This window comes from Pinus tabuliformis, chromosome 9 (genome assembly GCF_031772625.1).
Source record: "Pinus tabuliformis cultivar Carrire ecotype Pingquan chromosome 9, CPIR1, whole genome shotgun sequence".
In the NCBI taxonomy this organism is placed as follows: Eukaryota; Viridiplantae; Streptophyta; class Pinopsida; order Pinales; family Pinaceae; genus Pinus; species Pinus tabuliformis.
Window position 1 is genome coordinate 287,401,702 of NC_142307.1, and position 144,179 is coordinate 287,545,880.

The window sequence follows — 144,179 nt, forward strand, 5'->3', positions numbered from 1 at the left end:
AGAAAGAAATCTCCTTTTCACCTCCTTCAAGCAAATCACCCAATAGTTCTATACTCAAACCAGCAGCACTTCCTTACATACACAAGATTCCAGCCTCCTAAGACCTCATGAGAGAGATCTATATATAGGATATTTGGAGAAAGGATGAGTCAGCTTGAGCTTGGCATGGAGCTGACTAGTGTCCTTTCCCACTTCAGTTATTCTTCAGTTCTTGAGTCCACTTGGAGGTTCTTGCTTCCACTTGGAGATCTAGACCCTCTTACTCATCACTAGGCGAATTCCCTGATCCAAGTGTCATTTTGGAAGCTTCCTGGGCATTGAAACCTTGAGGAATGACTGTGCCACTTGGCCAAACTCGCCCAGCGCAGGTAGCCTTCACTGGAGATGACATTCAGCGCAGGTACCGAGTGGAGCAGTTGACATTCAGCATAGATGCTCAGTGGAGCAGTTGACATGATCCAGAAATAGCTTTTTTTTGAGTGTTTTCAGGTGGAGAACTGATATTTAGTGCTGTGGTTTGCTGACCTTGTTCCTCTAGGGGTAGGAACAACATGTTTTAGGGACTTTGGATCCCTTAGATTATCGACATTTCATGCTTCATGTTGTAAGGCACAAAAATTTCTATAACATTTGCCCCCTAAAGTATGAGGTTGTTTATCGGGTGAAATGCTTTATCAGGAGGATCCGAAGTTCATTCAATTGCTGAGAGGTGACCTGTAATAAAATACAATACAATACATTATTTTTTCATTCTGCTTTCATGATCTAGCTGAGGCGGGCATTCCCATGCTCAGCTTTATAAATTCATTTTGGTACATAGAACAGACGATCGTCTGATGATAGACTGATAATTCTCTGCTGAAATTATCATCCTTTCAGTAGGATGATCATCTGCTGCAATGATGTACATGTCAAATGTCTTTATGTTTCCTGAATATATATTGCAGCCCGGATGGATGAAACTAGATCCGGGGTCTTCAAACTCGTTCGATCTTCATTCTAAGTACAAGTCGATCCATGTGAGAATTGCGCTGAAGTCGAACATGGAAAGACATCGCTTGATTACCGGTCAATGATGTAAACCGTTAACAAGCGCGAGAGGAATCACCGATAATGATAATGACCCTCAAGGTATTGCAGTACAATTGACGTGGTGTGAATATAGGACTTGGCGTCGAAAACCACGCAAAATCTTTTGGTCGAAGGTCATTGATGTATACCTATCGTCGGAAGTGAGAAACTTGCCATTGAAGCATGCAAGCTTCAAAGTACTGAGGGGGTTGTTCCTAGATCAATTTCTTGGATAATGAGCTGAAGTCGACAAGAAGTGATCCGTCAAAGGAGGGCCTTAATGAATCCCACATCAGTGACACAGAATGGAGTTAATGATTTTAGTGGAGGTGAAAACAATCTGTGAAATATGATTCTGGGTGGCGATCATGGGTGGATGAAGGATAATGTATGGCAGTGGATGGGACACGGTTGACTCTTTCTGAACAACATCTCTTGAACATATAACGACACTGATGCGATGGATCGGTAGCATTACCCCAAATGTGGATGGTTTGGCGAAGACCATGGTGATGAGACCGGTGAATGAAACAACCCAACCCGATGTGATACGGAGGAAAAGTGTCATGTTCAAGAGCGACTTGCTACCATTAAAGCTTTGAGGTTCTCCCAATTTTTCCCCAGTCATTTATGACCAGTACCTCTTTATTTTTGTCAAGCTTGAGGAGGATAACATATGCTTGTTCTATAACCTGCCCTTCGGGCAAGCCCATCGCTATGTTTTAACGAGCCTAGTGATAGGGAAACTCGTTCTCGTCTAAAGACAAGTTTGTCGCTATTTAATCATTTTAACGAGTCTAACGACAAGGAAAACTCAGTCCTTTTCATTTTTAGAGAATCTGAAAAGATACAGAAAGTTAACTCCAAAATTCCTTTTCCGTCATCTAATCCCTTAAGTCCGAAAAAGTATAAAACAATATAGAAGGGATGAGTTTTCGATAATTTTAACGAGCCGAATAAAACAAGCGCTCGACCTTTTTGTGCAATAATCCCTCAGGTCCAAAAAGATTAAAATCTAGAGGAGGGATAGCTCTTCCGGTCCTTTTAACGAGCTGGAAGGCCAAAACTCGGCAAACTTTTCATATTTTACGAGTCAGTTGAAAAGAGCTCAAAGAAGACTCGTCTTTTGAGGAACGAGTGATAAACAAGGATGGCAGTAGATTCCAGGTACAGGTTGGAATTTTCCAATCATGGCAGTGTCACAAGGATGGCTAGGTGAAATCACTCTTCACAGCTGTTCCTCAAAATGGGTAAACAATCATATGGGGGTGAATGATCGGCCAAATGCAATGGAGGTGGCAGGTGCAAACACGACCAAGGCTTTTTATGGCTAATAAATTTACGATCACAATGGTTATTTACCAAAATAGGTTCATTTTTTAATGAGCTTAAACTCTGGAGGAAACTCTTGCTCACGCTTTTCTATTTTTTAACGAGCATAAATTCCAACGTAAAACTGCTCGATCTTATGTTTATTTTTTAACGAGCATGAACTATGTGCTAAAACTGCTCGGATATATGGCCAAATTTTGATTTTTTACTTTACTAGCTTTTCTCTTTTCAAGGATAGTACTGCATTTTCAATTGCTGCAACAAAATTTGTTAGAAATGAGTAATATTTGCATGAAAATGAGATTGTAACCCTAATATTTCACTTTGAACTACGTAAAAAGCTATTTAAAAGGTGTTTTTACCTCTCATTTACCATTTCATTTGCATTTGGTTTGTTGGAGCTCTGGAGGTGCCTCTTCCCCCTTGATTTTCATCAGCTGATTCCGAGAGATTCTGCGGACGATTTTCGGCGTCGTCTGGACCAGGTAGGAGCTAAACCCTAGCTCTTTCTTTTCATGGTTTCCTTTTCCAGTTTCATGCCTGTTTTCCAGCCTTTCTGAGCCTCTGGAGTTTTTCCAGAGCGCCCTAGCTTCAGCGTAGGTTCCCCATTCGAAACCTGCGCTGAATGTCAAGCTGCCTTAAGGAAGCCTGACCCTCAGCGCAGGTGGGAGACTCTCTACCTACGCTGGGCTAAGAAAACTGGGTTTTCAGGTCATTTTTTGATAAATTTTCGCCAGTTTTTCATCAAAATCAGGAACTTACTCCTTCTCTTGTTTGCTTTGCAGGGAACTTTGAACAAAATGTCCCTTACGTGGCGAGAACGAGAACATGAAGAGGAGGACATGATTGCCCTCCATGACCCGGTCACGGTGAACGCGCTGTGGAACTGTGGCCTGCTGAAGTTTTTCCGTATCTCTAGCATGAGAGCACAGATTACTTTGCTGCAGTATATGCTTGATGCTTGGGATCCTGTTAACCGAGTATTCCAGATTAGGGGAAAGTACATCCCCTTGACTATAGAGGACATGTACTTCTTGACTGGGTTATCAAGATGAGGTGCCCCCATTTCCTTGTCAGGTACGGCCCGGGGGACTGATTCCACCAGAGATTATGTCCGCCAGTATTGCAGGGAAGGTTCTCAGCCGAGCAGAGACGGCAAGATTGTTATCCGTGAGATTACTGACAGGTCTCTCAGGTCTATTTTGTATACCATTGGTAGGATGGTCGGTAGCGCAACTCTACATGTTGCCAACAGATCTTATATGCAGCACGCCTTGGAGTGTCTCCAACCGAAAGTATTCAACTGGTGTGATGCAGTACTTGTTCAGATGAAAAGTAAATTGACCAAGGTAAAGGACGGGAAGCTGAAGAACTTTGGATTTGGTTCTATTTTGACTTCCTTTGCCTTGGAGAAAATCCCACAGATGCAGCCCCAGTACATCATACTCGACTTGCCCTCTCTGACTGAGCCATGCATGCAAAGGTGGGTTGATCACATGTCGAGGCATGCTGGTCAACCTCAGATTACTTTTACTGAGGCCTTCTTCAGGTGGTTCGAGCGCCAGGAGATGGTCTTCTCCGAGTATCCATATGTGGGTATGGATTTCCGAGGTGACCCAGATTTGGTGTTACCGGATGGCGAACAGTGGGGCGCTATTGGTAAATTCTTTGACCATATTACTGTTTACTGTTCTTATTCATAATGTTGTTGTGCTTTATTCTATCAAGACTTTTAATCATACTCTTGGGTGCATGCAGATGTTGGTCCTGTTCGTCCAGCAGTTCGTCCGAGACCGCCAGTTGCTGCCCCGGCAGCAGAGCCTGCTAGGAGAGCTATTCTTCGCGACCTTGACGATACTGAGACCCTTACAGCTGTGCAGGAGCAGGTTGAGAGCCTTACTCTCGGCATTCCCGATGTGAGGATTGATGAGTTACCTTTACAGCTGCAGCGACACACCACTGGCGTGCCTAGACGATGGACTCGTCTCTTGCGCATGATTGCACAGGCCGTGACGTGCTATCATGAGCACCACTAGGCTAGGGTGCCCCCTAGCATCTTTTTGAGTTTTAGGTCATATGACCAATTTTGTCTTGGTTACAGAACATTATGTATGAACTATAAACAGCTTATATATTTTTATTTTCGAGTTTTATTCTGTTTGAGTTATATGATCCATATGTACAATCTTTGATGATGTGTTCTTTTTATAAATGTTGCAAATGTCTATCTAACACATAGTTTGCTAATGAGTCGGTTAATGTGTTTAAGTTTCTTGAAATATGTTGATATTGAATTGAATCAAATCGTCTTTCCAAGATCTTAACCCTTAGGAACATGCGATAAATGGCTGGATTGCGAACAAAATATATACCATTGAGTTGTAGTATTACGAGCTGTGAGTCTAGCCTGACAATTAGTCGGCGTATGCCACGTGTGATGGCATCAGAGAGTAGTTCTATCAACGCGCTATACTCAGCGATGTTATTCGTTGATTGCCCAATACACACACCTCTGAAACTTACTAACTCGTCGCTTGGATCAAAAATAGCCCAGGCTGCGGAAGATAGGTTCCACGAACTACGACTCGCTCCATCGGCATATCCAACACATGTCTCCAGAAGGTTCGACATCTGCAACAAATGAAAAAGGGGGATCACTCGACCAGAAAAAATACTTTAGCGAAAACAAAATACAACAAAAGCATGCAGGTTACTATTTAAGCATAGTAACGCTTGAGGTACAGCCCGTTGCGGGGTTGCGCCAGTGGAATTCCATCGTAATCCATTAACTCGTAGGCTCCTTTTGCTAACACCCTTTTAACAATATAGGGGCCCATCCATAAGGACTTGAATTTCCCTGCTCCCAATTTATCGGATTCTTGGTCATAAAGCAAGACCAAATCACCTTCTGAGAAGACACGGGGTTTGACATTTTTGTCGAACTGAGCCTTGACTCATTTCTTATGGGCCTCGTTAGCCAAAGTGGCATCACGACGGGTTTCATCCAATTGGATTAATTCCAAAAAACGAGCCTCTTCTTCTGAAGTTCCGGGGAGAAGATCGATTGCGAGTTTAAGCGATGAAATTTCGCACTGGATTGGCAAGACTGTTTCCAGGCCATACACCAGTTGAAAAGGTGTGAACCGGGTTGCGTTCTTTACCGAGGTTCGGTAAGCCCACAAAGCTGAGTACAGGATTAGGTGCCACCTTCTTTTATGAACCCCGATCATCCTTTGCAACATACGCTTCAGGACCTTGTTGATTGCTTCAACTTGTCCGTTGGCTTGCGGATAGTACGGGGTAGAGCTGTCGTGAGATAGCCCTAGCTTGGCAGCTAATTCGACCATCATGTGATTGCGAAAATGCGACCCATGATCTATAACTATAGCCTGTGGTACGCCGAACCTGGCAACTACATGATTGAAAAAGAAAAGGGCAGCTGTTTCACCAGTGTTATCCAATGTAGGCATCGCCTCAGCCCATTTGGTAAAATAGTCAACAGCGACTAGAATATACCCATGCCCCCCGGTCGAGGTGGGGTTACATTGCATGAAATCGATGCCCCACTTGGAGAAGGGCCCAATAGCAACTATTGGCTGTAAAGGTGCGGGTGGTCGTCTGGTTTTGCTATCAAAAAATTGACAAGCATGGCAACTTCTGACTGCGGTTATGCAATCTTTGAACATGGTTGGCCAGAAGTATCCTGCTCGTAAGATTTTTTGTGTTGTTGCATATCAAGATTGATGCCCCCCACACGCGCCTGAATGAAATTCATTCAGGGCTTTTTCGGCCTCCTCATGGGTAAGGCACCTCCTCAGAACCGTATCGACACCATGACGGTAAAGTGAATCACCGACGATCATGTAGTCCTTGGTATCGTATACGTTTTTGTTCGGAGCGATAGGTGTTTGGCCTGAACTTTTGGGTTTGGAGATAAACTATGATATCTCCATACCACTCATCGCTTGCAGATATGAGAAACAAACTTTCATCCACGATTGACTCTTCCGATGTTTCATCGTTGGACGACGATGGGAAATCACATAATAATTCTGCGAAAACTAGAGCTTTCTTTGATTTGGATTTTACAAATTCCAGATCAAACTCTTGAAGGATCGCTATCCATTTTGAATATTTGCCCCCCAACAACTGTCGCGACAGTATATAAGTCATGGGGTTGCAATCTGACAAGATGGTAGTTTTCCGAAAGAGGACATAATGTCGAAACCTTTGAATGGCTTGAATAGCTGCAAGCGCTAGTTTTTCAACATAAGAATTTTTACATTCTGTATCATTTAAGTTTTTACTTAAATAATAAATAGTATGTTCAATTCCATCGACTTCTTGAACTAAAACCATCGCAATGGTTGTATCCGCTGCAGCCAGATACAGGTTAAAATCTCTTTGATAGTCTGGGGCGTACATTAATGATGCTTTTACTAGACAATCTTTCAGAGCATCAAAGGAAGCTTGCGCCACCTGGTCCCAGACAAAAGGTACATCCTTTTTCAAAAGACGAGTATAACCCTTAGCAAGTTCTGTGTAATTTGGAATGAACCTCCTAAGAAAGTTTGCTTTCCCTTGGAATTTCTGAATCTGAAGCAAATTTGAGGGTGGAGGCAAATTAATGATTGCCTGAACCTTGCAGGGGTCGAGACGAATCCCATCCTTAGAGACTACAAAGCCAAGTAAATGACCAGAAACGACGCAAAACACACATTTGTGCGGATTGAGTCTTATCTTGTAGTGTTGACAACGTAGAAATATCGCTCTTAAATGCTGCGGATGATCAGTCCGCTTTCGCGAATGAGCCGAAAGATCGTCGAGATAAGGTTGAACAATGTTCTTGATGTCATGGAAGGCATAATTCATTGCCCTCTGAAACGTCACCCCTGCATTCTTCAAACCAAAGGGTAATTTTCGATAAGCGAATGTGCCCCACGGACAAATAAATGCAGTCTTTGACTGGTCCTGTGGGCGGATATTTATTTGATTATACCCAGAAAATCCATCCATAAATGAAAAGATTTCACATCCGGCGCATTCATCAATTATCTGGTCGATGAAGGGTGTAGGGTAGTTGTCCTTCAGACAAGCTTGGTTTACATCCCTATAATCGACACACACTCTAATCATCCCTTGTTTCTTCATAACAGGGAGAATATTCGATACCCAATCGGTTAGAGGAACCGGGTAGATGAATCCAGCATGGAGAAGTTTTTCAACTTCTGCCTTAATGGCCGCGGCTTTCTTGGGGTGCACCTGCCGAAGCCGTTGTCTTACTGGTTTGACATCAAGATACATTTTAATTTCATGTTCAACGATACTCGATTCAATGCCTAGCATTTCATCATATGACCAAGCAAGGACATCTCTAAATTCGCGAAAAAGAGCATTATATATTTCCAGTTCTAAAGGGGAACAACCTTTGCCGACATAAATATTCTCTACAACATCTGTTTTACTCGAGATATTTATGGCTATAGTCTCTTCAATATTGGATAGGTTTCGCTCGGAATCCACCGTATTTACAGTATTTGTTAGGAATTCAAATACTGAAGGGTGATAAAGGTCACTTTGAGTATCTGCTTCATATTCCGGAAGAAGGGAACGATGGTGGTGATCATTCCATGGTGCCCCCTCAATCATCATTGATTTTAAGATTCCTTCTTCAGTCCCATGTACTTTCGACCAAGGATCTAATGGGGTTCCATATTCTCTAGACCTATCTACCCAAACGCTTGACGAGCGTTGATTTGGGCTCGCCTCCCATGCTTGAAACATTGATTGCTACAATATTTCTAAAGGGCTTGGGGGCAAGACCATTACACGATCCATGTTGACCTTCGTGGAAGATATCATGTTGCAGGTTGCTACAAACGGTATATTTCCTATGTGAATAGGAGGTGGTAGCGCGAAAGTTCCCATCAATGTGGGGTCTTTCAATAATCCTACTCCGATATCTTGAAGCGAATGGTTGCTCTCATGGATCATGGGAATGCTTCCTGTAACTTGTGAACCATTAGGGAGGAAGTTCTGTTGGTCGACGATCGTAATCCCTCCTTCAAACGGGAATGCAATCTTCCTAAAATAAGTCGACACAACAGCTACCATGGCAAAAATCCATGGTCTACACAGTAGGATGTTATAGTCAAGATTTCCATCAATGACCTCAACATCAATTTCTACCGTTTTTCCCCCTAGTTCAACTTTCAAGTTATTAAGGATACCGTATGGGGTATAAGTCCTTCCGTCGAAAGCTTTTAATGTCGTCGAAGATCGCGACAAGGTTGGAGATCCTAAAGTTTTCCAGCAACTCATCGACATAATACATGTCGAGGCTCCCTCATCAATTATTGTTCTGTGAACAGTTTTGTTGAGGGATTTCACTTGAATAAGGAAAGATAGCTGAGCTGGTAACTGAGGATCATATCCCTTGTGATCAAAGGATACAATATTGGAATCCTTAGGATCAACCCCACCAATTGCTTTTAACAAGACCTTCCTTTGGGTTGGACAATTTTGTAGTACTTCAAGAGTCGACATAGCGGATGGCGATTGTGCCAAATCTTCCACTATGTTATAATGTTGCGCCGCTCTGGCGCGAGGATTAAATGTCGACTTGTGTATTACACCCTTTGGCGGTTTTATTGTTAATTCAGGGATGATGGGTGGTACAACTTTTGTCGAAGTTGTTGTCTAACTACTCGGTTGATCTTTACCTTTTTCGTTTGACAGCTGAGGATTCCCATAATCTTTGTTCCTTGTCGAAATCAAAGCATCATTCTGTTGTTTTGAAACCGACAACATAAGTACTTGCGATGGGGAAGCATTTCCACTATCAACCAGATTTTGACCTAGGTTGGGAAATGGATCAGTTAACACAGCTGAGGTTTGGGAACTTTTAAAGAACCTCTTTAACTCAGCTTTGAATGGGCAATTCTTTGTGTAATGATCCTCTTCATCACATATTTGACATGGATAAATTTGTTTCCCTTGCCCAGGAGGGTTTGAAGAATTTTTCCTAGGCGATGATTCACCTTGTTTTTTCTTCTTCCCTTTGTTTTGTTTCTTCTTGCTTCTTGGTTGATTGGTTTCTTTGCCTTTATCTTCTGATACGGCATTTACTTCCGAAGCAAGAATTTCTCCTTTTGCATTTTGATCTGAATTCTTACGGGCTTTCTTTGACGAAGCCTTTATCGATTTCGTGTTTGCCGTGCCAATCACGCCATCACCGGCATGAGAGTCACTATTTGATTTAGGAGGGGGAGGAATTGAAAATTCCGATCTAGGGGCGTCAGGTATTTTGTCGTAGAGCGTGCCGGACTGAGTATAAACTGTCCAAATATTGTGCACGAGCAATAACTTGCTCCTCTGTTACGACTCCTCCCTTGGCCACATCTTCCGTAATAGCTGGAAGTAACGACTTTATGAACCATTCAGCTAATAGCTGATCGGGAACATATGTTTTTACCATCCTACGACGATGACGCCACTCATGTATATGATCAGATATATGGGTGGCAATTGTCTGCTTGAAGTTGGTTAATATTTCTGTTCCCGTTTCATACCGTATCTGTAATTGAAAATGGGTTAAGAAAGTCGTGGCTAGGGAACTAAAATTGTCGAAAGAGGCTCTTGGCAATTCAATATACCATTTAGCCGCTGGACCTGTCAATGTCCTCTGAAAAAGGCGAAGCCTTATCGAATCATCGTTTAGGGTGTTCGACGAACACCACAGATGAAAAGTCATCACGTGATTCGATGGGTCTTCACCTGGATTTCCATTGAATTTAGGAATGTCAGATGGAAGTTTATGAGGAATCGCTGGCCACCAAGGGGCATAAGCAATCGGATCGTTTGTTAACCGGTGTAAATCGGGTAACTCTAAAGTCGCCACGAATGGTAACTGTTGATTCAGGTTAGGCGAAGCATAACCAGGGTATGATGGAATCGCTTGAGCAGTGGGCCTTTGCATACCAGCATAATGTAATTGATGTTGGTATGACTGATACGGTTGGTGGACTTGACCACTGTAAAGTGGTTGGTACTGCTGCTCTGAACTTTGGTACATCTGCTGGAATTGTGGTTGTTGGTATTGCACAAGCCATGGTTGTGACGCCACGTTTTGTTTTGCTATGCTAACCGTTGGACCGAGGTGTGGGGTAATTGTACTTGTGTCGCCCCACTAGTTGGCGATTGTGGTTGTGACCCATGGTCAAGCGGCTGTTGCATTACAACCTGAGAAATCTGAGGTTGACATGCAACAGGTATCGCTTGAACTTGTGACACTGTTACAATAGCCGGTGTGGTTGGGATGTTCGTCACAGGTACACACTGTTGCATAGAATATACAACCCTTGGTTGTTGAGGTAGCATAGGTACCCAACTACTTGATGCAATTCCAGTATAACCTGAATACTGTTGAGAACTGTCGTACGGATATCCTCCTGGAGGAGGTAATGAAAGGGCATACTGCCCCCCATACAGTAGCAATCTGGAACTCAGAGGGATTGTTAGTCCTTGAGGACTAGATGGCCCAAATTGACCTCCATGAGGATCAATCTGTCGAGTCTCAACATAAGAGTTGCCGGGTATTACTCCGGATGAACAAACTGGAACAGACCACACTGTCGAAATAGTCCCTTGGTGGACTCCTAGCGGTTGAGAGCTAGTCGGGATAGCTGGTATGCCAGCAAACATCGTCGGAGTGATGGCAGGGGCTTCTGTTGTCGCTGTGTCATTTGACACAGTCCTAGATGATGACGGTTGTTCAGACATTTTAAGTCTATCCAATAGATTTCCTAGTGATTCTACAGGAACTTCCACTTGTGGTGGATTAACTTCTGATGAAGGAAACAGAGTGACCCCGACTCCAAAATGAGTTGGAGTACTTGCTTATGGATCCTCTGCAATTTCCTCTATCGCAATCAAACCCGGTGGAAGAGGAAGACCGTCAGGTCCGTAAAATATTTCTGGTGCCGAAGAAGTGGTTGTTTCGACAGTGACAGTTGTTTGAGGGACAAAACTCTCTGGACCGGTTACAGATGGAACTGGTTCAGTTATACAAGTATTTTCCCCCAGACTAGGATCAGTATTACTGTCCTTCTGTGGCTGTTGAACTTCTTCTATAGAGGCAGGGTTTCCAGAAATGTTTAGAGTAACCGGAACCTCAGATGTAGTTGGAACACTTGTTCTAACTTTTAAAGGAGATTTTGAACCGGTTAAACAAGTTCGCTTTGTCCGTACTGCTTTCGATTCCGGAGACAAAGACGGTTGACTCGTAAACCTCCGCCAACGACAGGGTTTCAATTGACTTTCTTCCACGATTGCAGATTACTCGATCAACCAAAATATTAAAAGGGGAAATTTGTGTTTCTGAATTGAATGAATTTTATTAGACGCTTTTAGACACAACTTGCTTTTTCACTTTTTAAGAGTCAAGAAAAAGCTAAAGATGACTCTAGTCTCCTTCGATGTATTAACGAGCCCGAAGTGACAAATGCTCGGTTGGACTTTTTCAGTTATAGAGTTTGAAAAAGGCCAAAAGAAACTGCTCTGGAGATCTAGGCAGAGGGTGTGCCAAACTTTTCGCAAAACCACAGAATACGTTTTACGGTACGGGTGGTCGATCTTCGTGAATGTTGTGTTCACTGCATTACGATCAGTAGGGCGGCCGACACGGTTTCCTATGGATAAAAGCTTTGTTCCTATAGGGGTCTCCCAATATATACGCGACGGTACGTGGGAGCACAAGTCCGTATTAGTGCCACCGACTCTCAGGAGGAATCACCCACCTTCGTCGAGATCGACAATCACTACATTTAACGACGCCAGAACACGTCTCTAGCTTAGACCTCTATGTGTTTGCGTTATGTTTCAAAGCGTTGTTAGGTTCATTCAATATATTTTAAGTTGATCTTTTTAAAGTTTGCCTTTCAAGGTTCACCACGAGATGTTTGATACAAATTCCTAAATGCAGTCTAAGATGAGAAGCAAGCTTTTTCAATCTTTTTGACTTATGAAAATCTTAACTACTGAGGGAAAAGAAAGACATCATCTTTTCACACAGATCAAAGAGCATACACTAATGCACTTTTCCCTAAATCAACATGCAAACTTATCAAATGCAAAATGCAGAATGCAGGTATTTCTTTTCTCTTTCTTAATGTTGATGTAATACAAAAAGAAAGTTGTTGTATAATTTTGAATTCAATTTCAAGTGAAAGCAAACAAGCTTGTCCAAAATCAAAAGACACCTTAAGATTTACTTGTTTCTACACTAGAAATATATAAATTCAAACCATATGACGAAAGCGAAAGCTCAATCAGCTATGAACAGCAAATAAACTAACTCTTAAGATCAAAACGACACTTTATCACAGGTCTAGATCTAAGAGGCCACAGCTAGACTAGTTCACTTTCGTTATGGGAAACTGCAAATGATAAAAGAAATACACAAAGAACAAATACAGTTTCTTTATACAACCGAGGCCGAATAGTGGCAAGGAAAGTTGGTTTCAGATAGGTACACTGACTGGTAACAGGTTGCAAAAACAAGGGTGAAAACAGGGCAATAAACAGGAGGGAACCCCAGTAGCACTAGGCAAAACTGGTTCAGCGCAGGTAGTACACTGGCAGTTTGACCTTCAGCGCAGGTAGCCCCTTAGGGAACTGCGCTGAAATGCAGACTGCCTTCACAGTGCCTGCACTGAAGATTCAAACTTTCGTTTTTCTCAGTTTCCGGGTCACGTATTGCTCAAAAATTCACAGTTTTTGGCCAAATCAGAAGCTATCAGTCAAGTACACACCAAGGGATGAAAAGGAGGATGAAAAGCTATCACTAAGAGCTATTTAGAGTCCTTGTGAATCAGCTCTTCAAATCATAAACATGCCCAGAAACCGAGCTAGAGTAGCTGCCCTCTACTTTGCATTTGAAAGATCCAAATGCAGTTCGATTCGGTACTCCCTTTGTTTATGAAATGAATAGCAAAAACACAAACAACCAACAAGATACGATCCCCAGTGGAGTCGCCAATTTGTTGTTGGGAAAAGTATCCAATACGGAATGACCCTAACCCACTCTAAGGGTGATAGTACCTCAGCAACAATCAAAGCAAAGTTATTCAAGATTACTTCTTTATGAGATGTAAGAGAGAGGAGGAAGAGATCCACTAACCCATGTCTTCCGCTAATGATTGATCCAATCTTCTCCCTTTTTCTGCTTGCTCCCAGCTCCTTGCTCTTTCACTGGCCCAGCTACACCAAGATCCTGCAAAATCACAAGAGAGGGAAACTACAAGAAGCATACATTCATAATTGATTCAAGGATTAGAATAAATCAAATATACAAGTATCAATACGCCATTGAGACACATGCATATAGAAGAACCTCAAATGCTTTATTAATGGAAGAAGTAAAGTTCAGGAAGTGATACAACCATAAAAGGCCCAATCCAGCATCACCTCCCAGCATAAAGAAATCTCCTCTTCACCTCCTTCAAGCAAATCACCCAATAGTTCTATACTCAAACCAACAGCACTTCCTTACATACACAAGATTCCAGCCTCCTAAGACCTCATGAGAGAGATCTATATATAGGATATTTGGATAAAGGATGAGTCAGCTTGAGCTTGGCATGGAGCTGACTAGTGTCCTTTCCCACTTCAGTTATTCTTCAGTTCTTGAGTCCACTTGGAGGTTCTTGCTTCCACTTGGAGATCTAGACCCTCTTACTCATCACTAAGCCAATTTCCTGATCCAAGTGTCATTTTGGAAGCTTCCTGGGCATTGACACCTTGAGGAATGACTGTGCCACTTGGCCAAACTCGCCCAGCGCAGGTAGCCTTCATTGGAGTTGACATTCAGTGCAGGTACCGAGTGGAGCAGTTGACATTCAGCGCAGATGCTCAGTGGAGCAGTTGACATGATCCAGAAATAGCTTGTTTTTGAGTGTTTTCAGGTGGAGAACTGATATTTAGTATTGTGGTTTGCTGACCTTGTTCCTCTAGGGGTAGGAACAACATGTTTTAGGTACTTTGGATCCCTTATATTATCGACATTTCATGCTTCATGCTATAAGGCACAAAAATGTCTATAACAATTAGACAGTAACCTGATACTGATTCTCATACAAACATCCCTGACAACCTTGAGACTTAGTTCAATCTCTAAAAGGGATCATCATTCTAAATTTAACACATCGGAAAATGGAAATCAGTGATGCCAATGAAAATTTTCATTGATCTTATACAGGCTAACGAGGTTCATTCATTTATAGGTCAGTGGAGAGGTGACCATATTTCTTTAGTGCAGATGATAAGCTTAATCTAAAAATGAGGAACCTTTTCATGCAATACAGAGCATTCTCTACTTTTTCATAAATTTTCAATCTCATCTAGTGTTCTGATTTTCTACAGAAGGAAAGTTTATGGTTATACTAATGTATAATAGTTCAGGCACTGTTTTCAGTTCCTAACATAAACTATTAAGAGGTGTTGGTTTTACAGCCTTCCCTTATCAGTCTGTTTTGCCTAGACACTTGCAATAATGTTTGTTAAAGTCCTATAGCAGTGGAGCAACTTGTACTTAACTGTAATTTCAGGAAAAGGACATAGCTGCGGCTGCAGGGAAGCTTGCAAAGTGCCAGGAAACCATACTTGTTCTTAGTTAGCAGTTGAAGGCCCTTACTTGCCCAGTGGATGCCATGGAATTTCCATATGAGGTAGAAAAGGTATAGTCAGGAAAAGGTACATCTTTCACTCTAGGGTGAGATCTGTTTTGCTAATAAGAACCAGTTGAGACTAGAGATTCAAAGCATGCTGAGGAGAGCCTGAAAAATTGTCAATTTTTCTATGGTAGAGAGCTGAAAGGGACCAAAGATATGAACTGGATGCTCCTTGGAGTCCTCGTAGCCAAAGTGTTTCATGGGCATCAGAACCTGAGAATATCAGCACAGCAAATGGCAGAGGACGTGCTAGTGAGTGGACTAGTGAATCTGGCCTTGCTGCTTCTAATCTATATAAAGTGAACGTACCAGATTCACCAATTCTAGATTATTTGGATGGATGTTTAACAATGCATACCTACTCTGATACGGAAGAAAGCTCGCCAGCAGGGTCTCCAGTGAAATCTACACAACAGAGAAACAAGTTCACATGTTTCTCATCAGGAAGTGATTCCCAAAGTCTGTCAAAACATATGGAGGGAAGTCACCTACATCTTCTTCATCATCATCTTCTTTAGCATCCACTTTCTTTTCAAAGTCACGGGAAAATTACAGCCCGTTTTGCCAGAAAAGAGCATAAATGTCACTTTAATTCATTCTAGCATGGCTTGTGATGTGGCTATTGAGCGGAAATAGCCTTGCAATTAGAATGCCTATTACCAGGAACTTCAAAATTGTTACATTCAGTTTTGTATATTTACAACTTTGGAATATAGCCTTCGTTTATATTGAAAAATTGTGGCCATTAATATACTGCTAACTAAACTTGATTTATAGCTGTAGTTAGTTTGGAAGTTTAATTGAGTACTTGTGAAGAAAGAGTGAAGATTTAGCAGGTTAATAATTGCAGAGCCATGAACCTATGCTATTTTTAGATGTTTTTGAACGTTTTTCTATCTTTACTTCATTTCGTGTTGAACTGGTAACAAAGAAAATTATTCCCTTATTAGTAAAACCTATTTTAACATCACTATTTATCTTTCATTTATTGTTTATGAATCAATGTATTTCATTATTGAACCTTAATCTGAATCATGTTTATATCATTTTCAAATTTGAATTTAGTACTATTTTACTGTTTACTGTTTAGTATTTGTGTTGCACAATGATGAATTTGCATAGGATGAATTGTTATTGATGGGATTTGGGGACCCCTATGCTAGGTCCTTGACCTCCCCACACCCCCCTGAGTTCCCCAAAAATTTGTGGGCGCTTCCACACATACCCCATGTGTCTCCTCGCTTTTGCACTCCCCCATTTAGAAACTTATTGGAATCAAAGTGGGGCTTGGAAGGGGCACAAATAATTTTGTTGAGCTAAACAGTTTAAGACACCTTCTCCTTTTTGCACTGGAACAAAACTGTCACAGGATACAGATCTTTGGGGATTCACAACTTGTTATAAATTGGATCAAAGATGTATATCATTGTCACTTGCACACACTCAGGGATACTCTAGATGATGTCATTACTCTAAAATCACATTTTGATTTTATTGTATGCTGTCACATATACAAGGAAAGGAATGAGATTGTTGATCGTCTTTCCAATGAGGTTGCGCAACTGAACAGGGGGCAATGGATAATTCAAGAAGGCCGCGCAGCGGAACAGGGAGAAATGGATAATTCAAGAATTCATAGATGGTGTCTTCTTTCAGTTTTTCCATCGTCCATTCATAGAGATGAATGGGAATATCTCGGAATGATCTTCTAGATAATTCCTTGGTTTTTTGCTTTTTGCTTTCACTCAATTTTTTGGACACCGTTTGATTATGCTATCACTACTATTTTTGCTCTAGGCAACTTATGTTGTTTTATTTGATTATGCTATCATTGCTATTTTTGCTCTAGGAAACTTATGTTGTTTTATTTGTATATAAGTATTATAACATTGACTATTTTGTTTCCATGTGACTGCATCTCATACATGTAATTTTCTTAATATATTAATGAAAATTACACCTTTTTCCTTGGAAAAAACAAAAGCAAATATATTATTACAACTTTACATTCTCTCATATTTTAATAAAAAAAATTCATAAAAGTTAAATTCATAACATATAAAGTTAAATTAAAAACAAATTTACAAAATATAAACAACACATTAACATAACTGACACAAATATATAAAATAGAAAAATGTTATAAATATCGTTTTATTTATAAAACTTAAAAAACAAAAATGGCATTTTAAATAAATTTTAAGAACAAATTTACAATATATAAACAAAAAATTAATATAGCAGAAGCAAATATATAAAAGAAAGAAAATTGTTATAAACATCATTTTATTTAATGTGATACATATAAAAGTGAAAGCAGCATGATATTGATTGATAAATGAAAAAGTAAAACACAATATCAACATTGATTTATATATTTAGTATGTGTGTAAAAGCTGCAGTTCAAACTTCACTTGACTAAACAGTGCTTTCCAGGAGATAGTGCTTTGAGTAATTTTATCATTTAGTTAAAAAGAATTAGTTCTCGGGGCTAAAGGAAACATAATTAGTTATGATCAACATTTACATTACAATTTGTATCCATTAAAAATATGGGATTTTAATGGATGTTTTGAGTATGCACAACAAAGTTATCAAGTCACAACACAAAAAATTCCTTAATTTCACAAATAAAAGTCACAAATATCAATTAACATTTTATAAGACAAGGCATATGTAAAACAATTAAAACTCTGTTCAGTGCATAGCATGTAGAAGACTAGTTAGAGGTCACTATTCAAACAGAAACAAATTGGAATGCATAATGGTATTACACACATTAATATGGCATGTCAATGTTATTAAAATAAAGGTTAATAATGACAATCCTTGCTAGATATACAATTGCAGTTTATACTGTCGTGGAACTGAATTTGAATAATGAAATTTAAACCAAGCTAAGTGATCATCTGGAAACAGTTAAATGGATGAACTTGTGACTATCCCTATAAAAACCTAGAACATTAGAGAGAAGATATAATACTGAACGCAGAGCAGCATATACATAAAGCATTATAACTATGGTAGGCAAAACAAGATGATTATCATCAGCCACAGAAGTTATTCAAAGATTCGAGCTTGCATTGGGCACCTCGAATTAAAATCTGAAATTAAAACTCTTGACATCATCTAATGTAAGTCATTTAGCTCAAGTTCAGTCACCATGAAGTTCAGCGAAAATTTCAGTCAAAAGACATGTAATAGAAGATAGGGTGCTGAAAAAACTCTTTAGAAAGGATTCAGCGATAAATTGGAGAAATAATATGATCCAAAATATTTCAAATACAATAACATAAATTTGAAAAGCTTTGTAATCAGTTTTTTATTTAAACATATATAATAAGATTCATATATTACAGACAACATTAACCATATATTCTAAAAAGGCCCATAGATTCAAAATTTAGAAACATGTTTTAAGTGTGGAGGCTTGAAATTAGAAGACTTTCAAATTTCAAGATTGAAATTGGCAGAGGGCATTTACTAAAGCATGTGACCATTATTTTCCTGAAAAATAGATAGTCCCCTATATGGGGCAGCATACAGTTTCATTGTCTTTCTATATTTTCCAGAAACGATAGCGAACATTCAGGACATGGAGATAAAAAGCCATAACATTCCCATCGTTTCTACAATAATATATGACCTGAAACAACAAATTTGTTTAGCAACTCCTCACAGCCTAGCTACATTTGGTGCCTTAAAGTTTGGCAACACTGCAGTGCTCATATGCACACCTGACACTAACATTCAGGTTCAATGAAAAACAGTTCACGTCAGTAGCAAAATAAGTCAATAGCTTGCAACATACCTTTCCTTTCCACATGCAAGGGTGAATTTTCTTGTGGATTACAAACAATTAAGGATGACATATAGTTGCAGCTTGTAATCATTTCCTAGTAGACTAATTTGCAAGGGCCACGAGCAACATTAAGCAGAAATAACTATTGAAATAAAAACATTACCTACCTAACCCATTCAACTTCAATGAAAACCAATAATAATAAGTAAAATAAGCCAATAACTTGCATCATACCTTTCCACAGGCAGCTAGTAATTATTTTATAGAGGACTAATTTACAAGACCCAAAAGCAACATTAAGCATAATTAACTATTGAAATAATACCATGACCTACAGCAGGCCTTTGCCATAACAGCACATCAATAATCCTACAGGTGATACTAATTTGAGAAAGCCACATGCACTACTGAAAAAAGAAAAAAAAAAAAGAAAAAAACCATTATCACATATCTTATGCCATAACGGAGCATCAACATTCATTACCACATGTCTTGTGCCAGAGCAGAACATCAACATTCTTAGAGGTGACTATTTTCAAAAGCCATATGCAAAACTAAGTAACTAATATTACTACCCAAAAAAACCTTTCCATAACAGAACTTCAAAATCCTTCCAACCTATAGGATGAAACTCTGGAAACATAGGATAGGCTCTTTCAAATTATAAATGTTTTAACAGATGAACAAACTTTACCAAACCATTCCCACATGTCGTATGCCATAGCAGAACATCAACATTCTTAGAGGTGGCAATTTTCAAAAGCTATATGCAAAATTAAGTACAAATACTCTTAAAGTAATATCACTACCCAAAAAAACCTTGCCATAAAAAGAACTTCAAAATCCTTCCAATCGATAAGATGAAACTCTGGAAACATAGGAGAGGTTCATTCAAAGTATAAATGTTTTCACAGATGAACAAACTTTACCGCAAGAAAGAAATTAAAGGCAAGAACATAGTAACAAACACATTTGTACAGAAACACCATCACCATCACAACTAAAATTCAAAAAGCCTAGGTGTGTGCTCGCTTAGTTACAGAGACCTTGAAACCCAGATAGGGGCTGCTGTCAGTATGCTCACCAAAAATCTTGAACTATCATTAGCCAACATTACCACAATCCATGCTAGTGATAGACCATGGCATTCTTAGTACCTGCCTTTCTTTCTTTAAGCTCTTCAAGATTGATTTCACATTCTTCTTGTAGAAGAGCGAGCCTTAGTTTATAAGCTTCCAACTCTAAGAATGATAGGCAGCATAAACCATCACAAAGCAGCATAAAGGAAGGCTTAGCAGACCTGAAAAACCCATAAAGAGAGGTCTAAAGATATGAAATGGTACAAAATCTGAATAAACTTGTCAATAAAGGGGAGTGCTCAATACAATGAAAACTATCAATATAAGTTAATGATGTGATACTTTTATACAAATGAGATAATGCAATAATATTTCCCCAGGTAAACACTAAGGGGTGATGTTACAACTAGTATTTGCACCGGATGTTGCAAAGGAAACGCCGTAAGGCACAAATTGAAGAACACAAATACAACAAAAAAATACTTTTGTAAAAAATAAAAATACTTATAATGAATTTATTATTAGATATTCATGTATATTGCACTATATATTAGCCCCACTAATTGTTTCCCTTTCTTAATGTAACCTTTCACCACTATGGTCACTATAATATCAAATACAATATGTGTCTTGACTCTTAACCAAAAACCATTATGAAAGTCAAAATACCTATATGTCCCGTATCCCATATAAACCATAATATACTTTGATCACTCATGGAGAATTGCAAACCCTTCCAAACTGCAACTTCTAACCACTATTACCATTAAGAAAAAATGGCATTTATTACCTTATAATCCTTAAGGGAATAACTCTATTATTAAGTAAACCATAGTGCAATATGATTTTTAACACAATGAATTCTCAAAATTATGACCCCTAGTATGTTGGCATTATGGCACAAGTTTGGAGTTATGGCACAGGTGTTGTCCTTGATGGCAACTCCCTTTGGTAACAGATCTCAGTTCAGGCTTTCAGAATGAAGGAAAAGACATATACGCATGTTCATCTAGATGAAGACGCATATACACGTGGGTTAGACGTTTCAAAGGCGCGTATGTGTATACACACACTTTCATGCAAGGAAAAGCGCGTATATGTTGGAGAACTTACTTTTGGTCTGTGGTAGTTAGTCCTTGGTATTTGAACCTATGGTTTTGGACCATGGTATCTCGTCAGAAGTGTTGACCCCAGGTATTGGGTCCTTGATATTGTTTATTATGGTTTTGGACCGTGGTATTGTGGAAGGCCTAAAACTATAAAAGAGGAAGGAGATCAAGTGGCAAAGGATCATCTGAATTATTATTGAATATCTGATAAAGTGCTAGATCTGGACTACTGGTAATTGGGTTATGGTGCAGATTTGGATCTGAATGAAGGAGGAACCTTAGCGCAAAGAGAAGGATAAGTTCTATTGATGGGTCATAATATTTAAGGTTGAATGATAGTATCTTTGTATGATTTTGATCTGCTCTATGTGGCGCTTGCTTGATCTATAAGTCTGATAATCTGGGTTAATTAGTGTTTGAATATCTGAAAGAGCGAATTATCCTTTATAGATCTATACACAGGTTCAGTGAAGCGAAGGCACGTATACACGTTGGTTCAATGAAGCGAAGAAGCGTATATGCAGTTTGTTCCATACGTAGAAGCCTATACATGCAGGTTTCAAGTTATTAAAGCAGCGTATATCTTTTGAGTTGTGATCTAGCTTCCTCTGTTTATTGCTGCAATGTTCTGGCTTCAGATTTGGTGTGTGGTTATTGTTACTGTGATCTGGGGACAGTTGTCAGAAAAGTGTTTATGTTGATTCAATTTTGATTTGTGAAAAGGTGATTGCTTGATGCAAAAATTCTTGATGTTTGATTGATGTTATTTGTGGATCCAGTCTGAAAATTTATGAAACGTGGTCCCTGAAAGAAAGAGAAGGTTGTAGCCTTCTGTCGGCCAGCACTTACGTACTAGTATCTTGGCTAGTGCAAGAGCTAAGGGGGTTGTAGCTCCCTTCCAGGAGAAGATGGAAAACGAGAGAGGGTTGTAGCTCTCTGCAGGTTGCAGCCTGCGTACTGGTAAAGGACTGCACCAGTACAATTGTAAAAAGAAGTTTCTAATTAAAGAGAAGATAGAGACGAATTACAACAGGTGGTTTTCACCCACATTGGGTTTCCAACTTATATCTTGTGTTCTTGTGTGCGATTGTCTTTCTGCTCTGTTTTATTGTTTCTGGTTACTGGTTATTTGCTTCTGAAACACAGATTAACAATCAACATCAGAAAGTTAAAGTAAATTAAAAAGTTTGCATTATATACGCGGGTTTTCTTCTGCATAGTTGCGTATATACGCAGGTTTAATTAACTGAAGTAGCGTATATCATTTGACTTTGAAAAGGAATATTTGACTTGATAATACTGATTCACCCCCCCTCTCAGTATTATTTCCAACAATTGGTATCAGATCAGGTTCTTCATAAGAAGCTTGATCGCTTGAAGAAAGATCTTTCATCATGAGCAACTACGAGAGGGAAGCATCAATCAGGCCACCGATTTTTTATGGGACAAACTTCGTTTATTGGAAGGTAAGAGTTACTGCCTATCTTCAATCTCTTGGTACAGAAGTCTGAAATATCATAGATACAGGGTATACTTTTCCATCAGCAATTCCTACAGATCCGGCTGAGAAGAAGAAATATGAAACAAATGAAAAGGCGGTCAATACCCTATTAGGATGCCTATCTCAATCAGAATTTGTCAAGGTAATGTAGTTTAAATCCACAAAAGAGATATGGGACAAGATTGTTCTGAGCTATGGAGGAGATGATAAGGCAAAACGAGCAAAACTTCAAACCCTCAGGATTCAGTATGAAAATCTCAAGATGTATAATGATGAAAGTGTGGCTAACTATTTTCTTCGTGTAGATGAGATTGTTAATTGTATGAAAAATTTGGGTGAAGAAATAAAAGAGGTTGTTGTGGTTGAAAAAGTTCTAAGATCTTTGTCCCCTAGGTTTGAATCTAAAGTTTCTGCAATAGAAGAAAAGGAGAATCTACAAAACCTTAAAATGTCACAGCTGCACGGAATTCTAACTGCTTATGAAATGAGGAAAGGAGTTCCATCAGACAGGAGAGAAGCTGCTTTCAAGGCTTCAGGCAAAGGAGAGTACTATGAGTCAGGACACGTGTCAGAAGAAGAAGAAGAATCAAATTTTGTCATAAATCTTCAACGGGGTACTGGAAGATTCAGAGGTAAGTTACCTTTAAAATGCTCTGCTTGTGGAAGAGTAGGCCACTATGCTGCCAAATGTCCTCATAAGGATAAGATCGACAAGGGAAAGGAACCTGTTAGATGGAACAAGAAACAGAATGCAAATAAGAAAATCTATTACACTCATGAAGACAGTGATGGACTATCAAATATTGATGAAGATGAACGAGGTAATGACTATAAACTTTTAATGGATTTTGAAGATGATGATTACATGGATGCTATAGATGTGGATAGCTTTTATGAAGATATTTCTAGACTCAAGACATGTTTAGAAGAAAAGAATGTGATCATTGATACTCTGGAATTTCAACTTGATGAAAAAGAAAAATTTCCTGAGAAGTTAGAATGTGAAATTGTTGGCCTTAGAAAAGAAATTGAGAAAACAAAGGCTCTTAATCTTACATTTGTTAAAGGATCTGAAACTCTGGAAGAGATTATCAATGTACAACGTTCTCCACTAATCAAGACAGGTTTGGGTTATAATGGAGAAACATCTCAAGCATCCACCTTAAAGAGTTATCTTGATGCAGCAAGGAGGAATGAGCAAAAGCCCAATGGAGATCACCAGGTAAAGCAGGGACGAATTACATCAAGAACAAACAAAGACTACCAGGTAAACCAGGGGCAATCCATCTTAAGGGTGAACAAAAACTACAACCAGCCACAGGTAAAAACTTCTCAATTTGCTTCAAGAATGGATGACAATAGAAATTACAATCATTTGGCTTGTAGATTTGATAATCGCATAAGTTTCTTCAATGGCCAATGTTTCTCTTTCCATAACTTTGGTCACAAAGCAGCTCAATGTGTTGCCTATAAGACAATCATGACTAGAGAAGCTCAAAAACAAAGAAGTATGACTGGGATTACGAAAAGGACCTATAACAACTTTTCGGCACTTGAAAATGAAATTGAATGTTCTATTTGTAATAACTTCGGTCATGAAGATTCTGAATGCAGGAGCAGGTTTTGGCAGACAAAGGAACAAGCCTCAAGCACCAGAACATGGAGAATAAAGGAACCACAACCAGAAAGATGTGGGATAGCTTTTTATGCAGAAGGAGAGGAAAATCTATGGTACATCGACAGTGGATGTTCGAAGCATATGACGGGTGATAAAAAAAACTTGAATCGTATACTGCTTTAGAAAAGGGAAAGAAAGTTTCTTTTGGAAATGATACCCCTGCAGCCGTAAAAGGAAAAGGCACTGCTCAGTTGAAAGAAAAGGTCAAAGCTGGAAATGTTTTGTATGTTGATGGCTTGAAGCATAATCTTCTGAGTGTCAGTCAGATGTGCAATCAAGGAACCGAGGTAATATTTCGATCAAATGGATGTAGTGTTCGTGATCTTGATACAGGAAAAATAGTGATCAAAGGTAGAAGAACTCCAAATAATTTATACATATTTGAAGAAGGACAACAACAATGGATGATGAACACTCGTTATGGCACCGGAGGTTAGGGCATCTAAGCTTTTCACAAATAAGGAAAGCATGCAAATACCAGGTAGTTCGTGGTCTTCCAGATATCAAAATTCCAGACAACACAATATGAAAATCATGTCAGTTTGGTAAGCAAACCTGAACTAACTTCCCTGAGAAGGAAGGATCAGCTAGCAGGCCTCTTGAGCTAGTCCATACAGATGTATGTGGTCCATTTAGGATAAGGTCACCTCGAGGAGAAGAATACTTTATATTATTCATTGATGACTTCTCCAGGATGGTTTGGTGAGGACTTATGAAGCACAAAGACGAAGCATTCGAAAAATTCAAATCGTTCAAAGCCTTGGCTGAAAACGAATCAGCTCACAAAATTAAATGCCTCAGGTCTGACAGAGGTGGGGAGTTTACCTCAAATGAATTTTTCGATTTCTATGAAGAACATGGAATAAGAAGGGAATTCTCTACAGCTAGGACTCCTCAGCAAAATGGAGTGGTGGAAAGGATGAACAGAACGGTCCAACAAATGGATCGTGCTATGCTTGATGAATTTGGAACTCCCGCAACCTTCTGGGGTGAAGCTGCATTTGCTGCGGTTGTTATTCTCAACAAAACAAATGTCCGAGTGAACAGCACTCAAACTCCTCATGAGCTCTGGTATGGTGAGACTCCTTCGGTAAAGCATTTCAAAATTTTTGGAAGCAAATGCTATATTAAGAACAATGATGAACAGCTTGGCAAACTTGAACCTAGAGTAGATGAAGGCATTCTCCTTGGTTATTCTCCCCACAGCAAGGCATATAAGTGTTACAAGAAAAGACTTAGGAATTGTTGACAGCATTGATGTAGTGGTTGATGAAAAAAGATACATTCCTAGGCAAGTAAATTATGAAAATATCGAAGAGGATGAAGACTACCTCCAAATCAGACTGATGATGAATAAGAACCTCAAGGGGCATCAGAGGAACAGAAAAGGATAGAAGAAAATACTCCATCTAGGTACGTTCAAAAGAACCATCCAGAATCTCAGATTTTGGGGCAGAAAGAGGCAGGTGTACAAACAAGAAGAATAATTGCAGAAGCCTCAAGCTATTTGGCATTGCTCTCCTCCACTAAGCCACAAAATGTAAAAGAGGCATGCAAAGATGAATGCTGGGTCAAGGCAATGGATGAAGAACTTGAGCAGATCGAAAAGAACAACACTTGGGAATTGGTTCCTAGACCAAAAGATAAGAATGTCATAGGGACAAAATGGATCTTTAAAAATAAGTTGAATGAAAATGGAGAAGTAATCAGAAACAAGGCTAGACTTGTGTGTAAAGGGTATGCTCAACAAGAAGGAATAGACTTTGAAGAAACTTTTTCTCCCATTTCTAGACTTGAGGCCATCCGAATGTTCCTTGCTCTCTCAAGCTTTCAGAAGTTCAAAGTATTTCAAATGGACGTGAAATCAGCCTTTCTGAATGGAGACTTAGAAGAAGAAGTGTACATTGAGCAACCAGATGGTTTCATTCTTGGGAATGATCCAAATCTTGTATGTAGACTAAAAAAGGCTCTCTATGGTCTTAAACAGGCTCCAAGGGCTTGGTACTATCGGTTGGACAAATATCTTCATCAACAAGGTTTTTCAAAAGGATCAACAGATAGCAATCTCTATATAAAAATTGAAAATGACAAATTGCTAATACTTGTTGTGTATGTAGATGATATTATCTTTGGAAGCAATGAAGAAGCTATGAATCAAAGCTTTGCCTTGGTGATGCAGAAAGAATTCAAAATTTCCTTGCTTGGAGAACTGACATACTTTCTTCGATTACAAATCCAAAAAAATGAAGGCAGTACCTTCTTGTCTCAAACCAAGTACCTCAAGCAGATTCTGAAGAAGTATGGCATGGAAGATTCGAAACTAGTATGTACCCCCATGGTTACAGGATGCAGCCTCAGTGCAAATGATGAATCAACAGCAATGCATCAACCAATCTATAGATCTATGATTGGAAGTCTACTTTATTTGACAGGTACCCGACCAGACATCATGCATGCAGTGGGAATAGTTGGAAGATTTCAGGCAAATCCAAAGGAAACTCATCTTCAGGCAGTGAAGAGAATTTTCAATTATCTTCAAGGAACTCAAAACTATGGCTTATGGTATCCTAGAGATACAGATCTCACTCTTCATGCTTATACAGATGTAGATTGGGTTGGAAGTGTGGATGATAGGAAGAGCACAAGTGGTGGTGCATTCTTTATGGGTTCCAGATTAGTATCTTGGTTCAGCAAGAAACATAGTTCAATTTCTTTATCTACAGCTGAAGCGGAATATGTGGCTGCTGCATCTTGTTTCACTCAACTTCTTTAGATGATGCAAACCTTGCAGGACTTTCAAATCACTTGTACACCACCTATCTGCATCTTGTGTGATAATACAAGTGCAATCAGCATTTCAAAGAACCCAGTCATGCATTCAAAGACCAAGCACATACTGATCAAGTATCACTTTCTCCGGGAACAAGTGTTGGAACAAAAGGTCAAATTGGAGTATGTTCCTTCTAAGGAACAAGTTGCTAATATTCTCACTAAACCACTGCCCAGGGAGACATTTGAATACCTCAGACAGAAGCTGGGAGTAGTTGATGCATCATCTTGCTGTTAAAACTTGTCTGTTTCAGAGAAAAATGGTTGTACGCGAGTTTCCTGAGGAGGATCCACGTACATACGTCGGTTTGTGCAGAGACAGTCACGTATATGGAGATTTGATGGATATCAGTAGGGACAGGCTCTGGTTGAAGATATTCTGATATGGGTCTGACAAAGACCATCCGGCACAGGTTTAGGGGGAGCAGATAATCTTCCAATAATGCATTGTTGGCATTATCTTAGAAGCTTTTGGTTCTAGTTCACAGTTGTTGTTGGTTTCAGGTGGAACAGAGGCAAAAGGAGCACAGAAGGAAATCTTGGTTGTTGATCTGAATGGTGATTGACAGATGCTGCTTCTATTAGTTATTGGTGACTTTCATAAGTCTTGTTCTAGATATTTCGTCTCTATCTCTTTTGTGGTATCTCTTTTATGGTGTCAAGGTCATGCAATGGCCTATTTTGGTTTCCCCACTATGCCTGGGATGAACATGTAATGAACTTGGTTGTCATATGTAAATTTCTGATGTATCCCCACTTGGTTGGGTGGATGATCCCCACCTGGTTGGGTGATGGATGTATGTATTGAGTCTTTTGGTGATAGGAAGGTCGTTTATGATGTATAAGTCATGGTTCTTCTTGAAGAACATCTTTTTCAGATCTTGCCTACAGTCAGGGGGAGCATGGTCAGCACAGCAGGGCAGAGATTGCAGCATGTACTCAGGGGGAGCACAACCCTTTGCCCTTGATGACAAAGGGGGAGAATGACTTTGAGGATTTTGGGTTGCCATCAAGTCCAAAGGGGGAGATTGTTGGCATTATGGCACAGGTTTGGAGTTATGGCACAGGTGTTGTCCTTGATGGCAACTCTCTTTGGTAACATATCTCAGTTCAGGCTTTCAGAATGAAGGAAAAGACATATACGTAGGTTCATCTAGACGAAGACGCGTATACATGCGGGTTAGACGTTTCAAAGGCGCGTATGCATATACACGCACTTTCATGCAAGGAAAAGCACGTATATGTTGGAGAACTTACTTTTGGTCTGTGGTAGTTAGTCCTCGGTATTTGAACCTATGGTTTTGGACCATGGTATCTCGTCAGAAGTGTTGACCCCAGGTATTGGGTCCTTGGTATTGTTTATTATGGTTTTGGACCATGGTATTGTGGAAGGCCTAAAACTATAAAAGAGGAAGGAGATCAAGTGGCAAAGGATCATCTGAATTATTATTGAATATCTGATAAAGTGTTAGATCTGGAATACTGGTAATTGGGTTATGGTGCAGATCTAGATCTGAACGAAGGAGGAACCTTAGCGCAAAGAGAAGGATAAGTTCTATTGATGGGTCATAATCTTTAAGCTTGAATGATAGTATCTTTGTATGATTTTGATCTGCTGTATGTGGCGCTTGCTTGATCTATAAGTCTGATAATCTGGGTTAATTAGTGTTTGAATATCTGAAAGAGAGAATTATCCTTTATAGATCTGTACGCAGGTTCAGTGAAGCGAAGGCGCGTATACACGATGGTTCAGTCAAGTGAAGAAGCGTATACGCAGTTTGTTCCATACGCAGAAGCGTATACACGCATGTTTCATGTTATTAAAGCATCTTATATCTTTTGATTTGTGATCTAGTTGCCTCTATATATTGTTGCAGTGTTCTGGGTTCAGATTTGGTGTGTGGTTACTGTTACTGTGATCTGGGGACAGTCGTCAGAAAAGTGTTTATGTTGATTCAGGTTTGATTTGTGAAAAGGTGATTGGTTGATGCAGAAATTCTTGATGTTTGATTGGTGCAGAAATTCTTGATGTTTGATTGATGCAGAAATTCTTTATGTTTGATTGATGTTATTTGTGGATCCAGTCTGAAAATTTATGAAATGTGGTCCCTGAAAGAAAGAGAAGGTTGTAGCCTTCTGTAGGCCAACACCTATGTACTAGTATCTTGACTAGTGCAAGAGATAAGGGGGTTATAGCTCCCTTCCAGGAGAAGCTGGAAAACGAGAGAGGGTTGCAGCTCTCTGCAGGTTGCAGCCTGCGTACTGGTAAAGGACTACACCAGTACAATTGTAAAAAGAAGTTTCTAATTAAAGAGAAGATAGAGACGAATTGCAGCAGGTGGTTTTCACCCACATTGGGTTTCCACCTTATATCCTGTGTTCTTATGTGTGATTGTCTTTCTGCTCTGTTTTACTGTTTCTAGTTACTAGTTATTTGCTTCTGAAACACAGATTAACAATCAACATCAGAAAGTTAAAGTAAATTATAAAGTTTGCATTATATACGTGGGTTTCCTTCTTCATAGTTGCGTATATACGCGGGTTTAATTAACTGAAGTAGCGTATATCATTTGACTTTGAAAAGGAATATTTGACTTGATAATACTAATTCACCCCCCCTCTCAGTATTATTTCCAACATAGTACACTCTCATCATAAACACATTGTAACTCCTAAAATGTTACAAGACATAAACTTTAATACCTAACACGTTAACTATAACATTAAAACTATAACCTATATGTACTTAAATTGTCTTAACATAGTGAAGGTAAAGAAGAATAAAGTGTGTGAAAGAATTACCTTATAATCCTTAAGGGAATAACTCTATTATTAAGTAAACCATAATGCAATATGATTTTTAACACAATGAATTCTAAAAATTATGACCCCTAGTACACTCTCATCATAAACAAATTGTAACTCCAAAATGTTACAAGACATAAACTTTAATACCTAACACGTTAACTATAACATTAAAACTATAACCTATATGTACTTAAATTGTCTTAACATAGTGAAGGTAAAGAAGAATAAAGTGTATGCTTTCACAACCTTAATTGTATGCATTTAAAAGTTTAGAGACTAGTAAGTTCTTTTCTAATTTAACCATAGATGCAATAACATTAAGGAACAAATATAAGTATGCCTAGCTGGAGAAAAAGGTAACAACATCTACTAGGGTATGTCACATCTTATTTTTATTCCTTGCAAACCACCTAGATCGGAAAAAAGGCTAAGACTAGTTTCCTTTAAAGCACCGTAGCTCAGAAAGGCAGGAATTAAAAGCAAAAGCCTACAAAAGAAAGAAATAAATCTTACAAAAGTAGGACACCAGAGCCTACAAAAGAATGAGATAAATCTTACAAACATTATGATGAAGCAGGGAATTCAATACCCATTGAGGAGATGAACTGAGGAACATGACCTCCATTTTTACTAAAATCACCACAAATATTGATAGTTACTCTAAGTACACAATGTCATTAGGATATTAATCCAATAGTAGGGTGTTCAAAAAGTCCCTTTCTCACTAACTTTCTCCCTCTTTTATAGAAATTTTCAATAGTGACACTTGGCACCTCATGCAAAAATAATTATTTTTTTTATTCCAATAATGCCTGCAATAAAAGATTTATTTTACACAAATCAAAACGAAATTTATTCTCTGCTGAATGTAACTAAAACCAGAATAACAACTCAAAGATGGATGAATACTTCCTAATAAATCATTTGAATTCATGTCCATACGAAAATCAACGAGGATTCAAAGTGTTATGTTCATTGCAAATAATCTATGACATCCAACTGAATATTTGATAAACAGGAATATTTTTGGTGGAATTTTACAGAGTGCAATGGTGTTTGAATTTTAATAGAAAAGAGAATTTTTATACACGTTGTTACCCAAGATCAAAACAATTGACATTCTGAAGGGAAAACTATTTTCTTAATGTGATTAGGATGATAATCAAAATTAAATTCTTCGTCTTTTGTTGGGAGAGACGCTTTGTAAATAATGTACTAATTCTCTTTAATGTTAACCACCTCCATAATGTGATTAAGGTAAAATAATCAATTATTTACCAAAGAATTAAATTTCTAAACTAATTCTCTTTAATGATAACCACCTCCATAATGTAATTAAGGTAAAATAATCAATTATTTACCAGAGCATTACATGTCAATCTTACTACATTCATCATTTAAACATATTTAACCCAAAAACTTGATTAAATAAAATATTTTTTGAAAAAGAATGTGTCAACTTATCACAAAAATGTACTCAGGTTGCAAAAAGCCATTCACTGTTTCATGAAAGTTTAAAATGTAAAATGTTTAATAGTCACACCATGTTGAGCTAAATTTCGCAATCATATAAAAACTATGTAGCGTAAAAAAAAGATCGTCTTACAGTGATTCGAAAGATTTCAAGATTGATTGGTATTCAAACATGATAATTAATTAGACAATTTGAAAGATTTCAAGATTGATTAGTATCCAAAACATAATAACTTAATTAATTAAACAAAACGTGGGTACATAAATCCCAAGCGTTAAGAAATCATTGATTGGTATCCAAACATGATAACTTATTAATTAAACAATTTGAAATATTTCAATATTGATTGGTATCCAAAACATAATAACTTAATTAATTAAACAAAACGTGGGTACAGAAATCCCAAGCATTAAGAAATCTGGCTGACAACCCTCCTAAGGGTACTAATAAACATGAGTTGCATTTGAGCCCTGAACTTTTGCAAAATAAAAAATTCCTAGACTTTTATATCAGAGTTAGAGAAAGAAGAACAACCCACTGCCATGAACCCTCCACTCTGCCCTAAGGGCTAAGTCGAACAGCAAACCCAAACACACAACCCCCAGCTATGAACGTCACAAGAGTTTAAAAGTACAGGTCATTTGTCAAACCAGGCATGTTATTGCATCCCTCTTCCCTAACAATGCATTGCTTGATGGCAACAATTGTATTCAAAAGGGCTGCCTAATAGCCCTCTTTCGATACAAAAAAATGATTCCCATACTTGGACTGCAGCTCATCGAAGCATTGACGAGGAAGCCTAGAATACACTGTTAATCCTGTGCCGAAATTCAAGATGTTTGGGGAAGAGATGTCCTCTACTATAATCACAGCCCTGTCATCAGGGCGCCATAGGTCCCTGAAGGATTTATCTTAAGGAGATGGGGATGGCCCAGACCTTGTAAGGATTCTCATTTTCCACTCTGACTTGTCTTCCAAAGCCTGCAACTCTTGTGAAATCTTCACTGCTTGTGATGGAGATAAGACCCTGGCTATGTCCATAACATTGGTGAAGTTGTTGGGTAGCTGAAGGTCTGGGACTTTTATTGCTTCTGGCTCTTTTGAGGCCATGTTGGATTAAAAGTCTGAGTTCAGGATTTGGGTAATTGCTAAAGATGGTGTCAACTGCACTTGCTGAATCAGAAAGGTGAACAAGAGCATGGATGCCATTGACAGAGTTTGCTTACCCACATCCTTGAGAATGTTGCTTTTGTGCTGTGCATATATCAACTGAGAAATACCCAAGTTTTTGAAGGTGATCTGAAAGGGGTTGAAGTTGTGAGTTATTGAATCGGGTGTATATTGACTGACAGAGTATGAGTGTTTTATGCGATTGAAGGTGGGCTTGTAATTGAAAATGGAGAGGAAAGAGAATGACTTAAAAGAGATAATGCAGCAGGAACTGAGTGGAATTTTAACTGGGGGTGGAGAAAGACTCAGAATACTCTTGATGGTTGCTTGCTGAGGCTTGAGCTTGAGTTGCCATGAGATACTAGAGATGGGTCTAATCACGAAAGACCGAATGCACTAGAAATATGAGCCACCTGATTCCACCTGTAAGGCTAGGCACACACCAGAATGAGGATACGTAGGCTAAGAAACTACGACACTCGGTCGTAGCAGGCACTGAGATATGCATAACACTCCTGTGCTAAAAGCTAGTTAAGGTTGTTTGTGAACATTCTCGTGAGATTTCCAATGAAGTGTCATTATCATATCCACATTTGAGGCATCAATGTGACAATGACTTCTACCTCAAATAAACTGAAAGGAATTCGCATGGAAAGAACAATTTAGAATGCAGAAATTGGAGTATCAAATACACTTATAGACCCCATCTTCCCTTCATAAGCCTACAACTGCATTTTAAAAAGTTAAAATGAAGTAAATGTATTATGAATTATCAACATATAACTTTGTAAATATACATTTTTGCAAGCTATGAAAATGGAAATAAAAAATATGAGTCCTAGATGATTTTAGCATTCTAGCAGCAAAATATTCTAACCAAGAAGACATAACACTGGTGTGTTGGTTGGCTTCTACAGCCTAGATATGTGTTAAAATGTCAAGTTTGAGTCCATGACTCCATACTTTTTTCACCTATCATCATCAAAAACTGATACCGACATAATACCAACAAAATTGCAGCACAACATTATCATCACTAACATAGCATAACTTTACTTTCCCTTCAAACTTCTTATCGTGGATATTATGCCCATAGTATCTCTTGAAGGTGGAAAGCTTGATTTTTTCCTTAATCGTTTGTTTGTTAATCATAGATTCAGTACATTCGATAGAGTGTTTGAGAATGGTGATTAGAACTAATCACTCGGAAAGTTGGAGATGTGCATCGAATTTCTCAATAACAGAAGCAATCAAACAATGTAAACCAACAAGGTGTTGAATGCACATTAATAAGCATTAAGATCATAATGTTGGTAAGCAAGCACTTATAAAGACAACTTCGATCATGTGCAGACTCTCGTCTAATTTAGGATCATCGTAACAAGCAGGAATTTAAAGGAGGCTTACTTTCAAATTTATGAAAGGCGAACTAGTCACAGAAGACAAAGAAATCCCATCTCAGCCCCCACCATGCATACACTCACCCAACTCAGAAAAAAAGAAAGATTGAACTGAAAACTGATTTGGTTATATTTTAGCCTTGACTTAAATTGGATGCAAGGTATGATTACGAAGTTCTTGCTGTCATAGTACCCTATACAACACTACTTTAAAGGATAAGACCTGCCCTCCTGTTAGAGCCTGCAAAGAGGAAATGATAAGCTTTTACCATTTTGCGTTCATTGTCTCTTGACCTGCTTTGAATGAAACATTTTAAGCAAACGTAACTAGGAGAGTACACGGGGTCACATGGAATGTGATCATCAAAGCTTCTTCAGAGGCCGGTACATACTTCCCAGCACCCAGCGAGAGTATCAGTGCATAATAGGCATGGAGTTATATTAGAGCTCTAAGCTTCACAAGCTGAAAACGAAATGAAGTTACTTCAAAATAACAAAAGTTCACATGATTTAAGAAAAAAAATGCCTTCACCAATTAGTACCCTGTTTTACCTTGGAATAGGGTATATGACTTACAGCCCACCATTATTGGTCAGAAAATGCAACAATATATACGCATAGCCTGTTAATATTCAAAAAATTGCTGATATGGACAAGCATGAAATTTTAAGTAATGGCCATGCATGATTCCAATACAAAGCAATAGAGCTCCACGAATACTGAACCCTAGTTTAATTAATGGTCACGCACAAATCCAATTTAAAGCAGTGGACCTCCAGAGTCCACACAAACTGAACCATGGGAGTGGTAGCAGGGTCAAAGATATAAGATAAGATCCTACAACAAAGAGCTATATTTAAAAAGGAGAAGGAATGAGGGAAGAGGAGATTATTGAAGTGAACTCAGTTCAATGACTCGAAACATTGGTTATGGATGACAGCTTATCATATAAACTACAGCAACATGGGAGGAGCAGCAAGTCCAAAGATGTAAAGATCTTACGACAAAGCATAATGTTTTTAAGGAGGAGAAGGAAGAAAGAACGTATATTTGCACCCCAAAGTCTGGTTCCTCCTATTGAAATGAGATTTTTATTCCCATCAATAATGCCCCTTAAGGTTACATGATCCCTAGGTATGAGAAAGCCAAAACCAAGTTACTTAGCAAGGAAAAATCCAAAATCCAGAGAGCTCTAAGACAATTTACAAATGCTTGAAGACAATATGGATTATCCATTGTATCTGCTCATTGGACAAATGTTGAAATCATGTCATTGATAAATCATAAATGTTCTTATTGTGTCCATTCATAATGTGGTCTTCCTTGTAGCCCATGATTCAACATTTGGTGAGACTGTTGCTAATATTTCATAGCTCTTACCAAAAACCATTACAAAAATTGGGTTGTGTAATGTCATTCAATTAATTATTGATGATGCACCTAATTTTCATACAGCAGGAGCAATCACCAGATGCACCTAATTGCAAGGCAGCAAAAGCAATCATTGAGTAGGTAAATCCTCACGTTTTTGTTCTAGGTTTTGGTGCATACAGTGAGCCTTTGATGCATGATATTATTAAGTTGAATCCTAGCAAATGATGAATGAATACCTTGTACAAAAGAGGGAAAAAATTAAAATTCATCACCACTGATGAAGCCAATTAATACATTTTCCACACTCATTCTAAGTTGGAGCTACTTAAGCTTGCAAGGACCAAATTTGTTACATATTACCTCAATATCAACATAAACAAAGTCTTTTAGACTTATTATTTGAAAATTGCTATTTTTATTGAGTTGTATCATCGTCCTAGGTTCTAGAATCTATGTTTTTTTATTTTTATATGTTTTCAAGTAAAACTATGCCATCCCAGTTGCATGTCTTCTAGAAATATGGGGTACCTTCCAGCCTTCCCCGAAATCTGTCCTGTCATCTCCCTGTCCCCGCGACACTAAAATTAGATGCAATATAGCGAAAGACAAATTGAATTAGTTTTGGCACAAGTCAACTTTTGTCATGTACCTGATGCCCAAGAAAACATCCGCAAGTGCAACCCTTAGTGAGAATGTTGTATATATTTCCAGCCCTAATGACTAATTTCGATTTTGGCAACTTTCTTTATTGCTTTTAAAAACTAAAAAACCCTTGGTTTGTAAATTTACTAGTTCCTTAGGTTGACTTACCAAAGTCACAGGAAACAAGGAAAAGGGAAAAAAAAAGATGTTGGTGAGCATATGTACACAACTCTTACACCTTTGACCAAAAAACAATTTGAGCTTTTTGACTTTTAGTTTTTTCTTATATCACAATGTCAATATGCAAAACAAAATAAAATGCACAGCCATAATTTTAAGAGAATACAAACTCATTCTCATCTGCAAATTTAGGATATATACCTTGTCACTAATTGCATCTTGTATAACTACTATATCTATAGAGATAGAAGTGATAGTTTCTCCAGTGCTGGTCTTCGTGTCAAAAAAAGTAACATCTTGGCTCAAAACAGATTTTAAATATTACATTCTCATGCGAACTGATTGTCGCTCCCATGTTTGCATCCAACATGAGACCTCTGCATAAATCCATCCAAACAGCTTATTTTCAGCTATTCAACACTGTAGATTGTTTGCTGGAAGGAAAATGATACAAAATATCAACTACTCTAGAAGGTTCAGTGTGCAGAAACCCATTACACAAAATTTACGACAAGAATGGGAGTTACAAAACAAACCCTACGCTACAGAGACCTGCCATCAAAACACCCCATCCAGAGGACCATTAAAGAATACTTGAACCAAAAATAAAGTGTCTATATGTGACATCAGAAACCATAACTATTTCGTGAAACTGCATATTCAGGTCATTTTTAAAAACACTAGAAATTCGCAACCTGGGAAAAAACCACCATGAGATAGTAAAACCGTATAGTGCATATTCAGATTGCAATTACAGACGTATTAGAACCAGATTTTCCGCTTCGATACAGCTCATCGAGAGCAACAGAGATCCAGATCAAAAACCAGACAAAGTTTACAGAACATCGAAATACCAAGCCCAGGGACAGTTACCAGCATATAGCTCTACCACCAATAGGATTATTACAGAACCAAAACATAAGACCACTTGCAGACAAAAAAAACCTTAGCACAACATCATATTGCCTATCTCCTCCAGCTACCATCATCGGAATCACCACCACCATAGCGAGAATCACCACCGCCACCATGACCACCACCACCACCACCGTAGCCGCCACTACCACCATAACCACGTTCACCACGATCATGGCTTCCATCGTAACCCCCACCACCACCGCCCCCACGAGAGCCACCGCCTCCACCACCGCCCTCGTTTCCTCTGGACTGGGCTGGATTAACGGTGATGCTCCTCCCGTCAAGCATCTTGCCATTCATTGCGTCGATGGCGTCCCTCATCGATTGCTCATCGTTGAAGGTCACGAAGCCGAATCCACAGGACCTACCGGTTTCCTGATCACTTATAATCTGCAGAAAACAAATCCAGAGACAAACCCTCAGAAAAGAACTTTATTCGTCAAATCCAAAACCCTGAAGCAAACCCTAGTTTTGAGAAACCCTCAGAAAATGATTAAATCTGTGAAAATTCAAAACTCCAAAAGCAAACCCTAATAAAACCTATCAAATTCAAAACCCCAAATATAATAAACCCTAATTATGACAAAATAGACATGACCATGACAATTCGAGAGATTAATACACAAATAATGGCTTTACCTTGGACTCCACGACTTCGCCATAGGGGCTGAAAGCCTCCTACAGGCTTCTGTCGTCAGTAGACCATGCAAGACCTCCAACGAAGCATCAGAACTCAACATCTGCTGAAGCCATCTTCTCAGACTGAAGTTTAAGAAAACTTGACGGAACAAGAGAGCACAAGAAACCACTAACACAGGACCAGATCCAGGACCAAAACCGAAAATGAACAGAACCAATACGAACTAGGGACAGACCACCCCATAAACGAGTGAGAAAGTAGGGTTTGGGCTAGACAAGAATGGCGCCATGCTAATATGGGCCGTAGATTTGGAGTGAGGCATCACAACTATCTGTTCATCCCAAACCCAACCGAGAAGAATGAAAGAACATCGAGTTTCTGCAAACCGTTTCTGCAACGAATTGGTAACCACCTTGATCGAACGACTGAACTTTCTGCAATCGTCTAACATATAATCTTGTGGTGCACAAGATGACAAGTGTGCAAAGAGGGGAGTTGATTTTAGAGGGAAACACCTTATGGTGTAATTACTTGTACGTAGATACCTCTCTACTTGCAATTGGTAAATGGAAAATCAGGTAATTGACAACACATAAGATTGAAAATAGGTTTTACTAATAAGGGAATAATTTTCTTTGTTACCAGTTCAACACGAAATGAACTAAAGATAGAAAAATGTTCAAAAACATCTAAAAATAGCATAGGTTCATGGCTCTGCAATTATTAACCTGCTGAATCTTCACTCTTTCTTCACAAGTACTCGATTAAACTTCCAAACTAACTACAACTACAAATCAAGTTTAGTTAGCAGTATATTAATGGCCACAAGTTTTCAATATAAACGAAGGCTATATTCCAAAGCTGTAAATATACAAAACTGAATGTAACAATTTTGAAGTTCCTGGTAACAGGCATTCTAATTGCAAGGCTATTTCCGCTCAATAGCCACATCACAAGCCATGCTAGAGTGAATTAAAGTGACGTTTATGCTCTTTGCTGGCAAAACGGGCTGTAATTTTCCCAATTCCTTGCTTATCCATTTAGTGACTTCTTCTGGCACATGAAAGTGCTTACATAATCTACTCCCGTGACTTTGAAAAGAAAGTGGATGCTAAAGAAGATGTAGGTGACTCCCCTCCATATGTTTTGACAGACTTTGGGAATTGACTTCCTGATGAGAAACATGTGAACTTGTTTCTCTGTTGTGTAGATTTCACTGGAGACCCTGCTGGCGAGCTTTCTTCCGTATCAGAGTAGGTATGCATTGTTAAACGTCCATCCAAATAATCTACAATTGGTGAATCTGTTACGTTCACTTTATATAGATCAGAAGTAGCAAGGCCAAATTCACTAGTCCACTCACTAGCACGTCCTCTGCCATTTTCTATGCTGATATTCTCAGGTTCTGATGAAGCACTTTGGCTACGACGACTCCAAGGAGCATCCAGTTCATATCTTTGGTCCCTTTCAGCTCTCTGCCATAGAAAAATTGACAAATTTTCAGGCTCTCCTCAGTGTGCTTTGAATCTCTAGTCTCAACTGGTTCTTATTAGCAAAGCAGATCTCACCCTAGAGTGAAATATGTACCTTTTCCTGACTATACCTTTTCTGCCTCGTATGGAAATTCCATGGCGTCCACTAGGCAAGCAAGGGCCTTCAACTGCTAACTAAGAACAAGTATGGTTTCCTGGCACTCTGCAAGCTTCCCTGCAGCCACAGCTATGTCCTTTTCCTGGAATTACAGTTAAGTACAAGTTGCTCCACTGCTATAGGACTTTAACAAACATTATTGCAAGTGTCTAGGCAGAACAAACTGATAAGGGAAGGTTGTAAAAACAACACCTCTTAATAGTTTATGTTAGGCACTGAAAACAGTGCCGGAACTATTATACATTAGTATAACCATAAACTTCCCTTCTGTAGAAAATCAGAACACTAGATGAGATTGAAAATTTATGAAAAAGTAGAGAATACTCTGTATTGCATGAAAGAGTTCCTCATTTTCAAATTAATCTTATCATCTGCACTAAAGAAATATGGTCACCTCTCCACTGACCTATAAATGAATGAACCTCGTTAGCCTGTATAAGATCAATGAAAATTTTCATTGGCATCACTGATTTCCATTTTCCATTGTGTTAAATTTAGAATGATGATCCCTTTTAGAGATTGAACTAAGTCTCAAGGTTGTCAGGGATGTTTGTATGAGAATCAGTATCAGGTTACTGTCTAATTTTATCCTTTATTTAGATAGTTTCCACTGGATGAAGGGAAGTATCATTTGCGGTTGTGCACTTAATAGTCCAAAGTTATACTATATTGTGTTTTCAAACCTTTTCAGATCTACTTTTTTTTTTTCTAACTGAGTTGGACAAACAAAGAATCCATCCAACAGACATTCACACAATATATTTTCCTTAAAATCTCATAGGAAAGATGGAATGTTGAGTACTTGTTTATGAACTAAAAAGCTTGGGAAGACAATTTAGAGTGAAAAATTGAAGAAATTTAAGACTAAACTTCCAATCACATACACAATAAACAGAATAACCAAAGCTTTCAGGTGAGCCACTCCCAATTGTAAAGACAAACTAATCTTGAATGAATATAGTGTTGGTTCAGCTAGACCAAAAATTTTCTGTATAACACAGTTGTTGCCAAGAAACGAGGTGAAAGCCATAAGTACGACGTTGCATTCAAGCTCCACAATTCTAGCTCTAGGTTTAGGAAAAGTCTTGTTTTTGAACTCTTGCAACTACATTGGATTCAAGTTCCACACCTCTAGATTTAATTTTAGAGAAACCCTTGTTTTTGAATGCATGCAACTATGTTTGATTCTACAGCTATGTTCGATTCTAGAATCACAAATTAAATTCTAGCTTTAATTTGACCAAAAAATATTATTTTTGATCTCAGACAAGAGGTTTGAACTTCTTGGATGAGCTGGCTAATAAAATCCTCTAAATCGACGAAAACAAATTCCTCTGACTAACATGTCATACCATGAAATTTCATCAGTAAATTCAAATTACCATTTATTTGGCTTTGGTTTTTCTTGTGAGACGAATTGAGCTCATTGGAAGTTGGCTCTCCTGAATGTGTTTGTTTCAATGTAAGCAATGAAGGATGTTGGCAACTGTTAGGTTCCTTCCAAGAGGCATCTTCAATGGGTAGATCTTTGCACTGCACCATATATTTTTAAGAACCTTGTTTCTTAACCTTTCATCTTTGGAAACCAGGATATGCTCATCTATCAGGATCAATTTTCCTTCCTCATCAAGGGGAGGTAAATCTTATGAAACTATCAAATCCTCTACTATTTCCTTCTTTAAATTAAAAACATGGAATGGGTTATGTACCTTGACGCTTGCTAGTAATTGTAGAGAATAGGCTACTCGTTCAACTTACTGAAGGATTGCGAAGGGACCATAACACTCAGAAGATAGTTTCTTACATACCTTTTCATAAAAGTGGTTTGTTCATAAGGATCTCCGATTGCAAATTCTAGTTCGGAGCAATGCTAGTCTCCCCTTCATTTCATCGTAGCTTGAAGCATTTTAAGGTTATCCTTTAGAGTTTGAAACATCTGCTGACTCTCTAGAATGTAATCTCGTTTGGTTGACTCCTTGGTGTATTGGATAACGCAAATTTGTCAATGATGGTAGCCTATATCAAGCCAAATACATTTATATATAGCCCGCCCAGAGAAACAGAGCTCTAGGACATTCGATTCAAGACAACCTGGTTTCAGCTCAGAAACAAAATACATATATAATCATATCAAGGAGTGGGTTCAATGAATGAACCTACCTGTTTGTAGCTTGGGTGGTGAGCTGCAGAGCCCAGTAATGGGTTTTCCGCTTGTTCTGGTGAGCTGCAGGTGTCGAGTCGAGCCCTTCCAATGAACCAAGTTGCAATGCTGTATGACAACGCTTCTATAATTCTCTAATTTTCGGATCATTTGTGGTTGATAATGCTGTCTAACATGATTTGTACAAGGCCTTATCTTGTCCTTGTTTTCACTACCCTTAACAATTTTTTGATGGCTTTGCTATAGATTAGGACTATGACAATCTTGCAATAATACTTAAAAAGTTTTCAATATAAACAATTTTTTTTTAAGAAGACTAGGACCTCGCTCCTTCAACTATAATCAAACCTGTAACAAAATGAAACCAAACTCCAATTCTGTAGTTTGCTTGGCCTAGGTTTTCCTCAGGAAACAAGTCTGAAGAATTCATCTTTTTATTGATTGTTTCAGTGCAGTTTCTAAGTCTATTCATGACAAGTTGACACCTTGTTTTGATTAGATAGTAACCTTGAAACACTGTGATGTAGAACGTTGTTTCTTGAGCATTTGGACCACTAATGAAAATTGATCTATGCATCATACAGTGACCCGAACTGAAGGATGTCAATATGTGATCCCTGGTTTGCCTTTCCTTGCAGTTCGACGTTCCCTTCTTCCGTTTTCAAACTGGTGGGTTACTTTTCCCTCTTCGAACTCATTCGTGTAGTTCGTTTATTTCCTCCTTCTAGTTTCCTTGGCAGTTTTGGGAAATGTCATTACAGGTTGGTAATGTTACCTTGCCCTTCATGATGATTAAGGTTCCTATGGAGCCATGGTTTCGCTATGGGTGATGAGCCCCAAAAATGGACAATTATTTGGGCTCATTCAACCTCCTAAGTTGACTTAATCCACCATTCTCATTGGTTTATTGCATGTTATTTTTATGTTAATAGAGTGAATTTGGTTAGTCATTATGCCAACAAGTCTAATGGGTGCTTTCTGTAGCCTTTTTGGTCAACTTGGAGACAAAATTGAAGGTCTTAATGAGCACTTGCCAGCCAAATTCGTGGGAGACAAGGGAGAGGATTTGTAGGAAGGTGTCCCCCCTCATTTATGGCTCCTTACCTCGAATTCTCCACCATCATCTCGGAGTTCAAAGGCCACCAAATCAATGAGCATAAGGGAACCCAAGAAAGTCAAGTAGGACTGTTGTTAACTACAAGTCTTTGGCAGCCAAGTCCCTAAATTTTAGGAGGACTATTGGGTCCTCAAATTGTATAAATAAGAAGGCTTAGGGCCTCATTTTGGTTAGCCAGTTAGTCATTTTGTTAGCCAGTGGATGTTAGCTAGTTAGCCAGTAGATAGTAGCTAGTGGTTAGTCATTTTGTAGCCAATAGTTAGCTAGCTTGTAGTTCGATTTTTATGCAATAGATTAGCTTTGCTTTCAGCTCACTTTCAAGTCCTTCTTGTGGACAGTTTTGATGTAACTCTTCATTTCTTGATCAATAAAGATGAATCCAGCTTTGGACCAGCTCTAAATCTCTCTTAGGAGGCTGTAGCTCTTGGGGTTGGGCCCATCTCAAGCGCCCAATACCTCCTTTGATTATCTTTATGTGTTTTTGCTGCATTCTTAGAATAAAATCTGCTATTTGGATCTAACTCTTGTTGTGTTATTTAGTTTGTTTTTTATGTGTAAAATAGCTTTTCATGCTCAGATTTAGTTGACAGGTTGTTAACAGAAAAAGCTTCAAAAAAAAGGGCCATCAAACATCTGTGGTTTCACCTCTCCCTTAGTGGGATCAGGAGTTGTGACTAGGATGACTTTGCTGCCCACAAAAACACTGATTTTGCTTTTCCATGCAATCACTAGTGTTTGACTTTCATGTGTAGAAGTTGGTTACAAGTTCAAACTTTCGTTTGCTTATTTGCATGAGTTAAAATACATGGTTTCATTGCAGGTCACACTTCTGTTCATTCTCTTTACTAACAGCTAGCAAATTAGGTCAACGTAACTAGGTCTTTGAATTTATAAGTTTTGTTGGTTCAGATTGGAAAAACGACTTGCAAAGCACCTTTACCACTCCTTCATCTTCTTATTCTCCATCAGCACCATCCACTCCACCCTCTACTTAGAACCATTGCTTCACGTTTGTCATTCGCTCCAAAAACCCTAATTTTTGTGCAACATTGCTTCACTCTCCCTTGAACAAATCCAATCGCTCCTTAGCCTCATCCACCAAGTCCTAGGCCTCTTCACACCCCTATTTCACCTCCATACTCGTTCCTCCACCTTTTTCCCTCCATCCATTCTCCAAAATCCTCTTTTCAGAACATCCTGTAGAAATCTCTGAACATCTTGTAGAACCCCTGCAGACTTCCTGTAGAAGCTCATAAACACGGTTTCTTGGCAGCCAAACTTTGTGAGACTCTCTGGAAGGGTGTTAGGGACCCTTTAGAACCTTTTTGAACCTTCCCAACCTTTCCCAAGAACTTCTCCTCCTTGATCCACCTCTGCACAGTGAAAATCTAGTTAGAAGCACATGCATGATAATTCTAATAACTTAATCAAAAATACAAAAAGATGTTTTCTTCAGATAGTGATAACTTAGACACATGCATTTTACCTTCTTAGAAGTAATGGCATCTCTTTCGGTAGGTTGCATGCTCTCCTTTGCATCAGTAGGACTAGATGGTAGAATTAGGGTTTGCTAGGGTTTGTGTTTCTTTTTGGCTTTCAGTTTCTTTCCGCAAGTAGATTAGCTTCCTTTGAGTTAGCTTTCGTCCATCAGTTAAAAAGCTTCTTCTAAGAGCTCATAGAAGTTGGCTTGAGCCCCTAGCGGACTTGTGCCAGCTGACCAAGTGACAGCTGCGGCAAGAGCTAGTACTTGTGCATACAGCACCGTCGCTTCCAAGTTTGTTACGAACTACCAGGTTGATAAAATTAAAGAAGGGAGTTCCAGGAGTTGTAGCATTATTGCTACAATACTGGGGCTCACCATCTTTTTGGCGCCGTTGCCGGGGAAGCATCAGAGTATTGGTGATTGTCGCTTTTCTTCTATTTTCCACTACAATCTTCTGCCAAGTAGTTTATTTCATTTCCATTATGCAATTTCGTTTTTGCAAAAGTAGATTAGCATTTCCCACTTTCATAGATTAGCATTTCAATTCCACAATCTCATTTCTGCAAGCGTAGATTAGCATTTCAATTCCGCAAGCGTAGACTAGCATTTCATTCTTGCAATTTCATTTGAAAAAAATAGATTAGTCCTTTCCTGCTTTCATTTCAATTCCGCATTTTCATTTTCGCAAGATAGTTAGTTGCAGTTCAATCTATTTCATTTTTGCAGGTAGAAGTAGAAAAAAAAACAAAAATCATTCAAAAAGATTTCATTTCATGCCTTGTAGGAGTAGAGATAAGTTAGAAAAATATTTTCACAACACTCCCTTTACTTCACACAGCCAATCTTCTCTCTTCTTCGATGGTTGTGACTAAGAAGAACCCCTGGGTGGACATTAAGGCATATTTAAAGAACCTATAGGGGAGAAGAAGAAGAAAACATTCCTCTAAGCAAATGGCTACAAGCAGAAATGTTGGGAGCAACATCTTGTCCAAAGATGAATTTGAAAATCAGATCAAAGATTTCAAGAGTGATACGAGGCAATTTCTTGCCATGCAACTGGATACCTTGCGGATCCAACAGAAGCAAGAGGAAGCCAAGAGGGCTTTGGTCATTTTTTGTCCTAGGTGCACTAGAAAGCATCCTAGGAACAAATGTCCATTGTACTCCATAGAATTGTGTTTTGTCTGTGAAGAATACCATCCTACAGATCAGTGCCCTTCCTTACCCAGATTCAAAGCTGCATATCAGAGAGTCAAAGGAGCCACTGAATCACTCTATTACATGAACCAAAGTTGGCCGCATAGACCTAGATCTCATCAGTGGGAACTGCAAGGGACATCTGAGACCTATTATGACCCCTATCAAGCCACTTTCATGCCTTCTTGGGGACCACCTGTTCATCCTTCTTGGTTCACACCTCCTCCTTGTTCCTTCCCAGATCCATATTATGCCAAAACAGTTGCTCATTCATTTCACTCTTATGCTCAGCCACAGCCTCAGTGGAATGCACCTCATCAGGGGTAGAGGCCCCAGTACAACACTCCTCCTGCTTCGTTTCCTCCACCACCTGCTCATCCACAACCATCGCCTCCTCCTCCACCAAGGCAACCCCAAATGCCTACCCAACCACAACCCCATCCGCATCCATCTCAAATACAGACCTCCACTCACCTACCTGTACCACCATTTCCAAAACCATACCATGGAGCAGCTCAACCCAATTGCAAAGCTGAGGCACAACATGTGTAAATGACTCCTTTTGAGCTCAATGATCTTCACCATGGCTCAGGAAAAGCATTGCAAAAAAGAGATCATCTTGAAAGCATTGAAGGATCACATCCAGCAAAAGAAGATTCAAAATAGGAGATCAAAGAACCATGGGCTGCACTTGATGAAGAGAAGACATCAGAAGCAGAGATAAAGAAAGATCCCTCATGGTTACCATCAAATATTCCATGGATTCAGGAGAAAGATCAGCAAACAGAGGAAGATGGGAAAGTCATGTTAGAGGGTGACATGAAACATGATCCAGATCAGCAAAAGAACCGAGGATATCAGAGCTATATTGAGATATGGTTTGAGATCGTCACTAAGTTGCAGCAGTACTCTCTTCCTCAGCTATGTTTGATCCCTTCAAGGTCAGATCATTTGGTCTCTGAGATCTGGATACCTATCAAAGCATGCATTTCGAGCCTTCACATCATTTTTTCTCTAATCTCGATGTGCACATGGCTCCATTGGAAGTATTCTTATACTTGAGAACGATTTTGTTTTTCAAGTAGGGCAGGGTAGAAAAAAAGAAAATAGAAAAAAAGAGGAAAAAAGAAAAAGAAAAAAAATGAAAATAGAGGAAAATAGAAATCTAAGGTGAAAACCTCCTCGGAGGCGCCTTAGATTGGCTCATTGATTGAAAACCTCCATGAGGTGGTCAATGGGTTGGAAAAAAAGAGAAAAGAGAATAAGATCTTTGGGTGAAAACCTCCCTTGGAGGCGCCCAAGGCAGGCAATTAGGGTGAAAACCTCCATGAGGCGCCCTAGTTGTTTTTCAAAAAAAAAAAAAAAGAGAAAAAGGAAAAGAAAAATAAAGCTAATCTCCATTGAATAATTTCATGTTGCAGTAATGACATTGCAGGTTGCAAGAGGGACGTTTCATGACAGGAGGAGCACTCAAATCAAGGTTAAAGGAATCTTTCTTGTGCCTTCTACAGGAAGCTCTGTATTTCTACAGGAAACATCCTGTAGAACCTTTGGACGAACCAAATTCAAGTATAAAATGGAATCTGATGGCGGGAATCTATTGATTAGGCCTGCAAGCACTTATGTGGCCATCCCTTGCCTTTCTCCATCATTTTTTCCAACTCATTGTGCTTCTCATTGTGCTTCTACAGAAACTTCCTGTAGAAATTGTGGGGAACTAGACATGGATTTCAAAAAGTGGTTTGGCGAACATGGTAGCTTCCTCAAGGGTTCAGAAGTCCTCATGCAATCTTCCAACTCCTCCTCCATCATCTCCATACCTGCATCACAGCCCAAGCTCAGTTTTTCCTTCCATGCAAACACTTGCAAAATGCCTTGAAGAAAAAATCCATAGAACAAAATTTGTTTTTGCCATAACTTGAAAACCATGCATCCATTTGACAAACCGTTTTATGGGGAATTGTACAAGGGTGATGGCAACCTGCTTGAGCAGTTGCAGTTTCCATTTATTACTTTGTGCAACTTAATATTTTTTTCAACACGAAAAAAAAGCTAAATAGTTATATTATGTGTTCCAAAACCAAAAATATAGTGAGATATGGGCCATCTGATCAACAAAGACAAGAGATATCACAAGATCTCCAGGAGGATGGGAAGATGTATCCTACGAGGGAAATATTGTATGTTAGACATATCTTCATATCGGAATCCTAAATAACAGTGCCAAGAGCCAATATTACGTTTGAAGAAAAATCAAACATAAAATAGGACAAAAGGATGGGTAGCATAATTCATACCAGAATAGACTACACAAAATAGAGAATTATATACCAGGAAAAAGAAAATATTGGATCTGGAAGGAGATGTTGTCCACTATAACCTGCGTCCTCCATATTCCTTGAGGCACAGAAAGCCCCAGTTTTGACAAAGCATCAGCTTTTCTATTTTTTTCCCTGGCGATGTGAGAGATTGAGAAGTCATTCTTCTTGTGCCACAAATCCCCAAGCCTATTCAACTAGCCAGAGAGGTGTATATTTTTAATGCTATTTTTGGACTGAACATGGTCAATGGTGACTTTGGAGTCTCCATAATTATGAAGGTTTTGGATACCAAGGAAGTCGGAGAAAGATATGAGACCGGCCAGAGCCATAATTTCTACTTTGCTATTGGTTCCAGGTCCTTCGTTCCAATGTAATTCAAGAGCTTGACCTTCTTCTGGAATTATGTAAACACCACAAACGCATATGTCATTCTGGGCAGTGCCATCAAAAAAAGCGTAGGGAAATCCAAAGACTTCGTTGGGCTGCTGTATCTTTCCATGTTTGACTTTGGGCCAACGATGTCGATCAAGTGCTTCATATAAACTAAGAATAGATTCATAGACAGTCATATATGGTTCCCTTTTTGAATCGAAAATCATTCGATTTCGCCATTTCCAGATGGCCCAAATAGAAGTCAAAAAGATCGACCTCCACATGCAGCACATGTTGCTCCATAAATTGAACGCCTCGTGGATGGAAGGAGTGTTGACATTGACGAAACCAAAATGAGAAGATAAGCGCTGCCAAATCAACAAGGACTGAGGACACTATAGGAAAATATGGAAATTGTTTTCAGTGTCTGATCTATAGAGGGGGCATATTGCGGGCCCGCACCATTGTCGCTTCTAGAGATTCTCCCAAGTGAGATTCCTATTATAAAAAACCAGTGAAGCGAATATAATGATTTTAATTGGACACCCATATTTCTAGAATATAGGTGGAAAGATGTAGTCTGGTGAATCGAATTCTGTTTGTAATATCTGTAGATAAATATGTCTTGCATAAATTGCAGCAGAGCCACCGAGTCCTTTCCATATGATGCAGTCCCTGTCCATCGAACGATATAAACCCCGCGACTGTAGGGAAAGTAAGATATCGTTCCTTGGGATTCAAGAATACCGGTCAATCTCCAATCCGAGGCAGATTTCCAAACCGGGATGGCACCGTCCCATTTTTTTATTACAATGGCCCAGAAGAAATGACCCCTACTATGTAAAAAACTCAGAAGTTGTGGGGGGATATGGATCGTTTCACCCGCACCAGCAAAAAAATCGGTGCCAATAATAATTGAGGCCCCTGTTTGAAATTTCCAATTCAATTTTTCCTTGAAAAATGGTTCCAATTTTTTAAAGCCCCTCCATATGATTGAGCCATTGGCGAGTCCAATGGATCGCTGCCTGATCCAATATGTGATGTCGCGGCCTTCCATATACTTGGCTCTGATAGTATTACTCCAGTAGGATTCTCCCAAAACTGCCTTGCACATTGTTTTGCATAGTAGCGCTCTTTGGAAAGAGTGAAGATCCAAAATGCCCCAGCCTCCCATGTTTTTTGGTCAGGTTAGCTTTGATAGTTTGCAAAGATGAAATTTATACTTCTCCTTCTGACCACCCCAAATGAAGCTGGCTATCATCCTGTTTAAACTGTATATGATAGATGGTGGGATATAGAACAGGAGGGCCCAGTAAACCATATTTTGTACCAACATGGATTGGGTAAGGATGGCACGCCCTCCAATTGTTAAGCATCTGAATTCCCATGTAGAAATTTTGTAGTGAAATCGGTCCAGAATCCACGCCCAGTCCGCCACTTTATAGCTCACAGGTTTCAGATAAAAACTGAGATATTTGAAACCCTATTTAATTGGAAGAGCTTTGAGGTGGAAAAGATCAGTAATATAGGAGACTGTATCACTACTAACATCAGCGACATGAAGAGAGGATTTTAAATCATTGATAAACAAGCCGGTGGCTTTTTGAAATCGCCCCAAGATTTCAAAGATACATAACCATGTTGTTCTGCACAGAAGGGCAAACAGAAGGATGTCATCGACAAAGAGTGAGTGAGACATGAAAATATCCTTGCAGATGGGGAGAGGCTTGAATTTCTCTTGTTGAACAACAATATTAATGTGTAAACTTAGTGATTCCATTACCAGGATGAACAAAAGCGGAGATAGGGAGCAGCCCTGTCGTAAACCTCTGGCTGCCTTGAAAAAGGGAGTGGGGACATGTTGTGGTCACCAACAACCCCCCCTCTTTGCTCGATATTAGCAATAACATCGAGCAAAGGGGGGGGACCCTGAAAGAAAAATCCCAAATTGTTTTTTTAAATTTTTGTATTTTTCTCCCTAAGGCTTAAATCACATCGCAAGGGAAGGCTGAAGCATTACCCAAGCGCGGAAAACAAAACTGCGAAAGAGCGATGCGAAATTCATCGCATCGCATGCATCCCAAGTGCTCTCTAAAAAGAAGACCTTCAAGAAATGCCAATCGCCGATATGTGACATCGCACATCGCAAACGTCGCACTAGGCGGCATAAACCATTGAATAAAATCTGCGATCAGCGATCTGCGATGATAGCGATCTGCGATTTTCGATATCCGCGATCTGCGATCTGCGATATGAAAAGACTCATCGCACGAATTCTCCGACATACCCGATAGACCCAAGATTAAGCGCGCGCCTTAAAGGAAATTAATGACCGCATGCTTGAGTATCAAGGAATGATTGCATCGCATTTTTCGAAGAGTCAAGTCATGATGAATGTCAGGATTATGCATTCATTAGAGTTTAATGCTTTCATGTCAATCTTTTCATTTCCCTTCTTCTTTGCGTAGACTGCAAGACACGCAACTAATATAAATCTATATGCAGGAAATATCTAAAGGAAAAGGGAAAGCGCCAATCAGACAGCAGAGAGAAGATGCCTCCACAAATGGATGTCGCATGCAGCAGGACCGTGGATTCCAGACTATAAGCCAACCGGCACTGATGAAATTAGACTATCCAGGACTCAGAGTCAAAGGCGCACAAAAGCAGCGTGTTCACAAAAGATCCTGAAGCTCAGACTTGGTAAAGCAGAGAAAGAAGCACATGAGAAGGAAGACGCTCCAGAAAAGCCTGGAACAAAGAGCGGAAACAATTCTCGAAACAGGGGATTGTCCATACAGCGCGACTCCTAACCCATTCAGTCATTCGCACGACCGGAAACCGGAATAGCAACAGCAAAATCAGTTCGAGAAGAACCTGGGTTGCGCTAAGTATACACGCGGCAAATACACCCAGCTAGAGAAAGGTTTTCGAAAATATCTTCTGGTCTGTCAGAAGGAAGTGCCAGCTCTTGTTATTTCCACTTTTATCTCCCGAGCGAAAGAAGAAGGCGGCCAACCGACTGTTCCCAGGAAAACGTTGCGCTGTTGACAACACTAAAGAGAATATACAGAAATGGTCAGAAATTAGATTTAAAGTTTTAGAAATAAATTTGCTTTTAGTAAAGGGCGGTCATTTGAAGCCGATTCCCTAATATCGTGTAATTAAGATTAATTAGTTAGTAGTATTTAACCCTTCTCATGGCATTTGGAGAAGGGTCCGGAAATCTGTCAAAAAACTTGTCCTCAGAACATGCACTTCTGCACCCTCAGAGGAGGTTTTTGATGAATGGATGGATCGAGATTTATTTATGTTTGCATTTTAATTTCTGTTACTGATGTTTCACTTCTGTACTCTTAGCAGATATTAGAACAAGTATGAATAAATCATTATTTCTTGAAGTTTATTAGTGAAATCAGTCATAAATGGTACTTTTATCTCTTGACTAAATTCTGCTAGTATCCCTAAAGTAATACACAGCTGAGTTCTTTATATGTTACTGTATGAATGTCTGTATTACCATTTGGCACTTCTGTACGGTGGGGTCATTTATTTATGCTTGACATATAGAAAACTGATTATGCGATATGTTGTTCACAACTACTCTGCCTAACTTCTTATGCAGAATGGTTTATCTTTATCGATTTATATTCTGATAACAGTTGAATGATCTTTATTACCAGCTGTTGTTTGAAATCTTTCTAGATCGCATAACAAAAGAAAACACCCCGGGTTAGCATAGACTAGATGTATTGTTTCTCTTCATTAGATTACATTAGCATAGATTTAGTTTAGCAGTTAGAATTAAGACTAGTTTAGAGAAACCTTTAGATTAATACCATCAAACTCTACAGACACACGCACACCCTTCACATTGGGAAACTGGTCCCATTACCCCCAGTCGGACCCGCTACTCCAAACGGGCAAGGAGCCGCCAACCAGGTTCCGGACCGGGTGGGTATCCCCCTTGTTGTCGACCCGACTTCGGGGCCCTCAACATTTATGGTGCTAGAAGGAGGGCCTGAAGCTATGAATGGCACATAATTCAAAATCCAAATACCATTCTGAGAGCAAATCACCCTCACCAACTTCCCCGACTTCCCCGGTACGACTAATCTCGGAACTAGAAGTCGCTCGGACATCCACCGCTGCTATACATACTGATACATCAGACCAACTTATTATCGATCCCCCTGAAGTTCAAACTTTGATCCGTAAACTCCAGGGATTCTCTATTTTTACCCAGAAGTCTGATAAATCTAAAGGCAGCCTGACTTCGCAGTACAATCCTGCTCATCCCCTGACCCGATTGAAGAGTGAAAAGTTTGGCGTCCAGCCAACTGAAATCCCTCTCCCCACTAGCAAAAGAGCAAGGAAAGCACTCCCAGAGTCTGACAGAGAGACTCTTTCATCCACTTCGTCCATTTCAACTCCCTCTCCGCGAAGTCAACCACCCACATCTCCACCTCAAGTCACTCATCCATCTTCCACAACCCTTCCTCCGCAATCGTCGAAGATCATAACATCTCCATCTTCTCAACATCAAAGACCATATCGTACACTTTTGTTGACTAGCAACTCAGCGATGGCCCAGTCTCCATGGAAAAATCCTGGGGCGGTTTTAATGCCTCCACCCCTAAGTCCAATACTTGCCCATCCCGAGAAATGGCTACCAAAGTTCAATCCAGAAACAGGAATGCTAGCTGAAGAACATATCAATAATTTCATGCTTTCTGTTAATCTCAACGGAGTTACCAACGAAGATGCCGTGGTCCAACTTTTCCCCTATACAATGCAAGGAACAGCCGGGTCATGGTACTTTTCGCTGCCCTCCGGATCTATCACCAGCTGGGACATTTTTCAAAATCAATTTCTCACCAAATTCGGCGATGATAGATCGACAGCGACACTGATCAATGATTTATCCAATCTTAAAGCTGAGGATAGGGAACCCATTAAAGATTTTAACTTACGATTCAACAAGATCCTCAACAAAATCCCCGCTGCTTCTCAACCCAGTGAGGAAGTAAGATGCGAGTGGTACATCACGGCCTTACCTTCAAACTTGGCCATCTTCGTAGATAGGGCGAGCAAGACAACCTTAGTCAAAAATTTGGCTGAGGCGTTAGCAGTTGAAAGATGCGTAGTAGCCCTAGAAAAGAGATCTACAATCGAAGAGCGTAAATCTAAGAAAATCTCTTTCAAAGAAGACACCAAGAAGAAGCAAACGAAAGATCCTTTCGACATGGAAGGACTACAAAAGGTATTAAAGGCCATGTCTAATGAGATGATTGACATAAGAAAACAAGTAGCAGAATCGTCCCCAAGAAATCCTTTTAGGAGTTTCAAAAGAAACCCTCCCATGGAGACGAAGCCACCCAACGTGGTCTCGAATGTGGAATCTGAAGAAGAAGAAGAGGAGAGCACCATCGAAACGCAGACCGACGATGAAGAAGTGGTGGAACTGCAAGGAATGTGGGATTTCATCCTCCCACAAGAGGAAGATCAGGAAGCACTTCCGGTTAGCACACGAAGCAGAAATCAACTTGATCCTCCCCAGAATACCCCAAAACAGAAGGGCGCAAGCCCTGCAGCAAAAGAAAAGGTTGCACCAAAGAAAAAAATTGCTAAAACGACCTCATTTAGCCCAGTCCAATCAAAGCAATCACCTCCATCAAAGACACTAATAGTGTCGGATGAAATAGAGTATAACATCATCGATGACATGAAAAAGACTAGGGATAATATCACTCTGTACGAGTTGAGCAAATTGAAACACCAACAGAAAATCATGATGAAAGAGTTACACGTCGTACCTACTACACCTTTACCTACAGCTGTAGCTTCCCATAATATAGGAATACCTCCAATCAACACGATCAATAAAATCGATCCAAATGACATCGCTCTGATTGGAGGGAGATCTAGATCTCATACTCCTCCTTTCCTCCTCACTTATGAAATCTTTAACAGAAACGTGCACAACTGCTTGGTCGATTCTGGTGCTTCAACCAATATTCTACCCAAGTCAATATGTGCCAAACTTAATGTTCAACAGCAAAAATCTGCAGTGCGCATAGTTCAACTTGATCGATCGCAAGTCGAAGTGATAGGCGAACTTAATCAAGTGACCATAAGACTGTCGTCTAACCCCAAGGTATGTCAGGTTATCGACATTCTAGTGGCTGACATCCCTGAATTTTATGGTCTGATTCTTAGCAGGGACTGGTCCGAGAAACTCCACGGATACTTTTCAACCGACTGGTCGCACATGTGGTTACCCTTCAACGGGAAACCAAATCAAATAAAGATTGAACGGGAATTGCACCAAAAATACATAGTGATGGATTTGGAAGGAGAGAACGAAGCCATAGCATACAACAACAGCATCATAGGCAACTACTCGGTAGACTCTTTCCTCGAAAATTTCAATGCTCACATATCACCATATTTAGAAAATTCAGTTTTGTCCCAAGTTGAAAGCTTTTCCCAGACTGATGATTCAAAATGTGTTAGTTTCTTAGATAACCCTGTAAATACTTCTTTATTTTGGAAATTATATTTTGATGGCTCTAAATCCAACGAGGGAGCGGGAGCAGGATGCGTTTTGATTAGCCCAGACGGAAACAAGACCATGCTCACATGCAAACTGGAGTTCGATTGCACGAACAACACAGCGGAATACGAAGCCTTGGTGCAAGGCCTATACAAAGCAATCGGCTTTAACGTCAAATATCTTCAAGTCTTTGGAGATTCTGATATCGCCGTCAAATAGGTACGTAACACCATACACTGCCTGTCTAATCATTTAAAGCACTATCAATCTTTAGTACAAGATCTCACTGCACATTTTACAGCGTTCAATATTTAGTCAATCCCGAGACTTCACAATGCAAACGCAGACCTGTTAGCTAACGTAGCCTCCAGACTCATCCCCTCCGAAGACTTTAGTCCAGATAGGTTTTCGATAGAATTGATTTTTAAACCATCTATCCCTGACAACATCACCAACTGGAGAGTATTCAACGACGACCCAGACATCGTAAGTTTCCTCACCTCCAAAGGATCCTACTCAAACCAGATAATCGACGAAGACTGTCATGATCACCAGATACAACAAAATAACACTGATAATGCTATACCCAAATCGGTGATCAAACTAGAAGACTTATACGACTTGAAAATTCGGTTCAAAAGGTCAGCTAACGCCAAACTCTATAGTTCAAATTTGAACTACGAATCAGTGAACCTAGGAACCAATGAGAAGCCACAAAACGTTAATCTAGGTCAAGGCCTAGCTCCTGAAGAAAAATTAGCATATATCCGTCTTCTACGACAGTACAAAAATGTCTTTGCCTGGAATTACGATGAGCTGAAGACTTACAACACTTCTATCATTCAACACACTATCCCTATGATTGACAACGAGAAACCTGTCCAACAGAAGCTCAAAAAAATCCACCCCAACTTGGAAAATCAGATAAAAACTGAGCTGAATAAATTGTTGAGAGCCAGAATAATCTTCCCGGTCAGACATTCCAAATGGGTATCCAACATGGTACCTGTTAGGAAGAAAAACGGAGATATTAGAATCTGCATCGACTTCTGGAATCTCAACAAAGCCTGTCAGAAAGACAATTTTCCCCTCCCACCTATGGAGCAAATATTACAGGCAGTCGCAGGCTCAGAGTTAATGTCTTTCCTGGACGGATTTTCAGGATATAATCAAGTGTTGGTACACCCAGATGATCAGTTAAAAACCACCTTCCAAACTAAATGGGGTACCTACGCGTATCGGAAAATGTCGTTCGGTCTGATCAACGCCGGCGCCACTTTTCAGAGAGCCATGGACATTACGTTTAAAGGTTTAGTCAATAAATCGGTAGTGATCTACCTGGATGATATAAATGTATACTCCAAGAACCGAAACGACCACCTCAAAGATTTGAAGCAAATCTTTCAAAGATGTTTAAGGTATGGGATCTCGCTTAACCCGAAGAAATCTTTTTTCGCGTTGAGTGAAGGAAAATTGCTAGGATTCATAGTGTCCAAATCTGGCATTCACATTGAACCTGACAGAATCAAAGAAATTTCCGAGATATCCATGCCTCATAACAAAAAGACCATGCAATCTTTCCTAGGACAGATCAATTTTGTGAAAAGATTTGTCCCAGATTTTTCATGTATTATTTCTCCTTTACAAAAAATGATAAAAAAGAATTCAAACTTTAAATAGGGTCTAGACGAGCACGAAGAATTTAACTTAATCAAACAAGCCATCATCAACGCTCCATCTCTAGCAACCCCAAATTTTTTAGAGCCCTTTGTCTTATACACGTTTGCCTCAGAGAATTCTTATGTTGCGATCTTGACTCAAGTGAATCAAGAAAAGGTAGAAGCTCCGATCGCATTCTTTAGCTCAAACTTACAAGGTGCTGAGCTGAAATATTCGGACGTAGAGAAACAGGCATACGTCGTTTTCAAAGCAATTAAATATTTCAGACCTTTCTTGCTAAAAGCCCATACCAAGGTCATAGTACCATTCCCAACGGTAAGAAACCTCCTAATACAGAAAGATGTGGGCGAAAAGAGAGCGAATTGGATCACCGCCTTGCAAGAATACAACCTGGAGATCAAGCCGGCACACATCGTAAGAGGCCAAGGCTTCTGCAAGATGTTAGTTGGAGCATCGCAAATCCCCGAAAAAACATCTGAAGAGGTACACGCGTATGAGGTAAGCCTAAACGACGCACAATCATTATATGCTGACACCATTTATTTCCTGAAAAACGGGCATGCTCCATTTCACCTGGATCACATCAAGAAGAGAGCCCTGAGATTAAAAGCTAAACAATACCAGCTCGTAAATGATGTCCTATTTAAAAGGAATTATGATTCTGTGCTTCTTAGATGTCTTGAGAAAACTAAAGCCGAAAAGGTTTTGCAGGAACTCCACGATGGACCAGCAGGTGGACACTATGTTGGAGAAGCCACCGCACACAAAATCTTACGTGCAGGATACTACTGGCCCACGCTATTCAGAGACTCGTACCATCACGTAAGAAAATGCCAAGTCTGCCAAACTGCTGCAGGAAAACAAAAGAAGTCATCCATGCCACTGTAGCCGGTTAACATCGAACAGCCGTTCAGCCAATGGGGCCTGGACATAATAGGTGAGATCGTTCCTCACTCCTCTAAACAGCATAGGTATATTCTCACGGCAACTAACTATTTTACTAAATGGGTAGAGGCAGTTACTTAATATTTGATAATGCTTCATATTTTTCTGGAAATACCATGACTGAGTTCGCGCTCAAAAGAGGGTTCAAACTGAAGTATTCTGCCAACTACTATCCGCAAGGTAATGGGCTGGCTGAATCAACGAACAAGAACCTAATCAGGATTATCAAAAAGACAGTCGACCAAAACCAAAAGAATTGGCATAAAGCGCTGGTAAACGCCTTATGGGAAGACAGAATTACAAAGAAAGCCTCTATTGGCACTTCTCCCTTTAATTTAGTTTACGGGAGAGAAGCAGTTCTTCCTACTCACTTAGTCATTCCCTCCTTGTCCTTAGTACAATACATTGATGAAGTATCTACTTCTCCCTTACAGCTAAGGCAATTGGAAATAATAAAGCTAGAAGAACAACGAGAACAGGCCAAGAAAACCCATGCTCACCACCAAGCGCTGATAAAATCCTCTTTTGATTCGAACATAATGACCAGAAAAAACTTTCAGATGGGAGATTTAGTTTTGAAATGGGATAAGGCTCACGAAGAAAAGGGCAAACATACGAAATTCCAGAAGCTATGGCTTGGTCCTTTTCAGATCGTAGAGGTCATAGGCCCGTCGACTTTTGTGTTGCAAGACTTGACAGGTAGGAGAGATTCTCTGCCTGTGAATGGACAAATCCTCAAAATGTATTTTCCATAGAAGGTCATCCTTCTATTTTTGTAGGATAATTTTAGTTTTACTTCTTTTTTTTTTTTTTTAGTTTTTATTTCTTATAAATAAGGCTGGTTGTGAATGATCATAAATTATATTCATGAAGAAACATACCATTTCTCTATCAGATTTTGATTTCACTTGTATAAATAGTAAAACTTTTCGAAAAAAATCTGACTTTTATTATTGACAGATAGAGTTAACTTTAGCCTGAATATGATGTTAGTTTCAACTTCACAAAGAAATCTGGGATGAAAGTAACTTTTGGCAAAAAATTGTTTTATGCCAACGCAATGAAAAGTATCATCAATAGCAAAATAATTATTCTTTGCAAAACTGTTGTTCTTAAACTCTATTATTGTCGTCCAGAGCTTTCTTAAGGAAAAACAATGACTTCCTCCCTGTTAAGGAAATCGCAGCATCCAGAGAAACAATCCAAGAAAACACTATATCTCAAAGAATGAGAGGTCTCATCACGAGCCGGCTTATCATGATCACAGATATTATAACTTGCTGACTTTGCCACTACTCTCTACCAAAACAGGGCAACGACTCAAGATTGTTGCAATCAAAAGACAAGGGGTCTCATCACGAGCCAGTTTGTTCAGCAAAAGTGTAAATCAAGTGAATGACTGTGTCATAATTTGGCCACCAAACAAAGACACTGTTCTTTAGAGAATAAAAAATCAAAAAAGAAAGAAAAAGTGTCAAAAGGATTTTTCTCTGGTATGTTGTAAATAACCTTAAACAGGAAAAAGGATCATTGTTGGATAACATGGTAACCCTGTCGAGGCTATGGACGCTTGCGGGCAGCAGACGCTCTACCTACGACAAATGAGCATATTTTACAAAGCCAGTAAGCAGAGAAGACCTTATTTTGTCTTTGAAAAGCACTAAGTAATGTCTAGGTGTGAATACAAGAAATAACCCAGAGGGAGTAAACAATCAGAATGAAATAAAAGTTGTGACGAAACATCATTGACGGGATAAGGGGTAATACTCTATCTGTCCATAACAAAATTTAGGCATAAGAAAATTTTTATGTTTTGGAAGTGAAAATGCAATAGAACAAGCAGAGATAACCGGTTCTTCACAGTGAATCGCCATTGTTGTGGTCACCAACAACCGCCCCTCTTTGCTCGATATTAGCAATAACATCGAGCAAAGGAGGGGACCCTCAAAGAAAAATCCCAAAAATATTTTTTAAATTTTTGTATTTTTCTCCCTAAGGCTTAAATCGCATCGCAAGGGAAGGCTGAAGCATTACCCAAGCACGGAAAACAAAACTGCGAAAGAGCGATGCGAAATTCATCGCATCGCATGCATCCCAAGTGCTCTCTAAAAAGAAGACCTTCAAGAAATGCCGATCGCCGATATGCGACATCGCACATCGCAAACGTCGCACTAGGCGGCATAAACCATTGAATAAAATCTGCGATCAGCGATCTGCGATGACAGCGATCTGCGATTTGCGATATCCGCGATCTACGATATGAAAAGACTCATCGCACGAATTCTCCGACATACCCGATAGACCCAAGATTAAGCGCGCACCTTAAAGGAAATTAATGATTGCATGCTTGAGTATCAAGGAATGATTGCATCGCATTTTTCGAAGATTCAAGTCATGATGAATGTCAGGATTATGCATTCATTAGAGTTTAATGCTTTCATGTCAATCTTTTCATTTCCCTTCTTCTTTGCGTAGACTGCAAGACACGCAACTAATATAAATCTATATGCAGGAAATATCTAAAGGAAAAGGGAAAGCGCTAATCAGACAACAGAGAGAAGATGCCTCCACAAATGGATGCCGCATGCAGCAGGACCGCGGATTCCAGACTATAAGCCAACCGGCACTGATGAAATTAGACTATCCAGGACTCAGAGTCAAAGGAGCACAAAAGCAGCGTGTTCACAAAAGATCCTGAAGCTCAGACTTGGTAAAGCAGAGAAAGAAGCGCATGAGAAGGAAGACGCTCCAGAAAATCTTGGAGCAAAGAGTGGAAACAATTCTCGAAACAGGGGATTGTCCATACAGCGCGACTCCTAACCCACTCAGTCATTTGCACGATCGGAAACCGGAATAGCAACAGAAAAATCAGTTCGAGAAGAACCTGGGTTGCGCTAAGTATACATGCGGCAAATACACCCAGCTAGAGAAAGGTTTTCGAAAATATCTTCTGGTCTGTCAGAAGGAAGTGCCAGCTCTTGTTATTTCCACTTTTATCTCCCGAGCGAAAGAAGAAGGCGGCTAGCCGACTGTTCCCATGAAAACGTTGCGTTGTTGACAGCACTAAAGAGAATATACAGAAACGGTTAGAAATTAGATTTAAAGTTTTAGAAATAAATTTTCTTTTAGTAAAGGGCGGTCATTTGAAGCCGATTCCCTAATTTTGTGTAATTAAGATTAATTAGTTAGTAGTATTTAACCCTTCTCATGGCATTTGGAGAAGGGTCCGGAAATCTGTCAAAAAACTTGTCCTCAGAACATGCACTTCTGCACCCTCAGAGGAGGTTTTTGATGAATGGATAGATCGAGATTTATTTATGTTTGCATTTTAATGTCTGTTAGTGATGTTGCACTTCTGTACTCTTAGTAGATATTAGAACAAGTACGAATAAATCATTATTGCTTGAAGTTTATTAGTGAAATCAGTCATAAATGGTACTTTTATCTCTTGACTAAATTTTGCTAGTATCCCTAAAGTAATACACAGCTGAGTTCTTTATATGTTACTGTATGAATGTCTGTATTACCATTTGGCACTTCTGTACAGTGGGGTCATTTATTTATGCTTGACATATAGAAAACTGATTACGCGATATGTTGTTCACAGCTACTCTGCCTAACTTCTTATGCAGAATGGTTTATCTTTATCGATTTATATTCTGATAACAGTTGAATGATCTTTATTACCAGCTTTTGTTTGAAATATTTCTAGATCGCGTAACAAAAGAAAACACCCCGGGTTAGCGTAGACTAGATGTATTGTTTCTCTTCATTAGATTACATTAGCATAGAGTTAGTTTAGCAGTTAGAATTAAGACTAGTTTAGAGAAACCTTTAGATTAATACCATCAAACTCTACACACACACGCACACCCTTCACATTGGGAAACTGGTCCCATTACCCCCAGTCGGACCCGCTACTCCAAATGGGCAAGGAGCCGCCAACCAGGTTCCGGACCGGGTGGGTATCCCCCTTGTTGTCGACCCGACTTCGGGGCCCTCAACAGGACACCGTTGATAAAGACTGCGAAATTTATATCCACCACACATGCCATGATCCACCGAGTACACCTGACGTCAAGACCAATCCTAGCCAAAAGACATCTTATGAAACCCCAGCTCACACAATCGTATGCTTTTTTTAGGTCGATCTTCAGGAGGGCCGCTTGAGTATTTCTGCTATGCATTGAGTGTAAGCATTCTTGGGTGAGGGCCACCGCATCTGAGATATTTCTGTCTTTAAGAAACCCATGTTGTTCTGTGGACAGATGAAGAGATAGGGTGTTCCTGATGCGGATGACAATAGTCTTATATATGATCTTGTATAAGACGTTGCATAGTGAGATGGGCCGATAGTCAGAGAACGTTGAAGAAATCTTCTTCTTTGGAATGAGGGAAATATAAGTAGAGGAGATCTTTTGACTGATGATGCCCTGTGTTCTTGACTCCTCAACCAACTTGAGGATGTCTTCCTTGAATAAGTCATAGAAATGAATGAAGAAATCGATGGCCCATCCATTCGGCCTAGGGCACTTGTCTTTCTGGAAAGTTTTCATTGTAGCCAATAACTCTTCTTCCGAAACAGCAACAAAGAGAGCATTATTTAGACCTTCGTCAAACATGGTGGGGTATGGGTCTATTCCCCATAATATATCCTCAAAGTCGCAGGCAGTATCCTCGCTATATGCCTTCTTGAAAAATTTCAAAGCCTCTTTAGAAATAGCATCCTATGTGGAGAGAGAATTCCCATGCTCGTCCTTGATCTCCCAAATAGCATTAGTCTCCCTTCTCTTATTTGCATACCTATGAAAGAACTTGGTGTTTTGGTCACAGTTTTTGAGCCATAACGCGCGGCTTTTGAGCCTCCACGACACTTCTTCTTCTTTTAGAATCTTCTGTTTTTTTTTTTTCCAACACCCAAATCCGATTCCTGATGTAAGACATCAAGCAAGGATTTTTAAGAAGTAGAGATAATCATTCTAATCAATGCATATGTTTTTTAGCTCCTTTCTATTGGAGGCAGCCCTTTTTTTTTCCATTTTTTAACCTCCAATCGAAGGGATTGCAAGCGATCTATAAAATGTCACGGAGAGTCCTTAACCAGCTTGGGAGATTGCATCGAAGTATCCTTTATAAATTTATTGAACTCTTCATTGGCCAACCACGTACGATTAAACTTGAAGGGATATCCGAATCTGCAACCATAATTTTTCCACTAAAAGGTAATGGGCCAATGATTGGATATGAACGACGGGATGATGTTCATAGATGGAGGTCCATATTTTCCTATCAGTCGCTCATGGAAAATAAATTTGTCTATCCTCTTCGCCAGGTAGGAGCTGTTTGATCAACTGTTGTCCCAGGTAGGTCCTTGTTCAGTAGGCAGGACATCAATGAAGTCATTTTGAAAAATAGATTCCCTGATGAACCTTCTTATCAGATCATGTTTCCTGCCATTGCCCTAGATTTCATCATTACAAAAAGTGTAGTTAAAATCTCCGCCAGTAATCAAAGATTCTATATCAAGGAGTTCAGATGAAATCAAATGATTCCAGAAAGGAAATCGACTTTTATATGGAGCATATATATTTAAAATGTGGAAGGGGTCTGTGGAACCCCGGAAATGAGCCAGAACAAGGATTCCTGCAAAGCACTAGAAAGCAGCAACAGTGATCCACTTTGGATCCCACAAGACAGTAAGTCCCCCGGACATGCCTTCAACATTAGAAGCGACCATATGCCATGCCGGCATCATTCGCCTGAAATATGACATGGTCTGAGAGCTATCGTGCATGGTTTCCTGAATGAGAAGCATTTTAGATTTCGAAGAGAGAAAAAGATGTTTGAGGGCTAGAAATTTGTGCTCAGCACCAAGGCCCCAAATATTCATGGACAAGATGTCAATCATTTGGGACCCTCATGAGGCCTACAAGCTCTAAGAGGCCTATTTTGAGAAGAAAAAAATGTCATCAGCAACTTCAATCATAGGAATGTCAATTAATGAAGGATCTTGGCTTGACGAATCCCATCTTCCCCTCCTTCCCCGAAAATGCCTACTGCAGCGATTCTCTTTTCGGCGGATGGTAATGTTCCCCGAAGATAAAGGGATAATGTGGGGCGAGGGGGAATGGGAAGGGTGGTGAATAGTAAGAGGCTGGAGATTTAGCGATGCTCTTTGGAGGAGGAGGTCGATCTCTTGGTCAAGAAAATTTTGAGGGGAGGATCGGGGTGAAGGTGGAGGAGAAACAGGGATTATAGGCGCCTTTCCTTTGCAGTCAATAAACAGTCCCTGAGATGGGATAATGGGAGAGGGAGCGTTAAAGGGAGGAAGAGGTCTAATCTCATAAAATCGCCCTGGAGGGGGGAGGGACGAGGATTCCGGGATGGGAAGAGGGTGGGAGGGGGGCGATTGGGGAGATGAAGAAATGTATAAGATGGGGGCAGCCGCAGGGTTGATACTGGGGGGTTTAGATGATGTGGGAGGAAGGGGAATTTCGAGGTCCAGGTCCAGTTCGAGAGGCGGCATAATATTGGAAAAGCTCGTATCTTTACCCGGTGGGTCGTTTAGGGGCAGAGAAGGGGTCTTAGAAACAGTCGAAGATCTCTGACGATCAGCAGACAAAATTGAAAACTGGCTGGGAGGGCCCATAGAGAGAGAACGAGAATGTGGGAGGCTAGCAGATCGTTCAAAGGCCTGGCCCATCTGGGGAGGAGAAGCGGCATCGAAACTGAAAGGAGCCCAAAATATTTCCTGAGGGAAGGGCCAATCAAAGGCCGAAGAATCTCTGTCATGAGACGAGGAGGAGATTTTAACAGCCTTCTTCTTCAGTTTTCTGCTCATCCGACGAGGACAATTTGAGGAAAGGTGTCCGGTATTATGACAAATGGAACACCTGAAAGGCACGCCCCAGTAGTCTAGACGCTGCTGAATTTTTGATAGCTCCCAAGAAAGATCAATAGTTTCACGAAAACCGCCCATGAATTCTTTTTCAATAAGAATCTAGGCCACACGCTTGTCTTTGGCTCCAATACAGCAAGGGTCAACATAAATGAAGTGCCCGATAGCATTCCCAATCTTTTCCATAGATTCCTTGGTCCACAATTCCAGAGGCAAGCCAGGCAATTTAAGCTAGATGTAATTATTCTGGGGCGTGCAATGGAGTGGATTAAAACCGATAAACCATCTGCGTAGAGCTAAAAAACTCCTCTCTTTCACCCAGGGTCTCGAAAAGATGAATTCTAGGTGACGAATCCAGAGAAAGTGAAAACTATACCAATTTTTCATGAGGCGAACAATGGTAGGGGAGTAACCAAGAAGTGGAGTCCACTTGGCTGTAATCCATGAACGAATTTGTGAATCCTCCATAGACGAGAAGAACCATCTCCCAACAAGTGCCCGGTTCTGTAGACTAACAATTATGTCATTTAAAAGTGGACCATCCAAGTTTAAGGCCGATGGAGGAGGGGAGGTCTTTACAGGCCGATGATGATGATGAGGCTGCTTAATAGGCAAGTCTTCTTCTCCTAGAGGAAAATGAGAAAGAGATGGGAGAATGATGTCAGCCTCCAGCGATTCTTTCCAGTCGAACCGAGGAGCTGATCTGGCGCGAGATATTTCAGCCTCCATAGTAGCACGTACCATGGCTGACTCAGCAGATTGGTCAGTGGGAAACTCCATGAAGGGATAGGAACAGACTCCAAAAGGTCAATGCGAGAATCCCAAAAGGATATGCAGATAGAAGAAAGATCTTATGGCATAATGGGATGGGACGAATTACGTGAGAAAACCCGCAGCTTCAGTACGATGGAGAAATCCAGAAATGTTAAAAAACACTAAATAGAGGCCATATATAGGATGTGAGTAAAAGCAGGAAAGAAGTTTTGAATGCTCATTCACCAGGATCATCACTTCAGTCAGAGAACTGGATACGAGAGATCGTCCCTCGAGGAAAGATAATTTACGGATGGGCCACGGAGATCAAACAAGGGAGAACAATGGCTGCGGAATTAATGGAGGATGTAAATGAGCCAATGGTCCGAAAACCAAGGCCAAACAAATCGCCCGGAAAATTCAAAAAATTTGAATTCTGTCATCGGAAAAACCAGAGAGCTATCGAAGCTCAGAAGGATATACCAGGGCAAACCACACATCAACAAAATACTTCAAAAATACACCAGCATGGTCCAATTTTGAAGTGGAAATCAGAACACGGTTTGGATATGACAACATAATTCGCAAATTTGAATTTGGATATCCCAGACCAGCAGGTAGATGCAAACCAATACATGAGAGATCTAGGATGGTAGAAGGATGAGTCTAAAACAGAATTGAGCATATCGTGGAAGTAACCAGAAACTCCCAGGAAGAGAAAATAGATATCCACTCACTAACCAATAGAGCCTGAATCTCTGAAATGTCATAAACTTACTACTCAAAAGAGCCTATGCCTCAAAATTTATATGCAAGCCAGAGGACAACATTAAAATAGCAAGCTGAAACTAAAAAAAACCAACTGACCTGAGGCGCGAGCGTTCTCCGAGTGTTGAGCAACGAGTACCATGAACCGATCAGGACAATAATAACAAAGATACATACCCAGAAAGGGTATATGTTCATGAAGCAAGAAACTTCCCAATTCTGATTGACAGGTTATAAAAGGAACAACAAAGGCCAGGCTAGGACGGGTATGGGTGGCAAGACTATGAGAGTGCACGGTAGAAGGAGAAAGGCCCAACAATAGAGAGACTACAAACTCCAAAAACCATGGCCAAACAGATGTCTTGAAAGCAAAGATGGGGAAAAATGACATGGAACATCTGGTCCAGATTCTAGACAGCTATATTTAGAGTGTAGTTCATGGATAGGATGGAAAAGCGGTGAATACATACCTGATTGGTCGTCATACTGTGCTCACCACTCGGCGCTCTGTCATTTTCATATTTGTGACTCTTCATTGTAGAATTTCGTGTTTTTGAAAACAAGTTTCCCATTTCAATTTTTTCTTATAAATTTAAATCCTCCTGGTTTTTTGAATTTTTGGGTATTTGGCTTTATCAGCGGTTCATATTTTCTGATTAATAGATATAACACCTTTGGCCATGCTATTCTTAGTTTTTTAACCGTTGTCTTCCAGATCTGAGTGTTTATCGATTTCCATGGTGTGTAATAGCTAAATCATTGAACTGCTTTCCCAGGTGTTTAGTAGGCAAATCATTGAATAACTTTTTGTGCATTCTTTCCAATATTATTTGCTTATTTATTTTATCTTCGTCAAAATTCAATGTTCTTAAAACTTTTCATATTGGTTAATCTTGGTTTTCATATGGTTAGGGTCTTGTGTTCATTAATGTATGACAAATTTAGCTTATAATATAGCAGTATTGTAATCATCGAGGTTTTTTCACTTTTCAAAATTTTAAAGAATAAATAAGTTAGAAATCTATGGTAATTTTCAATTATTTTATTGGGTTATTGGTCACTTTATTAGGGTTTTTTAGATGTTGAATATTTTCTTAATTTTCTTTTTTTTGTTTTTCAATGTAAAGTTGTTTATGCTTATTTGTCTTTTTTTAAATCTCTAAATTTATAAGATGTATGTTCAAGGCTCTTTTCTATGGTTCCATGTAAAAATAAGACAAAGTTTATAGGACATTGATTATGTTGGATCAATTGATTATAAATATTTCTCATTTTGCAGGAATGATCAGTTTAAAGCCGTTGACATACTTTACAATGATCTTAAACAATTCCAGGATTACAATCCACAACTTTATAAAGATATAACACAACTACTTACAGTTGACGATCTCAGGTAGTGATTGTTTTCCTATACTATTTTTACTGCCTCCTTGAATATTCTCGATTATCTGTTTTTTGTAAGATTTAATTTATTATTTGGTTACATGTAGTGAGGTTACAATGTACCATCGGGCTTTGAAGTGGTTAAACATTAAAAAAATTATAGAAGATAACCCTGTCATACGTCCCAAGTTGACGTTTCCTATCGTTCCAACTTCTAGGCTTAAAACTCTCATGAATCAAAGGTTCTACTTCTCTCCCTGATTCATCAATAAGAAATTGTCATTATTGAGTTTAGGACTTACCTAGAATGCATATCTATTGTTACAATTTTAGAAAAAGCCTAGCCTCTTGATGGATGCATTTTTTCCAAGGATTTTTCATATATGTTGTTAATAATTAGTGCAATCAAACTACTACTCGATTCTATAGTCATTTCTTACCACAGGGAGGAATGCATTACCTGGATATTTTATAAATTCTAACAATGACGTCATATTTTCTATTGTTCAGTCTTCATTCACAACATCATGCTTGCAAAAATCCTCTCCCTAATCTTGATATCAAAACATTATATACTGATCATATATGTGAGCCACTGATTGGACTACAAACTACGCTTTCACCAAATAATCCTCCTACGAGGATAATTCAAAATGGGGTGGATTTTCTTTCGATTGCTACACACACTGTAAGTCAAATTTTATTTGTATCTTAAATGTCTATTTTTTTTCTTTTTGCCTGTTGAATATGAATGAAACATTTACTTATCTCAATCTATATCTATTATTGTTTGAATAAACTCTTTATTTGATTGGTTGCAGCCATTTCAACCTGGATTTAACGACACTTCTACTACTCCTACAAGATGGAGTGTGAACCTCGATCGTCACTTACCACATGATGCAGTAGCTACTACTAGTTCTGCCTTTGTACCACCTCTAAATGCGTATTGACTATTTGATAATCTATTAATCCATAAATATTATATAATGATCGATATATTTCCTTATTGAGTAGAAGGTCAAGGTCATTGATATAGTAAGAAGAAGTCTATTGTATTTAATATTTGAACTCTAGTTATGCTCTTGTTGGTTGAAAAGAAAATAAATAATAAACATTGTTTGACCACAAATATTCTATTCTAAATGAATTTCTTTTCTTTTCTGGAAGGGGTTATGCGACTCTCCTAACCAAGTAGTAGTAGAAACAAGCATCAACTTGTTGATTCTGAACATGTTGTGAAGCGTTTCAAAACTAGTCACCATGGTGAGGTGTGTAACACAATTGCTATTAACCTTTATGTTCATGATTGTTTTGGGAGGCTTCTTCATATTATTCCTTAGGTTAATAACCTTTTTATTCAATTCAAATTTCTTCCTATTTGCAGGTCACAAGTGTAGGACCAACTCACTTTTCTAACATCTACTTGGAAATTGATCCTCCTAAAACAATTGTGAGAAGCCTCAGCGAAGGTTCAAATGTAGTAAGCTTGAACTTTCATCCTCGACAACAAACAATTCTACTAGGTAATGTCCAATTTCATTAGTGAGAATTGTGCATTCTATAAAGCTCATCAAATTAATTTGTTAATCTAAAGCAGAAATTATTTCTAAACATGGTCGACTCGGTGATATCTTCAGTGGGAACAGATGGTGGGGACATCGAAATTTGGGAAGTGGGATCATCTAAAAAGTTAAATCACAGGTCATTTAAATATTGGGATGCATCATGTTGCATAATGGAGGGAAAGGTACGAATCTTGTGTTTATTTTTTTAAGTGATTTGCATGAAGGAACATATTTTATGATTTATTTTTCCACAACACATGTTTTCCACTAAAATATGATTCTTAATGACACATAAATTTGGATGACACATTTTCCTTATATTTGATTAGGAGGCCCTTTTGAAAGAATCAACTGTCTGAGTGAACAAATGTATGTGGAGTCCAAGTGGAACATTGGTTGGTATGTAAATTTCCCTTCTATGTGTCAATTATATTTCATGACAATTTTTTTATTTGCTATACAAGCAAAAAATATTAATATTCAAAATAATTTCTTCATAGTGTATGTAGACAAAGCCATTATTTCTTTAGGAATAATGATATGGGATATATTGTTCATTGACATAACCTCACTTGTAGGAGTGGCATTTTCAAAGAATATTGTTCACGTATATTTTTATACTGTCATTGGAGAGCTAAGGCAACAACTGCAGGTCCATATTAAAGCTCAATAATGGATTGCATTGTGTTGCAATTTATTTACGCGATACATGGATATAATGACGATATTAATACAACATTGCAGATTAATGCACATATTGGTGGTGTGAATGACATTGCCTTTTTGCTTGTTTAGAAAGAACTATGTGTTGTAACTTGTGGCGATGATATGACCATTAAGGTAAATTTGGTACATGATTCTTGACTTCATTACATTAATGTATATGTTTCTAATGATTACTCGATGCTATAAAAATTGTCCATTTGACCTTAAGTAATATCATGGATGTTTATAAGCTTGAACATTTGTTGAAAAAACTTATTGTTTATTCTGTAGGTATGGCATACAGAAACAGGTTATAAAAAATACACATTCGAAGGTCACACAACCCCTGTTTATTCTATTTGTGCTAACGATAAAGAAAATATCCAGGTAATTGATTTTTGGAAGTCTTACACTAATTAGAAAATGAATTTCACAAATTGGCATTTATGTAGTACAGATATTATTAGCAACTATTTTTTCCATAAAGATATAATGCTTACACTAATTACAAAATAAATTTCATAAATAGACATTTATATAGTACAAAGATTACTAGTAACTAATTTTTATATATAGATGTAATGCTTGAAATTATTTTTTGTTTAGAAACACATGTAAGACTAAGGAAGACTCAACTAGCAATAGATGAAGTATGTGAATTATTTTGATATTGCTAGCATTAAATGCACTATGAACTATTCTCATATTTCTAATGATCTTCTCTCAATGATCGTAGTACATTTTGTCCAAATCTTTGGATGGCAAGATTAAAGCTTGGTTGTTTGATCAATTGTGATCTCAAATTGACTATGATGCACCTAGGCATGGGCACATTACAATGGCTTATAGTGATGATGGATCACGGTAATTATGTGATATTTTATTTAAATTTATATAGATGAGGATGTTTCATGGGAGAGCAAAGATATCAGCTAACTAAAATTAATTTCCAATGTTTTGTGAAGAGAATTTATAAGGATGTAATTTAATTTGATTTATCATGTTTGGGATTAGACTCTTCTCATGTGATATAAACAAAGATGGAGAATCATATTTACGAGAGTGGAATGAAAGTGATGGATCAATCAAACGGATGTATTCTGGCCTTCAAAGCAAGTCCTTAGAGCCGCTGAAGTTTGTTACAACAAAGAATAGGGTTCTAGCAGTTGGAGATGAATATCAAATTAAGTTTTGGGAGATGGATAATGTCACTGTGCTCTCAGCAACTTCTGTCGAGGGTTGCTTGCCGGTAACAGGATACTTTCGATGGAAATTACTATTAAACCTTTTAAAATTTGGATATGTGATCGAGTTTATCTCAGTTGAAATTAAAAATGTGTATCAAAGTCATGGATGCAACTTAATTTAGTGATCTTTGAACTGCAGGGTCCACATCGAAATGCCATTATTGTAGAAAAGGGAATTAGCCCTGTTCCTATCTCTTCAGAAAAATCAAAGGAAAATTTGCAAGAAATATTGCTGGTGAGCTATTCCACTGGAAGACGTATTATGTTCAAGTCTTCTACAATATTTTTACATTATTTAGTTGAAATTTGAAATCTTTGTTAATCAGTTTTAAGTGAAATGGCTTTGAAGTATTACTTATTTTAACTAAATATATAACTGTAATGTTCAAAACACAATTGTGTCGATAGCAGTCAGACGGTGGATGTAGCACAAAGGCTTCCAGATGAGGGTGTAGACAAGAGGAAGAGCTGCAAACTTTTTGAGGTGAAAGATCCAGCGCAATGTAGGTCTATCATATTGCTGGGTCCAGTGTCAAATGGACAGGCAAGCTCTCCTCTTCTATGTACTAGATTGAATGTTAAATGCTCATAATGGCGTTATCTCACAGAACTGCATGTTAAATATTGCAGTTACAGATTACATATTGCATATTATATATGTTAAATGCTCATAATGGCGTTATCTCACAGAACTGCATGTTAAATATTGCAGTTACAGATTACATATTGCATATTATATATATTACATATAGCAATAACAGATTACATATTGATTTTCTTGGTTGCATATTACAGATTGTTAGATTACATTACACATATTCAGGTTCCTCACTCTTAGCTTTGGACACCAATGCTACGTTTAAGCTATGGAAATGGCAACACAATGATTTGAATCCATCTGGCAAGGTCAGCTTTTACATGGATAATTTGCTCAAAATTCACTTGTAATGATTACTTGTCGTTGTTACCATGCATTTAAGTAGAGTAAACGTTTGTAATTTATTTGACAGGCTACAGCAAATTGTCAACCACAGTTGTGGCAACGTCGTGATGGGTTGCTTATGAAAAATGACACTAGTGACATAGGTCCACAAGCAGTTTTTTCCTGCATAGCTTTGTCAGATAATAATGCATATCTAACCTCTGGTGGTCAAGTGTCTTTGTTCAAGATGAAGACATTTGAGGTGAGGTATTCTTTTTTTTTTTTTTTGCTAAAGCAAGAGTCGTATCTTCGTTATCATTAAATCAGAAAAATATTTACATAGAATACAACCATCCACATGGAAACATGGATCTTAATCAAAAACTACTTTCTAGATAACCAAGGGTCATTAGTAAAGTGTGAAAACTTCGACCCTTACCCACAAAACTGCACCACCCTAAACAGCAAAAAGTACTAAGCCCACAAAATCAACCCATCAAATCCGAAAAGGAGGAGAACACTGTGAATCTCCACCATCAGAACTCCTAACTCCAACCCACGGCAGAGGAGGACCTCTCTAAGCCAAGACTCTTGCCAATTAACAGTTTGGACCCACCAGTAAGCGCGCAGATTCCTGACCGTCGATCCTCCCATCTTGATCCAACGGTAGAGGAGAATATTGTGCCGCCTAGAAGTCCGCCTTTTAACCTTATGGCCCCACTGACAAGCACGATGAATCTTAGCTGTGGATCCACTAGGCTTGATCCAACGGCAAAGGATCATATTGCACCGAGCAAAAGTACTGCTGGTTAACGTGCAATAAGGGCAGAAAACAAAACCACCCATCGGCCACGTGTAGCCCGAAGAGTGTGATTGATCCCAAATTCTAAAAACCACTTCCCACCCGAGAGGCCCTTGATACACCGGAAACCACTCATCTGGTGGATTTGTGTCCTTAGACAGTGAATCAAGAATATTCTGGTCGCCATTGGATACCTGTTTTCGGCAGCTACCACTTTCTCCTTTGCAACCGAAAGTGAGCCTGAGCGACGTACTACCTCTTCCCTCCAACCAACTACTCTGGTAGCAGAATCCTTTGAGCAACGTAAGAAAAAACGAGAAAAGGAGAAACTTACACCTCATAATTAAACCAAATTGTTGGACAGAGTTTCCATAGTTTTGGTGCGGTACACCATCATATCCTCGTCTACTTGTGTGTCGCACTGATCCATGAGACTATCCTGAGGCAACCTGTGCCCACCCATCGCAACCCTGTTCATGGTACACTTCACTCCTTGATTAGCCAGTAAATCAGCAAGTTTGTTGGCCTGCCTTCGCACATGGTTAAAACTAACTGTGCGTAGGCCTCTAAGGTGGATCTGGATCCTTTGAAAGACCTGGATCAATCTCCAGTGTTTCGAAACCTTCTCCGACTCCGAGCCCCAACTAATTTTTTTCACTGTGTTGATAATTAACTCAGAGTCTGCTTCGATAATCACATTCTGCCGGTTATCCTGCACCAGGAGTTCTAAGCACTGCTCCATAGCCATGGATTCTGCCATGTTATTTGTAGCTCTACCTAAATGTCCATGGAAGAAGGAAAGGATATTACCAGTATCATCCCTTAACACCCCTCCAAAGCCTACATTGCCTGGGTTGCCTTTTGAAGCCCCGTCTATGTTATATTTCAGAAAGCCCAAAGGGGGAGGATGCCAGAATTCCTGCTTAGAATCCAAAACCATAACCTTTCTGTTCAGGCCCTGCAACATAAGCCCCTGCATTCCCAACTGTCCCATAATCCTCATGTCAGCCTCTGAAGGTGGATTTTTAGGGGTATTTCGCACTATGGTGCCAACCGTCTCTTTAAGTTGAGTCAAGGTCTGCTTCAAAAGACATCGGAGGGATCTTTTCTCATTTTTGAAAATTCTCTTATTCCTTTCTTTTGAGACATTCCAAATAATGAAGCTAGGCGTAAGAGCCCAAGCTGAGCCAAGAATTTCATTATCTGAATAATTACACCTTCACTTGGTTAGGGTGTTGATGATGCACTCTCTATCCCTATCACTCTTTTGGAAGATGTTGGCAAAAGAATCCCACAAACTAGAGATGAAGATACAATTATTTAGGAGGTGTTCCATGGTTTCTTCATGGGCTTCACAGAGTTGGCATCTGGAAGGCCCTAGAACACCCCTTTTCCTTATGATATCCCAAGTTAGAATTCTCTTATGATAAACAAGCCACATGAAGAGTTTAATCTTCATCTAGCCTTGATGCATCCACAGATTTTGCCATATTTTATCCAGAGCAAGAGAATCCATCTCAAGGAGTTTACGTTTTGCCTTCTTAAGATTAAAGGTACCCTCATTATTGTTGCCCCACCTCAATTGGTTATGCCCCCCTGTCACTAAAATCTTCCTTTGTTCCAGTATCTGCATGAGAGCCTCAGCTTTAGTTTTCAAGGGGTTATCTTCCCTGTAAATCATGTTTCTCCACTTTCTCCATTTACTTGCATTATTGTTTTGGTCCCAAAAATCTTTGACCTGTGATAACCCTATGATGTCTGTCTCTCTCTTGAGATCCACAAATTCCTCTTTTAGTAGTATTGGTTCTTGTTGCCATTTATCTTCCCAAAAGAGTGCAAGATCCCCCTCTTTGGTTTCCCATAAGCTATTCTTTTGAACTAAGCCTCTGTTCTCCTAGGCCTTATTCCATATGTATGACCCCTTTATATTTCCAGACATCCTTATATGATCATTATTATCCCAAGTGCTGGCATATTTTTCTGTCCAGATACTAGCCCACTAGGCCTTTGGTTCTTTGACCCATCTCCACCATAACTTAGCTCCTAAAGCCCTGCTTAGAACCTCTGGATCATCCAAACCCAGACCTCCTTGATTTTTGGGTTTGCAAATATTTTCCCAAGCAACTAAGGCCCATTTCCTTTTTTTCTCCCCCTTACCCCAGAGGAAGTCTCTTTGAATGGTTTTGAATTGTTGTAAGACTCCTTTTGGTGCAGGGAGTGTTGAAAGCATGAAAACTAGGATAGATTGGAGAACAACCTTTCTAAGCACCAACCTACCAGCGAAGTTTAAAGATCTGATGGTCCAATTCCTAATTTTATCCTGCATCTTATTAATCACCGGTTCCCAAATACTCTTATGAAGAGGTTTAGCGGTAAGAGGGACTCCCAAATATTTCGAAGGAAGAGAATCTCTTTGAAAGCCTAGAATTCTGGAGATATTCCTTTGAATAGCAATATCGGTATTAAAGAAAAAGATTTTAGATTTGAAAAGATTAACCTCCATACCTATGGCCAAACCAAAGTCAATTAGAAGTTGTTTGTATGCCAAAGCTTCTTTGACTGTAGGAACTCCCTGCAACATGGTATCATCCACAAATTGTTGATGAGTCAAAGTCTGTCCATTCTCAGAAAGTTGAAGACCCTTGATTTTTCCGTCTGCTTTTGCCTGCTTAATCGATCTACCAAGTCCTTCCATCATGAGTATAAAGAGAAAGGGAGAGAGTGGATCTCCCTGCCTGAGGCCTCTTGAGGGAATAAAAATCTCGGAGGGAGAGCCATTCACCAAAATTGAAAAGCTAGAAGAGGTTACCAAAGCCATGACCCATCTAACCCAATTATGATCAAACCCAAAAGCAATAAGAACCTTCCTGATATAGGTCCAGTTCAACTTATCATAGGCTTTCTCTAGGTCCAGCTGCATGATCATTACAGCCTTCTTGTTTCTAGTCAGTGAATGCACCACCTCCTGTGCTTGAATGATGTTATTGAGAATTTGTCTACCTTCCACATAACCAGATTGCTCCCCAGAAACCAGAGAGGGGAGAAGAGGTTTGAGTCTGTTAGCTACAACCTTGGATATAATCTTGTAAACCACATTGCACAATGCTATGGGTCTAAACTTATCAGGAGTTAGGGCATTATCCTGTTTAGGGATCAGTGAAATGAAGGAGGTGTTGAGTGCCTTCAGAATAGTTCTATTCCTCCTGGAATCTTCTACTACATTCAGAATATCTTGTTTAACAATATTCCAGCAAGCTTTAAATAAATCCACATTAAAACCATCAGGACCCGGTGCTTTACCATTCTGCATTTCCTTGAGGACTTCACTGATTTCCTCTTCAGTTACTAGCCTATTGAGGTTGAAATTATCCTCTCTGGACACTAGTCTTGGTATATGTCTTGTTAGATCCTTAATGAAAGGCTCTCTGTTTGAAATGGTTTCCTTTGCAATCCCACTAAAGTGTTGAACTAATACAGCTTCTATTTCTTCATGGGTGCTGAGTAGTTGCCCTTCCTCATCCTTAATCTAGGAGATTCTATTATGAGCCCGGTTTGCCAAGGTTGACCTGTGGAAAAATCTGGTGTTTCGTTCCCCTTCCTTTTGTTAACACCCAGGTTTTTCCCTTTGACTCTAAGGGAATACGGCCGGGGTAACCACTAACCAATCTTTGGATTACAGCTTCTAGCCAAACTGCAATCAGAGAGGGCTCTCTCTTTATGATTTATCTTTGTTTTTGAATGATCTTAGGCTAGCTATGAGTTCAGTTTTGTTTTAAGGTTTTAGTTGGGTGATAATTTCAGTCCAGGTTCTTATGCAATTTCCAAAATGTTCTAGTCCATTGGGCTATGGAGTCAGTGGTCCTTAGGTCTTTGGTGTGCCGCTTTGATACTGTAGTGATTTTGCAGAGCCAGATTAGTATCTGAGAACAACGTTTATATTTAGTGACTGAGTGGAGTATATCCAGTTAATGCAAGGCAATGAAGAATCTTGCAGTGAACTGTTGAAGAAACACAAAGGGAATACTATCCTAGAAGCAATTAAGAATTTCTAGGCAATATTCATACGTATCGAATCAATATAGACATGAGCAGTTAAGAATTCATGTGCATAGTAATCCTGAAGACAAAACATTCATAGCAGTAAATTTTGAGTGCAAGGTGTAGTAAAACAAATCTTGTACTATTCTTTTCCTTTACTGCTAGCTTAGTGTAACATGATTATGATCTGACAAACATAAGAAAACAGGAACAAAGTTTAGAGAAAAAAACTTGTTATTTCATCAGACAGCACAGGAATTCTGCATCAACACATGGAGCATCCTCCAGACATCAAATATTTCAGGAAATCATTGAGCTCATCCAGCCCTTTGTATTAGATCAATCTGAAAGTGTACAATACAAGTGTTCTCATAGAGAAAATTACCAACCCCTTATGAGTTACTCAGGGGAGTTTATATACAAAATTTACATCAAAAATATCAACGAAATGAGTTAATATCTCATTTATGATATGCTAATCTCCGGAATGCAGTAGCTGAAGGAGTGAATGCAGCCGAAATTCCTTAATGCTTCAGCTGTCAAATAGTCAGAAGATATTTGGTCTTTATGGCTGTTAGAGTCGGTTGGAGATGCGCTGTTCAAAACTTGGCTAGCTGTCATCGTCTTATGTGATGAGTCACTTTTTAGCTGTTTTTAAATGCTAACCCTTTTCCGCTGTTTGTCTTCAAGTGACCTGGAGCTGGCAGTGACCTGTATGACTGAAGTTACCGTGGCAAAATCTGGAGCATTGCCTGCCACCAATCCTCCTTAGGCATTTGATGTCTTCGTATCTTTATTAAGGTCTCATCGGACTCTGTATACCACCAAAAGTTAGGAAGAGTTTCAAACAGATGGTTTGCCTCATTTTCAATGAAGAATAGACCTTCCAGTTTAGTGTACAAGCTCTGTCTTGTTGGTGGCCCTGTTTGCTCAGGAGTGCTGCCAGATGCAGTGATTTGATTTTCAATATAAGTGACCATCCTGTTGGTAAATTGATCTCTGGTGATCAATCTCCCTGTGCTGCTTAATAGGCTGGGCAGTCCCCTTGCTTGCAGCATTCCCATTTTAAGTTTATACTCCTCCACCTCAGCCTATATTTCATAGCATTTTCTCTCCACAGTTTGCACATAATTTCTGAGAGTTAGCACCTTTTTAGTTGTGAGGATGGCCTCCGTTCTGTTGTTGATGCCAATGGCTGCCAGCTCCTCTTTGTCCTGCCTGTTCAAAAAATCTATCAGTCTGTTTGCTTGCTCAGGTCTGTTTCCCAGCACTGTTTTGGCCCTCTGGATTTCTGTCTGTGCTTGGCCAATCAAATCCATTTGCTCATGGATTCTCTTGATGGATTTCCATTGTTTGGTGATAGTTTGGCTAATCTTACCCCATAAAATTCTTTTTAAGTCAGCCATGGCACTTTCCAGATTTAGCTCCTTCTCCAGGGCATTGATTTTGTCCTTTAGGGCCTTTATTTCTCTGGCCTGTTCTGCTACAGTTACTTTTGATTTGTCATACTTGGCATCCAGTTCTGCCAATTTTTCCTTGGCCTTTTTTATCTCATTTGCCTGGAGCTCCATTTCCTTGATGGCATTAGTTAATTCTTCTATGCTTGCACTGGCATCTGGGGCCATTGTTGTTCCTGCTGCTTCTGATGTGGGGGCCACTGCTGCCCCTGTAGTTGTTGAAGTTGTTGGAGGAGCTTGCGATGTGGAGTCTCCCTGTTTGTCTTGTAGTGCTCCTTCTAGCTCTTTCTCCAATTCCCTGATCCTCTGGTCTTGCTGCATTAGGAGTTCTAGTTGGTCCTCAGCCCATTTTTCCTTTTGAAGTTCGGCTGTTTGAGGGTGCTCTGTGGGCTGCAGCTTCAACCTCTTCTTCAGTGCATTCAGGTCATCATCTTTCTTCTTGATGAGGGCCTTCACACCCTTTGGATCACTAGGATCGTGTCCAAGATCAATGATGATGTCCTCCAAAGATTTTATTCTGTTATCTTTGGCCAGTGAGGACATTCTCTCAAAATCCAACTGTGTGTTGGTATTCTTTAGGGACTCTTTCAGCTCATGGGCTATGGTGGCCTTTTCTACCAAGGTGGCATAGACCATTTCTCCAGCTTGCTTGTGGAGTTCTATTTGGTCCATGGGATGGATGTCTTTGCCCAAGACCTCCACCCTTGTTTTCACAAAATCTGCAGCTGATGTAGGCTGAGATTTTGTAGGCTTGAAATGACTAAATATCATTTTTTCTTCCTTAATGTCATATACAAACATTAATCTCTCTTGCTGGGCTGGTGTAGCATCTATAAATTGCTTGTATACTTCACCCCTCAGCAGCTCATTCTGAGCCTTTATTTCTTTGAAAGAAGCCTTGGTGCTCTTGGGCTTCTTGGTCTGCTGGGAAGAAGATGACACCTCCAAACCAAGCTGCAGGCCTTGCTCCTATTGGAATGAGCTGGTACCAGTGTGGTGGCTTGCTTCCCTGTCTTTCCTTGAACTGTCAAGGAATTCCTCAGTGATGTCTTCAACTTCTAGAGAGTCAGCCCTTTGCCTTTTGGCCTCTGGCTGATGGGAGGATCCACTAATAGGAGTGGACTCTTCTCTGTCTCTTTTAGTACCCCTCTCCTCATGTGCTGGGGTCTGCAAAATTGGTGCTATTAGTGGCTCAGTTTGTGGAGGAGGAGTTTGCTCTTGTTGCCGTTCTGTGAGCTCCTCTCTCTGCAGCTCATTTTGCTGTTCAGTTTGCTGCTCAGTTTGCTGCTGAGTTGAAGGGGCAGCCTTCTCTTTTACTGCTTCCTCTTCAGCACCCATTATTCCTTTTCCTTTGTCTAAGCCTGGTGTTGTTGTAGAAGATGCTTGTGTGGCTGGTGCAGTCCTTGAGGTTGAGGTCCCTTCTCCTACTGAATGAGGCCGTTTGAAGGGTACCTGCTGCACAGAGTCTAGGTCAAGAGTCTTTTCTAATTCCTTGACATTCTTTATCATCATTTCCTCTTCAATTAATTTGTCAACTATAGAATCCTGTAGCCATTCCTGCCGGTTGGCATATTTTTCAATATGGGGATAACTGCAATGTTTAATGCCTATTAGCCTGTATTTCATTCTCCTAGTAGAAATGAAGCCTTCAGGGTCATAAGGGACCCACCGAAAACTGTATGACAACTGGTATTTGTCTTTGAGGATCTGGTCAGCCTCTTCCCAACCTTCCTTTTTATTCTTGATGAAAGGGCCCAACTGATGTTTGAACTTGAGGTGGGCTTTCTTTTTGGAGCTGTGGAAGTGGGTAAGGTCAGACTGAATCAGCCGCCTATAATATTCAAGGGCAAATATCCTCATAGGCACATAGTTTGGAAGCCTGAAAGGACAAAGCTCATAGCCATACACTCTGATGACTGTATGATCCTCATATAGGTACTAATCACCTATTTTGGACTTCTTGGAAAGCTGCAAATCTTTCTGTATTTGAGTTGATATTCTGGGAGGAGGAGCCCTCATCAACAAGCAGGAGACAGGGTATACAAACTGGTCAATAAACTCACAATAGGAATAGGGTGACATTTGGACCAGGTGATAAACAGATGTCCAGAAGATGACAGATCTTCTTTCCCCTCTATAATCCAGCTTTTTGATGTAGCATGGAAAAACCTGGGACTGGTAATACATGAAAAGATGATAGATGTAAGAGGAGTATTTGAAGACACCCTGTCTGTCCACTTTGCTCAACTGATCATGAATTTTGTTAGCTATGAACTTAGCAAAGTTAAACTTGCGGGCAGGGGGCTTGCCTGGACTATAAACAGATAACAAAACCAGCATTGTTCCTTCCACATGCTCACTGGTTCTGTACCCCAGCACATAAGAGATCATATCTAGTAGTAGTCTGCCTGTTTCTGTAAAGGAGACATCCATATAGGGAGGTGGCCATGCAGGCTGGCACTCAGGTTTCATGAATGTCCTGGTGACATTCTGAATCTCCTCACTAGTCATTTTGGCAGCAGCATCCAGCAGATAATTCATGGAGAAGGGAAATAGCAGCTCAGTCTGGTCAAAATGGAGCATTTTATTAATGGATTCAGGATTGATGTGAAAGAGGATGCTCCCAGATGGAGACTTAATGGCTCTCTGCTGTACATCATAATTTTCAGCACATAGGCACACAATCTGAGGGAAAACATTGACAGAGGGGAGGCAGTAGTATGGTAGGTTTGACTCCCATATCCCATAGGTGTCCTTTCCATTCAAATAGTCTTCTCTCAACTGTCTGAAGGTCTGCATGAAGTCCCTGTTACCCACAAAGTCTTCAATAAGGGAGTCCCTGTCAACAAGAGGCAAGGCCTCCAGGTCTTTGTTTGGGGCATTTAGAGGAGTAACATTGAGAGCTGTGGGTGCAGGGGCAGCCATTGTATAATCTGATTGTGAATAATGTGATTGCAGTGGTTTGCAAGGCTCCTCAGAGTTCAGTAATAGCCTCAATGTTGTCAATGCTTGAACTTTTCTTCACAGTGAAAGAGGCCGGCTTGTTTCTGCAGGTTTTAGTAAATTCACAAGGGTTGTGAATTGTTAGGAATGCTTTGCAGAGGGTGTGCAGGATCTATTTTGGTTAATTTGCGGCTGGCCTTTACTCGACAAAAGGGAACAATGCTGAGCACCTTGAGGACAATTTTATGGTTTTAGGTGCGTGGGTCGGTTGTTTCAGTGCCGAATTATAATGCAAAGGCAATGTAGGTTACTTTAGTTGACTCTTAGGTAGCAGACAAAGTTGGATTTTAGGATTTTGACAAGTGTTCAATGGTGAATTTAGCAGAGAGATGGCATGCATGGGGCAAAACATGAGATTCACGGTGAATACCTGGATAAAAGCTCGACAAGCCTGCGGGCCGAACCGTGAATTCTTTGTGGTGGTTGATTTGATGAGTTGGCATGGTACAAATTCGAATTTTGCAGCTTGAGGGACAGTCTGGCACGGAAGCAGCAGCAATAGCTCAGTGTATTTTCGCTTGAAAATGACACAAAACGGCTAATTCGGGCCTTAATAACGGCAATTTTGGCAAAAATGGCTTATTGGCGCCCCGAGTACGGAGGTGACACGGATGGTGAGGTGGAGGCCATCGTGGCTGGACATGTCGGCGGGCAGATGCGGTGGCAGGGCTACGTGGAGGGCCACGCGGCGCGGGAGTGGACGGCATGTGTGACGTCATAATGACGTGGGTGATGGCGTGTGGGAGGGGCGGTATCGGGATGGTGGTAAGCGGGTTCCCCGCACCGCCTTTGCTGATGAGTGGTATTGGGAGGGGGGGCTCCGAACAACCCCGGCGTTTGACACGCGTCCAGGGTACGGAGCGGGAAACCACTTTCCCCGGACGCTAAAGGTCGGCAGATCCGGGCCCAAGAATACCCGCCCACCGTTAGATCATGGGTGGCGGAAGATCAACGGCTGGCGGGCCCTCCGACGGATCGTGCAGGTTTGGGGGCCCCGCCGGCCTTAATTAAATATTCAATTAAATATTTACAGCGGAAAACTATAGGAAAGGGGGTTTTCTGTTTTTTCGGGATTTTCTTGGGTTTTTCAAGGGTTTTATAAGGATTTTATAAGGAAAAGAGGTTCAGGAGTGGGTTTAGCAGGGGGAAAAAGGTTTTTAGTGGCGCTTTTGAGCAGAGGGGAGGTGAAGGCTTAGGGGAAAGGTTGTTGCTCCTAACCAGAGGTTAGAGCAGCCCCAAGACAGGGTTGACCACAGCCCCTGGTGGACTGGAGTCTCCCTAAACAACTTATTGGCTATAATGCCAAAGGGGGAATATGTATATAATGCTGGGATTTAGACACCATGGTGTTATAATACTAGGGAAAGGGTAAGATAGGGGATTTATATAATAAAATTAGTGGTTAATATGGATGAAATGAGTGGATGAGGGGGGGATATCACTAAGTTTATTTGAAACTCACTTAGTTTAGGGAGTAGATCAAAATGAAAAGAATTTTTAGACAAGAAATGTGGCTTCTAAAAAGATTAAGAACCACCATGAAACCATAATCTCTTCCATGAATCTCAGCTGATGAAGGAGTGTTAGTAATGAAATGGAAAGGGGGAAGAAGGGAGGTTAGGCATGCTTCTTTCTTGCTGCAACTTGATGAAGAATGACACCTTCTCAATTCATTGATTTTGCTTTGGTAAACAAAGTTAGCACACATGCAACTTATAAGAAATGACCTTTCTGCAACCCCAACTGCCTACCCATCTATCTGCCTAACATTTTTTATTTCTTCTTGGAGGGTGCATTTAGACTTGCAGACCCTTTGTGTGCCTTTTCTTTTCCTTTGGCTTTTTCCTTTGATCATCTATCTAAGACTGCCCTTATTCCTTCCAAGGCCCCAGATTAAGCAGTTGGGAACCTTAATTCTCTACCTAGCTACTTGTCTGCCAAGATTAGATTGTTTGGACAGACTTCTTTCTCTATTATACAACAGAAAATTTAAACATGGCATGGTCGAGGTTAAGCTATTGGACCATCCATCAAAATTTGAGTAAACATGAACCTATTCACATACCTTGCTGTCTTGAAAATATGGGATTTTTGTACCATCAAAGCAGACCATATTTGGCCCTTGAATTTGCCAATCATGAAATATGAAACCTATTGATATAGGTACCTAACAGTGGCTCCACATGGGGATGGTTTTTCTTCATGAAAGACCAAGAACAGCAGGTCAGAATGCCTTGGCTCTTTGACTTCTCTTTTAGTACAATTTGGGCTCTTTTCTTCTTTGAAACATCCAAATTGTCAACTGTCACATTTACAAAACTTGCTGAAATACAGCCCTTGCTTGCTTCTGCAAAAATCCTTGAAATTAAGTTATTTACATGCTGAAAGGAACACTACATATAGTAAATTATGTACAAGGGAGTAACTAGGCTATATTCATGGAAGGTAATCAAAATAGTGCTTCAGCATCCTGCCATTTATAGGACCTTCATCCAGATCAGTTTCATCAAGGTTCTTAAGAAAGTAGGTGTTGTTTCCTTGTACTGCTTGGATGATAAATGGTCCTCTCCAAAGGGAATCAAATTTTCCATGTTTGCCTTTATCTTCCCTTCTTGAATCCCATTTGAGGACCTTGTTCCCTATAAAAAAGTCTTCAGCTTTGGTTCTTCTATCAAAAGCTTTCTTCAGCTTCTCTCGAAGGATTTGAACTCTGTTATAAACTTGGTCTCTGGTTTGCTGTAAACAGATAATTTGATTGACTCTCCTTTGCATATCATTGGGTTCAGCTTGACTTTCTTGCAGTAGTTTCATGACAGGAACCCCCAGTGAGGAAGGAAATTTGGCTTCTAGTCCATAAACTAACTCATATGGGCTGACCCCAATGGACCTTTTGGTTGTTAGCCTATCTGCCCATAAGGCATTCACAAGTTTCTTATGCCAATTCTTGTTTTCTTCTAACACTTTCTTTATAATGTTCACCAGGCTTTTATTTGATGATTCAGCTAGACCATTCCCTTGAGGGTAGTAAGCAGTGGAGTGGCCCAAAGTAATCTGAAATTTCTGCAGAAGTTGACCATCTTCTTGGATCTAAAAGCAGCAGCATTGTCTGTTATTATCTTGTTGGGGCTGCCAAATCTAGACAGTATGTTGTTCTCCAAGAACTGAATAATTGTTGAATCATTTGCTTGTCTACATGGGATGGCCTCAACCCATTTGGTAAAGTAATCTGTGGCTGTGAGGATCCATCTATGTTGGCCTGAAGATGAAGGATGAATTTCTCCAATGAAATCTAAGCCCCATTGCTGAAAAGGTCTTTCTGTTGCAATAGGCCTCAAGGGAAGTGGCAGCAGCTTTCTTTTTCCCTCAAATATTTGACACTTATGGCATGAGGTAGTAAAATTCTTAACATCAGAGAACAGAGTGGGCCAATAGTAACCAGCCCTCAGTATTTTATCCACAGTGGACTTCCAATATAAGTTCCCACCACAATCACCTGCATGGAATTCTTCCTTGATCTTGTTAGTTTCATTTTCAATCAAGCAGTTTAGTAAGATACCGTCATGATTTTCCAAAACAAATTGCCATTCATAACACAGAATCTTGAGGCTTTCATTTTCACAAACCGACATTTAGTTCTGGACAGTCCTGGGGGAGCACACAGGTTTTGTAACACATAACAGATATCAGAATACCAAGGGGATTGTTCAAAGGCTACATTGATCTTTGGAGTCGCCAGCTCCTGTTCACTGTCCAGTTGGTTGATGTCCAGGGCTTGGAAATTTGTTTCAGACATTAATTTAGCCAAGCCCTGCCCTTTTATCAGTTTTGTAGGTTTTATTTCAATATCAAATTCCAAAATGTTAGCAATCCATTTTCCTCTTCTACCCTCTAAGTTTTCTTGAGTAAGTATGTCTTTCACAATTGGGCTTGGTACATAGGCTATGACATGGGAGTATAGGATGTATATCCTAAAGTCTTTGATAGCTTTGACCAAAGCATATGCTTGCTTTTCCATGATCTGGTATTTCAAGGGTGCATCTCTAAGAGCTTTACTAAAGAAAGCAATGGGTTTCTCATTTCCTTGGTCATCTTTCTGTAATAAAACAGCAGCAATTGTGTGTTGGGAGGCAAAGGAAAATATGATGAATTCCCTATCAAATTGTGGATTTGTTAGAACTGGGGTTTGGGTAAGGGCCACCTTTATACCTTCAAATGCTTGACTTGCTTCTACTGACCATTTCACTTTTGAATCCTTTTTAAGCATGTTATTGAGTAACCTACTTAATTCGGCCAGATTTGGGATAAATCTCCTTAGGAAGTTGATTTTCCCCAAGAAGGCTTGTAATTCCTTCACATTTCTTGGATGGGGCATTTGTAGGATGGCTTGGATTCTGTCTGGATCAATTCTAATACCATCCTTTGAGATAATGTGACCCAACAGCTTACCTTCCTCCAATCCAAACAGGGATTTCTTGGGATTTAAGGAAATTCCATATTTTCTACAAGTTATGAATATTTGTCTCAGATGTTTCAAATGTTCTTGGTCAGATTTGGAAAAAGGAGTGAGGTCATCTAGATAAATGACAAGGAAGTCATGAATCTCCTTGGCAAAAGCAATATCCATTGCTGTTTGGAATGTAGCCCCTGCATTTTTCAACCCAAAAGGCATTTTAACATATTTGAAAGTTCCCCATGGAGTTGTAAATGTTGTTTTGTCCTGATCATCAGGGTGAACTAAGATCTGGTTGAAACCTGAGAATCCATCAAGTAGAGAAATTCTGGAAGCCCCCACTACTCTCTGCAAAATGTGATCCATCTTGGGTAAGGGGTAATTGTCTTTCAAGGATACTTGATTCAAGTTCCTAAGGTCAACACAAAGCCTTATTTCACCAGTCTTCTTTCTTGTAGGGACTAAGTTAGAAACCCAATCAGAGAATCTGATTGGTGCTATGATGCCAGCTTTAAACATTTTCTGTACTTCTTGCTCTATTGTTGGGAGAAGCATAGGATTGATTCTCCTAAGATTTTGTTTGAAGGGCTTTTGATCTGGCTTGAGGGGTATGGTGTGTTGAATCACAGAGGTGTCATAGGATTTTAAATCCTCATAACTCCAAGCAAAGACATCCTGAAATTCCTTGAAAAGATTAATGTATTTAGGCTTTTGATCAGGTGGTAAGGCAGCAGACAGTTTTATGATTTTGGGTTGTTCAGCAGTCCCAATGTTGCACTCTTCTATGGCAGTGTTGAGGGGCTGCATTTTTGGTTTAATGGGAACATCATTTGAATCAAACATATCTTCCAATGGAGCTAAACCAGTGGGAAGACAATTGTCCTTTAATTGTATCACCTCAGCTTCATCATTAGCTATCTCTTCTTCATCATCAATTTGTTGGATTTCCAGTATGTTGTCTTTGTTAAAAATTGTGGGTTTTAACATTTGTTTAGCTGTATTGGGTGATATTGCTTTGTTGTCCTTTTCACACTGTATTTGTGATTGACTTGCTCTATCATGTATTTGTGATTGACTTGCTCTATCACTGTCAATCCTTGTTCCTGAAAATTCCTGCTGCAGAGTCAAGAAGTTGTTTATTTGTATGTCATCATCAAATACCTGCCAATCCTTGACATTGTTTGGGACAGATGGTCTGTGCTTAATCTCAGCTGTGAAGCTGTGGTGGGGTTCAAAAGGTAGCTTGCATGTACTTGCAAATGTGGCCAAGCTATGAGCATGAAGGTTTTGAGTCCTAGGAATTTTAGTAATCTGAAATTCAGTGAATGATTTTAACAGCTCAGCAGCAGCAGACCTGTAGGACCTCAGTCTTTTGTCATTAGTGACAAAATTACCCTTGACTTGTTGGATAACTAGGTCTGAATCTCCTAGGATTGAAATTTTTATGGCTTGTAAGGACCTTACTAGTTTGAGACCTAGTAAAAGAGCCTCATATTCAGCCATGTTGTTAGTGCATCTGAAGTTCAATCTATAAGCTCTGCCCTCTGCATGACTGTTTTGTTTATTATGTATCCAGATTCCAGCCCCTGCCCCTAACTTGTTGACTGATCTGTCAAACTCCATAAACCATAAGATTTCTTGTTGTAGGGGAGTTCTGATAACTTGTCTATGGTCTGGGATTGAGAGTTGGAGTTCTGGTTTTTTATTTAGTTCATCTTTTAGGACAGTTTCATCACTTGTTTGGATCATCTTTACTTCTAGAGCAGCTGTTTGTTCACTACATCCCTGCTCTGGTTTTGGTGTCTTAGTTTCATCATTGTCTGTTAGACCTGAGTTGTTATTGAAGAGAATATATGAATCTATATCAGAATGGACAGCATATATGGGAAAGTTTTGAGGTTTCTCTTCATTGTTGACCATATATTTCATGAGGGATTCTCTATATAGTCTCTTGGGTTGACCAAAGACTGTGATTGTGGCATATGACATGTCTAACTGTAAGGATCCTTGGAGTTTAGCCCCCCATGATCTTGACAACAACATTCCATATTTGGGTGGGATATCAGCAACTACAACATCCATCAGGATTGTTTTGTTTGGGTATTGGACAAGGGATACACACAAGTCTTTTATCAAACCTAAGCACTTAACTTGGCTGGAGTCAAATGAAAGTAGGTCCTTATATGGTCTTGTAATGTCTAGATTCAGTCTCTCCATCACTGATTTGGGCATGAGGTTATGAGAGGCTCCTGAATCAAACATTGCATTGTGCAGTATCTTGTCATGCACATGCAAACTAACATAGAAAGGCAATATCCCTGTGACTGCTATTTTCCCATCAACCTCTGGGCCAAACAGCAATTCTGGGGTGTCATCCAACACATTGACATTATCTTTACTATTGACATTATCTTTACTATGAGTGAGTTGAAGGGATTTCTTGATCTGCTGTTTATAAATGTCATGTTTGGCCAATTCTGAGAGAGGAACAACCACTTTCAGTTTGCCAATTTCAGCCTCCAAATCAAAAGGCTTTTCAATTTGCACCTTAATGTTGTGAGCAGCAACCTTGTCTTTGTTTACTGTATTTTCCTCTTGGTTCTTACCTTGATCTTGGGCCTTGTTCTTTACCCTCATGTCTTGAGGAAGGTCCCCTGGATTGGGCTGTAAAGAAGGTGCAGCCAGTGGCTGTTGTGTTGAGGACATTTGTTCAGTGATCTCTTCCACAATTTCCTCTGTTGTAGGCAAATCAGTTGTGTTAATTGGTTCAGTGACTGTGGCCTTTTTGGGCTGCAACCTGTCCTTTGGTTTCTCAGGCTGTGTTATATTTACCGTTCTGCTCCTCAATTTGTATTGTTTATGAACTTCATAAACAGTTGTGTCATAGCCTTGTTTGAAGTCAAATGACTCACCTGATTTGGTTTGGAATTGCGAAAAGTCATCTTCTTTGTGATCTTCTCGACTTAGGAAAACTTGATGCCCATCATTCAAACCCATCAAGTTGATGTGGGTATCATCTTCTTGCTCATTTGAAGTAGATGTTTCAGCAAAGTTTTCTTGAAATGGAGGTCTGATTTCTGGATCAGCATTGGCCCTGCCACTGATTGGGTATGGGTTTCTCCTAAAATTTGGATTCCTTATGGGGTTGTTTTGTGGTGCTTCCCATGATGCTTTTCTTTCCACTGACTACACCCTATCACCCAATCTCTTCATGCCATTGAGTATGGCATCAAGCTTCTGATCAAAGGTTGTAGGTTCTTCTTTATATATGCTTCTCTTTTCTAACCTTGCCCTGTTTCTTTTGGCAATTAGGTTTGCTTCTAGTGTAACAGCTACCTTTTGGGCTTCTTCTAGGCTTTCAGGGGTTCTTTCCTTTAGCTGAAATGCCATATCAGGGTCAAATCCATCAGGGAATTTGTATAAGGCCAAATCAGGAGGGGGTCTTAGGTTTTGTGGTATTGCATTGTATACATTGTTGAATCTAGCACAATATTCCAGCACTGTCTCTTGAGGACCTCTCTTGATTGTCTCATATTCACCCAGTATATGTAAGGGATCTTTCTTTTTCTCCCATCTTCTAGTGAATGCTTGATAGAGCTCATCAGGGGTTGTGATAGTATTTGCTGCAAGTGATCTGAACCAGGTTCTAACATCACCTGTCAAGCTTTGGACAAAGATTCTCATCCTCACACTGTCATCATCTATTTCATAGTTTTCAAAGTGATCTTGCATCCTCTTGGCATGTTGGATGGCAGAGTAAGGGCCAGTGGAGTCAAAGTAAGTGATCTTGGTTTGGTAATCCTGAGGCAAAGCCGCAGGATTGGCAGGCAACTGCAAGGGTGCATATCTTGCCATATTTACAAGGTGTAGGGGGTTAACAGGGGTGGCTAAGCTGATAGGAACAGTGGGTGTGACAGGGGTAACAGGTGAGGCTGAACCTAGAGTGTGGTTCAAGGGAATATGTGCAGTGGATGAAGATGTGGGAGGAGGGCTTTGAGATGTGGATGGTGAACTAGGGGAACTTGGAATAGACCGAAAAAGGACCTTAAATGGAGTAGAAAGGCTAGGATAATCTGTATCTGAGGTCAAATCTACAGGTTGATCTTGCCTTTGCTGCTTCCTGATGTTTCTAGGGATGGTATTTGGATTATCAACAATGATGGGTGGATTTGGGTCAGGATTTTCCCTAGTATGCCGTGGATTTTTCTTAGGAGCCAGTTTCTAACTGTTTTTTAGGATTTTACAGGAAGTTTTTATATCTGCAAGGACTGGATGAAGATTTTTGGAATGGCTATATATATTTCAAAGCTAAGATGAAGATTCCCTAAACAGCTCCTCCCTAAGGTTGTCAATGTGATACAAAAACAGTTTAAAGGCCTCTTGACTGATTTCAGGCTTGATAGTAGCTATGGAAGATAGATAGTAATTGAAAAATCTCAAGCACTCCCCAGTGGAGTCGCCATTTATGTTAACACCCAGGTTGTTCCCTTTGACTCTAAGGGAATACGGCCGGGGTAACCACTAACCAATCTTTGGATTACAGCTTCTAGCCAAACTGCAATCAGAGAGGGCTCTCTCTTTATGATTTATCTTTGTTTTTGAATGATCTTAGTGTAGAACCTCTATTCTACACCTACTTGTCTACCATTTTCCTCAATTTTTCCTTATCTTTCCTTCACTTTTGCCTCATTTTCACCATAAAACCTCTCAGATCATTACATTAGGTGTCATTAAGCATGATCAAGCAAGTTTTGCTAATGGATGACTATTTGTTTAGATTTTGACTTACTTGCAGGAATCCCACAGCTATCTGATGATCCCGCAGCTATCTGAAGATCCTGCAGCCATTTTGTTAAACGCAATGATCCACGTGTCGGTTTGCTAGATGAGCCACATGGGCACTCAGGTATCAACGTGCTCGAGGTTCCTGTCCCATTTTTCCAGCCATCCACGTCATCTTCACCCATGGTCAAAGCTGGTTAAGTTACGGTCAACTCAAGGCTGTTTAAACGGTGATTGTGAGCTGCTTGGTCACGTCATCTTAAACGGTGATTTGTCCATGTTCTACAGGTGGCAGGGGACATGATCCAACATGGGATTCATTACCCATGACGACAGAACCACTAAACTCGTCCACGCAGCCGTGATGTGTCAAGGGACCATAAATACGCATGACTGTTTATTGTTTTTCTGTTAACTAGCTGTACGAGTAGGCTATCTTAGAAACTCCTATAAATTGCTGCGTCTGCGTACGCTCAAAGAACTTTTGTTAATTGTAATTTTCTGAACTTGTGTTGAATTTAAGAGCCTTGTGAACTCTGTTTTCTAGTGCTATTCCAGCACTCTGTTTTGTATACTTTTTGCAAATGGAGGAATAGACATAGCACCATTTTGAAGTTTCCAGATCTCTGAGTTTTCTTGTGGCTGAATGAACAGAGGGCCCCTGCTCATCTCAGCCTTTGTAAAGTATTTTATGTGCAGTATTTCGTTATTTTCTTATTCATTTCCTTAAGCATGTATAGTTTCATTTACTTGTTTTCCTTTCTTTCAAGCTGATCAGTGTTATTTCTTTGCAGGTTTCTTTTAGCCTGGGATTTATTTTTATATGTGTGTGTTTTCTTTACAAGCTAATGGTATTTGAAGTTGACAAATTCAAGTGCTGCCTTTGTCTTTATAGTTGATTTTTAATCTTATTTCTCAAAGAGCTGCTAACATACATGAATGATCTTCATCATAAACTATTATCTTTTAAGATCGGAATATCACTAATTTGCAGCTAGTTTGAGTGCTTTTTGGACTGTTCTTTCACTACTTTCTATCCGTGCTTTACACAGTACATGTGCTTTGAAGCATCGAGTTAGAAAGAGCAAACCATTACCACTAGTCTTTAAAGTAGAAGTTTTGATTTTAAAGTGCTTCCTAGACTATTTTCTCACTACTTTCTAATCATGCTTTACATAGTACATATGGCTGAAGTAGAGAATTAGAAATAGCAAATCATTATCATTAGTCTTTCAAGCATATTTTTATCACTTTTCTAATTCCACTTAAGCTACTTTCTATCCGTGCTTTACACAGTACATGTGCTTTGAAGCATCGAGTTAGAGAGAGATAATCTTTATTTTTGGGTTTTAAAAGTGACTCTCTTTTCTTTTATTAGCAGCAACTTGGACGGTGTCTAGTGCCATTGGTAGTGGTCATTTGCTTTCAAGTTTATTTCAAGTCATTTCAATTCACTTATTCTTTTCAAGCATTTCCTTTCAAGCAAGTAGTTAGAGATCACTCAACACACACTTCCACTCATTTAGGATTCACTCTACACACACACCATCACTCACTTGTTTATAAATTCTCACTCCATCTTAGGAACATAATTAACCACAACAACACCCCCAACGATAAGAAAAACTCTAAGAGGTTACTTAAGTACATATAGTACACCTTCACTTCATCATCTTACGAGCCCCGGGTTGACAATAAATACTAGCAATTTAGATAACACTAAATTGACTAAACATTTTGGCGCCGTTGCCGGGGAAGTGAAATTAAGTAGCCATATTCTTAGAAGAAAAAATAAATAAAAAAAAAACTTCAAGAAAAGAAGTTAATAACCTATCTAAGTATGCTCTCCTCTTGCACTTTGAAGTGATCTGGAGGATCAGAAAGGAGAAAATTATTGATTTAATAGTTTCTTGAGTATGCTCTCTTCTTGCACCTAGAGTGAACTGGAAGATCAGAAAAAGAACTATTTAACTTGACTTGAAGATAAAATAAAAATGACATGCATAGAGCTAGAGATTCTAGGGGAAGGTTTTTAGCTAGAGCTCGAAGTTCAATTTTTACAAGTCCATCTGCTTCAAGAGATAGACAAGAGACACCTCCCTTATCTCCAACCGAAACTCCTAGTCCTGAAATTCAAGAGCCAAGAGTTGACTCTCCTATACCTTCTATTGAGTTTGAACTAGGAAGAGACTCTTCTCTTTCTCCTACCAGAAAACCAATTATAATTGATGAAATAGACTCACCTGAAGAGGAAGGAGAAATCTCTTCTCATTCACCCTTTGTAGAAGAACCAGAAGATTTTGAAATCCCTAGGAGAATCATCATGGCAGAGGAAGAAGGAGGCGGTAGAGGTAGAGGTAGAGGAGGAGGAGGAAATAACAATAACAATGGAGGAGGTAGAGGTCCCATTGGAGGGAATAGAGATGGGGATAACTCATTTGGGTTTCCCATTATTGATGAGGACTCCCGAGCCACCATGAAAAACATATCACCATCCGTCCTCCCAAATTTTCATGGATTAAGAACTGAGGACCCTGAAACATTCTTGTTTGAATTTGAAGTTGTGTGTCGAACTTATGACTATCTGGATGATACTCAGAAACTCAAACTGTTCCCATCAACATTAAAAGATCAAGCTTTGAAATGGTTCATGGGGTTACTTACTCAGTCCATTAGGACCTGGGATGAAATGAAACAAACCTTTTTGGATAGGTATTTGGACTATTGTATGCCTACTAATCATAAGGATGAGGTTTTTAAAATGATGCAAAAAGAAGATGAGAGCTTAGAAGATTTACTTGAGAGATTTCAATATAATTTAAAAAGAGCAAAAATGAGTACCTTGGATGAAGAGACCTTAAAAGCCCTCTTATTAAAAGCCATTAAGGATGAATGGATAGATATCTTAAACATGATGGGGAAAGGGGATATTTCTCAACTTTCTCTCAATGATATAGCAGAACTTTGTATCCATCTCTCAAGGGGCAAATCAAAAACTCAAAAAGGGCCTAGAGATCCTTCTCTCCTTAGGGCAAATAAATCTGCAACAGGATCAGTGAGTAGGGCTGAAATCGGTAATATGCTAGATGAATTTAAAACTGACATCTTAGGGAGTCTTAGTGAAAAAATTGATACCCTTAAGATTCAGAATAAACAAAAAGCAGAAGCCGAGGCTATGACCATCTTTTGCCCGAAGTGTAGAAAGAAGCATGCTTTAAGGGAATGTCCCTTGGAAGCACAAGTTGTGGAAACCTGTGTAATTTGCTCAGAAACCCATGAGACCAAGGAATGTCCTTCAATCCCTGGCCTCAAAGCAGTCTTTCAAGAAGATCCAAGTACGCTTGAATCCCTTTGTTTTGTTGCAAGAAGACCTTGGCAAGGGCAGCAAAATCAAGGGTTTAATAACTCTATGAATTTCCAGCCCCCACCAAATTGGAATCCTTGGCAACAACCTTGGTCACAACCACAAAATCCTTTCCAAGCATGGTTGCAAAGCATGCAAATGCAAAATCCTTATGGGAGATTTGCCCAATTCTATCAATATCCTCAATCCTTTCAGAATCAGCAAGCTCCCCAACTTCCAAATCAAGGTCAACAATTGTCATTACCATTCCCTCAACAACAACAACCTCTTCCACAAAATCAAAATTCTCAACTCTTGTTACAATCTCAACAGAGGCCAAATCAACTTCCCTCTCAACCTCAACCAAACCCCAATAATAGGAATCCTCAAAGTGCTTATGTGATGGAAGGTCAACCACTTATGGAAGGTCAACCATTCCCTACCTATATGGTTGTCCCTCTCAATGAGGTCCAACTCAGATCAGGTAGAATCCTAGACCAACCTTCTACAAGTGCTCAACAACCAAGCATTTCTGAGGAAGAATCTCTCAAAGCCAATAAGGGTTCTGAAGTATCCCTTCAAAACCCAAGCATTAAAGAAAAAGAAAAAGAATCAACTCCCCTAGTAGAGCAACCCACATCTTCAGCTATTCCTCCTTTTCCTGAAAGATTGCAAATTGATAAAGGAGTGGAGAAGCAGATTTGGTTGCCTGACTATAGCTTTCTAGATGAATTGAAAAATGTCTGTATCAAGATTCCCTTGTTAACAGCCATTAAGGAGATTCCCATTCTAGCAAAGACAATAAAGGAGATGAGTTTGAAAAAAACAATAAAAAGAACCAGAGACACCAAAAGGATACATCTAGTTGGAAAAATTGCAGACATTATGATGGGTAAAATTACCATGCAAAAATATGTAGATCCCGGTAGCCCTATTGTTAAAACTCATATTAATGGGGTTGAAATCCCAAATACCTTGATTGACTTAGGAGCCGCTATCAACATTATGAGTAGACAGACCATGGATCAGTTAAAACTTCCTAACCTTCTCTTTACACCTACTTTGTTGCAACTTGCAGATAGATCAATCATTAAACCTGATGGTGTATTGGAAGACATTCCAATCTCACTAGACTCTTGGGAATATCCAGTTGATTCTATGATTTTAACTCCCAAGAACAATCTAGGAGGACATCCTCTTATTCTAGGAAGACCTTGGCTGGCCACAGCTGATGCTTTCATAAGTTGTAGGTCGGGAGACATGTATATATCAGATGGTAATTCTACCAAGAAATTCAACTTGTATCCTCCCGCAAAGGCAATAACAGAAATAGGAGAAGATGAGTGGATTGATGATGAGGATACTCTTCAACCTGTTCTAACCATCTCTGAAATCAGTGAGGACAGTCAAATTCTAAATACATTAGAAAATTTTGAGGTACCTTTAGAATATGACTCTTCACAGTTCCAGTTAGATGCAGATATTGAATATCTCTCCTCTAGACAGATGTCTCTCTTCTCAATGGAAGAGTTTGGAAGTTCTACAGTTGAAATCTTTCCAGGAAAAACATTAAACATTAACAAGAACTTGGAAAGACTACAACAAGAAGAATTAACTAAACTGTTGCAAAAACATTCCACTGCCTTTGCATGGGAATACACTGACATGAAAGGAATCGACCCTAAGACTTGTATTCATCATATTTATATTGAAGAAAACAGCAGACCTATTAGGCAGCCACAAAGACGGATGAATCCAAATCTTAGGGAAATTGTGAAAGAAGAACTTCAGAAATTGCTCAAGGTAAACTTCATTTACCCCATTTCAGATAGCCAATGGGTTTCTCCCTTGGTTATAGTGCCCAAAAAGAATGGTAAATGGAGAGTTTGCATTGACTATCGAGAATTGAACAAGGCAACCTTAAAGGATCATTTTCCTCTACCTTTTATTGATCAGGTATTAGACACTTTAGCAGGTAAAAAGTATTTCTCATTCTTGGATGGTTTTAGTGGTTACAATCAGATTCAGGTAGCACCTGAAGATCAAGACAAAACCACCTTTACTTGTCCTTGGGGAACTTTTTCCTATCGAGTACTCCCTTTTGGTTTGTGCAATGCACCTGCTACATTTCAAAGGGCTGTACTAGGAATCTTCTCAGATCTGATTCATGATTGTGTAGAGGTATACATGGACGATTTCACAGTCTATGGTAATACATTTGAAGAAGCTTTGGCAAATTTGGAAAAAGTACTGGTAAGATGTAAGGAAACAAATCTTTCTTTAAGTCATGAAAAGTGTTTTATGATGTTTACTGAAGGGATTGTTTTAGGACATCATATTTCAGGAGATGGAATCAAAGTTGATAAATCTAAAGTAGAAGTCATCTCTAAGTTACCTGTTCCAAATTGCCAAAGAGATGTTAGAAGTTTTCTTGGGTTTACTGGTTATTACAGAAGATTTATTGAAAACTTCACTAAGATAGCATCCCCTCTTTTCAAACTACTTACTAAAGATTGTGAATTTAAGTGGGATCCTGAATGTCAATCTGCCTTTGAAGCTTTAAAGACTAGAATATCTGAAGCACCCATTTTAAGGGGTCCAAATTGGAAACTCCCTTTCCACATTTCTACTGATGCTTCAGATACAGCTTTAGGAGCTGTTTTGGGACAAAAGGATTTGATCCCTTATGCCATTTATTACACAAGTAAGAATTTGACTCCTACTGAGTTAAATTATACTGTTACTGAAAAGGAGTTTCTAGATGTTGTGCATGCTATAAACAAGTTTAGACACTATATAACCGGCTATGAAACCTTTGTCCACACTGATCACTCTGCCATTAGATACCTCATGAATAAACCAGTCACTAATGGTAGAGTTACAAGATGGCTTTTGCTTTTACAAGAATTCAACATAACTGTGTTAGATCGACCAGGTAAACAAAACACAGTAGCTGACTTCTTGTCTAGAATCCAAAACACTAATGAGGACTCTCCTGTAGAGGATAAATTTCCAGATGAGTATTTGTTTGCAGTAACTACCAAAACCCCTTGGTATGCTGATATTGCTAATTATTTAGTTACTGGAAAATTACCTTTACATTTATTTCCTAATGAGAAAAGGAAAATCATTCAGGATAGTTCACTTTATTCTTGGATTTCTAATGAATTGTTCAGAACAGGGCCAGATTTGATGATCAGAAGATGTGTACGGGAGGATGAGATGCCTGACATCCTTAAGGCATGTCATGACGAACCTTGTGGCGGACATTTCTCTGATAAGAGGACTGCCTATAAAATCCTTTCATCAGGATATTATTGGCCTTCTCTCTTTAAGGATGCAAAGCAATATGTTAAAAGGTGTGACAGTTGTCAAAGAATTGGGAGACCAACTCTTTCAAATGAAATTCCACTACAGCCACAGGTATGCATCGAACCTTTCGAGAAATGGGCTCTAGATTTTGTTGGACCAATTAATCCGCCATCCAAGAAAAATAGATATATACTGGTTTGTACTGATTATGTTACCAAGTGGGTAGAAGCTATAGCATTAACTTCTGCTACTGAAAATTCAGTTGTTCAATTTCTTTTCAAGGATATTTTCACTCGTTTTGGTGTCCCAAGAGAAATTGTAACAGATCAGGGAAGCCAATTTACATCAAGGATGGTGGAAAAGCTGATGGAAGAATATAAGATTAAGCATAGAACATCTACTCCATACCATCCGCAAGCGAATGGTCAAGTAGAATCTACAAATAAAGTTCTTGAAAGCATCATCACAAAGACTGTTCATCTTCATAGAAGAGATTGGGCAGAAAGGCTTCCTGAAGCCTTATGGGCCTATAGAACTACATGGAGGAACACCACAGGACATTCTCCCTATGAACTTGTTTATGGGAAGGAAGTCCTGTTCCCCATTGAGTTCCAAATCAAGACCTTCAAGACAGCAATTCAATTGGGGATGAGCTTATCAGAAGCCCAGAAGCATAGAATGGACCAGTTAAATGAACTAGATGAAATGAGACAAGATGCAATTCTAAGAACCGATCTAGTTCAGCACCAAAGAAGCAAATGGCATGATCGACATATCAAAGAAAAGAAGTTTCAAAAGGGTGATTGGACACTCTTGTTTGATTCAAAATTTAAGGACTTCAAAGGAAAATTTCAAACTCATTGGCTTGGGCCATATGAGATTGATGAAGTCTTTAATAATGGAGCAGTTAGAATGAAGACTATTGATGAACTTCAAACTCCCTTTATTGTGAATGGCCACTGGTTAAAAGTCTACCACAAGCCACTCTCAAAAGAGGAGTTTGTTAAGTTATTCCAAGGCGATTCTGAAATGAGGCTGGTTGAGAAGAATTCTTCTCCTCCATCAGCCTAATCTCTGTTTCTTTCAATTTCAATAAAAAAAAAAAAAAAAAAAAAAAAAAAAAAAAATGAATAAAAGTATGAGCCTGAAAACCAATCTCTGATTGGCAGTCTCATGCAGAAAACATGAGGTGAAAATCAGGGTCACCTGACACCTCATGTTTTCCAAAAAAAAAATCTCTCTCTTTCATTTTCATTTCATTTATTTCATCTCACCATTTCCTTCCATCTTACCATCCTCACTTCACCTCACTGCCTTCCACTCACTCATTCATTCATTCCTTCATTCCATTTCACTTCATTAATAAAGTTTTTTTAGACAACTAAAGTATTTTATGCAGCTGGAAGACTTCATTACAGTTCCTGCAGCTATTTGACAATTCTGCAGCCGTTTAGCCTTTCTGCAGCCTTCTGCACCTGCACAAGAAACACAGTTTGTCTGAAGAAAATATTTACAGTTCAAAATCATCAAAGACAAGGAGGAAAGATCATGTGCTAACAATAAAGTTAACAAAAGGTTAGTAGCAAATCATCAGAAGCCAAATCAAATGCGGATCCGAGGTATGTTTAAAACTCTAAACCTATAGTTATTTCATTATGCGGAATTTTCTGGGTTATGTCTTGTTGACCACTAATCGTAATGATTACCCATTTTCTCTTCCCATGCGACCACAAATCTGCGAATCCTCCACGTCTACCAGCTCATAATAACCATGATTTTTGAAATCACATATGGCTGTTTCTGTCATTAAGGTCTCGTACCCTAATGACGTAACCTACCGTATTACGTCTCTCAGTTCTCGTCCCGCAGCCATGTGTCAATCCACAGCCGAAATCGGAGAATATAGCCGTTCCATTCATCATTTCGAAACCCTCTGTGCTCATAACACTCCATTCCTCGCTATCATCTCCCTTATTCCGTTTCACTCACTACGATTACCTCCATAAACCATACTCTATTTTCCCTCTGCCGTATAGCCAGTAAACCTGTGATACAGTCGTATTACGACTGTTAGTCACCGTTTCACTGTGTCCACGCTGTTATCCACCACTTAACTCTGATTCAAGCCGTGAATTCTCGGTGTCTGAGGCTGTTGATGCACCCGTATACCCTCTGTTCCAAAAAGTCTAAACAGGAACCGAGGAGTTACTGTGTAAAGTTACGGAGTTACTGTGTAAGGTCACCATCAAATTCGTGTTTTAAACAGAGCTGAGGAGTCGATGGGAAAACTTTTAAGGGCTGAACCAGAAGGTTCGAAATTCTTGGAGGCATACCCTTAGGTTGAGGAAGCATTACAAAAAGCCAATTGGCTACAGTGCATCAGGAAGTTTAAGGGCTACCACAAAGAAGTAACAAAAGCCTTTGCAAGATCATTTAAGGATAAAGACAGTCAAGCAGAGGTGGGTGATTTAACATTTACAGTCAGCGAAGGAAGCATAGCAAGCGCTACCTCTCTTCCACAAACCAGTGAACGTTGGTTCAAAAACCGGGCAGTCCAGGATCAACAATGGAAGCGGATTTTTAAAAACCCAGGTATGGATACAAGTGTTTTCACCAAAGGAATTCCAATCTCCCATGTTAAAGAAGAATGGAAAATTCTATTGTTATTAGTGCAAACATTTTTCACGTGTGAAGGGAGATTTGGAGTGTTGTACGTTTATCATGGTAAAATTATGCTGCAATTTCAAGGAGAACATGATATAAATCTTCCTTACTTTCTATTCCAAAGCCTTAGGAAAATGTGTTCCATGGCTCAACGAAATCCACGAAACGTAGAAGCTTACCTCTGTCACCATAGTCTTGTGAAGTTATTGATAGAAGAACAGTTAAAAGAAAAACAAGACACATGGGAGAAATTCCTTGTAAGGAATCATTTTGAGGAACCTGGAGAATCTTCTATACCTAGGAAAAGCAGAAGGAAGAGAAAAGAAAGTATCTCTGAGACTGATATCTTAGAGGAAACTGTTCAAGGACAAACTGTAGAGGAAATAGAAGTCCATCATCCTGAACCTGAGATTGAACCCACTGAAGACAGTGGTCAATAGGTCATCTCAGAAACCCTCGCTGAACTTGCCAAGGAAGCTGCCAAAAAGAGAAGAGAAGACAAAAAGAAACAAAAACAAGACAAGGGAAAATCCATAATTCAAGAAACTGATCAGACCCCAGAGCATTCTAGTGATGAAGAAAGAGATAACCAGCCCTTAGCACAAAGGGTAGCTAAACTCCATGAGAAAATTGCCCTCTCTGAGAAAGTAAAAGTACAAAAACCAAGGAAAAAGGCACAAAAGGAAACACAGAGTGCTGCCACTGTAAGAAGGAGTAGTAGATTGCAGAATAAAGGGAAAGCCACAAGGACACTCTTCGTTGATCTTAGCACACCGGAGAAGGGTGCTACAAAAACAGACCTTGAGGATAGTCCACCACGTGAGGCAGCTACTCCTCCAAGAGAAGACAGTCCATTTCAGCCGGAGTTTGAAACTGAAATTGAGCATGAATATAGTCCAAGGAAGTCACCAATTGTTGACCCAATTCAACAAGAGGTGTACAACTATTTTGAAACATTGGAGCAAAACACTGCTGGCCCAAGTAATGTCATACCTCATGAGCAGCAAATAGATTTACTTAAACAAGAAATCTATGAACTTGAAGTGCTAAACCGTCACATTAAACAGAGAAATGAAGAAATGAAGCAGCAAGCTGATATTGCCAAAGCAATCCAAGATAACACCTTTCTTCACATGAGCATGTGGTAGAAGAAACACAGCAGACTCAAGAAGAGATGTAGAAGGCTGAACAGAGCCTTAATCAACTTGAAATTCAGATGCATGTTCAAGAGACCAAAGGTTAATGTTTCTACACAAAGGAAAAGAAGGAGATTGGATGTCTTAGTTGAGGCATCCCAGTAGATGGACTGAATTGTGTTTTCATTGCATGAGGACATGCAATACCCTCGGAGTGGGGGTATGTAGAACCTCTATTCTACACCTACTTGTCTACCATTTTCCTCAATTTTTCCTTATCTTTCCTTCACTTTTGCCTCATTTTCACCATAAAACCTCTCAGATCATTACATTAGGTGTCATTAAGCATGATCAAGCAAGTTTTGCTAATGGATGACTATTTGTTTAGATTTTGACTTACTTGCAGGAATCCCGCAGCTATCTAATGATCCCGCAGCTATCTGAAGATCCTGCAGCCATTTTGTTAAACGCAATGATCCACGTGTAGGTTTGCTAGATGAGCCACATGGGCACTCAGGTATCAACGTGCTCGAGGTTCTTGTCCCATTTTTCGAGCCATCCACGTCATCTTCACCCATGGTCAAAGCTGGTTAAGTTACGGTCAACTCAAGGCTGTTTAAACGGTGATTGTGAGCTGCTTGGTCACGTCATCTTAAACGGTGATTTGTCCATGTTCTACAGGTGGCAGGGGACATGATCCAACATGGGATTCATTACCCATGACGACAGAACCACTAAACTCGTCCACGCAGCCGTGATGTGTCAAGGGACCATAAATACACATGACTGTTTATTGTTTTTCTGTTAACTAGCTGTACGAGTAGGCTATCTTAGAAACTCCTATAAATTGCTGCGTCTGCGTACGCTCAAAGAACTTTTGTTAATTGTAATTTTCTGAACTTGTGTTGAATTTAAGAGCCTTGTGAACTCTGTTTTCTAGTGCTATTCCAGCACTCTGTTTTGTATACTTTTTGCAAATGGAGGAATAGACATAGCACCGTTTTGAAGTTTCCAGATCTCTGAGTTTTCTTGTGGCTAAATGAACAGAGGGCCCCTGCTCATCTCAGCCTTTGTAAAGTATTTTATGTGCAGTATTTCGTTATTTTCTTATTCATTTCCTTAAGCATGTATAGTTTCATTTACTTGTTTTCCTTTCTTTCAAGCTGATCAATGTTATTTCTTTGCAGGTTTCTTTTAGCCCGGGATTTATTTTTATATGTGTGTGTTTGCTTTACAAGCTAATGGTATTTGAAGTTGACAAATTCAAGTGCTGCCTTTGTCTTTATAGTTGATTTTTAATCTTATTTCTCAAAGAGCTGCTAACATACATGAATGATCTTCATCATAAACTATTATCTTTTAAGATCGGAATATCACTAATTTGCAGCTAGTTTGAGTGCTTTTTGGACTGTTCTTTCACTACTTTCTATCCGTGATTTACACAGTACATGTGCTTTGAAGCATCGAGTTAGAAAGAGCAAACCATTACCACTAGTCTTTAAAGTAGAAGTTTTGATTTTAAAGTGCTTCCTAGACTATTTTCTCACTACTTTCTAATCATGCTTTACATAGTACATATGGCTGAAGTAGAGAATTAGAAATAGCAAATCATTATCATTAGTCTTTCAAGCATATTTTTCTCACTTTTCTAATTCCACTTAAGCTACTTTCTATCCGTGCTTTACACAGTACATGTGCTTTGAAGCATCGAGTTAGAGAGAGATAATCTTTATTTTTGGGTTTTAAAAGTGACTCTCTTTTCTTTTATTAGCAGCAACTTGGACGGTGTCTAGTGCCATTGGTAGTGGTCATTTGCTTTCAAGTTTATTTCAAGTCATTTCAATTCACTTATTCTTTTCAAGCATTTCCTTTCAAGCAAGTAGTTAGAGATCACTCAACACACACTTCCACTCATTTAGGATTCACTCTACACACACACCATCACTCACTTGTTTATAAATTCTCACTCCATCTTAGGAACATAATTAACCACAACAACACCCCCAACGATAAGAAAAACTCTAAGAGGTTACTTAAGTACATATAGTACACCTTCACTTCATCAGCTTACGAGCCCCGGGTTGACAATAAATACTAGCAATTTAGATAACACTAAATTGACTAAACACTTAGGCTAGCTATGAGTTCAGTTTTGTTTTAAGGTTTTAGTTGGGTGATAATTTCAGTCCAGGTTCTTATGCAATTTCCAAAATGTTCTAGTCCATTGGGCTATGGAGTCAGTGGTCCTTAGGTCTTTGGTGTGCTGCTTTGATACTGTAGTGATGCTGCAGAGCCAGATTAGTGTCTGAGAACAACGTTTATATTTAGTGACTGAGTGGAGTATATCCAGTTAATGCAAGGCAATGAAGAATCTTGCAGTGAACTGCTGAAGAAACACAAAGGGAATACTATCCTAGAAGCAATTAAGAATTTCTAGGCAATATTCATACGTATAGAATCAATATAGACATGAGCAGTTAAGAATTCATGTGCATAGTAATCCTGAAGACAAAACATTCATAGCAGTAAATTTTGAGTGCAAGGTGTAGTAAAACAAATCTTGTACTATTCTTTTCCTTTACTGCTAGCTTAGTGTAACATGATTATGATCTGACAAACATAAGAAAACAGGAACAAAGTTTGAAGAAAAAAACTTGTTATTTCATCAGACAGCACAGGAATTCTGCATCAACACATGGAGCATCCTCCAGACATCAAATATTTCAGGAAATTATTGAGCTCATCCAGCCCTTTGTATTAGATCCATCTGAAAGTGTACAATACAAGTGTTCTCATAGAGAAAATTACCAATCCCTTATGAGTTACTCAGGGGAGTTTATATACAAAATTTACATCAAAAATATCAACGAAATGAGTTAATATCTCATTTATGATATGCTAATCTCTGGAATGCAGTAGCTGAAGGAGTGAATGCAGCCGAAATTCCTTAATGCTTCAGCTGTCAAATAGTCAGAAGATATTTGGACTTTATGGCTGTTAGAGTCGGTTGGAGATGCGCTGTTCAAAACTTGGCTAGCTGTCATCGTCTTATGTGATGAGTCACTTTTTAGCTGTTTTTAAATGCTAACCCTTTTCCGCTGTTTGTCTTCTAGTGACCTGGAGCTGGCAGTGACCTGTATGACTGAAGCTACCGTGGCAAAATCTGGAGCATTGCCTGCCACCAATCCTCCTTAGGCATTTGATGTCTTCGTATCTTTATTAAGGTCTCATCGGCCTCTGTATACCGCCAAAAGTTAGGAAGAGTTTCAAACAGATGGTTTGCCTAATTTTCAATGAAGAATAGGCCTTCCAGTTTAGTGTACAAGCTCTGTCCTGTTGGTGGCCCTGTTTGCTCAGGAGTGCTGCCAGATGCAGTGATTTGATTTTCAATATAAGTGACCATCCTGTTGGTAAATTGATCTCTGGTGATCAATCTCCCTGTGGTGCTTAATAGGCTGGGCAGTCCCCTTGCTTGCAGCATTCCCATTTTAAGTTTATACTCCTCCACCTCAGCCTGTATTTCATAGCATTTTCTCTCCACAGTTTGCACATAATTTCTGAGAGTTAGCACCTTTTTAGCTGTGAGGATGGCCTCTGTTCTGTTGTTGATGCCAATGGCTGCCAGCTCCTCTTTGTCCTGCCTGTTCAAAAAATATATCAGTCTGTTTGCTTGCTCAGGTCTGTTTCCCAGCACTGTTTTGGCCCTCTGGATTTCTGTCTGTGCTTGGCCAATCAAATCCATTTGCTCATGGATTGTCTTGATGGATTTCCATTGTTTGGTGATAGTTTGGCTAATCTTACCCCATAAAATTCTTTTTAAGTCAGCCATGGCACTTTCCAGATTTAGCTCCTTCTCCAGGGCCTTGATTTTGTCCTTTAGGGCCTTTATTTCTCTGGCCTGTTCTGCTACAGTTACTTTTGATTTGTCATACTTGGCATCCAGTTCTGCCAATTTTTCCTTGGCCTTTTTTATCTCATTTGCCTGGAGCTCCATTTCCTTGATGGAATTAGTTAATTCTTCTATGCTTGCACTGGCATCTGGGGCCGTTGTTGTTCCTGCTACTTCTGATGTGGGGGCCACTGCTGCCCCTGTAGTTTTGAAGTTGTTGGAGGAGCTTGGGATGTGGAGTCTCCCTGTTTGTCTTGTAGTGCTCCTTCTAGCTCTTTCTCCAATTCCCTGATCCTCTGGTCTTGCTGCATTAGGAGGTCTAGTTGGTCCTCAGCCCGTTTTTCCTTTTGAAGTTCGGCTGTTTGAGGGTGCTCTGTGGGCTGCAGCTTCAACCTCTTCTTCAGTGCATTCAGGTCATCATCTTTCTTCTTCATGAGGGCCTTCACACCCTTTGGATCACTAGGATCGTGTCCAAGATCAATGATGATGTCCTCCAAAGATTTTATTCTGTTATCTTTGGCCAGTGAGGACATTCTCTCAAAATCCAACTGTGTGTTGGTATTCTTTAGGGACTCTTTCAGCTCATGGGCCATGGTGGCCTTTTCTACCAAGGTGGCATAGACCATTTCTCCAGCTTGCTTGTGGAGTTCTATTTGGTCCATGGGATGGATGTCTTTGCCCAAGACCTCCACCCTTGTTTTCACAAAATCTGCAGCTCATGTAGGTTGAGATTTTGTAGGCTTGAAATGACTAAATATCATTTTTTCTTCCTTAATGTCATATACAAACATTAATCTCTCTTGCTGGGCTGGTGTAGCATCTATAAATTGCTTGTATACTTCACCCCTCAGCAGCTCATTCTGAGCCTTTATTTTTTTTAAAGAAGCCTTGGTGCTCTTGGGCTTCTTGGTCTGCTGGGAAGAAGATGACACCTCCAAACCAAGCTGCAGGCCTTGCTCCTATTGGAATGAGCTGGTACCAGTGTGGTGGCTTGCTTCCCTGTCTTTCCTTGAACTGTCAAGGAATTCCTCAGTGATGTCTTCAACTTCTGGAGAGTCAGCCCTTTGCCTTTTGGCCTCTGGCTGATGGGAGGATCCACTAATAGGAGTGGACTCTTCTCTATCTCTTTTAGTACCCCTCTCCTCATGTGCTGGGGTCTGCAAAACTGGTGCTATTAGTGTCTCAGTTAGTGGAGGAGGAGTTTGCTCTTGCTGCCATTCTGTGAGCTCCTCTCTCTGCAGCTCATTTTGTTGTTCAGTTTGCTGCTGAGTTTGCTGCTGAGTTGAAGGGGCAACCTTCTCTTTTACTGCTTCCTCTTCAGCACCCATTATTCCTTTTCCTTTGTCTAAGCCTGGTGCTACTGTAGAAGATGCTTGTGTGGCTGGTGCAGTCCTTGAGGTTGAGGTCCCTTCTCCTACTGAATGAGGCCGTTTGAAGGGTACCTGCTGCACAGAGTCTAGGTCAAGAGTCTTTTCTAATTCCTTGACATTCTTTATCATCATTTCCTCTTCAGTTAATTTGTCAACTATAGAATCCTGTAGCCATTCCTGCTGGTTGGCATATTTTTCAATATGGGGATAACTGCAATGTTTAATGCCTATTAGCCTGTATTTCATTCTCCTAGTAGAAATGAAGCCTTCAGGGTCATAAGGGACCCACCGAAAACTGTATGACAGCTGGTATTTGTCTTTGAGGATCTGGTCAGCCTCTTCCCAACCTTCCTTTTTATTCATGATGAAAGGGCCCAACTGATGTTTGAACTTGAGGTGGGCTTTCTTTTTGGAGCTGTGGAAGTGGGTAAGGTCAGACTGAATCAACTGCCTATAATATTCAAGGTAAAATATCCTCATAGGCACATATTTTGGGAGCCTGAAAGGACAAAGCTCATAGCCATACACTCTGATTACTGTATGATCCTTATATAGGTACCAATCACCTATTTTGGACTTCTTGGAAGCTGTAAAGCTTTCTGTATTTGAGTTGATATTCTGGGAGGAGGAGCCCTCATCAACAAGCAGGAGACAGGGTATACAAACTGGTCAATAAACTCACAATAGGAATAGGGTGACATTTGGACCAGGTGATAAACAGATGTCCAGAAGATGACAGATCTTCTTTCCCCTCTATAATCCAGCTTTTTGATGTAGCATGGAAAAACCTGGGACTGGTAATACATGAAAAGATGATAGATGTAAGAGGAGTATTTGAAGACACCCTGTCTATCCACTTTGCTCAACTGATCATGAATTTTTTTAGCTATGAACTTAGCAAAGTTAAACTTGCGGGCAGGGAGCTGGCCTGGACTATAAACAGATAACAAAACCAGCATTGTTCCTTCCACATGCTCACTGGTTCTGTACCCCAGCACATAAGAGATCATATATAGTAGTAGTCTGCCTATTTCTGTAAAGGAGACATCCATATAGGGAGGTGGCCCTGTAGGCTGGCACTCAGGTTTCATGAATGTCCTGGTGACATTCTGAATCTCCTCACTAGTCATTTTGGCAGCAGCATCCAGCAGATAATTCATGGAGAAGGGAAATAGCAACTCAGTCTGGTCAAAATGGAGCATTTTATTAATGGATTCAGGATTGATGTGAAAGAGGATGCTCCCAGATGGAGACTTAATGGCTCTCTGCTGTACATCATAATTTTCAGCACATAGGCGCACAATCTGAGGGAAAAAATTGATAGAGGGGAGGCAGTAGTATGGTAGGTTTGACTCCCATATCCCATAGGTGTTCTTGCCATTCAAATAGTCTTCTCTCAACTGTCTGAAGGTCTGCATGAAGTCCCTGTTACCCACAAAGTCTTTAATAAGGGAGTCCCTGTCAACAAGAGGCAAGGCCTCCAGGTCTTTGTTTGGGGAATTTAGAGGAGTAACATTGAGAGCTGTGGGTGCAGGGGCAGCCATTGTATAATCTGATTGTGAATAATGTGATTGCAGTGGTTTGCAAGGCTCCTCAGAGTTCAGTAATAGCCTCAATGTTGTCAATGCTTGAACTTATCTTCATAGTGAAAGAGGTCGGCTTGTTTCTGCAGGTTTTAGTAAATTCACAAGGGTTGTGAATTGTTAGGAATGCTTTGCAGAGGGTGTGCAGGATCTATCTTGGTTAATTTGCAGCTGGCCTGTACTCGGCAAAAGGGAACAATGCCGAGCACCTTGAGGACAATTTTATGGTTTTAGGTGCGTGGGTCGATTGTTTCAATGCCGAATTATAATGCAGAGGCAATGTAGGTTACTTTAGTTGACTCTCAGGTAGCAGACAGAGTTAGATTTTAGGATTTTGACAAGTGTTCAATGGTGAATTAGCAGAGAAATGGCATGCATGGGGCAAAACATGAGATTCACGGTGAATACCTGGATAAACGCTCGACAAGCCTGCGGGCCGAACCGTGAATGCTTTGTGGTGGTTGATTTGATGAGTTGGCACGGTACAAATTCGAATTTTGCAGCTTGAGGGACAGTCTGGCGCGGAAGCAGCAGCAAGAGCTCAGTGTATTTTCGCTTGAAAATGACACAAAACGGCTAATTCGGGCCTTAATAACGGCAATTTTGGCAAAAATGGCTTATTGGCGCTTTTCCGCCAATGACGTCAGCATGACGTCATGGCGGGCCCGGGTACGGAGGTGACACGGATGGTGAGGTGGAGGCCATCGTGGCTGGACATGTCGGCGGGCAGATGCGGTGGCAGGGCTACGTGGAGGGCCACGCGGCGCGGGAGTGGACGACATGTGTGACGTCATAATGACGTGGGTGATGGCGTGTGGGAGGGGCGGTATCGGGATGGTGGTAAGCGGGTTCCCCGCACCGCCTTTGCTGATGAGTGGTATTGGAAGGGGGGCTCCGAACAACCCCGACGTTTGACATGCGTCCAGGGTACGGAGCGGGAAACCACTTTCCCCGGATGCTAAAGGTCGGCAGATCCGGGCCCAAGAATACCCGCCCACCGTTAGATCATGGGTGGCGGAAGATCAATGGCTGGCGGGCCCTCCGACGGATCGTGCAGGTTTGGGGGCCCCGCCAGCCTTAATTAAATATTCAATTAAATATTTACAGCAGAAAACTATAGGAAAGGGGGTTTTCTGATTTTTCGGGATTTTCTTGGGTTTTTCAAGAGTTTTGTAAGGATTTTATAAGGAAAAGAGGTTCAGGAGTGGGTTTAGCAAGGGGGAAAAAGGTTTTTAGTGGCGCTTTTGAGCAGAGGGGAGGTGAAGGCTTAGGGGAAAGGTTGTTGCTCCTAACCAGAGGTTAGAGCAGCCCCAAGACAGGGTTGACCACAGCCCTTGGTGGACTGGAGTCTCCCTAAACAACTTATTGGCTATAATGCCAAAGGGGGAATATGTATATAATGCTGGGATTTAGACACCATGGTGTTATAATACTAGGGAAAGGGTAAGATAGGGGATTCATATAATAAAATTAGTGGTTAATATGGATGAAATGAGTGGATGAGGGGGGCATATCACTAAGTTTATTTGAAACTCACTTAGTTTAGAGAGTAGATCAAAATGAAAAGAATTTTTAGACAAGAAATGTGGCTTTTAAAAAGATTAAGAACCACCATGAAACCATAATCTCTTCTATGAATCTCAGCTGATGAAGGAGTGTTAGTAATGAAATGGAAAGAGGGAAGAAGGGAGGTTAGGCATGCTTCTTGCTTGCTGCAACTTGATGAAGAATGACACCTTCTCAATTCATTGATTTTGCTTTGGTAAACAAAGTTAGCACACATGCAACTTATAAGAAATGACCTTTCTGCAACCCCAACTGCCTACCCATCTATCTGCCTAGCATTTTTTATTTCTTCTTGGAGGGTGCATTTAGACTTGCAGACCCTTTGTGTGCCTTTTCTTTTCCTTTGGCTTTTTCCTTTGATCATCTATCTAAGACTGCCCTTATTCCTTCCAAGGCCCCAGATTAAGCAGTTGGGAACCTTAATTCTCTACCTAGCTACTTGTCTGCCAAGATTAGACTGTTTGGACAGACTTCTTTCTCTATTCTACAACAGAAAATTTAAACATGGCATGGTCCAGGTTAAGCTGTTGGACCATCCATCAAAATTTGAGTAAACATGAACCTATTCACATACCTTGTTGTCTTGAAAATACCAGATCTTTGTACCATCAAAGCGGAGCATATTTGGCCCTTGAATTTGCCAATCATGAAATATGAAACCTATTGATATAGGTACCTAACACCTTTAACCATTGCACTCTAGATTTTTGTCTCCAAAATATTTCCTATTGTTTGCATAAGTTCTCCCACTCGTGCTAAAGTTTGGTGGCTCTGTCATTGCTTACTTTATCAAAGCCAACCTTGATAAGGGATTGATTGAGTATCTGCAGTTTGGTTTTAACAGCTTTTTTTCCTTCAAAAATATTTCCAAATTCTTTCTTGTTCCACTCTTTTAGCCTAAGCTTAATATGTTTTAGTCTTTTGTGAAGAAGGAACATACTTGTACCTTGAATATGTAGATCTTCAGACCACCAACTTGAAATGTTGTTGATAAAATCTGGATGGGTGAGCCAAATATTCTCAAATCTAAAAGGTCTGTTCCTGGGACTACCAATGCTCCTGATCTCTAGTTGAATTGGCCAGTGATCAGATCCTCCAAAGGGCAGAATCCTTGCTTCCATTCCATTATCATTGAGTATAAGGTCTTCTAATATGATAAATGTGTCTAGCTTTGAGGCCACCAGAGACCCTCCTCCTCTTCTCTTGTTCCAAGTAAAGAGACCATTACTTGAATCAATATCAACTAGTTTCATAGTGTCCATCAAAGATTGAAAAGCTAAGGCATCTTTGGATAGAGCTCTGGTGCCCCCTTTTTTCTCCGATAGTGATTTCATCATGTTGAAGTCCCCACCCATAATCCATGGAATCCCAACATATCCCTCTTTGAGATCCATAAGAGAATCAAGAAATCTCAATTTGTCGTCCATTCTCTGAGGGCCATAAACATTCGTTACCAGATAGATCTCCCTAGGGCCTATCCCCCACAGGTTGAATGACCACTGATAAATAATTTCTAGAAGCTTCAGCATCTATTATATTAATCTTTAGGGGATTCCAAAGAGTAAGAATGCCACCTACTGTATTTTCTGCCTTGACTTCTAGAAGCTCAAAATGACTGAGCCATTTACTATGAAGTTCTTTAATTTTCTGAATAGAACATGTAGTTTCCTGGATAAATATAATATCCGGAGCTTCCTGTTTCATTCTGTTACTAAGCAATCTTTGCTTCCTTTTACTACCTAGACCCCTGATGTTCCAAGAAGTAAACTTCATCATTAAAGATTAGTGAAAGAGTAATTGGTTAGGTCTTTCATCTTACCTGAATCTATCATTAGCTTTCCACACTCCATCAATAGCTCATTATGCTTTTGCCTGCCTCTTTTCTTTCCTGGGCCTTGAGGTGCTAATCTTGGTGTGTTTTTTATAGATTTCACACCTTCTTTGCCATAGTTTGCCGTGTTACCTTGCCTTTCCACCCCACTAGGCTGGGTTTTCCATAAGTACAGCTGATGTACTCTAGAGAACTCTTCTTGAGGTAACGAATCTAACCCTTCCATAGTTCCCTGTTTCAAGAACCCTTCCAAATCTAGGTGCTCTCTGTCTAGAATCTCCTGTAGTTCATGATCCTCCATTTCCATCTCGCTCTGGGTCATTTCCTGGTCCATATCCAGTTCTACATCGCTCATCATAGCCTCTTTCTGTATGTTATTGTTCTTTGGTTGGTCTTTGTCCTCCTCTGTCTCCTTGTCCTCTGAACTTTCCTCTATTCCCTGATCTACTTTTATCGTCTCTTCTTCTTCCTCGAGAACTTGGAACCTATTCTGCGTAACTTGAGGCCCTTCTGCTTGTTGTTGCTTAAGTCCCCTTTTGCCGCCTTTTTCTCTGTGGCTCACTTTTTGAAAGCTTTCCGTATCTTTCATTGTGGAAGTTCCGCTCTTATTCACGATTTTACTGAGAGGTGAGGTATTCTTTTCATATTTAACAGGTTGCTCGCATTTATTTCTTGTTTTCTTTAGTACTTAATCTTGTCATGTTCTTTTTGTATATCATTGTTGCTGAGTAAATCTTATTATTTTTCTAATGATTTTGTCCAGAAATTTTTCTCTCTTAAATCCATGATCTTCTGTCATGTAGTGTTGTAAAGCATGCATGACATGGATGAAAGCAACCTTCAGTTTGAGCCTTGAAGTTTATGGTGAAATGATTGTATCTTAGCATATATACTTTTCAGTCTTGTAAATTCGTAATCCATGTTAATGCAGGTCATAGAAAAGTGCATGGCCCCTCCTCCAGCGGCAACATTTATAGCTTTCAACCCTTTAGATAATAACATTGTTGCTATTGGAATGGAGGATTCAACAATTCAAATTTTCAATGTTCCTGAAAATAAGGTTATGTGGATTTACGATTTCCTTTTAGTGTCTAGTACTTTTGATTGCCCCTTTATGTGGATAATAGAATGCCACTAAATGAGTTCTGACTACAGGTAACATCAGAACTTAAAGGGTACCAGAAGAGAATCACTGGTTTGGTATTTTCTGAACATTTAAATGTATTGATATCCTGCGGAGCTGATGCACAGGTATATAATCATATTCATTTATAATTTAACTGCATAATCTACTTCTCCATATAAGATATCAGTTTAAAACCTTTTGACTCAAATCAATGTTGTGTTGACAGCTTTGTGTATGGGGAATAAATGTGCATACAAAGACAGGAAAATCATTATCACCACTTGCAAATACAAGAATACAATTTCATAATGACAGAGTTCACTTGCTAGTTGTGCAGGAGAACCAAATTGCTATTTATAATGCCCCCGATTTGGAATGTGTACGCTATGGAAGATCCTATCTTTTTTCGTATTGCAGTTCCTACCTAAGTTATGCTGTAGTCAGATTTTAGTAAAAAAATCTAAGTTTTTTTTATCTCAGATTTGAAGACTAGATAGTGACTCTGAATAGTTGCATTGCAGTGGGCACCTCAAGATCCTTTACTCGCACGTATTTCTAGTGCCACATACTCATGCGACAACCTACTTATCTATGTTAGTTTCTATGACGGTTCAATTGGTGTATTTGATGCTGAAGTGCTGAGGCCACGCTGTCGTATTTTCCGTTCTGCATTTATACCAAGCATGAGCAGGTAAAGCATTCCTTAATAAAAGGACAGGGGTTATAGTACTGTGCACTACGATAGGAAATAACGCTGCTGCTGTAATTTAATCCTAAAAAGTTGTTTGGCTTGTTTGTGCAGTGGCAATATCTAAACGCTGCTATTGTAATTTAATCCTAAAAAAGTGTTTGGCTTGTTTGTGCAGTGGCAATATCTATCCTCTTGTAATTGCTGCGAATCCACTTAAACCTAATCAGTTTGCTGTAGGTTTGACTGATGGAGGTGTTCATGTGATTGAGCCCACTGAATCGGAAGGTAAATAGGATGTTGCATTGTTAGAAAATGGAGGTGCCCCTTGAAATCATACAATAAAAAATCAAGGTTCTGAATAGCCTCCAAGGCAGCATGGAAAATGAGTTAAGAACTGCCAAATAGCCAATTGTCAAGTTTTGTCCTACAAGTTTGTTTTCAATGATGTGACCAATTATTGTACTGTCTTTTCAGGGGCTTTCCTTTCGTAAATTCGATTATCTTTCAGTATAGGCCATGTCGTGTTTTTTTCAAGGCAGAGATTTTCGGATTCATGGGGATTGGTGTTTTTATAGGAAGGCAGAGAGTTTCGGATTCATGAGGATTGGTGTTTTTATAGGCTCTGTCGTGTTTTTTTTTAAGGCAGAGAGTTTTTTAAAGCCGTTAAGTCATTTCGGATTCATGGGGATTTGGATGTTTACTGCCAGTAGATAAAAATGATAGTAATAACAATTCAGTCATTGTATTGAGGGTAATTCCATTGGACAGAGACGGTAGGAGTTGATGAAGTTTTGAGTAAATACACCTATTTATTGCATACAACATGTTGCAGAGCTTATGATGTCTCATCGCTAAATTAAGTCGTTTCTTTTTTCATTTTAGTTCTATGTTATTAAGGTGAGATAGAGAAAAGTGGAAATAGCATTTTAGATCATTCTCATCATGAATTCAAAATCAAAACATTCTGAACATGAATTTGAAATTCTGAACATCTCTACCCTGTCTGTGGTTGGTTTGGGATTTAAGATTTCCCATTAGAATCTAATTTTCTTCCAATTGTTTTAGTGTGATTTTTTACCAAGTTTTCCTTGTCTAATTCCTCTAAAATCTTGTAAAAATTTATTGAAATCATAAACTCAAATAACCTCTACACAATAAAAATGTCCTTTTTAAAAAAAAAAAAAAAAAAAAAACTAATTTAAATAAAATAAATCAAAATTTCACTTCAAAATTTTAATAAAAAAAAGCTAAAAAAATAACACCAAAGAAAACTCCAAAATTCTAATACAACAAACTCTAAAAAAAATCGCACTCAAAACAACACCAATTTGGTGGGCCAATGACGCAATTCATTTCTCATTCAACAATATTCTCGATTTCGGCCGAGAAATTATTACGACTTGGGCTTCAAAGAGCTGGGCACTAAAACGTTGCTAATGTTCAGAGATGCAGAAGTAGTGTTTAATCCATAAGGAGGAACAGTAGAGGATTCGTTAATCAGGTTTGTAAATCCAGCCATAGGTGTTAATTTAGGGGGAGCATATGCCTTGGCAAGGGGCGACTGAAAGTCCCTGATGGTATTACCTGATGGTATTACCTGTTTTCATGAGCAATGACTCCACAGTTAACTCGTCATGTATCTTTGATCCCCACTATCATCCCTGGAAAACAATGAACTCTTTTATCTCCCCTGAAATCAATAACTCGGCACTTGCTCAGCTGCTTCACAATATCTTGGTATTTCATCATCTACCACTCATGGTATTCAAGGATGAACACAACGAAGTTATATAGAGAGGCAATAAACCATCGTTGAACTCATGGTAAACCTTTCCTGTGTACCCTCCAGTTGAGAACACCACTGCAGGCACCGAGTGCTGCACTCGGCACGAATTTTGTTGCTCACTCTCATGATCTCTCCGGCTCAGTATTTTGAGAGTGACATCATCAATCGTGTTCATAACACTGCTCTCCCATGTGCGTGTATATGGCCTGATTTTCTCCTCTTCAGTACTTTTATTCTCAGGGGAATAAAGGAAAACAGAGGAAGATTGAGTGTGGGTTCGCACATCCCCGATCAAATAACATACGTCTGTCCTCAAGTGTGAACGATCGCAGCACAAAATTTCATTGCCATACCTTATAGTTGTATTAACTTTTTCTACACCTACACCTGAGAAAGCAGAAAACAATAAATATGCTCAAATTAGTTTCATCATCATACTTGCCTGTGTACTCATTTATTGCGGCGATTAGGTGGTTGTTTACCATCGATGAGAGAAGAACATCTCACACAGCAGTGTTGAGGGTTCGATCTTGACTGTAAGACCTCTTTCTGGATTTTCGATGGCTTCAGGTTTGGGAGAGCAGTTCGCGTTTGCAAAGATACATCTCAGTAAACTATCTCCTCGCTGCGGCCATCTGCAACAAGAAATAGACATATCTCATTGACAACATCTTACAAAACCTGACACAAACAAATCTTTCACCAAGAAAGGAAAACATCTAGACATAAAACAGGGCCGAGGATGGCTTACACAGCTTGAATGTGGGATCGACCCAACAAAGACAGCAAAAGCCTAAGAGATATGAAAGTAAAAGAAAAAACAGAAAGAATTTAAACTTGGACTTGGATTTATGTCCAACAATCCAGAGTATATTAATCCTCTGTTTCTGGGTGAATCGCGAGTTGTCTGCCCTGTTCCCTCATCCTCTAGCCCTTTAACATTAGTGCGATTAGTCATTTGAACGGATGATTCTGGTTTTTTTTGTGATTTGAAAGTCCCAAATCTGATGGGAAGGATGTTGAAGAATGAGTTTAGTTTGGATGAGCAGAAACAGAAGCAGAGACTGTCTAGGATGAAGAAAGCAGAGTGGAATGAAAAGATCATTCTGAGCCATACTCATCATGTCTTCCTCTTTTCTTCTTACCTGCTTAGCAATGTGGCCTCAAGATATTTATCCCTATCCTATACCATGACATAGTGTATGACAGTGGTATAGATTAGTTTGCTGATCTGTACTTTTGTGTTTTAAACCAGCATAGATTTATTTTAAATATTGATCTAACATAAGCTTAGAAAGGTTTAATTTTTTCATTGTAATATTTTTTTTATGAAATGACATTATTTAAATATTTTGTATAGTTATTATTTTTTTTTGGCTGATATAACAAAATTTCAACTTTGATGAGGGCTTAACAGTGTTACACATTATACTGAGCTATAGAATAAATCTCTCAAAATTTTTGGTATAAAAAAACATTACTAATAAAATTTTTATAATTTATATGAAAATAGTATATAATTTTAAAAAAATCATAATTTTTTTTTCATAAATTAAATCTTATATTCACAAGTTTATAATATGCTTTGTATGAACAATAATTTATAATTTAATGAAAAACTTACAAACACCCTTTTTTCAGTAATTGATATCCATATTAAAGACCTAATCCATTAAACATAAATTCATGTCTATACATATTTCTAAGTTTATTTATTACGTATTTTTACATTTATGTAAATTTGTATGAATAATTATTATATAAAAACTAACTCATAGAAAATAATAATCATCTTCATTAGATTTAAGATTACTTTAAATTTAAGTGTCTTTATATTGATATATATGATATTATTTCTCTATAAGTAATGAGATATAAAATTATTTTAAATTTAGTAGATTTTATTAATTAATGTGCTCTACAATGTTTATTTTTAAATTTAATTTATATATATATATATATATATATATTTTTTTTACACAATTAAAATTTTTATTAAAATGAATATCACCATCCACATAAACAAATCTCATGAAACTTTGTTAGCAAATTCTATATATAAGAATGTGATTTGAATATTTCAGATTGGTTATTGCACTCACTTAAATGTCCAAATTTAATAGAACACTTAAAATTGTAATTCCAACTTTATATATGGATATGTTAATATAGCTATTATTAATTTATATATATGTAATTGACTTGACTATCGTTATTTTTTATTGAAAATGTCAAATAAGTTAATACACTATTTGAAATGGCCCAACATAATGCATTATTTCCTTTTAGATGTATTAGGAAATGGTGAATTATAGATGAGGCATTTATATTGGCGATTTAAAATTTTAACCTTGAGTATATGATTGTTAGCTCATTGAATATTTGGTAATTTGATGGATATAGACATGGTTAAATAATTTTAGTTTGATGGATATAGATGTGGTTAAATAATTCACTACAGTTTAATGGTCAAATATTCAGCAAATCAGCCATGAAGATAAAAATATCCAAATTTTAATAAACTCAATTTCGATTTTAATAAACCCATATATTAATTGGCAATATTTATTGGTTAACAATCTGTGAGACACCCATCCATGGACTACATTAAAATCAATATTATCATCAATGCATGTCAATCTCACAGGCTTTCTTTATTTTTTATTTTTTTTACAAAATCTATATATAGAAATTATATTTACATATTTATTGAAAATTTCAAAAGAAATAATACACACATTGAATAAATAGTTATTTTATTTTGAAATTTCACTTTTAATATAGAGTCCTATATATTTTATTATTTAAATTGAGTATATAAAGATTTTATTTAAATTATATATATTAAAAATGAAAATAATTTTTATTTTCATTTTGAATATAAATAAAATTTTAAATGTAATACTTAGTTTTAAAATTAATTTCTAAAAACACAAAATTAATGATCCCATGATGAAGGGTTAAATTCTTCCTATTTATGTGGAAGGGTACAAGTTAGGTTATAGTAGTAACGATGAGAATCCATCATTGTTTCATACATTTTTTATTCCTCTAATAAAAAGGATAAATTAATTTAATTTATAGTTTAACAATTTATTTCTAATTAAAGTTGATCACTTTAATTTACAAATATTTAATTATTCTATAAAATATATTATTCAATTTTTAAATTTATTATGGACCAATTTATTTAATGTAAAAAATAGTGTAACCATGTAAATCAAATAGTGGGAAAAGTTAGATAAATATCATTCCATGAAAAGTATCAAAATAGTTAACTTATTATACATTTCACATTGCACAAAGTAAAAGAAATCATAAAACATAAGCATATTATAAATTGATTTTAAATTTTTACTATTATTATTAATTACACATATTATTAATATATGAACTAAATATATATACTTTTTAGAAAACATGCAACAATATTATTAACCAAAGAGATTTGCTTCACTTTATCTTGGTATGACAACCCATAAAGTGTAAAGAATGAGGTCACATGTTCAATTTGTCACAATTATTTGGAATCTAAATAAATCAAATTTCAAAAATAAATATTTATCATAACATTATATTTATCCATCAAAAAATGTATGTTTAATTTCAAATACAATTCTTTAAAAATATATAGATAATATGTAAATTCTTAAAATTTATTTAAATTAATTTGTTTTATATCTTATGTTTTCACATTAATATAATATAATATTTAATAACAATATATTTATTTAAAAAAAATATTATGTTAATATTAATATGATATATCTTAAATAAAACTAAACTAATTTTTTTTTTTTTTTACAAGTCCAATGAGACTATATCTTTATTATGTTTAATATATCATTCTAATCAGAACAAAAAATTAAATTAATAATTTTATATAAAAAAATGACTTAACAAAATAACTGATCACCATTATCTATCCAGAATTCTATAAACAAAACAAATTATTTATAATTTTATTATAATTTATAAATTAAAAACAAAATTTTAAAATCACACATAAATATTTCAAATATTTCCAAATCCATTATTAAAAATAACTTTGTTATTTAATAAGCACGAATACACAACATTCACATTTAGATACCATTTTTTATAACCTTTATTAAAAAAATACAGGTTATTGATATTTATACTCACTATGTTAGTGCTAGAATCATTGCAAACATATTTCTAATTATTATTATATTATAGGTAGAATTTAGATTAATATTTAAATTTTATATAATAATATTTATTGTATATGTATATATATATATATATATATATATATATATATATATATATATATATATATATATATATATATATATATATATATATATATCTGAAATTAATATTTTTTTTATTTTTTTTTTGGTATGGGGTGTTTATATTCCTCTTGGGCTGAATGCCAAAAAACTGATTACATAGAGGACTTCTGTGTCCTGGTGCAATTCACTTCTGTGAGTGAGCATGCCTCTAAAACTTGTAGACTTCTTCCTTGATATAGAGTCTATATTTTTGATTTCTGAAATTTTCCCCCACTTGGAGATACAAACAAATTGCTTTAAGAGCAAACAGTAAAACATGGCAGCAATCAGATTAAGGGATGGGATCCCATGATTCTTCTTCGTCTTTTTGCTTGATCCCTGTTGAGAGGAGAGCAGCTTTATTGGCCTCTTTGTCCGCCTCTTTATTAAGGGCTCTCAGCACATGGAAGTAGTTTAGCTTCTGGAAGCCTTTTCCAAGGCCCTTGATTCTAGATATCAGTCTTGCTAGCTTGAGGTCCAACACTAGGGAATTAGATATCATTGCATTTATAATAATTTGGGAGTCACCGATTACATTAGCTTCTTCAATATTTAAGTCTTTGAGGAACTTGAGGCCTTGAAAGAGGGCCAAATCCTCAGCTTGAATATTGGTTGTATGTCCAAGCCCCCAAGCGAAGGAATGGATTTTTTCCCCCTATGGATTCACAATGACACCTCCTGCACCAGCTTTGCCCAGATTTCCCTTTGCTACCCCATCAAAGAAGAGAGAGTGCCTTGAGTGCGTTTTGATAGGGAGAGCGATTCTGACTGCTGGTTGGAATTGCAAGTCAAGGAGGGAACCCCAAGTAATGTACTATTGGCTAAGATTAGTATCGTCTTTAATATCAGCTAAGCATTCCTTGATTTTGCATTTAATTTTGATTTCTAAAGCCTTGTTGTTCTGTTTAGTGCTTTTGAAAATTCTTCTATTGCGTTCAAGCCAAATCTGCCAGCAAATAATCTTTGGAAGAGTGGCCCATGCTGTTTTAATTACATGGTTTTTAGGAGGCGGACCTAGGTATCTGGCTGCCCAATTGGAGAACAACTCCACAGTGGAACAAGGCATCAAGAAGTTGAGGTTCAGTTTCTGAATGAAGGAGAGCCAAATTTGCTTGGAGAACTTGCATTCAAGTATTAAATGAGCAGTTGTTTCAGAATTTTCTTTGCACAACGAGCATATGGATGGCCCGTGAAATCCTTTCCTTTGCAAAATATCATACGTTAGAATTCTTCCATGACAGAGTTGCCAAGCAAAAAAATCGATCTTGGGCCATGAGGGAATGCGCCAAACTCCTTGCCAAGGTGCTGGATCAGGGGGAACGTGAGGTCTCTCATTTAGCTTAATGTAACCCATGGAAACAATGTAACCTCTGTCAGTCGATCCCCATCCTTTCAAATCCTTTTTCCTCATTTGCGTGGGTGCCAGGCCGTGGAGGTGCTCTAGCAGTGTGGACCATTCACTGCACAGTTGGTCCGGCACTTCAACGCTTTTCCAACCTGCCCTAGTCGAATCGCGCCATAGAGATATGTCCCATAGAGTGCACAACCCTTTTCTGTCCATCCAGGAGCGCAGTTCTCTGATGGAAGTTCTGTTTTCGATAGAATCCATATTCATTATTCTGTCAGTCCAGATGCTAATCTTTTTATCGTTCCCAGGGATCCAGAATGAGTGTGTTTTGATTAATGGGCCTGCTTTTGCATACAGCTTGAGGAATGGCGAGTTCTGCAATTGGATCTCATTCTCTAGACATCTTAAACGAGGTCCTCTGAAATATTTTTTCCATAGAGCCGGCTGGGCCCATCCAGGTTTGGGTGCAATGATCCTCCAAATGGCCTTTGCTGCCATAACCACATTCTACTGACATATATTTTTGAAATTCAATCTACCTTCCCACAGCGGCTTGGAAATAGTTTCCCAACTGATGAGAGGAATTTTCTTTTCATTATGTTTTCCGTCCTTCCAGAAAAACTTGCGCATAAACTCATCCATTTTGTTTAGAATGGTTACCGGTGCGAGAAGTCTAGCAAATTGGAATAATGGGAGGCTGGAGAGCACATATTTTATTAGGACTTACTTGCCAGCAGCGTTGAGCCAGTGGTAGCCCCAGGTTTGGATCCTAGACTTGAATTTTTCAAGCTGAGGATGCCAGTCTTTGATTGAAAGTCTCTTATGGAAAACAGGGAGACCCAAATATTTAAATGAGGTCCAGGAGGAAGAGGCTACAAAGCCCAGACATCTAGAGATGGCAGAGAGAATCCTGGGCAAGGTGTTCCAGCTGTATATGTGACATTTATTCTTGTTAAGAGCGCTGCCTGAGGCCTTACTGAAGACATCCAGGGTAGCTTTAAACTTAGAGGCAGAGGAGAGGGTGGCGCTGCCTAACAGCAGGGTGTCATATGCAAATAAGGCATGGTTTATGCTTTTTACCCCTCTAGCAATACTCAGACCATTGATTTCTTGATCTTGCATCTTTTTGTCTAACAGAAAGCTGAAGACAGAGGCTTGGATGACAAAAAGCAGAGGGAAAAGGGGGCATCCTTGCCTAAGACCTCTCGAGGCTTTGAAAAATTCAGTGGCTCTTCCGTTTACAAGGGGGGCAATCCAAGGCTCTGAGATACATGCCCGGACCCAATTTATGAAATTTGCTCCAAAACCAAATTTGCACATGACTTTTAAAAGAAATCTATGATTAACTCGATCAAAGGCATTTGCTAAATCGAGTTTGATCACCATACCTTGTTCCTTTCGGAGAAGACTTGAATGTATTGCCTCTTGAACGAGAGTGAAGTTGTCCACGATTTGCCTTCCCTGGATGAAGCCTCCTTGATTTTCCGGAATAATTCTTGGCAGGATGGGCTTCAGTCTATTTGCAATGACCTTGGTGATTAATTTGTACCCAGTGTTGCATAATGAGATCGGGCGAAATCTGCTAAAGTTGTTGGCGCCTTTTTCCTTTGGTATGAGAGCTAAGAAAGCGGAGTTTGTGCTGCCTCCTATTTTCTGAGAATTTTGAGACTTTTGTATCATTTTGAGAAGGTCCTTTTCAACAATCGGCCAACGGACTTGAAGAAACCTGGTGAAGAAGCCATCTGGCCTTGGGGCCTTGTCCAGATCCATGTCAAAGAGGTCCTTTTTAACTTCCTCTTTAGTGATTTTGGCCTCTAGAATCCTGTTCATATGAGGAGAGATTTCTTGAGGGATGATGTCTAGTAGCTCTTGGTGATGGAGCGGCTCCTGTTCATCACTGTACAAGTTTTGGAAATGAGAGAAGGCTGCTTTCTTGATGTCTGCGAATTCCTTATGCGTGTCATTATCTTCCTTGATCTCAGAAATAGTGTTAAAGCATTTCCTGGCCTGGGCTTGCTTATGAAAGAAACCCGTGTTCCTGTCCCCTGCTTTGAGCCACAGGTTTCGAGATTTTAATCTCCAGTATTCTCCTTCAGCTAAGCAGGCCTTATGATAGCTCTGTTGTAGCTGAGTTTCTTGATCTATCATCTCCTCTATGACTGTGGCGCTCTCCATGTGGATTTGATGAGTGGCAAGAGTGGCTTTGATGACTTTCCTTTCTGTTATAGGATTGGAGAGGGTTTTGGCTTCAGGACTCTTTTAACCCTTCTGAGCTTTTCCTCCCAAATGAAGAAGGGTGAACCTTTGACAGGTTGGCTCCAACAATCTTTGACTGTTTGCATGAAAAGAGGCTCCTTTACCCAAAGGGGACTAAATCGAAAGGGGATGGGGCCCAGATCTAGATGGGCAAGGAGCTTTAGCTTTACAGGCTTATGATCCAAGACACTGCGAGCAAGAATGTGCATTCTAGGTTCTAGACCAATTAACAGGAAAGAGATTTGAATGAAAAATCTATCTAGCCTGGAAGCAATATGTCCAGGGCCTACTCTTTTGTTAGACCAAGAGAACTTACCTGATGAGGGCTTGATGTCCAGCAAGTCCCAATCTTGCAAAAGATCCTCCACCCATTCTCTTGTCGGATCTTGGACTGCACTTCCTCCCCTTTTTTCAGTCGAGTGAAGTGTGAGATTGAGGTCTCCAGCAATGATTGTATTTTCCAGATTTGTCAAGTCTGCCTGTCGTCTTATAATGTCCCAGCAATCCTTTTTCTCCCAGATATTAACTGGAGAATATACATTGAAGAGGCTGAAGATTTCCTTTGTGTCAAGATTCTGCATTTTTAGCAGCAACCAATGAGTGTTTCTCGCTTTAAAGATGAGAGCATATTTATTGGAGTTCCATAGTGTACCAATCCCTCCTGAGGTACCCCTGGCTGAGATTACTCTTGCTTCACTTTTAGGCCACAAATTTTTGCTCGCTTGCAGGAAGATTTTGTCTTCCAGCTTGGTCTCCTGGACAAGAAGTATGTATGGGGCTTCTGTACTTATTAGATTTCTTATGGCTTCTTCCTTAACTTTGCTCCCCATACCTCTGCAATTCTAGGAGATGACCTTCATTATTTATGTTTCTGGTGGGCTCCCTTGGAGCCTTGGGGCTGATTTTTCATCGTCTTGGGCTTTGAGGCTAGCAGTTTTTCCAGAGTTGGTTGGCCGCCCTGTAACTTGTCTTTGTAGGTCTGCTGCTCTCTTTTTTCTTTGTCTGTTTTATAGCCTCTTGTAGATCTTCTTACCGAGGTTTGGGACTCTCCTATTTCTCCTTCTTCTTCTGACTCATCGGTTTCCTGCTCTTCTTCCTCATCCTCTAGGGCCATGCCTTTGGGGTTTTCAACTTCTTTGGGGGAAGCTGGAGGTGTGCTTTTACTTGAAGAGTCTGGTTTTTGGATTTCTACCTCTGGTGTGTCTTCTGTCGGCTGGCTTAGAGGGTCAAATTTGTTTTCTTGCGCCTTTTTGGGAGGGGGTCTCTGGGCATTAACCTGGAGATTGCCTTTGCTGGAGGGTCCACCCTGTTTCTGCCCCTTGTGGTTGGCTCTTGCTTGCTTGACTTGATTCCAGCCCTCTTCATTCCCTTTCTCTGGCTCTGCATTGGTCGGACAGTTTCTAGCGAAGTGCCCATAAATGTGGCATTTCTTGCATTTGAATGGCAGCTGTTCATAATCCAAGATCTGCACATGGGACCAGCTGCCGACTTTGATTTTGATTGCCTCTGGTAGACCCACCTCTAGATCTACCTCTACACAGATCCTAGCACAATCGTACTGATCCTTGTTGCTGGCTCGATCTATGAATTTCCCGAGGGAGTTGCCAATGTGTTTCAAGGAGTCCCATTTCCAACAGTGAACTGGCAGATTTGGGAGACGAACCCATATCGGAACAACCTTGGGAACATCGACCGCCGGGTTAAAATCTGGGGTCCATTTGTTCAGGTAGAGACCCTGAGGACCCATGAAATACGACCCATTTCGAAAGATCAGATCTTTGTCTTCTTTGGAGGTAAATTCGAAAAGAAAATACCCTCGCCCCAGAAAGTATGAGGTAACACTTTGATTGATCAGAGGCACCCAATTCCTGTTGACCCATTGCTCTGTAGTTTTCGGAGAGGGCCAAAGTCACGTGAATTGGCCAATAAGTCCACGATCCGCTAGAGACAAAGCTACTTGCATGGGGGTCTCCGGAGGCAAAGAGATCTCAGGAATTTCATCGAGTTTCTTAACGAATTTTGAGGCATCACTTCTTTTTTTTGGAGGCAAGCCTGCCAGGAGCTGATTAAAAGCATCAACGGCAGGACCAGAGGGCGGATCTTGGCCCTATGTCTCCATATGGTCTGGCTTGGTGCCGGCCGCCACAAGGGAAACCACGCAGTAGCGGCCATGCCCTAGCCAGAGAGTCAACTGACAATCTTAGATCCGAATCAAGACTGATACAGGCAGGTCCACAAGGAGGAGAAGCCGCAGAGAGCGGGGAGGACTGCAGGCTTCAGAGCCCGCAAAGAGCAGATCTCGTGGAGGAGCCGAGGCTCGCAGTTGCAGAGCTCCCTGGTCGCATTTTGCTGTTAAACAATATTAGTTTGAAATTAATATTATTAGTTTGTTTTTTTAATTATTAATAAAAAAGTTATTATTATTATTGTTTTTAATTAATTTATATATATATATAAGTTTTGTTCTTATATTAAGATTTGTTTAAGTTGTTTTGTTTGGTTTTTTTTTTTTTTTTAAGAATGATGAATTAATTATCAAAGTGTGTTTTTATTACAATTTTTTTTTTGTTTGATAAAATGGCCTAATAACTTTTTTATAAATACATTACTATGGAAGATGCTACTTCTCATAAGTTCATAACCACATTCCTTGCTTTCACCAAAAAAGATTAAAATTGGAATTCCATTTCCTCAGGATCTCACTCCATATTTATATTCATAATAACCAAATACCCTAGCAAGAATGTAGATAGCTTCTTTTCAAAGCTCATATGCTTATGTATTCATATCCTCATATATGTGACTAAAACATAACTACTCAAGTAATCATCTAGAATACACACCATCGTATAACAATATGTCCACAAACACAATTTTCACAATAATCTTCTTGAGAGACCAACAAATAGCAAGCCTAGAATATCCCAATACTTGCATTTTTCTGATCCCTTTTTCTTACACTATAGCTAAAAGAAACTTTTGAGTGATGAATTTTTCCTAAGGAACAACACAACCCCAACCCTATAAGAGGGAGGATGTCTTTGGCAAGCACCATCGAAGAATCCCCATGTGCTTTCCTTGTCAAGCACTTGCACAAAAGGAAAATTTATTCTTATAGGTCAAGCACCCATTAAGTGCTTCTAGGGTTTGTCATTGATTCTAAAAGTCAATTGAATCAATGTCATATATGGAAGACCCTTTTGGGCATGTTGGATATTGTAAAGAAAAAATTATTTAAGTGAAAATTAGAGTTAAAGACCCTTCAAGACCTTGTCATAATACTACAATAAGTCAACCTTCAAAGGATCATAAGTTGGTCTGCCAAGAGGAACAAGTTGGACTATTAGGTAACTCGAAGAAGCCTATCAATAGGAGTACTCGACCTCATTCAAAGGACATCAATTCACATCTAAGAAGTTCGATCAAAATACAAGAAGAAGTTTGATATCAAGCAAAGGAGGAGACAAGAATAAAGATAAAGCAAAGTATTTCAAGGATTTTTTTGGGATTTCTTTGCTCACATATGCAAAGTTAGGGCATAAATATTGGTACATCAAGAACTAAATTACACTCACACAAAGAAGCCAATATTTGTCTCTACATGAAGTCTCCCTTGCGATCAGAATTACCTAAGAGAAGAAGTCATCTCAAGCGAAGGAGAGAGAAAGGGTAATGACACCATATTCTCCCACACGTGTAGAAACCAGGGTTTCTGCAGTAGCCGAAATTGCAGTTATAGTTGCAGGTCCTAAGTTGAGGTCGAAGAAGAGAATTACAACAATTGTGAAGCTGGGTTGACTTGGGTTGACTTTGATAGAAGAAAGTTCTTCAAAGGATAATTTTGACTTGGCCTTGGAGGGGTCTTGGTCAAGGGTCATAGGTCTTTGAATTTGTCATTTGAAGTTCTATAAGAATAGTTCTTGTGGGTTTTCCTCTCAAGAGGAGAGGTTTTGGCCTTGGGTGATCACCTATATCTTGTGTCCTCTTGTCTCATTGTTCCTTATTATTTGGTAGTTTTTTATGATAAGAACACTAATAATAAATCAAGTGAAAGAAGAAGATAATAGAGTTAAGTAAAAATACATCACAAGGAGTTATCAAAGTACTAGAAATGACTTAATCTAGTTGCCCTAGATTTCTCAACGTGGTATCAGAGCAAAGTTGACAAAACAAGGAAAGGCAGCTTGAGTAAGGATCATTAAAAGGAGCATTAAGAAAGGATATAAGAAGAACTAAGGAGAAATATTCATCTCAAGGAGAAGAAGACCTCAAGGACCCACCTCCTCTCAAAGAAAGAAGAACTACACATTTGAAGCATCTGGAAGTTCCCATATTCTTAATTTCTACATCCAAAGAAAGCAAGAAGAAGCATTTCCATCACCATCAAGGAAATCAAATTTATCTTCTTCTCATTGAAAAATAAAAGATCACTTTTCAAGGCATACTTAAAAGGAAGACATGTTCTATTATCAATGCCATCAAGAAGGAATCAAGTTCAAGACATCATCATCAAAGGAGCGTCTTCATTTGACAAGTATATTTATATCTATGTTTAAATCTACTATCAAAATGAATTCATTTTGCAAGGAAAGCAACAAACTGGTTGGGTCATTGAACTTCCTTGCATGGAAGAAGAGCATAGATTTTATCCTCATAGAAAATAAAGTCATTGAATATGTCAAGGGTAATCTCTCCAAACCACACCGCAACAACAAGCTCAAGCACCAATGAAGTATATGAAAGGGGAAATAAGGGCTCAAAGAATCCTTATAGAATCAATCAAGGATCCCCTCATCCCTTATGTAGCAAAGTTGGAGAAATCAAAAGAAGTCTATGATAAGCTAGTAGAATTGTTCTCCATAAGCACAATTGGAGAAGTTATATCTTTGAGAACCAAGCTATACAAGATGAAGGTATCAAAGGAATAAGGGATAGCCTCATATCTTATGACGGCATATCAAATAAGAGACCAAATATAAGAGTTGGGGGAAATAATGTCCGAAAAAGAGATGACATTGTTGTTCTCAATGCACTACCTAATGAATGGGGTAACTTTGTATCAGGTATTTATGGAAAGAAGGAAGGTATTCCATTCAATTAAATTTGGTCATTATGTAAGATTGAAGAAACTAGTTTGAAGGCAAATAGTGATGTTGGATCAAATGAACTATTGAAAAATGAAGCAAGAAATTCTCAATTTGATTTTTCCTTGATTAAATTAAGAAAATTCAAAATTCCATGTCAGCAGAGAACTTGGAGGAGTTCATTGAGGTGACATGGCTCTTGTCACTTAGTTAGCTCAGTTAATTCAAGTTAGGGGCATGCAGTGATTTCTAAATTTCAGGAGCCTAGGTTGAGTTAATTTCAATTGAAATCGGTTAAAATCAACTAATAATTAGCTCATGCATGAAAATAGTACAAGTTTCCCAGTTGTGGTCGAGTTTCCAAGGAAGTTATCAGGTAGTTGTAAACCAGTTGATTGTATAGGTGTTGCATGATATGAGGTGATCAACCCTGAGGAATTGGGCAAGAATTTTGGAGGAAATTCCTAATTAATAGCGGCATATTTCCTCACGAATTGTGCAAGAAAATAAGGGCTCAAGCAGAGGCATAAATTGACTAATTCTTGGTTAGATCTTCTCAGTGAACAAAAGGATAGGTTATGCACTTGCAGGTTGCACTTAGTTGAAAAAAACAATTGTAATACATATATATTCATCAGATTAATGCAAGCAAGCATTGGCGTTTTTAGTAGATTTCTTTCCCCAGGAAAAAAATATTATTTTCATGTATGTGATTTCTTATTGCATGTATGATATTCTTATTCTAAATTATGAATTAAATTCCATAGAGAAGTAAAGTAGGTTTGTGTCTTGTGATTTAGATTAAAATTTCATGAGAAATTACAAACATATACCATAATGTTTGCATGGTATTAGAGCAGGATTCACATTAGAGTAGGAATTTTGAAGTTGTTTCTCAGTAGGTTTGAATTTGGAGTTCTGCGAAACAGGATCTATTTAGAGCTAAGAAGATGGAATTTAATGAACTAAGGCTAGAGTATGCCTTGGAAGGCACCTCTAATTTTGTTGCATTGAAGGATCGCATGGAGGTGGTATTGGATGATAATGGATTTCTAGAATACATCAAGACATATGTTACAAAATCATAATATTATGATGCCGAAAACCTTGTTTAGTGGAAGAAATATGTAGCCAAGGTGAGGAGAATAATATTGGAGGGAGTAAAAGATAAAATTATCTTAAATTTCCATGGAAAATAAACTCCATTCGTAATGTGGAAAGCAATGACAGAATTGTTTGAGAATAATAGTGACCACAGGAAGCTAGCGCTCAATGATAAACTTTGAAGTATCAAGATGTAGAAGAATGACACTATTCCACAATATCTGAGCAAGTTGACACAATGTCGCGATGAAACTGGTGGGGTTTGGTATAAATGTTTTTGAAGAATACCTGGTAAGCCTAACCCTTCTGGGCCTTCCCAAGAGCTGGCATACTTATCACGATTTGGTGAATGGGAGGGAGAAACTACCAAATTGAGAACACTTATGGTACGATTTGGTACATGAGGAAATAAGGTCAAATACCGCAGATGGAACCTCATCTAAAGAAGAGGAAGAGGACTTTGTTCTAGTCATAAAAGGAATGAATCCCAAGGGAAAGAAGTGTTGGGTGTGTGTTATATCGTTTCCATGACTAGCCCCATGCAGTGTAAGTTATGTCGGGCACAACAAGGGGGTCACGGGGGGGCAATAGCCACCCCTATCATGGAGTTTGTGTGGGAGCTACTTCCCCCCTGCATGAGGTCTAGTGCAGTGCCCCAAATTGTTTTTTATGCGGACCCAAGGATGTGGGGCGAACCCAATATGGTGGGAGGACCTACCCATGGTTTTGTGCATGGGTTTTGCACATGGTTTTTGGAATGATGGTTTTATTCCCATGGTATTTTGTATATCCAATCAAGGGAACTATGGTTATGTTCTAATCTAGGGTTAATGGGTTGGGGTTTATGAATGCTTCGATGCGTATATATATGTACTATAACATTGAAAGAGATATAATGAAAAATCAATCTGGTAGTCCTAGTGTTGGGATCCAGGGGAAAATATCTGTGTATATTTGTTTTTTGTTCTCACCATTGTTTATTTTTATGTTTGAAGAATTCGTTTGCAGGGAATTTCTATATAGTGTTAAAACCTACAAGAAGTCCCAAGGTAAGGTTGAATCCAACCAAGAGCGAAAGAAGAAAGACTTGTCCAAAATTAAATTCTTCAATTGTCATCAATTCGAGCACTATACTACTAAGTGTCCACACAAAATCTCTAGCAAGAAGGAGTTTGTAGCAGCAACAGGTGAAGCTTTGGCTTCATAGTTTGAGTTATATATTAACCTTATTGCATCCATGGCCAACACATTGATGGGCACTATGTGGAACTTGGATTTGGGTGCCTCATTCCACATGAATGGGTGTAGAGAGTTTTTCAGTGACCTGGAGGAGAAATATCTCCAGATGAATATTGAGTTTGGAGACAACAGAAAATATAGTGCGACCGAGATTGGTACAATCACCTTTTAGAGGGAGTTGGCCTCCCCCCTCAGGCTCAAGGATGTCATGTTCCTTCCAGAGATCAATTCGCATATAAGAAGTTCGATCAAAAGACAAGAAGTCTCATATCAAGCAAAGAAGGGGGAGACAAGAAGAAAGTGAAAACGAAGTGTTTCAAGGATTATTTTTGGGATTTCTTTACTCACACGTGCAAATTTAGTGCATCAATATTACTACATAAAGAAATGAACTACAATCACACAATGAAGCCAAGATTTGCATCTAAAAGAAGTCTCCCTTACAAGTTAAATTACCTAAGAGAAGAAGCCATCTCAAGAAAAGGAGATAGGAAGGGTAATGACACCATATTCTCCCACAAGTCTAGAAACTAGGGTTTCTGTAGTAGCCAAAATTGGAGTCATAGTTGTAGGTCCAAAGTTGAAGTCGAAGAAGAGAATTGCAACAATTGTGAAGTTGGGTTGACTTGGGTTGACTTTGCTAGTAGAAAGTTCTTCAAAGGAGAATTTTGACATGGTCTTGTAGGGGTCTTGGTTAAGGGTCGTGGGTCTTAGAATTTGTCATTTGAAGTTCTATAAGAATAGTTCTTGTGGGTTTTCCTCTCAAGAGGAGAGGTTTTGTCCCTAGTTAATAACCTATATCGTGTGTCCTATTATCTCATTGTTCTTTAGTTTTTGGTATTTGTTTGATGATAAGAACACTAATAATAAACCAAGTGAAAGAAGAAGCTAATAAAGTTAAGTAAAAATACATCACAAGGAATTATAAAAGTAAGAGAAATCACTTAATCTAGTTGCCCTAGATTTCTCAACATGGTATTAGAGCCAATTTTATAAGATAAGGAAAGGAAAATTGAATAAGAATCATCCAAAAGGAGCATTGAGAAAGGATCTAAGAAGCACTATGGAGAAATATTCATCTCAAGGAGAAGAAGACCTCAAGGACCCTACATCCTCTCAAAGAAAGAAGAACTACACCTTTGAGGCACCTTGAAGTTTCTATATTCTACATTTCTACTTACAAAGAAAGCAAGAAGGACCATTGCCACAATCATCAAGGAAATAAAATTTATCTCCCTCTCATTGAAAAAGAAAGGATTACTTTTCAAATCATACTTGAAGGAAGACATCTTCTATTATCAACATCATCAAGAAGGAATAAAGTTGAAGATATCATCATCAAAGGAACATCTTCAATTTACAAGTATCTTTATATCAATGTCTGAATCTACTATAAAAATGACTTCATTTTACAAGGAAAGTAAAAGATTGGTTGGGTCATCGAACTTCCTTATGTGGAAGAAGAGGATAGATTTGATCCTCATAGAAAATGAAGTCATTGAATATGTCAAGGTTAATGTCTCCAAACCATAACAAGGACAATCTAAAGCACTAAAGAAGAATATGAAAGGAAAAATAAGGGCTCAAAGAATCCTTTATAGAATCAATCAAGGATCCCCTCATCCCTTATGTAGAAAAGTTGGAAAATTCAAAATAAATCTATGATAAGCTAATAGAATTGTTCCCTATAAGAACAATTGGAGAAGTTATATCTTTGAGAACTAAGCTATCCAAGATGAAGGTGTCAAAGGAATAAGGGATAGCCTCATATCTTATGAGGGTGTATCAAATAAGAGAACAACTACAAGAGGTAGGGGAAATAATGTCTAACAAAGAGATGACCACCATTGTGCTCAATGCACTACTTGATGAATGGGGTAACTTTTTATCAAGTATTTATGGAAATAAGGAAGCTACTCCATTCAATGAAATTTGGTCATTATGTAAGATTGAAGAAACTGGTTGAAGGAAAAGAGCAATGTTGGATCAAACAAAAAAGTTCAAGCATATGCTGCCATGGGAAAGAAAAAATGAAAGTTTGGAAAGTTTGGTCCCCAAAAAACGAAGAATACCAATATGTCAAAGATACAATTCTATGAGTGTAATGAATATGGGCACTTTAAAAGGAATTTTCCTAAGCTTGAGAAGGAAAAAAAGAAGAGAAAGGAAATAAATGAAGCCTATGTTACCGAAGAGGTGGAATAATCATAAAAGAAGAAATCAAAGAAGGAAGAAGTGAAATATCTTTACTATGACTGAGATAATCTCCTTCACTTAGTTCTTTTCAGATTTGTAGAAGAGAGAAATCATGATAGGAAGCATCTCTAACATTTAGATGCATTAAGCATTGAAATAAAGATGACATTGTCATAGAAGCTTGAAAGGATAGTTGAATTAAGTCTACAAGGTTATAATAGTCATTATCATAAAAAGAAATCAATTCATGGCATCTCCATTAGAAGCATATACAGACAACCATAGTATTTATATATATGGTTGGAAGAAAGTCATATAGAGTGATGGAAAATAAATAAATCATCATACATTATCATTATTAGGAAGGAGCATTTTCAAGATGGGGATAATCAAGATGCTCCATTGGAATCTTCATTAGAAGGTTCACCTCTACTTGAAAAAAGCAAGTGTCTCGCTGATAATATATGGTCCACCTTGTGTGGGATCCACTAGTAAGGTATGATGAAGAAGATGTGCAACATGTTGAGTTGTTTAAAGTACTTTCATCTTCAAGAAATGAAAGGAAGTGGCTAGAAGGAAGCCTATATGATCAAAAGAAGGAAAAGGTATGTATATATTTGACAGATAAAGTCACAACGTCATATATTTTTAGATAACATGGTTGAATGTTCGATCTCATAAGCATGATTGAAGAAGAATGATATATTACATTAGAATAAAGCATGAAGTAAGACTAATAATGTGCCTTGAACTCTTCTACGTAATGATAAGATGAAATCAACATAATATGACTTCATATAATAGATGAGGTGGTTGATCATGATGGTTCCTATGATGAAGGAACTATGTATATAAGTTCTTGAGAAAGAAATATGTGAAGAAAGGACGAAGAATTTGTGAAAGGATGCAACTATAGTCATGCAAGATAAGATAAGTGATCAACATCTGATGTCTAGAAGAATTAGCTATGACATCTCAATAGAAAAAGTATGAAGGCACTGATAAAGTTTGTAAAGGAAGGAGACCCTTGACATTGAATGTCTTGGATATGGAGTCATACATATGCAGGATGTTGATGTTGCATGAAGTTGATGTCATGAAAAAGGCCACCATAAAAAGGTAACTTTTATTTGATGCTTATTTTGATTTTTGAAATAATCTTGGTTGGTTTAAAACAAGGCTACCAAAAAAGAGTTTTAGGTGTCACTTACAACTAGTACTCATCAGATTGGATGGAAGATCCCAAAAGAAAAATGAATTGAAAGAGATAGTTGTATGAAGAAAATCCAAATGTGTACTAGAATATCACTTTCCAATGAAGAGAAGCATTACATGACTATTGGTTCAACCATATGGTTCATTGAAGGAAAGTGATGGATGGTCGATGCCCTATGAAGAAGATCTAGAAGATGAAGGCTCCATAATGAAGAAGATGAAGTTCATGACATCAAAAGGAGGAGCCATACAAGACGCTGATAGTACCATGATCTCCACCAAAGAGCAAAGGGTTGTTTTTGATAACAAGTTGGTAGTTAAGAGGGAGCTTGGGCAAGTCCCTAGGTAAGAGGGAGTTTGGTTATATTCCTTTTATAGGAATGAGTATATCTTCCCTAGTTGAGAGGGAGAGATAGACACATCATTCTTGTCTTCATGCTACGAAGAAACAATGGAGGATTGGGTAAGAATTTGAAATTTATTTCGATATTCTTTGAGGATGTGGTAGGGCATTCAATATGCAAGAGTAGTCGAAGAGGAAATTCCTTGAGGATGTGTTATTTGAAGATAGGAATTGTCCTAAAAGGACATAACCTTTGAACACCTGGGTGGGGTATGTGTCTCGAGCGATAATGATGATTGTGTCTACCAGTCATTGGTCTTGGCAGCATTGTGCTCTCATCTTGTGGAGAGATAGAGTTGCTATTCAAGGTTTTCTATGTCACAATGTTGGTTGGTAAAATGAGATGAATTTGTATAATATGATAGGGTAGCTTATGAGATGGCTTGAAAATCCGACTCTTCTTATGAGAAATATTCAATTTGAGAATGTCCAAGTACCATGTATGGATTATGAATACCTCCCTAGTTAAGAGGGAGTGTTGAAATAGGTAACTAGGTTTGGTCTCTATAATGAAAAATGTAATCATGATTTTATGTATTTGATTTAAAGAGATTTTTTTTATTATTATTTTCGTTCTTGAGGCATGGGTTTCATGCTCAAGGAAAATTTATTTTAATATGTCAAGCACCAATTGAGTGCTTCTAGGGCTTTTAATTGATTCTACAAGTCAATTGAGTCATTTTCATATATGGAAGACCCTTTTGGGCATGTTGCATATTGTAAAGAAAAAATTATTTAAGTGAAAATTAGTGTCAAAGACCCTCCAAGACCTTGTCATAATACTACAAAAAGTCAATCTTCAAAAGTACATCACAGGTTAGCCCGCCAAGAGGAACAAGTCTACTTATTAGGGAATTTAAAGAAGCCTATACATAGGAGTACTCAACCTCATTCAAAGGACATTGTTGAGTCTTGAAAATGTCATTCATTTCCATTACACTTTCACTATTATGTCCATTATATCACCTCCATTTCACCTCCATTTCACTACTATGTCACCACATTCATCCCACTTTTATTATCATTGGGCTACCTTTATGTTTTTCCAATATTTATTATTTCTAAGCCTTTTAAGTGAATTTGTGGTTAAACATTAGAAAATAATGTGCATATGCTTATACCTAACAAATGGGTTGAGTTTGTTGACATGTGTAGGTTGAAAGGAGACTTCTAGAAGACCCTTATGTGGCACTCTAAGGCCAAATTCGAATTTGGTTGGAAAGAATCATGGGATCATGAGGATATGTGTCACATCTCCTAATTGTATTGTAACTCTAAAAGACATGTGTCTTATCAGTTCCTATTTTGATTAGGACTCTAGAGGTAGAGGGAGAGATTCATGGATTATCATTAATGAGATGGCTCTCATCTTTTTGTATAAATAAGAGGTCTCTCTCCTTCATTAGTTAGTCTCTTTTTAGTCTCTCTTTAGTCTTTCCTTTAGTCTTTTCTTAGTCCTTTTAGTTTGTTAGTCCCATGGCTTTTGAAAGCTTTGGAGAGCTTTGTTGTACTTTGCACTTTTGAAGAAATTGAATAAAGCTTTGATGTTCTCAACATGGAAGGAGATGTGAAGTAGATGTCATGGAGCATATTAGGATGTAAGTAGATTAGATTTCATTTTGTAAATATTGCTTTGTAGAATGTAAGGTAGATTAGATTTTCATTCATGCAATTTTAAGTATGCTTTGATTTCATAGGTAGAAGGGGGCCCTTGCCTTGTACAGTTTGAATTATTGCATTTTATTTTCTCTCGGGATTGTGTGTGTTGTATTTGCTTTAATATCTAATGGTAGTTGCAGTTGTCTTATTCATAGTGCTGCCCTTTTTACTTTGTTTTTATAGCTGATTTTTAGTCTTATTTCTCAAAGTTCTGCTAACACATGAATGATCTTTTATCATAAATTTTTATCTTTTAAAGATCAGAATACCACTAACTTGCAGCTGGCTTTGAGTGCTTTTTAGACTATTCTTTCACTACTTTCTAATCATACTTTGCATAGTACATATGGCTGAAGTAGAGAGTTAGAAAGAGCAAAACGTTATCACTAGTCTTTAAAGTAGATTTTCTCATTTTTAATCACTTTTCTAATTCAACTTAAGCTACTTTCTTTCCGTGCTTTACATAGTACATGTGTTTGAAGCAGCGAGTTAGAGAGAGATAATCTTTATCTTTGGTTTTAAAAGTGATTTTCTTATTTTCTTTTATTTGCAGCAATATGAATAGAGACTAATGCCATTAGAATGTGGTCATTTACTTTCAAGTCATTTCAAGTTCTTTGATGTCAGTTTCATTTCAAGTTATTTCTTTCAAGCTCTTTCTTTGCAAGTTTAAAGTTTGATTACTTTCTAGACTTATTTCTAACTACTTCTTAATCGTGTTTAACATAGTACTATATGTTGAAGCAGGGAGTTAGGAGGAGTCGAACATTATAACTGGTCTTTAAAGTGGTTTTTCTTACTTGTCACCTTAGAGCTTGATTACTTTTTGGACTTATTTCTGACTACTTCTTAATCATGCTTAACATAGTACTATATGTTGAAAGCAGAGAATTAGGAAGAGTTGAACATAAACTATAAAACAACGAAGTAAGAAAGAGGTTAACTAAGCACATATAGTGCACCACACTTCATCAGTTTACGATACCCGGATTGATAATTTATGTAGAGCAATTTAAGACATTAAATTGACTAAACATTTTGGCGCCGTTGCCGGGGAAGTGTAATTAGGAGACCTTATTTCTTACATCTGGAAAAAAATTTTAATAATCCTCGAGTATGCTCTCCTCTTGCACTTTGTGTGATCTGGAGGATCAGAAAAAGGATTGTTAAGTAAAAAAAGACAAAATAATAATTCTTGAGTATGCTCTCCTCCTGCACTCTGTGTGATCTGGAGGATCAGAAAAAGAATTGTTAAAAAAAAAAAATAGGAGACAAAATAAACTTCATCACTTCAATTGATTCAAAAAAAAAAAAAAAAAAAAAAAAAATGAAAAAATAAAACTCAAGTGCTTTGATAGGTTCAAATTGTCCAAAATTGTCTGGTTATGCTTTGTAGTGGTCTTCAAAACACTGTATCTTGTTCAAATAAGGTTTTGCAACTTAGTTGCAGAAACTGCCCTGATCCCGCAGCTATCTGACAATCCCGCAGCTATTTCAAGGTTTAACAGGTTACAGGCATCTAATGAAAAAACCAACCACATGGGCATCTCCAGAATTGTCCTGACATGGATCCTATCCTAGTCATCCAGCTCAGATCGATGAAAAACCAGCCTAGGACCTCAATCAAAGTCTTGGTTTTAGCATGTTTTTCTTGAAGTGTTTGCTTGCCCTCTTTCTCTCTGTTACTAATGGAAACCTAGAGGGAATTAGTAACTTCTGATTGAAGAACCATTTGCTGATCAACGGCTTAGTAATCTGCTCCCCCAAGTCTTCTCCTAGGGTTTTAAAGTCCAGGCCCACATACTCTTCGTCTCCATCTGTGACACTTTCCTTTCACCATCTTCAAGCACTCCAGTGGTATCCAACACACCTTCTGCCAGCTCATCATGGTTGAAAAATACCAGAACACTGAGTAATATAAGTGGGAGTTCTGAAGCTGCAAAAGAAAAATTATACAGAGGGAATTCACACGTAGAAACTCCCTCTATGGATCTCGGCAGCAATTCTGGTACAGTAGACCAAAACAAGAATATTATACAAAGAAATGTCTATGTTCTTGCAGCATTGCAGAGAATTGGATGAGAGGCAACAGTCATGGTTAGTGCACAAGAAAGAAACTTGCTGGAGACTGAAACGACTTGAGCAGCAGCTTGAAGCTGAGAAAATTCATAAACAGCCGAGTGCAGAACAGAAAATTAACTCAGAAAAAAAACGCAAAACCTGAAAAACTTCAAACTTTACATGCTCGATTTGCCCAAATGGTAGCGAATTTCAAAAAAATAAAACATGGGTTTTGTTGCCAGGTGGGTTAATTAGATAACCCAGAAACCGTTTGGGAAACTTCGTGGTGGTCTGGGAGAAATGTTCGGTTCTTTGGAGTCCCTTTTTGGCTGCCGCGCGTAAAAAAATCAGTGTGTTTTTTAACAATTGTGACTACATTTCGTTTTCCCTGAGAAATCTGCTCAGATCCGGTTTTCTTGGCAGCCAAGTCATACACGGTGCACTTTGATTGTTTGAAATAGTACGTCTTCTGCCCTTGCAAATCATTAATACATGTGTTGAACAGTCCGAATCGAAGACGGCTCTGTTTGATTTGGTTGGATACGGCTCTTTCACCTTCACCACATTTCCGTTCTCCACCACGTCACTTGTACCACGTCACCTGTACCACGTCTCTTGCCCTCCAATTCAACTCATAGTATCATTTTGTCAAAGTGCGTACTTATGGCTGAAGGAAGATATAGAGAATGTAGTAGTTGTTCTTCCAAGCCAAATTCACTATGTAAAATATTTTGAACGAGTTCTCACATATTCCAATGATGAAGTTCAGCCTGGTAGGAGATGTATACTTCGGGGATTCCGTCTTCATAAATGCCTTACTGGGTTCGACCATCTATTACAGTATCTGATCATAATGGAGTTCTCTTTTCAACAAAGAAGCATCCGAGGATAAAGGATATGATAGTTGCTTGCTTCCCCTTTGATGACCATAATGTTTTAAACCCCGCAGCTCTGTTTCAAACTCCACAGTTCCATTTTTCAGCCGAAGTTTGAGATGGAGAAATTGCTTAGTTTGTTCGCACACAGCCACTCCATTGCACAGTATTTTTTTACACTCTGCAATTCCGCAGCCATTTAGCGATCCCGCAGCCATTTAGTGATCCCGCAGCTGTTTTGTTAAACTCTAGGTTGTAGGTGTCATCAGGCAAAACAGGTCACATGGGTAGCTAGGGAAATTTCAGTACATGGATGGTGTCCTATTCATTTGGTCAAATTTTATGAAAAGACCCCGGTCAAAGGGAAGTCAAATTGGGTGTTATCATAAAGTCGCCACACTGAGTCGCCACACTAAGTCGCCGCATGTCAAGGAAAAAATAATAATTTTGAATCAATGAAATGAACAACTTATTTTCTCACTTTTCTGAAGGTATTGATTAATTTTGGACTGATAATGAAATTGAATGGCTAACTTTTTATTCAAGATTTTTAGCTACAGAGTTGTTCCTCAATTCCGCAGCCAGAAAAACCTCATTGTTCAAATCAGCCTATCTTTCTCATACAAAATCAGATTTTGATGATTTAAGTACCATTGGAAAGATCTCAACAAGATCTATACAATGAGAAATATATCATTAGAGTTTGAAATGGAAAATAATGAAATAAATTGCTGAAAAGAAGCAACATCAACTTGAGGCACTAATTCCAAAGCAGGTATAAATTCTTTTGATTTTTCCTTTGAGAACTTGTTTCATTAATAAAAATTCTTAGTTTTGTGTGTAAATATCATAACTACAGAGATTGATCACCTCTCTCCTTTGATAATCTTACATTCCATTGCGGAAGAAGTATTAGTTTTTTTTTGCAGGTTCCAGGAGGAAGGACAAATGACTACAAGGGAATGATGTCTCTCTAAGAGACCAATTTGTTTCCTAAGAGGATGATCAGCAACAAAGAGGAAATATGCTGATGCAAAATCAGATCCAAACACTTGAAAAAAAAACTTTCAGATACTATTGTCTCCATCACATCCATCCATCACATCCATACTTCATAATAAACCATTCATCTCATTTTCCTCCATACTTTCCACTTACATTCACATACACTTTCCATCTCTTTTTGTCCATTCATAACCCACCAATAAAAGCAAAAGGCTCATTCACATGCTTATTGCCCATTGTCATTTATGTTCTCCATTGCCATTTTCCATTTTCACTTTCCATTCCTTGTCATTTTCATTCCGCAAATAAGCCCTGCTTCAATGCAAATTAGTCCAGAGTCCTTTGAGTCTAAGTTCTTTGTAAAAACACCTTGAGACTTGCATGCCTTAATGGCAAGTCCTCATACTGACAAACAATGGGAATACATTAATGTCCCTTGTTCGTTAGATCTTCTAGGTGACTCGACATCAGCAAATTCATTCGTACCTAGCAAGATGTGTTTGGGCATCTTGACTCTCATTGTCATTAATGGTGAGAGTTCTCGTGTTGACTAGTGGCATCCATTAATGGCCACTAAGCCAACAATTTCCTACTATGTTCGACATCAGAACATCTTTTCACATAGTAGGAATTGTGCCAATGAGTTTTGAAGACATGAAGACTATTATTTTCAGCATTTTGGAGCAGATTCAACAAGTTTTAGTAGAAGCAATAAAAAGCCATCTTATCTCTCTATCCATGACTCCTCTTGTTCAGCCACTTGAAGAAGAATATGATCAGAAATTTTCAGCCACCACACACATACAACTCATCCATTCCAAAGGGTAAGTGAAGGTACGGCATTTTCTAACTTTTAACCATAGAATTCCATAAAAAGCTAGAATGATACTTGTTGGAAAAACATTTCTCTTCCTCATTTCATAAAATTGCCAATACCATCAGTTGGGGGGGGGGGAATACATTCATATTCATATCTTGCCATGTCCATATCATATTCAAGAGCTCACATACTTCCAACATATATTAAATATTACATTGCTATTATGAGCATACAATGGCTTTTGAAAAAGTGCTTAAAGGATAAATTGGATACAAAAAAAATCATGCTTGTCACACAAGAACCAACCATCATGCAATCCAATAAAGATATACTTTGCAACAATAATCAAAATATCATTATGCAAAGTTCAAAGATCAAAATAGAAGGCAACAATAAAAAAAAAAATGGTTGTAACACAAGAAACAACCATGTTGCAATTCAAGTGAAACACTTTGCAGAAATATGAAGTTATCAAATGATATCATGCAAAGTTAAGTCAAAGCTCAAGGATCAAAAGAGTTAATGTAATATATATTGCATGAGGACATGCAATAGCTTCAGTTGGGGGGTATGTTGAGTCTTGAAAATGTCATTCATTTCCATTACACTTTCACTATTATGTCCATTATATCACCTCCATTTCACCTCCATTTCACTACTATGTCACCACATTCATCCCACTTTTATTATCATTGGGCTACCTTTATGTTTTTCCAATATTTATTATTTCTAAGCCTTTTAAGTGAATTTGTGGTTAAACATTAGAAAATAATGTGCATATGCTTATACCTAACAAATGGGTTGAGTTTGTTGACATGTGTAGGTTGAAAGGAGACTTCTAGAAAACCCTTATGTGGCACTCTAAGGCCAAATTCGAATTTGGTTGGAAAGAATCATGGGATCATGAGGATATGTGTCACATCTCCTAATTGTATTGTAACTCTAAAAGACATGTGTCTTATCAGTTCCTATTTTGATTAGGACTCTAGAGGTAGAGGGAGAGATTCATGGATTATCATTAATGAGATGGCTCTCATCTTTTTGTATAAATAGGAGGTCTCTCTCCTTCATTAGTTAGTCTCTTTTTAGTCTCTCTTTAGTCTTTCCTTTAGTCTTTTCTTAGTCCTTTTAGTTTGTTAGTCCCATGGCTTTTGAAAGCTTTGGAGAGCTTTGTTGTACTTTGCACTTTTGAAGAAATTGAATAAAGCTTTGATGTTCTCAACATGGAAGGAGATGTGAAGTAGATGTCATGGAGCATATTAGGATGTAAGTAGATTAGATTTCATTTTGTAAATATTGCTTTGTAGAATGTAAGGTAGATTAGATTTTCATTCATGCAATTTTAAGTATGCTTTGATTTCATAGGTAGAAGGGGGCCCCTGCCTTGTACAGTTTGAATTATTGCATTTTATTTTCTCCCGGGATTGTGTGTGTTGTATTTTCTTTAATATCTAATGGTAGTTGCAGTTGTCTTATTCATAGTGCTGCCCTTTTTACTTTGTTTTTATAGCTGATTTTTAGTCTTATTTCTCAAAGTTCTGCTAACACATGAATGATCTTTTATCATAAATTGTTATCTTTTAAAGATCAGAATACCACTAACTTGCAGCTGGCTTTGAGTGCTTTTTAGACTATTCTTTCACTACTTTCTAATCATACTTTGCGTAGTACATATGGCTGAAGTAGAGAGTTAGAAAGAGCAAAACGTTATCACTAGTCTTTAAAGTAGATTTTCTCATTTTTAATCACTTTTCTAATTCAACTTAAGCTACTTTCTTTCCGTGCTTTACACAGTACATGTGTTTGAAGCAGCGAGTTAGAGAGAGATAATCTGTATCTTTGGTTTTAAAAGTGATTTTCTTATTTTCTTTTATTTGCAGCAATATGAATAGAGACTAATGCCATTAGAATGTGGTCATTTACTTTCAAGTCATTTCAAGTTCTTTGATGTCAGTTTCATTTCAAGTTATTTCTTTCAAGCTCTTTCTTTGCAAGTTTAAAGTTTGATTACTTTCTAGACTTATTTCTAACTACTTCTTAATCGTGTTTAACATAGTACTATATGTTGAAGCAGGGAGTTAGGAGGAGTTGAACATTATAACTGGTCTTTAAAGTGGTTTTTCTTACTTGTCACCTTAGAGCTTGATTACTTTTTGGACTTATTTCTGACTACTTCTTAATCATGCTTAACATAGTACTATATGTTGAAAGCAGAGAATTAGGAAGAGTTGAACATAAAATATAAAACAACGAAGTAAGAAAGAGGTTAACTAAGCACATATAGTGCACAACACTTCATCAGTTTACGATACCCGGATTGATAATTTATGTAGAGCAATTTAAGACATTAAATTGACTAAACAGACATCAATTCACATCTCATAAGTTTGATAAAAAGACAAGAATAAGTCTCATGTCAAGCAAAGAAGGAGGATACAAAAAGAAAGATAAAATAAAGTCTTTCAAGGATTAATTTTGGGCTTTCTTTACTCACACGTGTGAAGTTAGGGCATCAATCTTGCTGCATCAAGAATCGAATTACAATCACACAAAGAAGTTTAGACTTTTCTCTAAAAGAAGTCTCCCTTGCACGCCAAATTAGTTAAGAGAAGCCATCTCAAGTGATGGAGAGAGAAAGGGTAATAACACCATATTATCCCACACATGCAAAAGCTAGAGTTTCTGCAATAGCCAAAATTGTAGTCATAGTTGCAAGTCCAAAGTTGAAGTTAAAGAAGAGAATTGCAGCAGTTGTGAAGTTGGGTTGACTTTGCTAGAAAAAAAAATTTAAAGGAGAATTTTGACTTGGTCTTGGAGGAGTCTTGGTTAAGGGTCATAGGTCTTGGAATTCATCATTTGAAGTTCTATAAGAAGAGTTCTTGTGGGTTTTCTTCTTAAGAGGAGAGGTTTTGGCCCTGGATGATAACCTATATCTTGTGTCCTCTTGTCTCATTGTTCTTTATTGTTGGTAGTTTTTTAATGATAATAACATCAATAAGAAATCAAGTGAAAGAAGAAGCTAATAAAGTTACGTAAAAATACATCACAAGTAGTTACCAAATAAGAGAAATCACTTAATCTAGCTGCCCTAGATTTCTCAACAAATGGAACATGGAATTTCCTCAAGATGTTCCATTGCCATTGCATTTATCCAAAAAAATCAGGTTCAATAATAACATTATGTCTCAATTTAATAATATATTCTCCTGAATTTTCATTTTTAATCTAACATATATTATCATTGTCATCTCCCTTAAAAGTAATGTAACTAAAAGTTATGTTGTCTACAAACCATGAATTAGATGCTTCGTCCCTTGGTGATCCAAACTTAAACAATAACACAACAAATTATAGATATGACCATAAATACAGAGATGCAGCTGAAATAAAACTTCATTTCATTAATATCAAATATTGAAATATGCTTACAAACATAATGGAAATAATACTAGCTCGGGTGATGGTAGCTTATCTCTGAGAAGAGATGTGGTAGCTAGATGCCTTTGAATTGAGTTACAATGAGGCTCAAGGGCCTTTTTATTATTTAATAATATGAGAAAACCCTAACCCGAGGAGATGTAACACCAATAGTTTATGGGCCCCGTTGGGGTTAGTTGGGCAACCAACTTCCTAGGGTCGTCACTTGGTCATATTATCTTCGTTTGACGTGTATGATACCTCGTTTGAAATATATATCCGAGGACTACAACAATCAACATGATTACCTTAGAAATCACAAAGAAATATTTCTAAAAAATTGTCGTTTAGGGCCTCAAAACAGCTTTGGATGTTCAGGACCCAAAAAACTACCAAAAATAGTAAGTTGTGCCACAATTAAGGAAACTAAAAAACTGAAAGAAACAATGGTGAGGGTGCAAGTGGAATAGGCGAGTGGCCACCAATATCCACTTGGATAACTTGTAACCCCCAAATCCTCTTTATAATCCTAGATTAGACACCCTCTTACCTATGGATAATGAGCTTTTGCATATCCCAAAAGAAGAATACTATGTTTGTTAAGGGATTGCAAGAGGGAATAAAAAAGAATATATTCCATGCTCTGTACGAATTTTTAGCATTAGAGAAATTTTTAGGTCTAAAATGGGCCTCCTAAGGAATATTATAAAATAATAGTGGAAATAAAAAAACAATATTAGATTGCATCATCAAATTTTAGAGGGAAACAAAAACAAGTTTCTCAACTCATATTTTCAACTTATCTCCCTATGGTTTTACTCAAATTTTGACCGAGAACATTCATTGGATGCATAATTTAATTCCCCGTCTAAGGAGTACCCATGTTGCATACTTTCTATGGACCCCGCC

At 38.7% G+C, this 144,179-nt stretch overlaps 3 pseudogenes; 1 reads left to right on the forward strand and 2 right to left on the reverse strand.

The window, feature by feature from the left end:
* Window positions 1-36,894: 36,894 nt before the first annotated feature.
* LOC149148300 (glycine-rich RNA-binding protein GRP1A-like) lies at window positions 36,895-37,970 on the reverse strand (annotated as a pseudogene).
* Window positions 37,971-64,857: 26,887 nt separating this feature from the next.
* Window positions 64,858-113,052, forward strand: LOC149148301 (protein TOPLESS-RELATED PROTEIN 2-like; annotated as a pseudogene).
* Window positions 113,053-113,430: 378 nt separating this feature from the next.
* Window positions 113,431-115,332, reverse strand: LOC149148302 (xylan glycosyltransferase MUCI21-like; annotated as a pseudogene).
* Between the last annotated feature and the right edge of the window lie 28,847 nt (window positions 115,333-144,179).